The following is a 144,179-nucleotide window of genomic DNA, read 5'->3' as shown; positions in this document are numbered from 1 at the left end:
GAGTCTGGTGGTGCGCATTCTGGTTTGAACTTCAGAGAACACAAATTAGCACTCAGCTGTGATTCACGCATCTGTCCATCAAGCCTCCCCCAAAATAATCACTGAACCCTATCATCATTAAAATAGTACACCAGGAGTTGTGGCTGATTGAAAAAATAAAAAAGTAACCACAGTCCCTGTCCTTAAGGGACCTAATCTAGCAGAGGAGACAAAATCATGTATAAATTACAATGCATGGCAGACTACATGGAGAGGCTATAGGAAGAAGATGTCCAAGTTGGAGTCCAAAGGCCCAAACTGTTCTTTTTTTTTTATTTCTCTGAGTAGTTTCATAACTTCTGATGTTCAGTTTGCCCATCTATAGAATACAAGTCTAATACTCATTTCATAAAACTAATGCAAGGATTAAAGGAGACACAATTATACAGATTGCCTAAACATAAGGTTTTCTATAAATACAACTCCTTAGGAACACATACAATCTTATTCTTCTATGTATCTACTTCTGTTCTATTGCTTAATAAATCTCTGTTGGAACTAAAATAATGGAAATACATTGGATGTATTTTTAAAGTAAGAAGGGATGTAATTGCTTCCCAGAGAACATTTGCCTTACTTGAGCCTCACCTGACTGGGGGGGGGAGAGGGAGGATGATGAAGAGATAACAAAAATGTAAAGGATAAGTTGCTTCTCAGCAGGCTGAGATCTGCAGATCACATTTCCAAGCCAACACAGGCAGAAAAATGTTGATACCTTTATCTTCAATTGACCACCAAAAAGCCAGAAGTAGAGATATGACAGAAGCAGAAGAGTGCCAACTTTGAACAAACAAAGCCAAGTGAGAGTGTGATGTCCTGAGTTTAAGCCCTAGTACTGGCCCACAGATAGATGGATGGAGGGGCAGAGGGAGAGAGAGAGGGAGAAAAATATAAGACAAAGCAAAACAAAATGTATGAATATATAGGATACAAATTTTAAATGTCAGAAATGCAAATCAAACTAACTAGCTTAAGAACGGGAGGGGGGAGAGGAAATGGTTGGCTCAAGTCCTGAGAAGTCCAGGGGCAAATTTAGCTCTAGACTTGGCAGAACCCTGAGATCCAAGTAATATTCCTGGAACCATCTGTCTCCATTGCTTCGCTCTGCTTCTCTTCATGTTGATTTTACATCCTGGCCACTTCCTCACACACCATGGCAAAGGGTCACTTACAGCTCCAGGTATATGCGGGCCCAAATCTGAAACAGGGATTTGAGAAAAGATTTGGAATATGCCAAGAAACTCACCCATGGAGATTGTTGGAGGGGAAGATATGTAAATGAGGAGCCATCCAACCTCTCTCAAATCACAGGAACTGAGAATGGGAAAGCATTAGATCACACACACACACACACACACACACACACACAGAGCAGGAAGTACAGGGAGGCTCAGGCAGGCTGTGGAATCCTATAGAGCACCTTTTAGGCGGGGGCAGAAGTGCAAATGTTTGCTAAGCTCATACTGCCCTGATGTCTGGGAAGACACAAAGGTGGGAAGAATTGATGCTGGCCTCAAGTAGAGGAGGTCAAACATGTCTGACAAATAAACAGCCCTAATCCGAGGCAAGAAGTCAGTAAAGCCCCAGGATGGGTCGATAAATGCCATTTGTTCAGAGAGGGCAGCGGTGTCTCCACTGGAAGGATTGAAAACTTTTCAGAAAAGACATGGCACTGGAATTGGATTTTGAAGGAGTTTGGAGGGGAAGAATGATGTCCATAAATCATCAGAGAATTGAAATATCTCAAAACCAGCCCTAGCATTGTCCTCTGCAGCTGGGCAGTTATGGAAGTTGCTGGTATCTCACCATCTGCAGTCACTGCACATTTCATCATCATGGCCAAAGATGAACATGGAAGCAAAGGCAGGGAAGAGAAGGTTTCAGGAGGGTTTGTGTGGTGACAAGAGTGCCCATACTTGGGGCTTGGAGTTTGGCCTCGTGATAGAATGCTTGACTAGCATGCACAAAGACCCAGGTTCGATTCCTCAGTATCATACACTCAAAAAGCCAAAAGTGATATTGTGGCTCAAGTGGTAGAGTGCTAGTTTTGAGAAACCCCAAGGACAGTGCCCAGGCCCTGAGTTCAAGCCCCAGGACTGGCAAACAAAGAAAAGAGTTCCCTTACTTGCTAAGTCTTCAATGTATATTTTAAATTAACTCAATCTTCTGACATTAGCTAGATTTCTTTCTTTTACTAAGGTCATGTCTGCATCGATGTGGAGCAGTGTGGTTTGTACAGCTATTGGGGAGGCAGAGATCAGGAGAATTGTGGTTTGAGGATAGCCTAAATCAGCAAGACCACCCCACCTTAGTTACCATGTACAGCAGACTGGTTCATAGCCGAAGTACCTCTATGAAAGGCGTACTAGGCGAAGTACATTCTGAAATCTACCCTGCATAAACCCAAGAGACTCTACCTGAAAATCAAACCAAAAGAGTACTAGGAGTGTGGCTTAAGTGGTAAAGTGCTTGCCTATCAGGCACAAGATGTTGAGTACAAATACCAGTACTGCCATCTCAAAACCAAACTAAACAAAAATTGCATCACATAAAATGACTCATGTCAACATGCATAATTCAGTGACATTTAGTAAATTCACAATGTTGAGCCATCCCATTTATCTAGTCCAAAAATATTTTTATATGTCCAAGAGGCAAATAGAAAGAAAAAGAAAATGGAAGCTCAGATACTTTTAGATAGAAATGCCAGCCTGTAAACACCATGTCAGGATCTTTATTTCTTTGCAACATAAAGTTAACAATGCTTAAAATATGCACATAACATACTCCTGTAAAACACTGAATTTCTCTAATACCTGAATTTCTGGAAATGCTCTATAAAGAAAAAAAATTAGATCCAGTAGGCCAGAGGAGAAGAGGAAGGAGAGGGAGAGGAGGAGAGTGGGGAGAGAGGAAAGGAGAGGAGAGGCAAGGTCCTTACCCTTTACTACAGAATTTGAAATATGGAAGTATTCTTCAAGGATACTATTTTTTTTTGGTGGTTTGTTCATTTTGCAGTACTGGAAATTAAATTCAAGGCCTCATGCTTGCAAGACAGGCATGACCACTGGAACCACTAGTTTAGTTCAAGAGCACTGTTTTTGTTCCTGTTCTTTGTTTTTGTTTGGTTTTGTTTCAGATCATAAAAGGCCAAGAGCTAGGGCCAGAGGTTTATAATCTTGAACTAGTCAAGATGCTGAGATTTGAGGATTGCAGTTCGAAGCTCGCCCAGACAGGAAAGTCTCAGAGGCTCTTCTCTCCAATTAATCACCAAAAAGCTGAAAGTGGAGCTGTAACTCAAGTGAGAGAGTACGAGCTTGAGCAAAGAAGCTCCAAGATATTGTCCAGGCCCTGAGTTCAAGCTGTAGGTCCCCCCCCCCTCTCTCTCTCTCTCTCCTACACACACACACACACACACACACACACACACACGCACACACACACACACACACACTTTTAATTATATTCAACACTGATACAAGATAGCATCCAATATTTTTCTCTCTACAGAACCCAATATAAGAAAACATTAGGGGGGCCGGGAGTTTGGCCTAGGGGCTAAAGTGCTTGCCTAGCATGCATGAAGACCTGGGTTCGATTCCTCGGTACCACATACATAGAAAAAAGCCAGAAGTGGTGCTGAGGCTCAAGTGGTAGAGCTCTAGCCTTGAGAAAGTCCAAGGACAGTGCTCAGGCCCTGAGCTCAAGCCCAGGATTAGCAAAAAAAAAAAAAAAGAAAAGAAAACATTAGGGCTAAAGAAAGTCTATTGAGCCAGGCACCATGGCTCACTCCTGTAATCCTAGCTACACAGGAGACTGAGATCAAGGTTCAAAGCCAACCCAGGCAAAAAAGGTCCTGAGATTCTTATTTCCAATTAACCTCTAGAAAACTGGAAATGGAGCTTGGCTCAAGGGTAGGGTGGTAGCCTTGAGCTGAAGAGCTCAGGGACAGCTCCCAGGCAAAGTTCAAGCCTCATGACCCACAAAAAAAAAAAAAAAAAAAGAAAGAAAGAAAGTCTATTGACCCTGGAAAAGTTGACAGAATTCACATTCATCAATTTACTAATGTATGCCAAAAGTACAAGAAATGACTTCTCTGCATTTCACAAGAGAAGGGAAGGTAAACAGAGAACAGCATTCACCATTTAGAAGACAGAGACTAAATTTTCACCATTTGAACCATTGCTGGAATTCTTTTCCTGAGTATGTTTCTCCTTGTCAATGGCTTGTATCTTACTATTCTATAGCAATGAGCATTTTCATCTGCCATCTTATTTCAGATTTGTTCCCAGTTCACTGGGAGGGGAGGGGCTGAGTTCCCGGGGGCAATGTTTGGGATACAGGGGAGGCAGCAGCAAATATGTCCTGCCTATTCAGGAGAAGCTAAATGGCTCTTCACCCTTTCCAAAAACATCAATTGTACATGGAAACTAGGTAGTAATGCAAGCCTATAAAAACTATGACAGGATCAGAGTTTTTGGTTTTGTTTTGGATTAGTTATGGTAGCATAAAGTTAATAATGCTTAAAATATGAACAATATCTAACCCTGTGGAATACCAAATTACCTTAATATCTAAACTTCTGAGGATATTCTGGGGTGGGGGAATGAGATGTGAGGGAAAATGACTGGGATTGTAAAAGATAATTGTGGGGGCTAGGTAGGGACTGAGGCCCAAATGGGCCTTAGCAGAAGTGGGGGTAGAAGAAGGACAGAAATGTTTTAAAAGTTCATCTTTGTTTTTGTTTTGTTTTGTCCCAATCCTGGGTCTGAGAGCTGTCCCTGAGATTTTTTGGTTAGACTAGCAGTCACTCTACCACTTGAGCCACTGCTCTAGTTGAAACTTTTAAATAGTTAATTGTACAGAAGAGTTTCACAGACTTTCCTGCCCTGCCTAGCTTTGAATCATGATCTTCAGATTTCAGATTTCAGCCTCTTGAGTAGCTAGGATTGTAGTCATAAACAACCAGTACATGGTTCATCTCTGTTGTTGTTGTTGTTTTTTAATTTCATCTTTGAAAGACTGGCTCCTGAATTTTGGCCTTAGAGATTTGCCAACATTTCCCTGAGATAATTTACTTCTTCCCTCTTAACTCAGGGAAAAGGTGCTTTGCAAAAACCAAGCTAGCTGGACTATTTTCTTCTGGCAGAGGTCCAGCACTCAAACCAACCCTCTTCACCTAAAATCAGCAAATAAATCAAAGGCAAAACAAAACAACAGCCAAAACAACCTTCTAACTAATATTTAAGCTTTCAGAAGCAGGTTGGCTGGAAGTCTCACTAGGATAATCATTTTCTCCCTCCCCCGGCCACACATAACACAGTCTTTATTCAGCAAATAGCAAAGTCGTTTCCCAGAAAGTCAAAGGTCAGTCTTTGCTGTATTAATAGCTGCTCTGGGAGGGTCAGTGTTGTGCTATCCTACATTTTTTCCAGGGCCTGGAGATGCAATTTCCTACAATCTGCAGGCAATTTCCCACCAATTTTCTTGGGGAGCTAATAGGCTGTGACAGGAGATGGAGCTAGCAAAGCAGCAGGCGGCTTCAGAAAAGACAAATTGCATCTCTGCCACCTAACTGGGCAATCTAGATCGACAGAGTTTATAGCTTTGTAGTGTTATTGGGCCCCATGCTAACAGCAAATCATTCACGCTGCTTGCTGAATTCCATATTCCCTTCCTTCTGAATTTGTTATCGCTACATATCACTTTGTAGCACTTTCCCTGGAAATTGCAGTAAAAAGAGGGTCGCATGTATAATATACATATTATATATGTAATATGTTTATATTTCATATATATTATATATGTAGGTGTGTGTTAGGAACGTAAAGGTCTCCTAAACTACTTACCAGAATTTATTGCTATTCCATCATTTTCATTTTCAGAATTAGCCCAGAATTAGGGCTAAGCTGGTAATTGTGTACATGGTGTATGTCTGTGTCTGTGTCTGTGTCAGTACTGAGACTTGAATTCAGGGTCTGATTGCTATCCTTTTGCTTTTTTCCACAAAGCTAATGCTCTGCCACTTGAACCATACCTCCACTTCTGACTTTTTGGTGGTTAATTAAAAATAAGAGCCTCACAGACTTTCCTATCCCAGCCAGCTTTGAACCATGATCATCAGATCTCAGCCTCCTGAGTAGCTATTATTATAGGTAGGTACCACCATTGCTAAGCTGGCAATTTTAAAGCGATAAGGTAGAAAGTCTAGAAAGAAGATCTTCCTTGAAATCGAAAAAGGCATGGTGCAACTAGCTTCTGCCCTTTGGGTAACAAATACAGATTATTTCTTAACTCAGGAGGCTTTACTTGTTCATGGACAGTCAAATCTATCCCACAAAATAATACAAATGTTTGTAAGACATGCTTGCAATATTTCTGTGATTTACCTTTTAAACCGACAGTACAATCTAAAAGAAATGTATCCATTTAAATCTATAATTAATAGAAGCACCTTTACCTTTATCTAAATCTGTGTGTACACATGCATACATGCATACAGGTATACATTATGCAAGCACCGGAGATTGGATGCAGGGTTTCAAGTGTGCTCAAAAGCACACCTTACCACCGAACTCCACCCCAGCCCTAAACCTTTTTCTTTATCACATAGATAATACATATTCAATCTAAAAGAATTACAATGGATTGATAAATTAAAGGGAAGGAAGAAAGATTAAAGGGAAAACTAAAACCCCACCTAACTCAAGCATTTAAAACATTCATTTCAAAAAGACCTACTCTGTAGCAGGAATGGCAAATCCCCAGCCTCAAAGATGAATAAGACAGGATCCCTGCTGCTGGGATTTCACAGTCTGGTGGAGAAGACAGGCCTGAAAACAGATAAATTGCCAGATGTGCTGGGGGGCAGTTGCCTGAGTACTGTGTCAGAAGGCAGGAAGAATAGATTGCCGCCAGCAAAATTCAACTGTAGCAAGAGGCAAACCAGTGTGGGTAAAGTGTGGCCTTCCCCAGGACTCAGCTCCGCCTGCCTCGCCTGGCTGGATTGAACAGCAGCAATATGGAAATCGGACAGGGCACATCATGGTGATTTGCATCTACAGACTCTCAGGGGAAAAGCACATACACACAAATGTTCTGAATTAATGGGATCTATGCTCTAAAGATTACGCTAAAGATTAGGGTTATTGCATACTCTGGTCTTGGTACAAGGAGGCTGGAATGAGCCTAAGAGTTACAGTAATCCATGGATTTCCAGCTTTGTATAGGCCAGGGAAGCATGAAACATTCCTACCTAATCTGTGATCTTCATTTCTAAATGAAGCCTATCTCCAAAGAAGTCTAGAGGAGTAAAAGATGCAAAGAATGGCTAATCGTTTCCTAAAGATTTAAGAGGTATCTAATCTTTACAGATCAGAAAACACTTGGGTAGAAACGCCACCCATTCCCCTGGGCTAAATTAACCACTGGAAAGCCTAGGTGGTCTGTTGCATTTGTTGATAGTGCAAAGAGCTGTGTGAAAATGCATTCATTTTAGTCTTGATATCACAGCAGGAGTGTATAGCGGAAAAGATCCCCTTAAAAAGAAAAGGAAGACTAGCCATGCAGGTAGTTGGTAGTGGAATCACATCTGTAATCCTAGCTACACACAAGGCTGTGATCCAAGGATTGAGGTTCAAAGGCAGCTCAGCAGGAAAGTCCATGAGACTCCTATCTCCAATTAACCACTAAAAACCCAGAAGTGGAGCTGTGGCTCAAGTGGTAGAGCACCAACCTTGAGTGAAAAACTAAGGGGCAGGGCCTAGGCCCTGAATACAAGCTTCAGTGTGAACACACACACACACACACACACACACACACACACACACACACACACAGAGAGAGTTTGGGAAACTTTCAAACCCAGAGAATTGCTGGGTTGATTTAAGCCAATCTTCACACTAGTACAAGGACAGGAAGGGGAGATTTGCTTAAACAAAACATAAGCAGTCTTAGCAAGATGGTTGCCCTAAAATGATCTCTTCCACTTACTAGTCAGATCTGAAACTTCACCATCCCAGTTTATTCCCATCCTAAAGACTTATTATAGGATGAGCCTATGTACAGAGGGCTTTTCATAGCCGTGTACAGGAGATGGCATCTAATAATACTGTACACTTACTGATGGGCTGAATAAAATATAATATCCCTTAGGTAAAATACAAAGGCAGCCAGTCCTCAATATCTATAAGTGCCAGGATTGCATCTGGGATTCCAGATTTGTGGATGCTCAAATCTATTATTTGAAATGGTGTGGTACTGGCACATACTGTTTGTCATTTTCCTGGATCCTTTAGATCATCCTCAACTTACTTATAATACTTAATGCAATGAAAACATGCTATATTGCTTAGGAAAGCACAGTGAGAAAAAGCAATACATATTCAGCACTGATTTGTTTTCAAATATTTCTTTCTTCTCTTTCTCTATTTTAAACTGGTATTGGGACTTCATGCTCTTGTTTGGCTTTTGCTGCTTAAGGCTGGCATTCTACCACTTCAGCCATTCCTCCACTTCTGGCTTTTTTGCTGGTTAAGTGGAGGCAAAAGTCTAAAGGACTTTTCTGTTCAGGCTGGCTTCGAAGTACATGCCTCAGCTCTCAGCCTCTTGAGTAGCTAGCTTTATAGACATGAGCCACTAGCACTTGACTATTTTCCTCCCCGCCCCCACCCCCCTGCCCCTTACAGGTTCAGAGTCAATTGTACACTTCCAGCCTAAACCAATCACTCCACTTTGAGACCTCACCCAAGAAACTTCCAACTGAACTAAACCCAGGGAAATCCCTTCCCCCTCCCCCAGAGTCTCCAGCAGTTTAACCCCCTGGGACAGGTGTGTGTGTGTGTTGGGGGGGGGAAGTGGAATGGACACTAAATCTAGACCTGTAACAACCACACAGAAAAGATGTGTGGCAGTGGGCCTTTACCTCAAAGCCTCACGTTAAATCTTAGGGTCTATAGAACGTGAGCCAAGTAAGCTAGCAGAAAGTTTTGTTTGCTCACTCGTTACAGCACAGGTGGTTGTAAGGATGGCAGGAAGCAATGCTTATGTAACACCTCATACAGAAAATACAAGAAATGGCAGCTTCCCTTTCCCTCTCTTTCCATTTTTCTTCTCTTCCCATGTCCTTTCTTATCCTTCTCTGTCTACCTTCTCTCCCAGGTGAGCTAAGGATGCTGGGTTTCCTGTAACCAAGCAATGCCTTCTCTCAGAGCCTCTCCTCCAATCTCAAGCAATTAGCCTGAGTTCTAGGTAGTGTTCCACTATCCTTCCCTCCATTGGCCACTGCATTTCCCTTAAATGTGACATACAAATGGGCAAGCCGGCACAGAAAATTATTACTCTGAGTAGAGGCCTCTAGGTCATCTAACATTTCTAGGTAGAATAGTCTTTAATTAAATTTGATATCATTTCACATTGTATTGTCTTATTTTACTCTGCTTTGTTTGTAGCTCATGCTGCTCTGGAATTTGCCATTCTCCCACCTCAGGCTCCAACGTGCTAGACTTACAAGCATGCACTACCCCACTTCTAGACTTTCAGGCATGCACTACTACACCTGGCTGAATCCCACATCTGGAGTGCTGCATTCACTTTCTCTCTATATAAGGAATACAAAAGTAAGCCAGGAAGTTGATACCAAAGAATCCATTGTCTGTAAAATGACACTCTTTAGACTTTTAGGGACATAGTGTTTCAAAGAGTCTGATACTGGCTATTTTAAAAGTGGAAAATTAACTAAGGGAAGATATTCAGCTAATTAAATTTCTCTCATAGACAGAGTCATGTCAAGTGCTTAGCCCAATACACTCACCAGCATTTCATCTATTCTATTGTAGAAACCTTGTTATGACCTCTGTAAACATTGGGACAAAGGGTTCAGACCTTGTGTGCTCTCTTGGCCACTCAAGAATTAGGACCAGATGCCAGTGACTCATGTCTCTAATCCTAACAGCTCAGGAGGCTGAGCTCTGAGAATCATAGCTCAAAGCCAGCCAGGGAAGAAAATCTGTGAGACTCTTATCTACAACTAACCATCAAAACCCCAGAAATGGAGCTATGGCTTCATTGAATAAAATGGAGCTATGGCTCCTTGAATAAAAAGCTGAGACAGTGCCCTGGCCCTGAGTCCAAGCCCCGCACCCCACCTCATTCACACACACACACACACACACACACACACACACACACACACACACACACACACACAGAGTGATTAGTGAAACTCCCCTAAAAGATAAAATGCAATTATATTTAACCTTCAATATATAGATGAGTTACTGGGTCTCAGACTATTTAGAAGTAAATGATGTTGAGTGAAATTAGCAAGGCTCACAATTTTTCAGGATATGAATAAATGAGATAGAATTAAAATATTTCCTAGTTAAATTAACACTGTCCAGTGGGAAAGAAAATTAGTTTACGCTCAGTAGAAGGATACATAAAATTTTACTATAATTCAGCCCTAAGGAATTTTTTAATTACTACAGTAATGAAAAATGTAAAATTATGGGAAGCACATATGCTGGGATCTTTCAACACAGCTTAAACCATTGTCATCTTAGTACTTGATTTCATAAATACAATATTTCCAAAATGTTTGAATAATTAGAATAAGACAGGAATGAATAAATGATAACATCTAGCTATAACTTCTATTCAACAAGAAAAAGGAAAGCTAATACACATGGATTATACTAATCCAACTGTGTCAAATGCCAGCCAATCATTTTTTTTTTAAATCAGGAGCTGTGACAACATCACAGATTCCATTGTCATTCTGTCTTCAGAATTAGGTCCAACATATAAAAAAAATATCAACCTTCACTAGTTTGTGTGGTCTGGCAAAGGATTAAGCCAAAAAAAATAAAATATTTCCCAATCAGCAAATGTTCCTCTGAATGGATTGGCCAACAACCCTAAGTGCATTTCTTTGAATTATATCTTACATGCAATCCCATTTTTCCAATGATCCATTAGTTAACCAGAAATACTGTACATATTTTAATGGGTTACAGGACCTTTGGGGAATTGATGACTCTCAAATGAAAGCCTTAGAGGACTCTGGTTTATTACATAGATGATCATTCTTTCCTGAAAAGGAGCAAGCTTCATTTAAAATTAAGATTTGGAGATCATAAATGGGATCAATTGGGCCAAGGAGCCCTGTGTAATGTTTGGCCCAAGGGAGGAAACTAAGCATTGCAGATTACTAGACGAGTAAGAGAAAGGTCTGAAAAAGTGACAGAAAGATTTTGCCCTACTTCAGAGCCTGTTAAGAGTATTTTTTTTTTGTGAAAGGGTCTTAAAGGATTTTCCCAGTAGATGGATTACACTAACTGAAAGAGAAGGAAAGGGAGAGGACATTCAGGAATGAGAAGAAGAAAAGAAAAGGGGGGAAAGGAAGAAGAGGAGTAGGAAGGAAGGAAGGAAGGAAGGAAGGAAGGAAGGAAGGAAGGAAGGAAGGAAGGAAGGAAGGGAAATATATATATATATATATATAGAGAGAGAGAGAGAGAGAGAGAGAGAGAGAGAGAATATGAGAATGAATGAATGAATGAATGAATATTGGTCATGTTCCAGAATAACTTGACGTAGTTAACCACAAAATAAGTTATTAGCTTATTGTAACTGCAGCCAGTTTTTAAAGTAATGGAGTAATCTACTGTGGATTGCAGCAAAGAAGTGGAACAAAGGGTGTGAAATGAACAGATGGATTTGATTTTGAACAAATTAGACCCATGACAAGGGATACAACGAGTCATTTTTCAGTTTTCCACGCTATCGGATAATTTCCCATTGTGACCTTTCCAGTCTGCAAGCTCATTATTCCTACCAGGAACTCAGAATTTTTTGGAAGGGCAGATTGGAAGTGAGAGTTGTAAGCCATTGTCTCCTGCTTCTACTAAACTGATCGAACCAGGTACCATGAGGACTGCCACAACAGCCAGAATGATTAGTTAGTCTCCAAACTATTTGTTCTGTTAATCTTGTCCTCATTGCCAGACGTGTTGATGAACAACAAACAAATGTTACAGCGGCACCACACCTTTTCAGCCCTGGATTCTGAGAGTGTCAGCAATCCCATATTGGCATACCATATCAATGTGACTGATACTTACCCCAGGTAGACTCATGACAGGGGTCACCTTGCTCCCTCCTAGTCCCTCTTTAAACTCACCTCTGCCTCCTTGCTCCAAAGTCCATGTATCCTGCTGGAGCCAGAGGAGGCCCCGCTGTTCTGAGGCACACCCTTCTAAAAGCCTGGACCAACTGTTAGTAGCAAAAACGTCTGCTGTCTTCTCATGGTCGCTGAGGTATCCTGACTTACTGCTAAGGTCAGTTAGAGCTTCAGAGGGAAGAAATGATTGTATGTGAATTCATACTAAGAGGTGAATGATCAATCCTTTTGCATAAATTACCAGCTGCCAAACTCTGTTTCCTTTAGCCCACTTTGACAGAGTTACTAATGTAATCTGTCTAAAAAGAAAGCCTTGACCGGTGCCGGTGGCTCACACCTGTAATCCTAGCTCCTTAGAAGGCTGAGACCCAAGGATCATAGTTCCAAGTCAGCCTAGGCAAGAAGGTCCATAAGACTCTTATCTCCAATAAACTACCATAAAGGTGAAAAGGGAGCTGTGGCTCAAGTGGCAGGATGCTAGACTTGAGCAAAGGAAGCTCAAGGACAGCACCCAGGCCCTGAGTCCAAGCCCCAGAACCAAGGAAGAAAGCAAGAAAGAGAGAAAGGAGGAGAGAAAGGAGAAGGGGAGGGGAGGGGAAGGGAGGGGAGGGGAAGGAAAGGGAGGGGAGGGGAGGGGAAGGGAAGGGAAGGGAAGGAGAGGGGAGGGCAGGGGAGGGGAGGGGAGGGGAAGGGAAGGGAAGGAGAGGGGAAGGGAAGGGAAGGAGGGGAGGGGAAGGGAGGGGAAGGAGGGGAGGGGAAGGGAGGGGAGGGGAAGAGAAGGGAAGAGAAAGGCAGTCTCATCAGTTTCTGATGGTTTCTTCTACCTCCAGAAAATGTTGAAGTCTCCACCTTCCCTCCATTGTATCCTTCTCCTTCCATTTGCTGTCACAGAACCTCTACTGAAATATTTGCCTTTCTTCTTAACATTCTTAACTTATGACATACTCAGTTCCTCCACACATCCATTTAGCAAAAGTCTAAGTTAGAAAATCTCAGTTGGAGTGATTTTCTCTGGAAGATTCCTTGGTTTTCACCCACCCAAGGGTGGTCATGGTTCAAGAATGGCATCAAAAGTCCCCCCGAATTTGTAACAGTGACTCTCAGCAACATTTACTAAAGTTCTACGAACCCTACCCAAATCGTTCCACTAATTAACTTTGAAATATGACTGACATGACACTTCTAAATTAACAGAAAAACAAAAGTAATTTGGGGTGTGGATAGGCATCATGATGTGAGACTGTATGACTAAGAGACACCAACACAAAGAAGCCTGCATCTCGCTTTTGTTCCCAGAATAAGGGCAACTCAAACCTTGTCTTTCAGTTTCATCCCAAGGTTAAATGCCAGGTGACATTGAGAACTGGTGGCACATGTCTACACTCCTAGCTACTCAGGAGGCTGAAATCTGAGGATCAGGGTACAAAGACAGTTCCGGCATCCAAATTCAAGAGACTCTTCATCTCTAACCAGCAAAAAGCTGTATTTAGAAGTATGCCTCAAGTGGTAGATCTCCATCCTCAAATGAAATAGTCAAGTGTGAGTGTGAAGCCCTAAGTTCAAGCCTTACTACTGGCACAAAAACAAAAAAACAATTAGTAAAAAAAAAAAAAATTCCAGGTGAAAATCTGAATGGCTGAAGAAAGAGAGGTTCTAGCCACTACGTATAGCCTAATAAGAGCTGAACTTCGTCCACATTTCCAAATTAAGCCCTGCAGGGAAATCTGATTTTGTCAGTCTGGTTGCTTCATGGCCATGTCAAATAAATGCAGAAAACATGTGGTAGGAAGAGCATGAGAGAGGCCACAGGAATGCAGAGTGGTATCTGCTTGCGGGATCAGTGCTGAGTTCCTCATTTCTGTGGAGAGAGTCAGCAGGACAGAAAGAGCAAAACAGCTGAAGGGGACCACAGAGAATGAGGGGGAGGATGGATGGAAACGGAAAAGGTATGTGGGTTGGGTGGAAGAGATTCTTGAAGTTCAGAATTTAGAGTCTTGGAGACCGTGCAGTGGAAAAATATTGGGTAACAAAGGAGTTTGTGGGGAAAATGTCACTGTGGGTTTTATGAGAACATGAACACTGACTTCATTCAAAATGGTGGCTACCTTAGGGAATAAGTATTGACTGAGCGGAACACAAGAATCTTACAAAATGCTCTGGGTCTAGCTTTGATCATTGAACTGTGCTTGCCTAAGCTTAAGAGCAGGAGAAGACTGAGCCATAATTTTTTGAGTTGCATATTTTTAAACATTTAGATAAGATTCCAGGGATAACCCAGCAAACTCACCAGGATACCATGAGATATGCTAAAATTTCAAGGGAAACACAGAGGTATTCAGTAACTGCCAAACACTGTACCAATTGTCATTTCATAATTTTAACATTATGTCACAAAAAACAGGAAGTGATAGATTGTGGGGCTCAATTTATTTCCAAGATTTAAGAAGTTAAGTGTCTAACTAGCTGAAAATACCCTAGTATTAGTATGTGTGGCCTCTCTTTTGTTTTTTTCCCTTTGTTTTATGTGTAAGTATTTCAATAACTACAAAATATGGTGAAGTCATAAATACTTAACAAACAGAACATTTAAATTTTTTTTTAGATTTGGGGTATCATGAAAACATTAATGTATGCCACCGAAGAATAAGTTTGGAAACTTTTACCTATAAGAGCAGAATGGTTATATAAATTCCACAGTATTATACAAATCTATAACATACCATTTTGTAATTTTGGAAAATAAGCATGTCTCTTTTCCTTAGGGGAAGGGATAGCCTTATTCTTTGCTAGTCAAAGCTAAAAATTATTTGCTAGGGTTAAAGTGCTTGCCTAGCATGCATGAAGACCCGGGTTCGATTCCTCGGTACCACATACATAGAAAAAAAACAAAAGCCGGAAGTGGTGCTGAGGCTCAAGTGGTAGAGCTCTAGCCTTGAGAAAGTCCAAGGACAGTGCTCAGGCCCTGAGCTCAAGCCCAGGACTGGCAAAAATAAATAAATAAATAAATAAATAAAATAAAAATTATTTGCTAAATGAAGAGGGGGGGGAGGGCTTTTGAAGAGGAAAGTTAGCCAGATACTGTTGATTCAGCCTGTAACGTTAGCTTCTCAGGATGCTGAGATTGAAAGATCTTGATTCAAAGTTCTCCAAGGTGGAAAAATTCGGATACTCTTATTTCCAATTAACCAGAGGGAACAAAATCAAAAACCCAGAAGTGAAGCAAGCTATAATTCAGTTGGGATAGCAACAGCCTGGAGAACCTGGAGTGAAAAAGATAAATGAGAGAGTGAAGTTCTGGGGTTCAAACACAAGGAGAGAGAGAAAGAGAGAGAGAGAGAGAGAGAGAGAAACAGAGAGACAGAGAGACAGAGACACACACAGAGAGAGAGACAGAGAGACAGAGAGAGGGGGGGTTGTTATTCATCAAAAAATGAAGCAATTGTGTGATTTCAGTCTCACAAGTTCCAAATGTGAGAAAAAGGGAAAGATCAGGGATGAGAAGATTTAAGGAAGGGATGTTCCCTGCGTCTTGACATAACAGCTCAGATTCACAGCCTCCTCGGGACTGTTAGAGGGGATTCTGATCCTCCTGTCAGCACAAAAACTCAAGTAACTCTCCTTGGGCAGCACATTGGAGCAGCTGATGTCACTACATCTGTCTCATAAACACTGGCAGAACACATCCCATTTGCCTTCACATAGAATGCTTCATTTTTTAACTATTGCCACAAGCATGCTTGTTTGGTCACCTGCTTCTCACTCTGCCTACAGCCTGAACATTGTAGGGTTTCGAACCTGGCCCTGATTCAAATTCCCCTGGCTTTCCAGAGGCAACTAGCTCTCTACTTTTGCACTGGGCAGCAGCCTTTTGACCTTTTGCAATTTTTCAGGATTGTGTCACCTCTAGCCTCTTGCAGGCAAGGACTGCCAAGCGCTAGTGGAGCTATGCCAAACTGGAGAGGAAGCGAATCAGAATGAGAACTGACAAGAAGACTGGGGCTGCAGCACAAATCAATGAGCTCAGAAACAAAAGTGTTCCTCAAGAACTCAGTGAAACTCAAAGAAGTTGATGGTAGAGAATTCCCTCCAGGAGACGGTGCCTGAGCTCACAGCTGCTCAGCCAAGGCACATCTGACCCAGTTTGCTGTCTTCTCTTGGCTCTTTTGCTCAAGGCTGGCCCTCTACACCACCTCCATTTCCAGAGGGCACATTTCTCCAGAGGAGACTGGTGCTTCCTGCTGAGTACTTTTATTAACTTACATCTAGAGAAGAAGAGTTTGTCAAGCTGTAGTTTGGGAATCAACAGCATCAGCAGCCTCTAGGAACTTACTAGAATATATGTTCTAAGACTTCAGCTTCAGATTGATTAAATTGGAAACTCTAAGCTAAGATTCAGAAAGAGGAGTTGGGACCAGCCCTCTGGATGGTTCTCATGCATTCTCAAGTTTGAGAACCACGCGTGTTCTAGAGCTGGATTTTGCTTCCATGAAGATTCTTGTCCAGAAATATCATAAAAGCATCTTATGTGAGCCATACCCTTAGATATCTACCTTTCATCTTAATCATTAGGGATTTTTTTCTTGGGGGGGGTGTTGCTTTTATTTGTCTCCTGTATTATATACTATGGCTATGGGCTTGTCTTCCAAACTATGCCACACGCTTCTTGAGAGCAGGAATGATACTACATTGAGCTCTGCATCTCCAACTTAGCAGCATTTGCCATATAGCATGGGCTCAATAAATACTTCTTTGGGTGCTGTGTGTGTGTGTGTGTGTGTGTGTGTGTGTGTGTGTGTGTGTCCTAGGGTGTGAACTCAATCTGCAATATCCCTGAAACATTTTTTTCCCCTCAAGGTTAGCACTCTACCACTTGAACCACAGCTCCACTTCCAGCTTTTTGGTAGTTTATTGGAGATAAAAGTCTCACAAAATTTCTTGCCTAGGCTGACTTGGCACTGAGGTCCGCAACTGGCACCTGCAGATAAGTTGATAAATAGGATATTGAAGCCAAATATAGTTAAAGGCAATGCCTGAATTTTTAATATCCTTTTCAAGTGAATAAGTGTATGTGTATTTAAAGTTAACTATGAAACTTGTGAGTGTAGACAGGAGGGAAATGATAGGAGAGAATGAGGGAAGGGTGACATTGTCCAAAAAATATGATTTTTTACCTGACTTATATAACTATAAACCCCTATGTCCATCACTTTTATAATAACAATAGTTTTTTATTTTAAAGAATTTAGCCAGGCACTAGTGGCTCAAGCCTGTCATCCTAGCTAGTCAGGAAGGCTGAGATCTGAGGATTGTGGTTCAAAGACAGCCTAGGCACAAAAGTCCATGAAACTCTTCTCTAAAATGAACCACCAGAAAACTGGAAGTGGTGCTGTGGCTCAAGTGGTAGAGGGCTAGCCTTGAGCTGAAGAGATCAGGAACAATGTCCAGGCCCTGAGTTCAAGCACCATGAAAGACAGAAAAAGGTTATATTAATTAATCACTTAAAAGATACTTATTTCTCATATCTCATAGTTTCTATTGGCCAGAAATTCAGGACACCCAAAGATCCAAATGTTATAGAATATTTTGGGTTTGAGGTCTTTTCCTCACCATACTGAGGTTTAAAACTCTAGGCTTTAGATTTCATAAATAGGTGCTCTAACTGGTTGAGCAATTCCCTCTGCCTTTTTTGGTTTAGTGTTTTTTAGGAGGATTTTGCATTTTTGTCCAGTCTGCCCTGGCACATGCCATCATACCTCGTTCTTTGTTGATTGAGATAAAGGAGTCTCACAAAGTTTTGGCCGGGCTCTCTGTGAACTATTAGCAACCCACTCTTCTATCTCATGAGTAGCCAGGATTGCTGGAATGAGCCACCATACCAGGCTAACTGGTATGCAAAATGTTCTGAAAAGATCGCATGGCATAAGAAGATAAATGCAGCAGTCCAGGGAGGCATAGAATAACAAAATATTATTTTTGTCTTGTTTCTTGAATGCTGGGTCTTTGTGGTTTTGTTTGAGGTTTTAAGAAGTATAATGGGACAGCCTTCATAGGCTGAGTGAGGTAAGCTGAAGGGAATATGCAAGATGTAGAATTCTTGGGAACATAGCCATCACCCAATCAATGCAATTCCCACCCTTACCCTAGTAACTGAATTGTATGTAGATACAACTAATTTGAAGTAGCTAATTAGCAATTGGGGAGATTTTTTTTGTTTCTGATTTAATTGGAAATCACAATTCTTCTATTAAATATTTTCATTTAACCCATGAGCAGCTGCTCAATGCAATAGTGCTGATTTGTAGAATTTATGGAATTAAATACTATTTTTTTCTAAACTTTAAACCGCCATTGGTTTGGTGTCTTCTGTATTAGTCAGACTTTTGTTGCTGTGACAAAATTCCTGACATAAAGGACTCAAGGGAACTGGGATTTATTTTGGCTCAGGGTGTTAGAAGTTTCCATTCATGGTCCTCTGGTTCCATTGGTGTGGGCCCGAAGTGAGGCTGAGTATGGGTAATCTTTCACATCTCTCTTTGGAAAGTCTAAAAATTACCTTCTATGGTGCATCATTTGTCATATTATTTTACAATCAGTCACACTGTTACATTGGCCAAATTTAGGGTCAGTATTAGGACAAGGTAAGAGAGGCTCCAGCCATGGGACCAAATTTAATGAGGAACCAGAAGCTCCATAAGGAAAATGAATATTTTTCATAAAAAGACTTTATTAACACTGATTTTTTGCATCATACTTCAAACGTCATGTTTAACAAAGAAGTGTTCAAGAAGGGAATCTCTATATGTAATTACTGGCTCATAAATTTTAGAACACAATTAAAATTAAGCTGAGAGTTTGAGTATCATAGAAACATATAGATCTATATAACATTATGTCTGTAAAGTATATAACCCAACATAGATTTTTATGTCTATGTAGTTATATTTATACCTCCAATACCATGTCAATGACCTTGGGTACACGAATATTGAGTCATAGTTTTTGTACTGTTTGGATCTGATATCCACATATCAAGGAGACATGTGCCTTTTGTTCCTTTGGTCTTGACTTATCTCGCTCAGCATGATTTGTTCTAGTTTCATCCACTTCCCAGTGAATGCCATTATTTTATCTTGCCTGTTAGCTATGTAGAATTTCATTGTGTGTGTGTGTATATATATATATATATAGCACATTTTTTAATCCATTCATCTGTAGTGGAGCATCGGGGTTTTTTCATTTGGCTATTGTGAATAGTGCAGTGATGAACATGGCTGAGCAGGTGTCCTTATCATATCCTGGGTTATGATGCTCAGGGTAAATGCCCAGGAGTGGTATGGCAGGATCATAGGGAAGGTCTATTTTTAGGGTTTTTTTTTTTTGAGAAACCTCTAAACTGCCTTCTAGAGTGGCTGTACTAGTTTACATTCCCACCACCAATTCAGTAGGGCTCCTCTTTCTCCATATCCCCACCAGCTTTTGTCATTGTCTGAGTTCAGAAATATTAGCCATTCTGATTGGGGGTAAGGTGGTATCTTAGGGTTGTTTTTATTTATATTTCCTTTATGACCATGGGAGATGAGCATTTTCTTGTATGTTTCTTTGCCATTTTTACCTCTTCCTCTAATAAGTCTTTCTTTGGTTCCCTTGCCCATTTAGTGATTGGTTTGTTGGGTTTGGGGAGGATTAGTTTCTTGAGTTCCCTGTAGATATTGGATATTAAGCATTTGTCTGACATATTACTGTAAACATCTTTTCCCAGTTGGTTGGCTGTCTTTCTACGTTAGTAGCTATGTCTTTGTCTGTGCATAAGCTTTTTATTTTTAGGTAGTCCCATTTGTCGAATATCTCTCCAATCTGTTGTGAACCTGGGACAGGAGTTTAACTTAGTGATAGCGTGCTTGCCTAGCATGCACGAAGACCCAAGTTCAATTCCTTAGTACTACATACACAGAAAAAGCCAGAAATGGTGCTGTGGCTCAAGGGGTAGAGCTCTAGCCTTGAAGAAGTCAAAGGACAGTGCCTAGACCCTGAGTTCAAGCCCCAGGACTGGCAAAAAAAAAAAAGATGTTTTTGCCTGTGCCTGTGAGTTCCAGTGTCTCTCCTACTCTATCATGTAGCAGTTTCAGAGTTTCAGGTCTGATATTGAGGTCTTTGATCCATTTTGAGTTTATATTAGTGCATGATGACAGGCTAGGATCAAATTTTAGCTGTCTGCATGTGAGAAAATGAGTATATTTAATTCAAAAATTTTAAAAGTTAATGTCAAAAAAAGTCTTAGATATGACCAGGTATGGTGAGCTGTACCTGTAATCTCAGCACTCAAGGAGGCTGAAGTCAGAACATTGCAAGTTTGAGGCCAGCCTGGATGACATAAGACTCTATCTTAAAATAAAATTTATGATTAACACAGTATAAAAAGCTTTAGGTAAAGGCATGATCCAACAGGATGGAAATTATGGTGAGGAAAAGGAGGCAGAGTTTTGTAGTACAGGACTGGCCACTGTCTTTATCTAAATTGCTCATATTGTATTCATCATAGGTTTTTGAATGGCCTTTATTTTTAGAACAGTTTCAGGTTCACAGAAGTATTGACTGAGAAGCATGAGTTCCCATGGCCTCATCAATATCTCACATCAGAGTAACACACTGGTTAAAATCAATGCATCTACATTGACACATAATTATCCCCAAGTCAATTGTTTACATTAGGGGTCATTCCTGATCTAGTTTCATAATATGGGATTAGAATCAAGGACACGTGCCTGCTACTGTAGTAGCATGCATGCTTTGATATCATTAAAAACCCTGTGTGTCAGCTAGGAGTTGGTGCCTCAAGGCTAGGATCCTAGTTACTCAGGAAGCTGAAATCTGAGACTTGAAGTTCAAAGCCAGCCTGCACAAGAAAGTCTGTGAGACTCTTATCTCCAACTAACCACCAAAAGGTGTAATGGAGCTGAGATTCAACTAGCAGAGTGCTAGCCTTGAACAAAATAGCAAACAGTGCCCAGGCCCTGAGTTCAAGCCTGAGTACCACCCCCCCACCGACACACACACATTCTGTGTTCCACTTATTTATCCTTCTACTAACCACTGGCAATTGCTGACTTTTTAATTGACTTTTCTTCCCTCAGTCTACCAAACTGAAGGCTTAACTCATCCAGAAGTAACCTCATGGACACATTCAGAAAAATGTTTAACAAATATATGGACCCCATAGTGCTGTCCCTTGCAAAATGATTAAATCTTTGCACACCTTTTGTGGATGTTTCTAAATTGTGCAAATTGAATAAAGTCCACATGTAGGTTTCTGTGTAGATGTTTTCAGTTTATTTGCATAAATACAAAAGAGCATGGCTACTGCCTGGCATACGGAGAATACAGTCAATTCTTTGTTTTTGCATTTGGGGCTTGAACTCTGGGCCTGGGTGTTGTTCCTGAGCTTTTCAGCACAAAGCTAGTGCTCTACCACTTGAGTCACAGGGCCACTTCCAGTTTTCTGGTGGTTAGAGATGAGTCTCTTGGAACTTTCGTGCTCTGGCTGGCTTTGAACCACGATCCTCGGGTATCAGTAGCTAGGATTACAGGTGTGAACCATGGGCACTTGGCTACAGTTGGTTTTGTAAAAAGAAAAACAGAATCAACAAACTGTCAATCAAAGTGGTTGAACCCTTTTGCATTCCTATCAACAATGAGTATTGTTCCATTTTATGCCGTGTGTGTGTGTGTGTGTGTGTGTGTGTGTGTGTGTGTGTGTGTGTGTGCATCACTGGAGCTTGAAACTCAAGGTCTCAAGCTCTCATTTGATTTGTTTTTGCCTTTTATTTTCGGTTAGAGTTCTACCACTTGAATCTCCCCTCCACTTCCAGCTTTTGCTAGTTAATGAGAGACAAGAGTTTCATGGATTTTCTGGCCTGGGCTGACTTTAAACTGGGATCAGCAGATCTCAGCTTCCTCAGTAGCTAGTATTACAGAGGTGAGCCACTGGCACCTGCTTTAGTTGTTCATGCTTGAGATCACTGAGTGACTGAAAGCTGTTTTGCCCTGCAATGAAAGCATGCTATTCTGCACATCTCTAGCTCACAAACAATACACACTCAAAACTTGAAGAGCAATGTCTGCTGATCATATATTACTCTGGTGCCAACACAAAGTTGAAAGAATTGTGAATGTGGTTGATAAACAGGAGACCTTCTTTTTCCTATTTTAGAAGCACTTCATTGTCTATTTCCTTAGGCTTCTCCAGTCTGTTTTAATTAGGAGCTATCTGGTTCTTGTAGTCAATTCAAACACTTCATAGGTAGCAAGTCTTGAATGGAGCCTAGAAAAGGTTTTCCTTTTGGGCTGAGTAGAAGCCAGTTTCCTTATCCTTTCTTATAATGGAGCATGATAAGGAATGCTATTTGCATTGGGTCTATTGGTGATGAAAATAACATTGAAGTTCAATACAAAGTACACAAGGCAGCCTCTCACTTACATGTCATCATCCTTGTTTTCCCCTTCCTTCCTTCCCTCCTTCCCTCCTTCCTTCCTTCCCTCCTTCCTTCTGTTCTTCCTTCCCTCCTCCTTCCTTTTTTTCTTCCTCCCTCCCTCCCTCCCTCCGTCCCTTTTCTGTCTTTTCAGTACTAGGGTTTGATGTTAAAGCTTTAAGCTTGCTAGGCAGGCACTCTGCTAACTATTTTTAAGATAGGGTCTCACTTCTTGCCAGAGCATTTGCCTGGACTGTGACCCATTTTTACATTTCCTGATTGTAACTGGAATGACAGCATGCCTACCTTCTTTTAAGATAAAGTGTCTCAAACCTTTCTTCCCAAGTTGGCCTGCAACTATGATCTCTCAGTTTCAGCCTCCTACATAGCTAGGAAGATAGGTACATACCACCATGCCCAGTGATTGATTGCCTATGTTTACTCAGGCTGGTATCAAACTATGATTCTCCAAATCTCAGCTTCCCGAGTTAGACACTGGTGCTGGGCTATTATGGTTGTTTTCTGTTTAAGTCTTTAAAAAAAAATCTAACTCAGGACTGACTTTAGAGTTTGTTCCAAGAGTAACTCAAAGTCAGACAATGATGATGATTGAACTCTGTGGTACAGCCTATGTCAAAACTGGGAGAAAAGCTTCCTGTTCTAACATTGATACTTTTGTGACTGTGGAGCTAGAAAGTTTTCACAGTGACATCAGGCAAGCCATGTAATAACCTGCTTTTGGACACCTACCTGTCATTTGCCAATATTAGGAATCACATCAGCTAGATACAATGACATTTCTGTTCAAGGTTTGTTGAGAGTATGTCACTATTTCACAATCACTCACACACAAAGGCCTTGAGCCAGTTCCAGTGGGACATTATTACACAGCAAGGAAAACCTAAGAAGGGAGCAAGAAAAAGGAGTCTGTTTAGTATTCTTTAGCTTGTGATTAGCCAAGCAATGATCTACCTATCTGGTACTAGTTTTGGGGCTTGAACTTAAGGGCTTGGGCATTGTCCTTAAGCTTCTTTTTTTTTTTTTTTGCCAGTCCTGGGCTTGAGCTCAGGGCCTAAGCACTGTCCTTGGACTTTCTCAAGGCTAGAGCTCTACCACTTGAGCCTCAGCACCACTTGAGCCTCAGCACCACTTCTGCCTTTTTTCTATGTATGTGGTACCGAGGAATCGAACCGGGTCTTCGTGCATGCTAGGCAAGCACTTTAACCACTAGGCCAAACTCCCGGCCCTGTCCTTAAGCTTCTTATGCTAAAGGCTAGCACTGTACCACTTGAGCCACAGTTTCACATCTAACTTTTTTTAAAGTTTTATTGAAGGGGCTGGGAATGTGGCCTAGTAGTAGAGTGCTTGTCTAGCATGCACAAAGCCCTGGGTTCAATTCTTCACTACCACATATGCAAAAAAAAAAAAAAAGCTGAAAGTGGTGCTGTGTCTCAAGTGGTTGAGTCCCAGCCTTGAAAATGCCCAGGAGAGTGCCTAGGCTGTGTGTTCAAGCCCCAGGACTGGCAAAAACAAGTTTCTTTGGAGACAAGAATCTTATTTATAGACTTTCCTGCTCAAGCTGGCTTTGAACAGTGATCTTCATATCTCAGCCCCCTGAGTAACTAGGATTACAGGTGTGAGCCACTGGTGCCTGACTAGTGATGCTTGTGTATATGCAGAATAGCCAGCCCCCAAATCCCTGTCAGCACTGTCTCCTGAGTCACTCAACCTACCAGCTCTTCAGTACCTCTCTCCCTAAAACCTGAGTTGTGAGTATCATGAAAATTTCCCTCAGGTGTTGATATGAGTAGGAGTTGGATGGTCAAACACAGCTGGGCTCCTCATACTGCATTACACTTATTATGCAGGAAAGCTTTGTATTCAAAAGTGTTTATGTCCTCCCATTGGGAAGTTAGCTTGGGTATTCAGTGCAACTCACTCATCGAGACTTTGGCAGTAAACCTCTAGTAGATATACTTAAAATAACTTTGGTCAAATGCCATCAGATGAACTCCAAGTACATATCATGATGAGTTATAGAGTTAACAAAAGACAACGTGGAAAGGTTAAAATTCATGTGAGTGATCTTATACGGCAAAGGTGAGGGAGAGAGAGAGAGAGAGAGAGAGAGAGAGAGAGAGAGAGAGAGAGACATAACGAGGCAGAGACAGAAAGACTGTATACAGAGAGAATTCTAAGAATTACATATGGAAAGTCTACTTCTTCTAGAAGTCTAATATGTACAATGTAATAAATTGCTTGAGGTACTAAAACACAGAAATGATAAGAGACCATCACTAGTAGCATTTACGTCCTCTACACTGGAGGCACAAGAGTAAAAGTATCTGGTATTAGCTCCAGCAGAAAATAAAACATGGTTAGTAGTCACCAACTATTATGCAAAAATGAATTGGTAGGGGGAGGTTAGTATACAGATCAGGTAGACACAGAAAGCAACAAACAATATCTCAGCCATTTTTCTGGCATTAGACTTCTCTTGATAAAATGTGAACAGGACAGACATCTTGGCTAGGTGTATTCTATGTCATTTTTTTTTCCAATGGTATGTCATGGGATCGGACAAATGGGCATTTGCAGGTATCAGAAGGATGCCAGCAGCCTGGAGACACGTGGATTTGCTTTCAGTTGCTGGCTATCGAAAGTCCTTCTCATCCTGTTTCCATGGAAATTGATGTTAGATAGGTGAGTGGGGGTGGGGGGATTATGGGTTGTGCTTTTTATTTCATTATTTCAAATACAATGTTGGAACCCTTTTCCTTCTTTGAACCCATCTGAAACTGGTTTCCCTGGCAACAGAATCAGGGATGCCCCCTCTCATGTTACCTCCCCCCACCCCAGGTGCTGAAAGTAAGAACTTCTTTGCTGGCCCAGAAAACTATAAGCATAGGCTGCAATTCCTCGAATCTGCCAAAAGGCTGTAAGGAAGAAAAGGAATTGAAAGTGGCTTGAAACTTCATAAATTAAAAAAAATACAATAAAGGGTTCTTTATTGCCAAATCTAATCATTCAAATAAAACAGTAACACAGTAGTAAGGCCTCCCATAGATTGAAATATCTATCATGATGCTGATAGTTACCTTACTGCTTTCTGGCCACACACTTCCCCTCCCTGGGTTCCTGAGAACTTGCTTGTGCTTTTCCCCGGGCATCATGCTCACTTTTCTGAGAAGAGAAAAGAAAGAAGGAAATTCAAGACAAGGGCTCATTAGGTCATATTTTCCCATAGAACAATGGCATTTTCCCCCATATTGAGTGATTTACTCTCCGAGGGACTATAACTGTTTTTAAAAGGATTTTTCACTTACAGAGGGTTTATTAAATGCAGAATGTGGTGGCATGGAAATGGCTGTCTGCTTAAAAAAATAATGATATACAAGAAACCAAAGGGGATAGAAGAGTGCCTATTAAATAGAATTACTGTACGTTACATTCCAAATGTGAAGTTATATATTGGGACTATTACAATTGCAGGTGCCGGCAAAATGGAGTCACTACAATGGCCAGGCAAATTGAAAAGCAAACTAATGTCTCTTCAAGCTCTGAAAACCACAGAAGGATTTTTTTCCCAAGTAGAAAAGTCTAGGCAATCAACCAATATTTCACTCACTCAAAGAATAAGAGCTTTCTTTGTCTTTATCACATCAACTGTCTCATAGGCAAAATGGGAAACGGGTGACCAGTAGCATCAGAAAGTTAGATGGATATGTTGGCTTTGGCATGTGTTACAGAAAGGGAAAGAGATTGCTCTTTTTCATTAATTATGCCATATAAAATATTCTTTAGGAAAGGTATTTTATCTGAAATATTGGATAAAAATGAAACTCTTGTTTGCGATGCTTGGGTTGGACAGAGGCAAAAAAAAGAAAGCCAACTGAAGAAAGTCAGAAGCCAGGCCCTGGGCTCTTGCTTGTGATCCTAGCTACTTAGGAAGCTAATATCTGAAAAACAGAGGTTCAAAGCTAGCCCTGCCAGGAAAGTTCATGTGACACTTATCTGAAATTAACCACCAAAAAAATAAAAAGAAAAAGTCTGGAAGTGGAGCTGTAACTTCAGTGAAAAAGCCAAGCTTTGAGCTCAAGCCCCAGTGCTGGCACACAGAAACAGACAGGCAAACACACACACACACACACACACACACACACACACACACACACACACACACACACACACACTATAGCCAGGTGCATATCATAATGCCAGCACTCATGTAGCTGAGAGGAGGAAACTGAGCTACACAGTAAGGCCCTGTCGAAGGAGGGGACAGGAGGAAGGGAGAGGTGGGGTGGGGTAGGGAGGGGGAGGAGAGGGGGAAAGAAGGGAGAAATGAAAACTATACTAATGGTATATTTATAACCTATGATCTGGCAGTCTTATTCCTGTTCATATTAGAATGCTTAATTCAGTACAGTTAATACAGCTAAAGCGTGAAAATAGCTATGGATCGCTGCAGTAGTCTAACAAATGGTGCAGTACCATTCCATGGACTCAGTAAACAGAGCTCTAGTCTATGCTGAATATAAGGAGAATAAGAACTCAGGCGAGTGAACCAAGAGAGCAAGTACAAGGTGTATGTGTTGTGCTTAAAATATGTACGATTGAGGGGGAAACTAGGGAAATTAAGGAAGGGGTGATGTCAAAAAAAAGAAAAAGCACTCGTTATGACTTATGAAATGGTAGACTCTCTGTATAACACCTTAACACCTTGACAATAATGATAGCACCTTAATAATAACTATTATAATAAATGTGGAATCAAAAGAAGAAATATTAGACATGGAGTCGGGAGTTTGCCATAGTGGTAGAGTGCTTGCTTAGCATGCACTAAGGCCCAGGTTCGATTCCTCTGTACCACATACATAGAAAAAAGCTGGAAGTGGTGCTGTGGCCCAAGTGGCTCCAGCCTTGAGAAAAGTCCAAGGACAGTGCTCAGGCCCTGAGTTCAAGTGCTATGACTGACAAAAAAAAAAGAAAAAGAAACATTAGAGACGTTTAGTTTTTGTTTAATGCTTTGTAATGATACATAAGCGATAGTTCAATTTGGAGGCATGTCTGACTTCACTTTGTCGAGAGGCCTTGGGAGCTGACTGCTACAAAAAAATGATCACTGGAAGCTTACTTCTTTAATCTCGCTACTCAGGAGGCTGAGATCTGAGAACTGTGGTTCGAAGCCAACTCAGGCAGGAAAATCTTCAAGACTTTTATCTCCAATTAATTCCCATGAAAGAAGTGGAGCTATGGCTCAAGTGGTAAAGCTCTAGCACAAAAGATCAGGAACAGCCCCCAGACTTGAGTTCAAACCCTAGGAATGGCACAAAAAAATAAAATTAAAAAAAAATCATACCAATAAAATGCTTTGTTCTTGGGCCAGGAGTATGGCCTAGTGGTAGAGTGCTTGGGTAGAATGCACAAAGCCCTAGGTTCAGCTCCTTGATACCACACACACAGAAAAACGCCTCAAGTGGTAGAGTGCTAACTTTGAGAAAGCTCAAGGACAGTGCCCAGGACATAAGACTAACAAAACAACAACCTAAGACTGACAAAACAACAACAAAAAACTTTTGTTCTTAGAAAGCAAATACTAGAAATATTTAGCAATTAAAAAGTAAAACACCCCACCAATCTCCCTGGGACATTGTTTTAAAAACACAGTTTCACAGAAGAGCTATTGTATAAGATAAGAGACAAATGGGAGTGGCTAAAGAAAAAAAGGTTTAAATATGTAAAAAAAGATTAAACATAAGGGATGAAGATATTTACATAACTTACGCTGTTATTCAATGGATCCAACACTATCTCCCTGTAATACTGCATGGAAGTGCTAGAAGAATTGTGTGTACTATAAATGCTTACATGGAAGAAGAAGAAAAAAAAATCACAACCCATTCTGAAGGAACAGAGCTGCAGTACAGCAAGACTTGACGTGGTTTACACCTTTTATGAGCATAAGCTTGGTTTTCGTTAATAGGGATAATTGTTTGGAACTGTCGAGCACAGCTCTTGGCACATATAGTTTTAGTTGAATGTGAATTATGGAACCGTATTTTGTAATCAGTGATCAAGGAAAGGGGTACAACAACATTCAGCTTCTCCTAGAAGAAGGGTAGAGCGACATCTAATATCAGTTTAAGGTAAAATGTTCCCACTGATGTCCTCATTATGATGAAAGATGCTACAATCTGGTCCACATTTTCTGGACCCTTGCAAGACAGGCTCAAGGATTTTTCTAATTCCTGTTCTACAAATGCTAAGCAGATCAAATGCATGGAAAGTTTCCATGATTCTAAACTCTACCCCACCCCAAGCACTGGATCCTGCACTAGGACCCTTCTTACAGGACTCAGATCATTAGACTAGTCTCTGCTTCCAAGTCAGATGGGAGGCAGCTCTATCAGTCAGGATGATCTATGACAGCCGAGGTCTACTCTCTATTAGTAAGAAAAATGCAAACACCAGAAAATGCTAAAGCATGAAGGGAAATAAGTAAATTCTATCCACAGATTAAATTACTAACCCCTCTGTACATCACCTTTAAATCACCTTTAATTTACAATTATATATATATATATATATATATATATATTAAAAAATCCTTTGAATGTTTCTCCCCATCTCTGGATCATGGTTGTACAACATGGCAGTGTCATTTTCCAGTCTCCCTTTCAGCCAGACGTGTCATGCGACTATTTCTGCCAATGATGGGTAAATGGAAGGGATGTCATACATTTTATTTATCTGTTTAAAAACACATACCTTGAGGTGGGTGCCAGTGGCTCACTCCAGTAATCCTAGCTACTTAGGAATCTGGGATCTGAGGATCAAGGTTAGAAGCCAGCCAGGGCAGGACACTCTGTGAGACTCTTATCTCCAACTGATGATTAAAAGCCAAAAATGGAGCTGTGGCTCAAGAGCCTTGAGGGGGAAAAAAGATCCCTTCTTCATGTGGGGGGAACAAGAAGTGACTGTAAGCACAGAGCTACGCTGCTAGCCTGCGTCCCTACATGCGAGGTGGGAGATAAACAAAACACTGTTATTCTGTCTCTGTCACAGACAATTGAACCTTTATCCCCATATTAGCAAAGCAAGGAGGGCACGGAAAGAGAGCAGAAAAGTTAAAGACTACATTAATAAGCTATCAGAATCTGCAGTACAGAAACCTACTTCATTATACAAGGAACGGAATGATAGAAGAATCAGCTCTAATAATTAGGTTTGCCATTCGCTTAATGAGAAAGGAAAAAATATTTAAAACACTCTGTCCATAAACAAGTATCTTCTTGGCAAAAAAGCAAAGAAAATAATGTTTATTAAACACATAAAAATAAGAAGATTCTGATGACAAAAACTATTAAGACAAACTGCCAACTATTCACTGCATCCTAAGAAAAAAGAACATAAAAAAATTCCTTACATGTTATTTTTAAGAGCTAGGAAAATAGGCTTAAAATTATAAGCTATTCTTTTCTAAAATATAACCGTAAATAACTGGTATATTAAGAATGAGTCATGTAATCTTTTTCAGGAAGAAAACATGCCCCAGTAACTGATTAAAAGCCCCGGGGTTACAGATTTCATCTAATCAAATTAGTAAAAGCTTGCTCACAAAGATAAAGAGCAAAGACTAATGATGGATCGCAATAGCTGAAGCTGCAGGGACAGCCTAACGAGATGAGTGGGGCTAAGTGCTGGGTAAGGCTGGATTAAGTAAATTAATATAATAGATCAAATAGGTATTAATAAAGACAGAACTAGCTGATTTTCCACCTTGCCTTTATAGGGTAATGAACTCTATAGCTTTCTGGGCATTATAAATCATAATACAAAACTCAAATAGCGCGCACGCGCGCGTGTGTGTGTGTGTGTGTGTGTGTGTGTGTGTGCGCGCGCGCGCGCATGCATACTAGGGCTTGAATTCAGGCTTTTTTTGCTCAAGGCTGGTATGTTACTCGAGCCACACCTCCAATTCTAGCTTTTTGGTAGTTAAGTAGCAGTAAGAGTCTCATAGATTTGTCTTCCTGGGCTAGCTTTGAATGTCAATCCTCAGATCTCAGCCTCTTGCACAAATTGTAAGTCTGAGCCCAGGGTACCAGCTTAAAATACCATTCTTAAAATACCGTGCCAGGCAATGATGGCTCATGCCTGTAATCCTGGCTATTCAGAAATCTGAGATCTGAGAATCACAGTTTGACACCAGCCAGAGCAGTAAAGTCTGTAGACTTTTATCTCCAATTGGCTACAAAAAGCTGTAAGGGAAGCTGTGGTTCAAGTGGTTGGGTGCTAATCTTGAGCACAAAAGCTCACATTCAGTGCCCAGGCCCACCGTTCAAATCCCAGGATTGGCAAAATCAAACAAACACCAACGTAAGGAAGAGAAAGGCACTAGACTTGAAAAGCTTGGGCAATGTTAAAGAACCGACATAATCAACTTCCCAATAAGTCACCAGGAAAAGGTAAACTTTAATTTGTGGCCTTGAACCACAAGAATCTCATGACAAAGAATGAGTTTTTGATGAAGAAATTTTAGCTTACTAAATTAAATCATTTTTACTATATGTTCACCAACTCACAATGCTGAGTTTCTAGTGCTTTATGGATTCAATCCTAGTGTAACAGAAGTTCTCAGTCAAATGTATTTATAAGAAGTGCATTTATAAACCTCCTCCAGTATACACTTTGCTCATAAAATCCACTCATGACCCAAAGTTTTAATTAAAGAAAAAAAAACATAAAGGAGGAAAAGGAGAGCCACTTATTGGTACTAAAGCCTTTACTGTAATAAACCAAATATATTTACAATTTATACAAATGTTTAACCTTCAACAAAAATTAAAAAAAAAAAAAAACATTTCACAAGATGCAAAACCAGGAAACAAGTTCATCGGAGACATCAGTGCTCTACAAAGGACGCAACGTGGGGAACTGAACGGTAGATTCACACTTGGGCCAGGGTGAGCAACAGATCCCCCAGAGAGAAAAGAACAGGCTGTATCTTGGGCAGCAGATGCCATTTGGAATCCCACACCCTCGGCCTCTCGTCCATGTGGTCTCGGCGCTCCGTTTGGTCTAGGTGGGCAGACAGGCAACATCTGTTGATAGATTCATTGCCACCTCTTCATAGGCTCAAAGTAGTTTTGTGTCAAGGTTTGGAAATAGGTTGGTTGGTTTTTTTTCATTTTTTTTCTTTTTCTTTAAAGTTACAACTTCTCTATTTCTACAAATTCAAAATGTTTTGGCCCAATTCAACTATAAAGATTAAATCACATAATGTTTTCAGTAGATGACTTCATAGACTGTAGCCTTCTTGTCCCCTGAGCCAGTGACTATGTATTTATCATCCACAGAGATGTCACAGCTGAGCACTGACGAGGACTCTTTGGACTGGAAGAGAAAACAATGGACACATGTTCAATGTAAAACAGGGACACAAAGGGGTGCTGTGGCACCTCTACAACTGGTTTCAAAAAGCAACATGGTCATTTTGGAAAAGGAGCACTCCTGTTCTCTGCAAGGAGCAGGTACATACCTGGAATATACTAGCTCCATAGGGGGTCCTCCAAGCATTGAGGAGGTTGTCTTTTCCAGTACTCACAAACCACTTCCCTAGAATTAACAGAGGAGTAGGTAGTGTTAGCAAGTTGTAGTCCCTACTATACTAATCAAAGACAGCTGTGTGTGTGTGTGTGTGTGTGTGTGTGTGTGTGTATGTGTGTGTGTGTGTGTGTGTGTGTGGCTTAAACCCAGGGCCTGAGTGCTATTCCTAAACTCTTTTGCCTAAGGCTAGCATTCTACCATTTTGAGCTCTTAGTTTTCTGGTAGCTAACTGGAGATAAGATTTGAATGGACTTTCCTGCCCAGGCTGGCAACAAACCACAATTCTCAGATCTCAGCCTCCAGAGTAGCTAGGATTACAGGTATGAGCCACCAACCCTTGGCTTCAAATACAGCCTTTTGTAGGTGAGTCTGCCAGTGCTGGGGCTTGAACTCAGAACCTCATGCTCACTTGGCTTTTTCATTCAAGGTTGGTGTTCTACTAGAGCTCTGCTTCTGCTCTGTGGTGGTGGTTAACTGAAGATAAAACTCTTCTTCCTAGGCTGGCTTTAACTATAATTCTCAGAAGCTGGGACTTTCTGAGTACCTAGGATGATAGGCACAAGCCACCCATACTCTCAACTTCAAACAGCGTGTGTGTGTGTGTGTGTGTGTGTGTGTGTGTGTGTGTGTGTGTGTGTGTGTGTGTGTGTGTGTGTGTGTGTGTGTGTGTGTGTACTGGTCCTGGGCTTGAACTCAAGGCCTGGACACTGGCTTTCTCAAGGTTAGAGCTCTACCACTTGAGTGACAGCATCACTTCTGGCTTTTCCTGTGTACGTAGTACCGAGGAATTGAACCCAGATCTTCATGTTTGCTAGGCAAGCACTCTCCTATTAGGCTAAACTCCCCGTCAACATAAGTGTTTTTAATGCATGAACCGCCACATCCAGTCTATGACCTGAGTCAAGACTTTAAATCTAGAATCCTTTGGTGATGTGAGATATAATCAAAAGAGATGTGAGCCTCATGAGTCATGGAATCCATGACTTAAAATATCATTTCAACACATTAGGGCCTCAAATACATAAATCAATTAAATCACTCCACTTTCGTTAGTCTTCTCATAAGATTAGATTAGAAAGCATTAAGATTTGAACTTCTATAAAATGCCACTCATGTCAGATGGCACAGAGCATGTGCCCAGGGAGTGTTAACTACCCATCCAACCACCTACTCACACACCCAGTGAACAAATGTATGACGCCTACAGCACACACGGACATGTCCACGTGAGCAGCTCCCCTCTTCCCCTGCCCTGCAGAAGGAAAGAATCTGGCGTGTAGTTAAGTATCTTTCTTCTGACCCAGTTTCTTCAACCTGGCCAACACATTACAACTTCTCCCCCTCTGTCTTATTCTTCTGAAAATTCCCACCCACCCCTCTTCAGAGTGGGAACAATTGCCTCACACCCCCACAAAAACAAGGATGTGTCCAAACCTTGTATTAGGCAATTTCATCGCCTGCTGACTTTTCTCAAATTAGCAAAACAGACAGAAACAGACTTTACTGGGCTCTGGGGGACGTACTAAAAACAATAGAAATATTGCATCCAGCTGCTCAGAGCACATTTTTCCCCCCTAAGATATGATCTCTAACCATATTTTGTTTTAGAAGTATTTTCCACGTAGGCCTTCAGCGGCCTCCAGTTTCCCTTTGGTTGAACTCACCACAATAAGCAAATTTCAGGGAGAGCACACAGCTCTCATGGAGATGCAGCTGGTATTTGTCAGGCTTATTCACATGCAGAACTTCCACGTTGCTGCTCTCCATACCCACGGCCAGCCACTCTCCTGTTGGGCAGTACCCCAGAGAGAAGATCTGTAACAAGCAGAACCCCAACATTGATTATTTTGCCCAAGATATTAGGAAGTGAAAAGCCAACAAAGGTGGGAGAGGGACGGTAAAAAGAATGAGGGGAAAGGGGCTGGGAACGTAGCCTAGTGGTAGAGTGCTCGCCTAGCATGCCACAAATGTGTGGGTTCAATTCCTTGGTACCACATACTCAGAAAAAGCTGGAAGTGGTGCTTGTGGCTCAAGTGGGAGAGAGCTAGTCTTGAGCAAAAAAAGTGTCCAAGGACAGTGTTCAGGGCTTGAGTTCAAGCCATAGGACTGGTTAAAAAAAAAAAAAAAAGAAGAATGAGGGGAAAGAATGAAGGGAAGGAAACAGTCCATTCCAGACTAAGAGTCCATCCCAGAGGAAGCAAAAGTCAAAAAAAGAAAACTTTGTGAAACAATTGGAAACCTTTGAATGCTTCTATCCTGTATGATGAGATTAAGGAATTATTCTTAATAATAATGACATTGCAAGCTGGATACAAGGTTGACACCTGTAATCCAAGCTACTCAGGAGGCTGAGACCTAAACGATTTCAGTTCAAAGCTAGTCTGGGCAGGAAAATCTCCAAGACTTCCTTTCCAAAAATAACCAGCAAAGAAACTGGCTGGAGTGTGACTAAAGTGACAGAGGATGAACCCAGTAAGGATGAGGCTGAGTTCAAACCACAGTAATGCCCCTCTCCCCCCCAAAAAAGAAAGAAATGAATGAAATGATATCATATCTAGGCCTTCATTTAAACTAATCTAGTTTCTGGGTAGAAATAATGAAAAGACTGACCACTTTGCTCGGTACCATGGCTCATATCTCATCTTAACTACTTAGAAGGCAGAGATCCAGGGATCTAGGTTCAAGGACAGCGCAAGCATAAACTTCATGAGACTCTATCATAACAAATGGATAGGCATGGCGATATATACCTGTCATTCTCAGCCATGGGGAAACACAGTGGCTGAGTACAGCGGCACACACCTGTCATTCCCAGTAAGAAAATCATAGCCTAGGCCCACCTGGACATACAAGTGAGATCCTAGCTTGAAAACAGCCAATACAAAGAGGAACTAGGGGCATGGTTCAAGGGACAGAACGCTTGCTTGGCAAGCATGAGGCCCTCTATTAAATCCCTAGCACATACCCTTGGCACATGATAATAACCACTACAGTTAAATGATAGCTATGTGGCAATTTTCTACACTCCTGTATATGCTGTATCATTACTGCATTCATATATGCTTTAGAATTTCCATTAGAAGCTGGACACTGGTGGTCTACATTATTTTCTTAGAAAGCTGAGACCTATAGGATTATTTTAAAGCTAGCCAGAGCAAAAAAGTCCACGAGACTTCATCTCTTAAATTAGTTAGCAAAAGCTAGACTAGAAATGTGGCTCAAGAGATAGAGTATCAGCCATAAGCAAGAAAGCTGAGATCAGCCTTGGTGCTGGCAAGCAAAACAAAATAAAAAACAAACAACAACAAAGAGTTTCCATTCATGGGGGGGGGTTGTTTTTATTTTTTGTTATTTTCGTTTGTGTCCTATTTTTGAGTTGCTATATTTAAAATGGCAAGCACTGCCATTCCCAAAACAAGTCCTGAATCCGGACACATGACACTAAGCCCTTCACACAATCCACAAGTTTTGATGATTTCAAAACTTGGTCAGTTTAGTTGACCATGAGTCCAGTTGAGATATGTAATAAAATGGCCATCCACTGATATACAGCTGAATTTTTTTTAAGCCCTCTTAATGCAGAGGAAATGAGTTAACCTTCCAGAGTCATGGTGGTTTTTCTCTATTCTAATGGCAACCTGGCACATCAAATAATAATTTCTTACTCCAGGTTAGGATGGGTACAACAGACTAAATGCTGCTGAAGAAAAACTTACCTATTTTTCCCTAAATTAATTCCAAGGCCTACATGGTTTTAGGAATTACTCTAAAAGTTTTGGGGTAAGGCGGGATCTGGGGTGTGTGTATGTGTTTAAATTGTTTATCTCAAACTTAATCCTGTCACATCTGTCCAGCTAGCACAATCCTGGGCTGGGAAGGATGACATGCATGGACCCATGTGTAGGTTCCAGAATGGGCGAGAGCCAGGCAGTCACCTGGGAGGTGAAGTCATGCTGCTGCAGCTGCCGCCCCTCGCGCAGGTCCCAGGACCTGACCGTGTTGTCCAAACCACCCGTCCAGAGTTTGGTGCCATCGTTAGAAATGTCAATACAGCTGGCTCCGTCTGTGTGGCCCTGGAATTGCCTGATAAAACAAACCAGATTGAATAATGATTTCCTGCCAGAGCTCAAGGTAAACACCGTTGTGTTGTTAGTTTTGGACTCGCAGTGTGCCATCTCCTCAGTCTGCTGATGTTCAAGATCAAGCTAACCTTCTCCCCACAGAGGACAGGAAACATCACCTGCAGATACTGTTTCTCTTTTTGGTTATCCAAAATGCTACAAAAAAATGCCATTGGAAGTCACTATGCAGAAGTCAAATGCACTACTATAGTTTCTTGACAAGTATACCAAGCTCTTCCCACATTTCAAAAATGTTGAAAGAAAAGAAAAAGAAAAAAAAAAAGGAAGCTGGGCACAGTGGTTCAGGCCTGTAATCCTAGCTACTCAGGAGGCTGAGATCTGATGATTGTGGTTCAAAGCCAGCCCCAGCACTAAAGAACATGAGACTCTTATCTCCAATTAATCATTAGAAAACGGGAAGTGGGGCTGTGGCTCAGGGGTAGGGCGGAAGCCTTGAGCAAAACAATTCAGGGATAGTGCCCAGGCACTGAGTTCAAGCCCTACAATGGACAAAAAAAAAAAAAAACCCCAACAACAAAACCCCGAAATCTCAATTACATTCTTTATGGAAAAGATAAAGGTCCATCTTTGGCAAAAAGAACACACTGCAAGGATGCAGTATAGAAGCATTCTTATTCTAGCAGGGAATCGGAGTGTGAAGCCTTCTATGCCAACTGAAGATGAGCTTACCTATTTGCTTTCTGAGTAAGAAAGAGCCCTGTGTTGGGCAATGTGGACTCCCAGAGACCAAGGGCCATGTCAGTATTCTGAGCTCAGAGGTGCTGGCAGAGACGATCACAACTGCTGAGACTGACACACAGGCCTACCCTATCCCCACAAGAGGGCAAGGCTCTATTCTACAGAGAACCCTCCATGGCATGCGAAGAGCACCACTTCAAACAACCAGGTGGCACAAAATCATCAGATAGGGTTGACAACTGGGAAGGCTTGAGGCCTGCAGGGCAAGATAGTGACTTCCAGAGACCAGGTTTGGCATGCTGATGGGGAGCTGGTGGGAGAACTGCCAGGGCAGGACCCACCTTCAGAAGCAAGCATGCCTCAGCAAAGAACTGCTTGGGAACTGTAGCGCCAAGAGGGAAGGTTTGTAATCTTATTATTCTCCCAGAGCTCCAAACTTTTAAGCTGAGCTTAAAATTTGTAAGTGCAAGAGAAGAGAAAAATAATCCCCACTTCTGTCTCGAAATCTGAGCCAAAATGTAAACCACTCTTCAAAAAAAATTTTTTTTATACCCTAGAAACATTCATGCTTCAGATCCTGTCCTGGTTTACTTCTGTACTCTCTGCTGCGACAAGGGAGGGGAACCCCAAACATGTCAACAGGCCTTAAAACTTTCCTGTTATCACCCAGGTTGGAACAGTCCTTGAGTCACCTCTGTTTGCTTTTATCCTTTCAAACAACTCCAGAACCCCCTATGATCCCCCTTCCCCTCACTCCATCTTAATCTAGTGAGTGTTTAGTCCTTGTGTTTAAAAAATGTATCTTCCAAGTCAGGTGCCACGGACTCATGCTGGTAACCCTGGCTACTCAGGAGGCCGAGATGTGAAAACCATGATTCAAAAGCAGTTTGGGTAGGAAAAGCTATGAGACTATCTCTAATTAACCACCCAAACACCACAAGTGGAGCTGTGGCTCTAAGCAGCAGAGCACTAGCTTTGAACAAAAAAGCTAAGGGGCAGCATCTCAGCCCTGAGTTCAAACCCAGAACCAGCACAAGCAAACAAATGAAATAAAACCTTCCTCCATGCTCAGATCTATCGCAGTGTCACTGACAGGCTGCCAGGAAGTGGGGCCTGTGGCTGCTCAGAATGGCTGGGCCACAGGAGACAAAGCAACAACACAAACTGCATAGCTCTATCACATTGTGGCCACCAGCCACATGCAGCTAAACTCAACTGAGAGAGTTGTAAAGTGCTCTCCAGGTATATCCAATAGATATGCATTTGCAGGAACCCGATGCCGAGCAGGAGTTCGAGCAAGGCACAGACAAGAAAGAACACCAGGGGTGACTCGATTTATACATGCTTTTCATCTCAGCTATCCAGTGGAGGAGAGCAGTATGGATGGGTTTTTTTGGGGAGTGGGGGAAGGGAGACAAGTGTTCCACTCAGTCTCCCTTAGTCTGTTCTTCTCATTCTGCCCCTCATCACAGGAGCCACCCCCACACAAGAACACAAACCCTGCTGCACAACACTTACTGGATTTCTATAAGCAGGTATGAGAGAGCATAAACTCTCCGTAACTTGTCTAGGCTGTCTCTCTGCAAACACACCAACTTGAAAGCATTGCTTGCACCTGCCCCATAAACCATGGGCCTCCAAAAAACTGTACCATCACCAAAAATGATCTCTAAGCAAAGGGAAAAGTGCCAAACACAGCAAATTTTACCTCTGACTGGTATATTGCTGGAACACCTCTAGTATGAGTACTAACCAGAGCCTGGGCAACTGCTAAGGGAAGAGGAAGGTTCCAGGGAGGCCAGGCAATGCCTTGGGAATTCCTTCTATCTATGTGGAACATCCACTGCACACGTCTCCTGGTTAGCCACTGAGAAATAATGCTTTAAACCCACTGGCATTTCCCTTTGTGAAATCTCCTCTCCTAAAGCCCTTCCCTTTCTGTTATCTGGTATCAGTTGGCTTTTATGTGCACAAAGAAGGATCTAGCCAAAGCCCTAAACACCTACAATGCAAGGGCCCTTCATTTCACTATACACTCCATGGTATCACATCTCATTGCAAAGTCTCCTCTGTCATCTGTGAGTGGGTTGAGAGAGAGGAGCTTGCAGGAGATATGTTGTCACGGACTGTTCTACAGTGGCAGCACAGGTTCTGTTAGTTTGTCTTTGCCCCCAATTCCCAAGAACCTAAGCTTCATATATGGCGAACAATAGGCTCTATGAGCCATGTGCTCCAGCCAACAGAGGTATGCGCTCTGTGTGTGTGTGTGTCCTCTTAAGGCCACCATTAAAGGATAGACCCTCCCACCAGAAGCCACCTGGGCTCACCTCACCAGCGTCTGGTTGTGTAGGTCCCACACGGCGATGTTGCCGTCACTGCAGCACGAGAAGCAGACCTTAGAGTCTGGGCTGATGGCCAGGGCGTAGCAGGCGGGAGCTGAGGACGTCAGCTCTGCCTTGATGCGTGGGGTTGGAGCCGCCAAGTCCCAAATAGACAGAGTACTGGCTTCCCCTCCCACTATGAGCGTACAGCCATCAGGTAGCAATTTACAGGAACGGATGTAGTTATCTCTGTTCTGTGAAATAAACAGAATTCGATTGCTATAATGCATTATCAAAAAGTAAGAGCGGTGAGTCTCTAACTGCTGTCTTGGGATTTGACTTAGGAGAGGTATTTCACGGACAGTAGGAAATGTCAGGATCTATGTGCAACTGTGTCTGTCCTTCAAGACTGAATGAAGCTGGGTGCCAGTGGCTCATACTTGTAATCCTAGCTACTCGTGAGGCTGAGATCTGAGGATCGAAGTTCAAAGGGAGGAAAGTCAGTGAGTTTTATCTCTAATTAACCACCACCACCACCAAGCTAAAGTGAAGGTGTAGCTCAAGTAGACTGAACATCTGGCTTGGACTGAAGATGCTAAAGGACAGCACGGAGGCTGAGTTCAAGCCCTAAAACTGCACATGATGAACCAAATTCGTGGGACTATTTGCTATGTGGGAAGTTAAATATCTGCTCCTGAGATCTATAGAAGAGGCATCAGTGTAAGAAATGCAGGCATGCAGGACCTTTTCTAATAAGAAACCCCTTTTCAAAGCCTCTGCATTTTCCACTATTCACAATTTGGAAGCTGTGGGTCCCCTGGATACATTTTAGATTTCATTAATCCTTTTATTTTATAGTTGTGTTTATTGTTTTTAAGTACTTGTATAAATGGGTTTTAATTTAGGCTATCAACTTATGAATCAATGTCAACCCTATTGTCACTCTCCTTCACATACCACCTGTCCCCTGTCAAGTTACCTGGCTCTATTCACGTATATACATTCAATATTATGGCTGGGTTTGCCCACCTTTCCTCTCCCCATGTGTCCCCTCTCCTAGTTTCCATTTTTATGAACACTCTGCCCAGAACTAAATGTTCCATAGTTAGGAAGAGTAGCAGAGTTGCTTTCAAAAGAGTTAATAGCTGTGTCCTATGTTCTCTCAAACACCAAAAAACAATGAAAAACAGGCAGAAGAAAGTGCCTTCCATCAAAGCCACAACATATAGAAAAGAGGTACAGGGTAACTTCATATAATCCAGTTCCATAAAAAGCAAGTGCTATCTCCCAACTCAAACCCCAAATATGTGATATGCTTCAACAATGGTCTACCTTCCATAGCCTGGACTGAATTCAAGCACCTAAATCTTACTACCATAAAATATTAAGCTATACAGTAAAACATTGTTTAATTAATGGAGCCATTTTTTTTTTTCATTTTGAGGCAGGGTCTCACATTGCCAGGCCTAGATTTGAATTAGTAATCCTCTGCCTTCCAGACGGTGGGATTAAAAGCACACACCACCACAGGCAACTTTAAGCTATGTGACTAAAAATAATAATAGTCAGAGGCTAAAATCTGGAGGATCATGGTTTGAATCTGGTATGGCAGAAAAGCCTTTGAGACTCCATCTCCAAAATATCCTGCAAAAAGCTGGACTGGAGCTAGAGGTGTGGCTTAGGTTAGGACAAGGGCACCAGAGGTCACAGTACCAAAAACAAAGCCCAACAAAACAAAAAGCAAGCACCAGAAACTGCCCTCTAAAACATTTTCAGAGTCTCCAAAGAATAGCAATGCAGCTCTTAAAGAACACTGTCTCTGGAATTGGTTTGTTTTGTCTTGAACTCAGCACCCAGGCACTGTCCGTAGCTTTGTCATGTAAGGCCAGTGCTCTAGTACTTGAACTAGAGCTCTACTTCCTCCTTTTAGGTGGTTAATTATGGGTTAATTTGAATCAAGAGTCTCACAGCTTCTCCTGCCCAGGCTGGCTTTGAACCATTATCCTCAGGTCTCAGCTTCCTGAGTGCCTAGAAATATAGGTATAGGCCCCCAGTGGCCCAGCTTCTCTTTACAATATTTTTACCCTTCCAGGCAGATACTGTCTTGAAGCTGCTGAAGGCCCATGGTATACGTTCTGCAAATCCCTGGGAATGATGGGAGCACATCTCAGTGTTCTATGCCCATACCTCTGCTATGTTCTGCAATGTGATCCTTCACCCTTTACACGAAGGGAGTGAAACCCAGTGGTTTCCTTTGGTAATCACAGCCCCTGCTCAGAATTTGCAGGGTACAGCATCCAATGTTTACCATTCACTATTTATCTGCTGGCTGTAGGGAAATTAAACATTGACTAGATTGTAGGGATTGGAGTCCAGGCCTTGCAGTACTTTTCTTCATTTCACAGGGCAATCCCTTCTATAGTACAAGTCTACACAGTAAGATCTTTATAAACCACTGTAAAACACTGAGGGGAAAAAAAAAATCCATCAACCTTGGGAATCTAACCACTGGCAATAGCAACAAAAGAAGCCGACTTAGAGGAGGGGTGGGTGGGTTGGAGGGGACTGAGCAGTTAACACAGGAAACAAGGAGGGGCCTCCATTTCCTCCTAATGGGAATGCAACCCAGGCCTGGACAGCCATTTCCTCATTGAATCTCCAGGGAGAAATTATCCTCCTGCACTAGTCCCTGCTCGCTCACCAGACAGTCCAGCTGGGAGACGGGGCTCTTGTTGCCAGGATGGCTGATGTCCCAGACCTTGACGCAGCCCTTGCCGCCCGTGTACACGTGCCTCGTGGGGTTACTGATGGTCACGGCGCACACCACTTCCCCGTGGTTGAGGGTGTTGATCTGACGAGCATGTCGTGGGATTCCGGGTCCAATGAGGGCATCCGGTGGAAAGGGGACAGGTTGCATCTGCCCGTCGGCGGTGACATGGAAGGAATATGCACTTTGGGAGAGAGGAGAGAAATTGTGTTTACTATAAAAGGATCAGCTACAATGTTGGCTCTTTTAGAAAAGGTAAAGGATAAGGAGCAAACGCATCCCTGGCAACCGTCTTTGGAAGTCAGTACAGGTTGATGTATTCACTGATGGAACCAGTTTAAACAAATGAACAGCTGAACTCTACAAAGAACCAAGAAACAAACGATACTGGGCTTTTATTCAAATGTTTTGGTGTTGTTGTTTTGGTGCCAGAGCTAGGGCTTGAACTTAGGAACCTGAGTGTTGTCCCTGAGCTTTTCTTGCTTGGTACCACTTGAGCCACAGCTGTGCTTTTGAGTTTTTGTTGTTGACTGGAAATAACAGTCTTGAGCACTTTCCTGACCAGGCCAGCTTCAAAGTATGATTGTCAGAACTCAGTCTCCTAAGTAGCTAGGATTGCAAGCATGAGGCCTTAGCTTGGACATTTAACCATTTTTTTTCTTTTTTTTTTTGTCAGTCCTGGGCTTGAGCTCAGGGCCTGAGCACTGTCCTTGGACTTTCTCAAGGCTAGAGCTCTACCACTTGAGCCTCAGCACCACTTCTGGCTTTTTTCTATGTATGTGGTACCGAGGAATCGAACCCGGGTCTTCATGCATGCTAGGCAAGCACTTTAACCGCTAGGCCAAACTCCCGGCCCCCTCTTTTTTTTTTTTAAAGACTTAAAAATTAGAGCCAGGAACCAGTGGCTCGTGCCTGGAATCCTAGCTACTCAGGATGCTGAGCTCTAAAGATCACAATTCAAAGCCAGCCCAGGCAGGACAGTCCATTAAACTCTTACATCCAATAAACTACTCAGAAAAAGCCAGAAGTAGTGCTGTGGCTCAACTGGTAAAGAGCTAGCCTTGAGCAGAGAGGCTCAGAGACAGTGCCTAGGCCCTAAGTCCAAGCCCCAGGGCTGGCAAAAAAAAATGGGCAGGAAGCATGACCCAAGAGTACCTGCCTTGCAAGCCAGGAAGCCCTGAATTCAACTAGAGACTAAATTGCCACAAATTAAAAGATTTAAAGGCTGAATTATCTTCTCTATAAAGCATTATCTCAAATCCCATTATAAAATAAGGTGCATACCAATTAACAAAAAATACCTTCTATGTATTTTATATAGCTGTATGAATTCTTAGTATAATATACAATGATTTTTAGTGCTTAAGATAAAGCTCTTAATAACTCCTAAAAAGCACATGCCAGAAATAGTTTATCTCAATATTAACAAACAAAAACAGTTCTTAAAACAGATCAGCTTTTAAAACAGACCGCTTCAGGCTTATGTTCAGACTTTTCTTTTTGCATAACTAAGAAAAAGGAAATATTTTAATACCAAATGGTTTTGTGACAGAAAAAAATTTTTTTGAATTTTAAGAGATGAGGTGTGACAAACACTTTGTCTCCTACTCAACAGTTTCCCTTAACTACTCTGCTGACCAACCCCAGTTTAATCTGAAGCAGCAGCATGCCATCTAGAAGATGATTTCCCAGCTTCGCCCACGTTTTGACCAACAAGACTGGGGCAGAAGCTTCTGGGTAGCACTTCAAGTGTTTCACAGGAAAGAGAGGAAAAAGGAGAGGGGCATATGGGAATTCTATTTTCTGTTTAATTCTGCCATGAAATCGAACAGCAGCCTCAAAAGTTGACTAAATATTGCCAAGAAAAAAGGAGAAAGAAAGAAGGTAACATATGAACAAAGAGCGAGGTCACTGGAGTTCCCTCAGCCCCGTGGAGCCCACATGACTCTGAAGATGGACCTCAAGTACTGAGGGAAGGAAACAGACACAAAGAGGAGGCAGGGGCTCTGGAGATAGAGAATCTCTGATACTTCCCAGGTATCTTTTATCAGAAAGAAGCTCATGTTATTCAAGCAGGTGTTTTCTTCCCCATTAAATACAAACAAACCTAACCCCATTTCTACATTTTTAACTTCTCACTGAAACACAATACGTTTTTATCCCAATGAATCACATTGTTATTTAACTTTCAAGAACTACTATATTATAAAGCATTGGTGGCTCATGTCTACAAATCCTAGTTACTCAGGAGGCAGATGTCTACAAATCCCAGTTACTCAGGAGGCAGAGATCTGAGGATCAGGGTTCAAAGCCTGCCTAGGTAGGAAAGTCTGTGAGAGTCTTATCACCGATTAACTAGCACAAAGCCAGGTGTAGCTCAAAGGTAGAATAAACTAAAAAACTAAAGGAAAGTGCCCAGGCCCTGAGTTTAAGCCCCAGCACTGGCAAAAACAAATAAAAAGAACCACATGAATGCACAAAATAGCCTTTAACAAGTACTATATATATAGTGGACATTATAAAAACAGGTACAAAGCAAGACACTGTAATGGATGGAATTGGGAGAAAATAGAAGAAGTACTAATCTTTTTCACTGGACATCCAAATCTGCTTTCCTTGTCTTATTTGAAGCATTACTAGGAGATCTACAAGTTTAAACCAGAAACTATAAATAATATACACACAATTTCTCCTTTCTCCTGGCCTGCTTGGGTAAACCTAGTCCCCTTCTGGAACTTAATGGTTTACTTATACTTGTGTGAACGCCAGGAGTATTAACCCAGAGCTTCAAATTTCACTCTAATACCAAAGCAAAATTTGTAAAATAACTCAAGTGAGCACAAACTGAAAACAGACAAGGTATCAGGTGTCTACTAGCTTGCACTAAAACTCACAAGCATTAGCAGGAAAATAAACACAGGTTACTATTTTTCCTTAAATTAGAAATATTTAAAGACATTAAAAAATTCCCTTCCTCTTGATGAAATGACTTAAATATTTTAAATATCTGTTGTTTCCTTAAAAATTGGTTCCAATAACTAATGTTAAATGGCTTTTGACTCAAATCTTTAGTACTCATTACTATTACAAGATCAAATAATATTACTCTTAATCTGAGTAACAGCACAGAGAATACAAACTAGGCAGAATGTTCTAGGTAATAAAATGTACAAAGCCGAGCATATACAAAGCTCACGCATGTAATCCTAGCTAGTCAAGAAGCTGAGATATGAGGATCATGGTTTGAAGCCCAGGCAGTAAAGTCTTTGACTTTTATCTCCAATTAACTACCAGAAAACTGGAAGTGGTGCTATGGTTCAAAGTGGTAGAGGGCTAGCCTTGAGGGAAAGTGCCCAAACATAGTGCCCGTGCCCTGAGTTAAAGCCCCATGACTGATAGGGGAAAAAAGGTATATAAAACAATCTGCCTCAAAGTCCTACAGTATGTATTTCCAGACCCTCAGTAGATGTCTGAAACTGTAAGACATATGAGAATCCTACTGATGTTAAGCTTTATATATAGAAATATGCATGCGATAAGGTTTTCACACATATCTATGGCAAAGTTTACCTTACAAAAACCACTAAGTTGCATTTTATTTATCCAACATGATAATGGTGTTCTTTGGACTATAGAAAGGCTACATGCCCTTTCATATATGTGTACATGATACATGTACAGGGGCCTCTGCTACTTATTGGGACATCTTTGTTGCCTCTGAAGTTATAATCACTCAACTGCATGATATTCAAGTCTATTCCTGTTCTGTAAGAATTCTAGAGCTGAACACCAGTGTTCATGTATGTAACTCTAGCGACTCAAGAGGTTGAGATCTGAGGATCATTTATGGTTTAAAGCCAGTCCAGACAGAAAAATCTACACAACTCTTCAAACAGCCACCAAAAAGCTGGAAGTAGAGCTGTAGCTTGAGTGGTAGAACATCTCTGAATGAAACAGCTAAAGGACAGTGCCTAAGTTCTGAGTTCAAATCCCAGAATGTGTATAAGTGTGTGTGTATGTGTGTTTGCATGCACACACATACACACACACACACACACACACACAGAAAGAATGTTCAGTAGCTAATCATATGAACCAGAAAAGCACCATGACCTGGTCAGAAAGTTCCATAAAATGAAATGACCAAGTTACACATATATTGTGTTAAGGATCACACTGAAAGTGGGGAAAGAACCATTTCTCAACATCCTCTCCTGAGCTCAATGACACAGGTAAGTGGAGGGCAACTCCTTTTTATGCCACCAAGCAAGGGAATAACTCCAGGTGAAGCCAAGTTCTCATCTGCCACCCTTGAGGCCATCCAGGGTTTTCTGGGCAAAGATATTTTATCTTGCTTCAACTCCTCTATAGCAGGAACTCGGCTTATTATAGAGTTAAATGTTCCAGATTAAAATAGATACACAAAGTACAGATGGGAGAAATGTATGCTGGTCTTCAGAAGACGCCCTCCCTCTCCGACTTCCCCTCATGCCCCCAGGTGTCCTACTCTTTCAACTGCCCAGGAGGCCTTCTAAGTATCACACTGAGGTGATTTAAAATTGATTCACAGTGCAGGGGACTGTTGCCAGATCTGTGAACACGGGTCTATCCTGAGAGAAACCCAGATGGACATTAAAACAGCAGTCACGGGGGTGGGGGGGAGGAGGAAGCAGAGAGCAGCCCATGGCGCTGGCAAGCCTCATCAAATGCACAACCCACAACAACACAAAGGGCTGAGTGGAGAGGTCTCCACCAGGGATCCGCTGGAAAGAAAAGGTCAAGACAGCACGACCGTCTGGAATTACTCCTCTACGAAAATACCAGCAGGAACTTCTCAAGGAAGACCACACTGAAAGCACACTGTGACCAGGTTAAACTCCAGAAAGGGGACAACTCAACTGACCTCCTCTTGTCCATGGGAATAGATGTCCAGAACTCAAGTAGGTTTTTAAAACAGATGCTAAGGTTTTCTCTATGTGTGTATGTGTGTGTGTGGGGGGGTAAATTCCAACCTTTGCTGGACATTATTCACTTATACCTGTAATCCTAACAGCCGAAGAGGCTGAGAGCCAGCTGGGATATAAAAGTTGCCAGCAAAAAGCCTGAATTGGGGATGTGGCTCAAGTGATAGAATGCCAGCATCATTACTTACACGGGGACATTAAATAAAATGAGGGTTACTTAAACATGGGCACTGTGAAGTGATGACCGAGAGAGTGACTCATGCCAGGGCCACACATACCAAGTGGATTTAAGGTATAAGGGGGTGCTCTACTTCCCATGCAAGTATGGCAGGGCAGCCAGGCACCAGTGACTCACACCTGCAATCCTAGCTACTCAGGAGGCTGAGATATGAGGATCATGGTTCCAAGCCAGCCCAGGCAGGAAAGTCCATGAGACTGATCTCTGACTAACCACCAGAAAACCAGCAGCAGTGCTGAAGCACCAAGTAGTAAAGCTCCCAGGCTGAGTTCAAGCCCATTATCAAGCGGGGGAGGGGATAGGGCAGGGCACTGTAATATTTCATTCTAGAATGATACATGATTTAAAATGTATGCATTATTTCTAGACTTTTCCATTTAATATTTTGGGGTTACAGTTATCGTGGGTAACTGAAAGCACACGCGCACACACACACACATACACACGAAGCAGAATATTATAAATGTTCCTCAAACTCAGGAGGCAAAATATAAAACATACTGAGCTGTACACGTAGTATGTGCACTCTTCTGTATATTTACTTCAACAAAAGTTATAAAATTTGGGTTTACGTACTTATTTAGTGCCAGTCCTGGGGATTAAACTTAGGGCCTAGGCTCTGTCCCTCAGCATCTTTTGCTCAAGGTTAGTGCTCTACCACTGGCTTTCCCCTCCCCTCAGGGGGCTGTGGGGGCTAGTTTAGTGGAGATAAAGAGTCTCATGGACTTTTCTGGCCAGGCTAGCTTCAAACCATTATCTTCAGACCTCAGCCTCCTGAGTAGCTAGGATTACAGTTGTGTGACACTGGCTCCCCTTTCTTCCTTCCTTCCTTTTTCTCTCTCTCGCTCGCTTTCTTTCTTTCTTTCTTTCTTTCTTTCTTTCTTTCTTTCTTTCTTTCTTTCTTTCTTTCTTTCTTCTTTCCTTTCTTTCTTTCTTTCTTCTTTCCTTTCTTTCTTTCTTTCTTTCTTTCTTTCTTTCTTTCTTTCTTTCTTTCTTTCTGTCTCTCTCTCTTTCTTTCTCTCTTTTCTTTCTTTCTTTCTTCCTTTAGAAGTATCCCAACTGAACTCTGAACTTCTTACTCTTACTCACCTATTTCACTTGTGGCTGGTGTTCTAGTAACCTGGGCCACATCTCAGCCAGCTTTTTGCTGGTTAATTGGGGATAAAGACTCAACAGATTTGTCCGTCCTGGGTGGTTTTGATCCAAGATTCTTAGTTCTCAGCCTCCTGAGTACCTAGGACTATAACTATAGGTGTGCGCTACTGGTGTCCACGCCAGAAGATGGTAGTTTGAAACCAGACCAGGAAGAGTTCTCAATACTCCTCCTTCATAAAGTGCTGGCCTTGGGCAAGAAAGCTAAAGGATAATGCCCAGACTTTGAGTTCAAGCCCCAAATACCAGTGCGTGCACACACACACACACACACACACACACACACCAGCAAAACTGAAGGCACAGCTCAAATGGTAGAATGCCAACCCTGATCTGAAAAGACCAACATGATGAGATGAAGAAAGGGAGGAAAGATGCAATGTAGGAATCAGGAAAGTGAAGGGGGGGAAAAATCACAAAATTGGAGAATTTTGCAAGCACAAGAGCAATGTCACCTTGTTAAGACCTGAACAAGTGTCCACAGAGAGGACAATTTGTAGCAGAGTATGAGGCAGAGAAAACAAGTCTGAAACCATTCTAAGGGCCACACTGTTAGGGGTACAGCCACCCCCACCCTAGAAAGCTTCAACAATGTCCAGCTTCCAATAGGCCTTCTGATCAAGCAGCTAGAGCCCAGTGCCCAAGTAGAGAAGTGAAAAGAAGAAAGCCATCTGAACGCACAGACTTGATGTGGATTGGTAGCAAGGTTGCATTTACTAGGCACACAAAAAACGGGGAAGATTAAAAGGGAAGAGGCCCCCCTACCCGGGATCCTTTGGGGGTCGAGGGTTGGGGAAGCTGGAAAACAAGATGGCAAGACTGTGTTGCAAGGAAGCAGTTGTTTACCTGAACAAACTGGCTCCTACTAATAAAACTATGCTGTGCTACGTAGCCCAAGGAAAACAGGTGCTTATAGACTTGTCAGTCTGCTGGAAATAGATCGAACTGCAGAGGCAGAACCCAGTAAACAATAATGAAGAAGCATAGACCCGGGAGGGCTAAGGACAGGTTCCTGGTGCCCACAGACATGGGACTGGAATTTCCTGCTCTATTAACAAGTATCAAACATCCAATCACAAACCAGGTGCTGGTAGCTCAAGTCTGTAATCCTAGCTACTCAGGAAGCTGACATCTGAGGATCATGGTTCAAAGACAGCCCCAGAAGACAATCAGAGAGATTCTTATCACCCATAAACTACTACTCAGAAAAGGCCATAAGTGGTGCTGTGGTTTAAGTGCCAAAGGGCTAGTCTTGGGCCAAAGAAACTCAGAGACAGTCCCTAGGATGTGTGTTCAACCCAGGTCCACACCAACCCCAAGAAAAATCCAATCACAGGACAGGTGCTCATGCCCATAATAATGAGGATCATGGTTCAAAGCCAGCCCAGGCAGGAACGTCTGTAAGTTTCTTATCTCCAACTAACCCCCCCCCCCAAAAAAAAAGCACCACAAGTAGAGGTATGGTTCAAAGCAGTAGAGTGCTAGCTTTTTGAGCAACAAAGCTCAAGGACAGCGCCTAGACCCTGAGTCCGTGCCCTAGGACTGGCACCAAATAAGCCAATCACATCAAATACCTTCACTTGCTCTTTGAACTCTTGAGGCCTTTTATAATGAAGGCCAGTAAGTGTTAGTTTATGTGACCCAACGTTCTGTGCCATGTAAAACAGCAGGCCAGTGCCTCACCTTCCATCACATCACCAAGTTCACATGACTGACTGATCCCTTCTGCTTGGAACAGTGCCACTTACTTCCCAGGTACAGGTCACTTCCTCCCTCCTTCCACCGGAATGTTTCTCCAGGACCCTGGCTCTCCCTACACATCTCTACTGTAATGTTTATCACATTGAACATTTCTGTGCTTCTCATGGCAAAAATCTTCAAGGACAATGGAATGACTTCACCAGCCTAAAAAAGCTAGCAATCAATCCATCCATTAATGCATCAGAACCTTACGAGTTACCTGCTGTTCCCATTCGCTTAGAAACCAAGGTACGGCAAGGAAAGAGGCTAAAGCAGAGATGTAGATAGGCCACGCCATCCAACTTCTCCAAAAGATTGCCAGCAGCCATACCAAATGTAGCAAAAGGTAGCATCAACTTTCCAAGGGATAAAGCAGTCCCTAGAAAGCCAATTTAGACCATACAGAAGACAAGGAAAGCAGCAGTGGGAACTGGGTAAAACTAATAGCTTTTTCTCTATAATAAGTAAATCCAGTGGCTCCTGGGCCCTCCCTCCCAAAGCAAGATGGGGCAGAAGCAAGCACAGGGGGCTGGAAAGAAGCTCCATCTGATGTCCTGGCCTTGGAGACCACAACACATACAGCCAAGTAGGGAAAAGGGATGAGGAGTGATAAGGAGGGACTGGATATAATTTCAGTTTAGTCACCAATAAAGTTGTGAATGTGGGGGGGGGAGTTAAGGGGGTCTGTATAATCTACTTGGGCCTCATTTCTCTATTTCTGCAATGTTCCCTGAACAATCAGCCTATGGACAATAAAACTTGAGGTGGGGAGCGAATGACATCTTACGGCAATGAACTTCAAGAGAAGGTGAAGAGTATGTGTGCAATCTTTGGTTCTATAGTAGAGTGAGTTGGTTTTGATGGAGAGACTTCAAGTAACTGTGCCAAGGCACGAGTTGCAACATTAGATGGTAGAGGTAGGCTTCTAATCTTGTGGGAACAGAGGTCCTAACCTTTATCCAGGACCACCACCTCTGACACACCCCTTCAGAGGAACCACATGGCACCAGCTGGGATGGAGACCCTTGCCAGCACCAGTGTGCATCAACACGGAACTCAGCACTAAGAGACTGGACACAGGAGACTTTGTGGACTGGTAACAATTGGCTACCTCTAAGATAGGTAGGAAGTGTGTAGTTACTGATGTTGGAGAATACTTGATCTAGAAACTACGATGGTGGGGGCCTTCATCTTCAGACTTTAAGAGGCCTTTAGGTGTACAATCTATCACTTATAAGAAAAATCTTCTTGTCAGTATGACAGGATTTACCTTAAACACACACATACACACACACTTGCATAGTTTAAATCCAACTATCTGTAAGGGTCTCTTCTCTGACAGGGTTTTCCCAACTGAGCATTTCTGTATCCTCCAAAGTGGCAGAATGCTATATGGAATGGGAGGTCACATCTACTCTCTTTTTCTGTCTTTCTAAGATCTCTGAAACCCAACCTCTCTAGATAAAGATCTACTAGCAGAAAAAAACCAAAAAAACACTCTTACTGGATGCCAATGGCTTATACCTGTAATCCTAGTTTACTCCAGAAGCTGAGATCCCAAGGATTTCAATGAGATCCCAAGGATTTCAATTAGATATCAGCTCAGATCTGCCAGACACCATCCTCTATAACCAGTAAAACACTGGGCTAGAGGTATGGTTCAAATGGCAAAATGCCTTCCAAGAAAGCAAGCTTAGCAAAGGCAGGGCCCTGAGTTCAATTCAAACCTCAGTACAAGAGAAAAAGAAACAGGTACAGAGACAGAATGAGAGAGAGAGTGAGCCTAGTAGTTCTCCAGCCCAAGGCAGCATATAAGAGCCAAAGTCCCAAGGCCTACTTCCAGCATGTAAACTGTTCCAAGTTTCTAAATGTGCAGAGATAGGAACTTGGGTGCTATGCAAGAGCAAAAGACAAACTGGGACTGCTGAGAAGTAAAAGATAACCATTTTAAGGCTTCATTAAAAATCCTAGCAAAGGAACCACCTGCTCTAGATAAACATGAGAAATAAATATACAGACATTCCCCCATCACTCAGGAGTTACTGCTGAGTGAGGCATAACTGTGGCTACTTCACCTGAGTTTAACCTCTATGAATGAGGAACCAGCCACAAACTCCTAGACCATCATGGGGCAGAAAAGCAGAAGCTAAACTAAACTCCACTGGGCAGTAACAAAACACAAAACAGGCCTTCTTTTACAGTCTGCAAAATTATGTCGCATACTTTTTCTAAATAACAGATCATAAAAATGCAAAAGTTACTGTGATGGTGAATTTTAGGTGTGAACCTGATCTTGCTAAGAAATGCCAAGTTAGCTAGTGAAACATGACTAAGGGGTATAGCCTAAAAAAAAAAAAGCAGTAATTGTCTGCCTCACCAATCCAAGTGGATGTCACTGGTAATCAGCCAATCTACTGAGGACCACAACAGGACAGAAAGATGAAGGGGAGGGGGGGCGAATGTGTTCTCTGCTAAGCCTGGGACCATCCATCCTCTGGGGGTGCCTGAGCCTTTTCACCCAAAGTTAGTACTCTACCACATTGAGCCACAGAGCCACTTCTAGTTTTCTGGTAGTTAATTGGAGAAAAGACTCTCATGGGCTTTCCTGACCAGTCTGGCTTTGAGCTACGATCCTCAGATCTCAGGTTCCTGAGTAGTGATGATTACAGGAATGAGCCACCAGCACCCAGTTCATGTGTCTATCTATCATCTATTTACTTACTAGCTGTCTATCTCCCTACTTACCTATCCATCATCTCTCTGCTCTCTACCTACAATCTACCTACTTACCTACCTATCATTTATCTATCTATCCCTATTCCTTCCCTCCCTCCCTCCCAGTCTACCTATTTACCTAATCCTACCTATTAATATTGTTTCTCTGAAGAACCCTAATACAATCCTACCAAGCATAACGGGGACTAAATGTTTAAATCTCCCGAACAAAGACAATAAAGAATGGGAAGCAGAAGAAAGGCGATAAAGGAAGGAGTGAGGGAAGGGGCGGTCCCCTGGCTGCTGAGCCATGTTCTGGCTGGAGGCCTAGGATGTTCTCTGGCCCTTGCTACAAAACATGTTTTCCTAAGAGGTAATTTTATCCCAAAGGCAGTAAAAAAAAAAATTCCCTTTAGGCTCTACATCCAAAAAGGTACTTCAAAAGACTTATTTAAACACTAAACAAGTGGGTAGGAGATTTCAGAATTACATGTCTGGTCTTAAAACACAGGGTGAAGGAACCTGGAACTAACCTAGAATCTCAAACCAACCCATTATCAGCCTGAGTTATTACTGACCTCTGGAGCTTCCTCTATAAGACAGGGAGCACAGCTTCCAGGTATTCACAGAGGAAGTGGTGTGCTACAGGGCCAGAAAGAAAAGTTTAACCCAAGTTTCAGATTTGTCTGCCAATGATCTTCTCAGTGGAGGGGAATACATTTCCTAAGACTAAAAACAAATTCTCATGGAGTGGACTGAACAATACCAATTAAATCTAGCCGCCAGGGTTTGAAAGTAAAGTTAATATTACTGCTTACAAACCAACACTACTGAATTCTGAAGTGTAAAAATCAAAAACAAAAACAAACAAAAAGAGTAGGAATCTCCTTTTTAAAATGATGGCTCACAGGATCTTAAAGCAGACTTATTTCCTACCTCTTCCATGCAACCAATGTTTGTTTACTGGGTATCTCTGTTCAAGGGGATGAGGAAACTTTAAGAGCCACAATAATAGCAAGAGGATGCAGATTTCCACCTGTTTCATGACTTCTCTAATCCCAGATCAAAGTGTGGGTGGCCTGCATGCAAGGCCTCTGTAAAGACCTCAGGAAGAAGGAAGCAACCGAAGTGATCTTTGAAGGACTGAAAATATTTGCAGAGTGCATGGTTTGGCGAAGGGTCTTCATGAGCCCATCATTTCTTTCTATGAAGGGTACAGGAGCTCTCTACTTTGGTAACTTCTTTACTCTTTTTCTTGTGGGGAAACACATCTTGCTTTTTCCCCTTTCCAATGAATCTGCCAGATGTCATTTTAGTTTTTAAGTCCAGTGCAAACTCCAAGAGGGAAGAGAAGAGTGATTCCTCCCCTCCACACCAGTCCAGAGTGCCTCAGCCCACAAGGCCGGTCTCAATGCCATCTGTGAAAGGCAGGGAGGGAGATGAGAGCATTTAAAGCCTAGTGAGCAGGTGGCATGGGAATCTAATGTGCCTCCTGGAATCAAAGAGCTCTGAAGACAAGTCTTATGGTAATGTAGAGGTCTGTAATCTATTGATAGATGATGGATTAGCCATGACTTGTGTGGTCTTAAGGACAGAAGGGACTAGGATTGATAGGGTCAGGGTTCCAGGGTTCTCCCTTGAGGCTGGAAATGATTTTCTATCACCAGACACAGGCACAGTCACTGTGAGTGGCCACACAAGCAGACTGAAACCATAGAGGAACATGTCTACTCACAGGCTCTGAAAGTCTCTCTGGCACCAGCTGAGTTCTTCTGGCTGTAATGCCCTTTGAAATAGCTCACCCATCTTCATGACTCCTCTTACTCCCTCTGTCTGGGCAAGAGCTTCACTGTAACTGTTCCCAAACAAACCCACGCCTCCTTCCTGTATATGGTTCAGCACCCCACGGATGGCCCTAACCATTATGCTTCTCTACCACCCACTGCTCTGCATCTATCACCCTCACTGCAGTTTAACTATGGCACTTACTGTTCTTCAGATGGTGACATCATGGTGCCGCCAAAGGCCTCTTTCCTAGAGTGTGCCCAGGCCTGTACAGTTTGACATGCAAGTCATGGTCAAGTCTGCACAAAGCATCATGCCTTCCAGTCACGCTATCCGTGCGTTCTTCCTGCTGGCATCTCGCAGAGAATTTCCACTGTGTTATGCTCTTCTCTGAACATATTTGGCTTGCCTCCATCTTTCTTAAGACCCTCAGATTGGCACAAGTTAAATGCACAATTACGAACCCTGGCTACTGTCTGTACTGGGAGAGTCACAAGGGTAGCTAACCATTCAAGAGACTGCGGAAAGCAACCGACAGCTGCTGAAGTCTGACAATGATAACAAATGCTTGTGAACTGATTTTTGTCTTTTCTCCTAAGTTCTTTTTTTGTGGTTGTTGTTGCTGATCATGGAGACTAAACTTAGGGCCTGAGCACTGACCCTGAGCCTTTTCGCTCAAGGCTGGAGCTTTGCCACTTTGAACCACAGTGCCATTTCAGGTTTTCTGGTAGTTAATTGAAGTAAAAGTCCTCAGCTATCCTGTCCAGGCTGGCTTCGAACCATGATCCTCAGATCTCAGCTTCCTGAGTAGCTAGGATTACAGGCACCAGCCATTAGCACCCAGCTAAGTTCATTTTTTATTGCATGTTTCTAACATACCAGCCTCTGACATACTGGGAAAATTGTACTTGGTCATCATAAATGCTTTGAGAATGCACTATATGGCAATGGCAATGTTCCTTTATTAAAAGGCAAAAACAGCACATCTTCTTACACTGGTTGATGGATGAGCATTGACAATAAGACAGCAGATCCAGGATCTCAGCAAAGAGACTTATCATTCATACCTGTTATAAATAAATCCTCTCATCTTCATATAATATGACCTTCAAATATGGAAAGAAACGTTTAAAAATATATTTTAGCTGAGTACTGGTGGCTCACATCTATAATCCTAGCTACTTAGGAGGCTAAGTTCTGAGGATGGTGGTTCAAAACCAATCTAGGCTTTCCTAAGCCCATGAGACTCTTAGTCAGAAGTGTAGCTGTGGTACAATGATAGAGTAGCAGCCTGGAGCAAAAAGCTCAGGGACTGCAACTGGGCCTAGAGTTTAAGTACTAGAGCTGGTTTAAAAAAAAAAAGAAAAAAACATAAACTGTACACTTCTGTTTTAGAGATAACAATGACAACTCAGATCCAGAGATCAAGTGGCCATATTTTCAAGAGTAGAGAACTACCAGTGAACCTTATCATTTTGCTATTATTTCCTTGTCCCTGTTCCTACATTGTAATCCTAGCTTATTCAGCTTTTTTTTTTTTAATTGGAACTACCAGAGGTCTTGTACTTGCTAGGCACACCCTTTACCACTTAAGCCTCAACTCCAGTCCTTTACTTCCTTTAGCTCTTTCCATAGGATCTTGACCTTTCTGCCTGGCCAGTCTCAGACCACAGTCCTCCTCTACATGCTATCCATAGAGTGGGGATGACAGGCAATCGTGACTATGATGGGCTTGTTCATCGAGATAGGCTGGCCAGAAAAAAAAGTGTTAAAGACTATAAGCAGAACTTCCTGTACCAGGCTTTATACAGCTTTGAATAAAAAAAAGGGAAGTTGCTCAAAAGCTCTAAGTACTATGTTACTCGCTTCTGCTTCGAATCACACTAGCGCGCGCGCGAGCACACACACACACACACACACACACACACAAAGTATAAGGTCCAAACTAAGCACGGCCCACACAACAGCCTTCTGCCCCTTAGTACTGTAGCTCTCAGCTGTGCCTGCCGACCCCAACTGCTCTTCAGATGACCCTCAAGATAGAGTGTCTCAGCAGCTGGACAACACTGTAGAAGTCGTATGACTCTTGAAGCTGGCTTTCCCTAAGGCTCAGTCAACCTTGGCCTTAATTTGTCTATTAGTTCCTCCAACGATTCATCCGCTAATATAAATGATTGCTTCATAGGCGACACTAATCATTTGCCATTTATCTGCTCACTGATCCAACTGGATTACAACAGCTACACTGTTAGGAATCCTAGGAAAAGCAAACACGCCCCAAAGCGTCCAAGAACACCCCAGGTTGGCAGTGGGCATGCCTGAGCGCACACTGCACACCATACTGCAGCTCATGGGTATCCAACTGGAAGAGAGTAACCGGCTAAGTAAGCATTTCGTGACACTGCCCCTCCTCCCATCCGGTCTTCACTGGGCCAACATGTCCCCTGAAATTCTCAACATCTCTGCTAACTCCTAGTGGAGAACAAGTCTCATTTCAACATGAACCACAGAGCAGTAACACAGGAGAAGTGCAGCAAAAGAAATCTGCTGTGCAGGTGATAGGTTGAGAGCCTTTTCTACTTGAAATAAGACTCCAATTAAACCACACAAGCAACAATGGTGACCAGACCATCCAACATCATGTGGTAATATGATATGCAAGTGACACAGACATAAAAGCAACCACAGAAAGGCAAAGTGAAATGAAAAAAGGTAAGTCAAAGATGTCTGCCAGACCCAGTGATTCCCACCTGTCACTCCAGAACCTGAAAGGCAGCAGAAGAAGGATTCCAAGTTCAAGGTTAGCCTTGGCTACATAGTGAGTTTCAGGCTGCCCTGGGCTACAAAATAAGACCTTGTGGTCTCCAGAAAACAATCCAGGGGAAACAAAAGCAAAAAACAGAACACTTAAGTCCCATTAGGACTTCTTACTCAGAAAGTCAACATTTCAAAAGGCCTTCTACCAATTTTACCCTGGCAAAAAGACCAGTAAAGTATCTGTTGAATTTCAGATAGACATATTTTAGTATTTTTTTTATGAAAGTTGAGACTTTTCTAATTCTTTTCAGTCATGCTACTGATAAACTAAGGTGATGGAAAGTGAGTGGCTTTGTTTGCAATAAAACTGAATGCACCTGGGCTTTTAGCCCATCTCTCTAGTTTCCCCATAAGCCTCTTTGTTTTCTATGATTGTTACCTCATAGGCTAACCCATTCATCAAATCTGTAACAGGGGCTGTGGTCCAGAGGCTCATGCATATAATACTAGCTACTCTGGAGGCCGAGATCTGCAGTCTGAGTTTGAAGAGAGCCAGGGCAGGAAAGTCGATCCCCAAGTAACTACCAAAAAATCCAGAAATAAGCATACTAATATGAGAAGTGACTTGACTAGTAATGTGTTTAGGGTGTGTGTATGTGAGAGAGAGGGAGATATGCATGTATGGGTGTGTATGCTTCTGTGTATGTGAGAGAGGGGAAAAAAGAGAAGTCCTGACACTTCATTGGTTTGTAGATGGTTGATGAAAAGACTGCTGTAACACCAACAATACAAGTGCATGTTGTATACGAAAACTTTATATAACACTTTGGAAAAGAAAGTTCTCAGGACTTTTTTTTGGCCAGTCCTAGGGCTTGAACTCAGGGCCTGAGCACTGTCCTTTGTCTTTTCCTCAAGGGTAGCACTCTACCACTTGAGCCACAGGACCATTTCCAGCTTTTTTCTATGTATGTGGTACTGAGGAATTGGACCTGGTTTTTTGTGCCTGCTAGGCAAGCACTCTACCACTAGGTCAAACTCCTGGGCCCCTCAGGGCTTTAAAAACAATAAAATAGGGCTGGGAGTTTGGCCTAGTGGTAGAATTCTTGCCTCGCATGCACTAAGACCTGGGTTCGATTTCTTGGTACCACATACATAGAAAAAAAAAAGCTGGAAGTGGTGCCGAGACTCAAGTGGTAGAGCCTTGAGAAAGTCCAAGGACAGTGCTCAGGCCCTGAGATCAAGCCCAGGACTGGCAGAAATAAAATAAAATGTAAATGAATATCCAATGTTAAAAAAATAAAATAAATCCAAAAGTAGACCTGTGTCAAGTGGTAAAGCACCAGCTTGAACAAAAATGTAAGGGAGAGTCCCATGGGCCTGGTACTGTTACCCCTCCACCCCAAAATAAATTATAAGTATGTGTATAGATAGATAGATAGATAGATAGATAGATAGATAGATAGATAGATAGTATTGGAGAGTCAATAGAGGATGCTGGTATCCTATACATCTGATCACTTTTCACCAAATAAGGAAAAGTTAGCACTAAGCTGGGGAAAGCGATGACACCTTTCAAATCTCTGAGACTGCAGAGAGTTCATGACAGCTCACCGCCCACAGAACTGCACAGCCCGGGTAAAAAAGCTCTGCCAGTTACCCACCAAGCACACATCCAGGCAGAGCAGCTTTCTGAAGAAGGTCAAGTTAAGGAAGGCCAACCACCTCCAGCTCTTTCCTCCCACCTCGTCCTCATCTCCAACAGCTTCTCTCCAGAAATAACTAAACTCATGAGATCACCCACAGGGAGAAGCCAGAGGCATGACACCTCCAAGTTGCCTATTTATAGTAAGTGTTAACACTCCTCAGGAAAAGACACCAGAAGTCTCCTTGGAAACACCCAAGCCTGTCCTCCCTTAGGATACCACCCTGCTGACACCATGCCTCCTTTGAAACAAACCTCAACCGGGGCACCGAGGTACTTACGGCTTTCCCCCAGGGATTCCTGCCAGGTTGGGAGGGATGGTAGGCACTCTCATGTGGGGAGGAGGATCAAACCCAACCTGGAAATCAAAAACAATGCATGGAAGATTCAGTGCATGCAACATAGGCACTTGGTGAATATCGACTTTCCATTAGAAACACAGATGTCCCCAAAGCAATCTCAATAGGAATGGTAACACCAGGGACTCCAACTTTTTACAATATAGATAGAAGGAACACAGAACCACCTCTGAACTGCACAGGACACACTTCCCTGCTGAGAGATGGAAAAAGGCTTTGGCTGTCTGTGCACCGAGCACAAGCTTCCATCCCGAGCACAAGCCCTGGGATGTCCTGTCAGGTACAGTAAACCGAGAGGAGATGCAGTGATAAATCCAGCACTGTGGACACTTGGGGCCAGCTTCAGAGCTATGCTGGGCACTGGAGGGCATTAGTAGCATCCTAGGCCTCTGTGGTCAGGTGCCTATAGCATCTCCCCAACAATGACTATCAGAAGTATCATCAATGCTCACAGATTCATACATGGAGCCCCTCTTTTGTTTCTAGCATAACAGCAACTACTCCCTCAGTAGCTCCTCTGCAGAGTTCTTCTGCCAAGGGGAACATTGGGGGAAAACTGTTTTATTTGATTTCACCCTCAATGGGAGAAATGCTAGTTGAAGAGGGTGCGGGAAAGAATAGTACATGGCACATTTCAAGTTGTCAATGCAGTGTGTTGCCCTAAGTGATACTCTATGCCTTCTCTGATAATTAGTTTCACCCTTCAAATCCAGTTTTGTATCTCTTTGGTCAAAACTGGGCTATCTGCAAGGGCAGAAGGCAGGGTAGGAAGACAATAACCCCACACTTTCAGTCTGTCTGAGTGTAACGTACATTCAAAGTGCTTCTACCTCCACATTGCTATTGTCTTTAAAGAGTAAATGTAGGCCGCGTACATAGAACTCACTTGTATAATACTAGCTACTGCAGAATGGTGGTTCAATGGCAGAAATGTCCTCTGTGACTCCATCTCTAATAAACCAGCATAATGCCAGACTAGAGATAGGGTTCAAGTGGTACAGCACCAATAAAACAAAAACAAACAACAACAAAAAACAGTGGCATGAGAGGGACAAATCAGTAAATTCAAGTCCCAGTACCAGCACCAGAGAAAACAAACCAAAAAAAACCCCTCAAAGCTATGCCTTTTCCAACATATTTCCATTAGATTTCAGGAGGGAGAAAAGAGCTTAAGAAAAGGGTTCTGTGTGCTACTAGAACCATTTCATTGCCTTTGAATAAAATTTTTTTAAATGTGCTTTGAAATGTAATGATTGATTGTAATATATTCATGATTCCTTCCATGTTACTTTATTTTAATGGAATGTTCCCAGTACATAAGTCCTTATTACACTGTAGAAGAAATTTGGAAAAAAGAAAATTGTTAATGTGCTCTGGTGGGCAAAAAACAGATGCCCTCAATCCATGGAAGGGCTGCCCTACACTGCCATTTTCACCCACAAAAAGCAGCACTACAAAAGGCATTTGGCACTAACTTAATAAAGCAGAGAGCTGACAAATGTGCAGAAACACTGGGTGGCTTTGTGCTCGAGGTGGAGAGAGGCCTGCGTGCGCCCCGCCCAACAGAGCTCAGCAAAGCATGCCGTTTCCCTCGCCCACCCAGCAGCCTACCATTGGGGAGCGCCCATAGGCCACCACGGCAGCAGCAGCTGCAGCGGCACTCATCTGGGGTGACATGTTGTGTAAGCTGGCGTAGGCGGCGCTGGGACTGGTCAGCTCGCCGTTCATGCTGGCATGGGGGACCATCCCAAAAGGAGCAGGGTATGGGCCAGGCACTGCCAGGGGTGTTCTCAAACCAGCTGCTGCAAAAAAAAAAAAAAAAGAAAAGAAAAAAAAGTAAGACACACATGACTTATGGCATTTGCTGTGTCAACACAGTAATTTCGGTGTCATTGGTTAGTGTCATTCAGCATGGGGAGGGCAAATCACCTCCAATTTATACACTGGAGCTATCCGTCCCCCAGAGCTGGATTCCTCTCCAGGACAGAAAGGACCCCCAGCAGAAGCACAACCCACATATTTCCTCATTGGTATGCAGCACTGGGAAGCCAGGGGGTGAGGCGGGATGAATCAGCACCATTGTACCCAATTTATACAGGGCAAACGAAGGCACAGACACTAGGTGTTTACCTGACTTAATCTCAAAAGAAGATTTTCTCGATAAAATCCAAGATTTCTCCTTCAGTCCGAACTTTCCATTCCCTGGTACCAACTCCAAATGAAAACCAAATCCTAGATTTACGTAAACCAAAGCATGGGTTTAGGAGGAATACTGTGGGGCCTATTTTCTTTTGGACTTGAGTTGTCCTTGTTTTTCCTTGCCCAGTGAGGAAAATCACATTTACCCATCTGAGAGTCCTCACATGGACTGGGGTCTCAGGGATACATTTCTCCATTTCCACAAAAGGAGAGATCACTGATTCTTGAAGATGTACTAACCGAAAAATAAAAATCAGCCAACTGCAGCCAACGCTGTGGCTGCAACACTAGCCACTTCAGTCTTACCCTGACAGTTTGGTAAAGGGCTTAGGTGGGGAATAATTATCAGAAACTTCCCTGACGTCCCTAGGATTTTGGATAACGTGGAAAGGAAAGAAACACTGAATATAAACAGTTGGAGAACAAACAGCTGCTGAAACCCAAGGACAAACATCTGTTTCTTACTGTGCCATTTTTTTCCCCCAGAGATAGGGAACGAGGGTGACTGCAAATGTGTTTCATATTCGTGGGGGAAATTCATCACAAATGCAGCAGCACGTCGACCAAGAAACAAAACACAGCGCAACAAGGGGGGAGGTTGTACCTGCTTGGTTGACGAGGGGCTCCATGGCTGGAGGTTTGCCGAGGCCTGGACGGAGGCCTGGAGTGGCGCTGGTGCCCGGCGTTGGCATGTCGCTCCGAGGCGTCGGCGTACTGGATTTCAGAACAGGCGTGCTGGCTTTTTCATGCTGGTATCATTAAACAAATTAAATGAGTATTATTTTTAATCCAAGCCATATTACACAATTTATCACAACAGCAGCTGGGACACTGGGCACCTTCTAGCTACTCCCTCAGCCAATTTTCATAAATCCACACAATGTTGACAGCATTAACATGTGAGCGAGAAATGTTGACCTTTCCTCTTCCTGCCAGAATTAAAACTCCAGCTACAGACACAGAACATGATCATACTTCTTCCTCTGTAGATTTTATTTTAAAAAAATTTTTGTTTCCCATCAACCTTGTGAACTTTGGCTGGGTGCCAAATCAGAATTGTGACCACCCAGAGGACAGTTCATAGGTACTTGAAATACATGGGGCCACCATGAATGGCTGAGGGAGAATTTTGCCTGGTTTTTGCCTTTAGATAAGCTCTGGGATGGAGATGAAAGGGCCAGCAGTTACAAGAGACACTAACAGGAATTACCATCACCACTGTATGTTAGAAATACAGCTAAAAAGAAAGACCAGCTGGGCCCTGTAGATCTTGCCCATAATCCTAGCTACTCGGGAGATCTAAGGTTTGTAATTCAAAGCTAGCCCTGAAAGGAAAGCCCAGGAGAGTCTTATCTCCAATTCACCACCAGAACAAGGGGAAGTGGCACTGTAGCTCACAGCATAGAACAATAGCCTTGAGCGAAAATGCTCAAGGACAATATATAGGACCCAAGTTCAAGTCCCATGATGGACCAAAAAAACCCCATAATAATAAAGAAAAAGAATGACCACCTTTGTAGTTATATGTCCTCTCCCACATGCCTATCTGGTCAATGTAGAGCCTTCTGTGATTGAGAGACTTTAACACAACCCAGGGACTTCTGTATACTGAGACAGTCATGGGGTTGGCAAGGGCATCTTCTTCTGTCACATCCCCTGAAATGGTATCTAAAAGGTGCCATGGGATAGCAGAGACTGTGAGTCAGAGACCACAGCTCATTCTGGCCTTGGATTGGATGGGCTGAGCATGAGCCACAAACCAGATGTCTGTGGCACTGGAGCTCATGGGTCGAGTCGTCTTGGCAAACCATTAAGGCCTTCTTCCCCTTCTGGCTTCCAACAGCAATCTTCCAGATCTCAGCTGGGATTTTAACTGTAATCCTAGCATTTCACTGTACATCACAAGTTTCCTGACCTGGAACTTACAATGTAACTAGCCAACAACTTGAGATCTTTCTACATTAGCTTTCCAAAAGCTGGAATTATAGGCATATACTATAACACATTTTACAAAAGTGTATTAAGTAAATAGGTCCTGATGTATCTCCACCACCACAGTACCAGGCCCCTTGTGTGTGCTTAAGTTTTGATGAACTACCAGGCTCATGTTCCATGATATACCCTGACAAGATCGCTCAGTAATGAGACAGCTTAGCAAAATCAAGGTTACTATTTGCTGACTATAAAGTTTCACTGAGCTTTGGGTCATGAATATATGCAAAACACGGAAGCCTGTGCATACGCAGACGGCAGGAGAAAAAGTAAACACTTAATGGGGACAAACAACAGAAGGAGTTTCCCTTTCTAAGAATTGAAAAACATACCTCAAGCAACAAATCTTCATATTTTGCATACTTTGGGTCCCTCCAAACAAAAGAAAATAAAATGCATGACTATACAGGCAAGCACCAGCTCTCTTTACCTACCAGGCTCATTTCTTTGGACTTCAAAGAAGTAGAACTTCCAGAGGAAGCTGTGGACGCAGGGCTACTGGAAGCATCTTTCTTCAGTAGGCGGTTTTTGTCGATTCCATTTTCCCGAGGTGAATGGGCGGGGCTTGCTCGTGGAGATGAAGGATCCTAAACAAACACAGTCAATAGTTTTCATGGTGTAGCTCACAATGGACAGCCTTAAATCATACTAAAAGTGCTCTCATGAGTAAGGTGATAGTCACAACTGACTAGTGGACACACTACAAAGCAAACAACCATATCCTTCCTTACGTCCATATACTCGCCCTAGAGGATGTTGAGAAAAAGTAGAGTCAGACATCGAACCTAGGGAGCCAAATGACCAAGGCAACAGGCTTTATTTTATCTTTATTTTGGCATCCTGGGGACTGAATCCAGGGCCTCATGAATGCTAAACAGACATTAAAATTGAGCTACATTTCCCAGCCCACAATATTTTTTTAAGGAAAATAATAGTTGTGTCAGTTAGATTATTTTGTTTTATTTTGTGTCAGTACTGGGGCTTGAGCTCAGATCCAGGGAGCTCTACTTTCGTTCTTCCATTCAGGCTGGGGCTCTACCATTTGAATCACACCTCGACTTCCCGCTTTTTGATAGTTACTTGGAGATAAGAGTTTCAAGGGCTTTTCTACCTGGGCTGGATTTGAAGCTCAATCCTCAGATCTCAGCCTCGTGAGAGGCTAGGATTATAGGCATGAGTCACCAGTGTCTGTACTATTAAGTTCTTAATGTATACACATGAGACAGATCAGAGCAGTGTGGCTCTGATTTCTCAAGACACTATCCAACTCAGTTTGAAGATGATCTTTGATGACAAGAAATGTTACCTCATTAGACACATCCACCACTAAGTTGTCATCACTTTTGTCACCATCACTGTCCTGGAAAAAAAAAAGTTTTAACACTGTTTAGTAAGTATCAGGAATGAATTTTTAAGCATTATTTCAGTAGCAGAGAAACTGAAAAAAAAAAAACCTATTTGGGGTACATATGTCATTCCCTTCCAGAGTGAATATCACCTTTCCCCTCATCTCATCTGACATGGGGCTTTGGAAAGCTCCACACAGGAAATTCTGCTCTGTAGCAACTCAGCTACCCAATCGCAATCACCAGTGAAGACAGCAAGGTGTAAACACTTGCAAGGGGTTAGAAAATCTAGCTGAATCTTGTCAAGTAACATCACCCTAGCAGTCTGAATGCTGTATCCCTTCCCATCAGCATTCTTCTTCCATTTGCTTTCCAGTTAGATACATAATTTCTTATCATTGCTTGGACATGAATCACATGATTGAAGACAATCAATCCATCTTGCAATTCACAATTATAGAGATAAAATTTGCTCACAGAGTTGTAGGTTGCAACAAACAGAAAACCCAATAAACCCTTAAAGCTGGGCACTAGTGGTTCACACTTGTAATTCTAGCTACTCAGGAAGCTGAGATCCAGAAGATCAAGCTTCCAAGCCAGCCTACACAGAAAAGTTTGCATTTCTAACATAACTAGTGAAGAAAAAAGAAACAACTGCCAGCTAGAGGTATGGCTCAAGTGGTACAGCCCCAGCCTGGCAAATACAAGGCTCTGTATATATAAACTGCAATAAAGAGTTTCATCTAAGGAAGCTTGGCGTATTTTTGGAGAGATGAGAGGAAGACAGATGGCAATATTTGGAAGGCACTGCCATCCTACAATACAGCTTTTATTTTCTTGTCATAGAGCTAGAAAATTTGCTTATCAATGGAAACGCCAAGCTTGGACTGAGCTTGGGACAGATTCAGAGAAGCTGTTCTACTGAAGAGGTGGCTACTCCTACATGAAAGTTTGGGAAAGCTGAAAAAGTCTAGCTTCTTTTATTATTTATTTTATTCTTTTTCTTTTCTTTCTTTTTCTTTTTTTTTGGGGGGGAGCAGTCTTGGGGCTTGAACACAGGGCCTGAGCTGTCCTTGAGCTCTCTCGAGGCTAGCACTCTACCACTTGAGCCACAGCACCACTTCTGGCTTTTTCTGTGTATGTGGTACCAAGGCTTTGTGCATGCTACGCGCGGCACTTTACCATTAGGCCACATTACCAGCCCTTTTTTTTTCTGAATAAAAATTTGGTTGTGCTGGGGCTTAAACTCAGAGCCTAATGCTTGCTAGTAACATGCTTTACACCTTGAGCCACACCCCCAACAAAAACTACTTTCTTAGCCAAAAGGCCTCACAGCCTTACCTAGAGAAAAATAAATGCAATGAGCATGTAAAAAGAAATAGGAAATTTCTACAAATTCACATTCTTGAAAAGGGGTAGGTATGTAATTTCTTATCTACAAACCCTTTCAGTTAGGTTTATACAAATCATGTTTGAGAAATATTAGCACACACAATCGCCAACACACTAGCCCCACAGCTGCCTTCTGTGAGCCCATAGTCCAGACTACATTTATCCTCAATTCTATAATCTCCCATCTTAAATGTTTTTAGTCACACCCTTACATGCTTGTACTACATGATTATTTTCAACAATTTGGTACACATATTGTAGTCATTGTTACAAGGGCATGTAATTCTACAGTACCAACATACAATTACAAGCAACAAGGAAGCCAGCATAATTCAAACTGTCTATTGAGAAATATTTTTTACATGAGGAAAAGGAAAAAACCAAAACAGAAAACTACTAATAAAGAAAATTTGTTTTCTATTAGAAAAGCCTGTAGAACATGAACTGTAGGTAGTGGTAAATGGACATGAAGAGAAAAAAAAATGTACAAAAATGACCACACATTACGTAGGCTGAACAGGCTAAATGTAGCAAAGTCACTTTGTGATTTTAAAAATTGTTTTTCTTTTTAATGGATGTGATTATATATACATATATATATACATACATATATATGGAGTATATCTGTGTATGTGCATACAATATGTAATGATCAAAATGGGATAATTAATTTTCATCTCCATCTTCATCACTTCTTTTTCCCTTTCTTTTTTCATTTTCTTTTTCTTTTTGGTGCCAGTACTAGGGCTTGAACTTAGGGCCAGGATGCTATTAAGCACATCTCACTCTATCACTTGAGCCACACCTCCACTTCTAGTTTTGTGCTTCTTAACTGAAGAGGAAAGAATCTCACACTTTCCTACCCAGGCTGATTTTGGACGGTGATCCAAAGATCTCAGCCTCCTGAGTACTTAGGAAAATAGATGTAAGTATCTAGGTTTCCTTATCATTTCTTTATATTTGGGGAGATCAAATCCTTTTGCAATTCCTCATAAAATGTGTAACAGGTTGTTGCACACAGTTCAGTCACATTACTACAATACAGTTTAGTCATTCTATTTCATTACTGGTTATCCAGACTCACTCTATGCACCACCCCCCTCAGATTCCTGAAGAGTGTTACTAAGTCCTCTATAATTTAAATCCTAGCTGTGTATGAGGTCCTTCTACAAATAGAAGCCTTCAAGTATAGTAAATGTCTGACATCAAAGATCTTCTAACCCAGAATCTTCAAGTCATGACCTCAAGTCATCTCCACACCACCACGCACACAATCTACTGCACTTAAAGTGAAAAGGCAACAAACCCACCATGCTAAGATGCAGATTCAAGACCCATCACTACTAGCATATACTGTATACATGAGCCTGTGAGGAACAACTCTCTATCAGCAAATCTCTCCATTTTTGTATAGCCCAGACCACCTGTATGATTGTTAATTCATATCAATGTTCCAAAGTGGACACCAGCTGTGGGAAACAGATAAGAACAGAGCCACTGGTGGCACACACTTCTTATCCTAGCTACTCAGGAGGCTGAGATCTAAGGATCAAGTTTCCAAGCCTAACGGAGCATACAAATCTAACACTCTGATTTTCAGTTAACCACTAAAAAGCCAGAGGTGGAGGTACGGTTCGAGTGGTAGAGTACCTGCATTAAATGGACAAAGCAAAGCAAAATGATAAGGCCCTGAGTTCAGGCCCATTACTGGCAGATTAAAAACAAACAAACAAAAAGCATGGGCAGGACTGAGGGGCACCAGTGACTTTGGTTCTTAGGATACTATTAAACATAAGTGTAAACTGCAGATTAATTCAAGGACCTCAGAGAAGAGCACCCTTGGACTGAGTTTAGGAATCTGAGATGAAAACTAAGAAAGCAATGTCTGTCAAGTCATACTGCCCTCTGACCTTTGGTTTATCACTTCAGAGCTGCTAGGTATAGTTTCTTTACCAACAAAATGAAGATGATGACATGCAGCTCATTAAGATGTCAGAGTCATGAGAATTAAATGCGATAATCCCATTCTACTCATAAACTGATATTTGAATTGATGTGCTGAACTGAAACCCCTTCGTATAACTAAAGATAATAACATTTTTTAAAGAATGAATAAAAACAAATAACCCAAGAACATAGAGCACCTAGCCTTAACTTGAGTAGTAATTCAAGAAACCTACTGTTACCTATAGAGTTGAGCAAACCAGCAGGATACAGAGACCTAAGTATTTAAACATTGACATAACTACACAGTAAACAACTCTTACTCCAAGGGCCCTAGAGAAGTGGCCCAATTCAGCACTGTACACTCCTACTGCTCCTGTGAACACGTCTGATCTGAAATAGATACTCCAGAGATGCACAAAGCAACTCCAAGTTGGCTATAATGTTTATGACCCTCAGACCACAGCCAGTGGTCTGCCTGGCTCATTCTGCACTGAACGTGGTTTTAGCTGTTTGTGTCATGAGTCATCCAGTTGTACGATGCTCATTAACTATTTGAGCGATCTCACCCCTACAGCCAGATACCTTCTGACATTTTTCCCATTATTAAGAAATTTACTATATCTAACTTGCATTAGAAAATAACTTTACCTCAAAACCTAATACAAGCCTGAATTATCTTACCAGAATAGCATCCAAAAATAAGATATTTCATGACACCAAAATGCTTTGCTCTATTTGAGGAAGAATATCTACAAAATATATAGGGCCCAGACAGGATAAAATGAAATGCAGACAGGAGCCAGTGGTTCACGCCTGTAATCCTAGCTACTCAGGAGGCTGAGATCTGAGGATCATGGTTTGAAGCCGACACAGAAAGGAAAGTCTATGAGATTCTTATCTCCAATAAACTACTCAGGGGGAAAAAGAGAAAAAAAAAAAAGAAGTTGGAAGTGACATTGTGGCTCAAATAGTAGAGCACTAGTGTTGAGCTCAAAGAGAGCAAGCACACACACAAGTAAGGACGGAAGGAGCATCTCCATTCAAAAAGTAACATTTAAAGCTGGGAATGGAACTCAAGGGTAGATATATCTTACCTAGCATGCATGAGACCCTGGGTTTAATCTCTACTACCAAAAGAAGAAGAAATTAAACCAAAAAATTGTTTGTAGATGAGGTCATTCTAGAAGCATTATCCATACAGCACAACTTTTTTTTAATTTCTTCCACCTTCTTCCATATTTCTTCCTCTTTTTCTTCATAATCTTCTTTTTTTGTTGTTTAAATTTGTGTTAGAGAACAAACCCAGGGCCTTAGACATGCTAGGCATGCACTGTACCACTGAGCTGTGCTTGAAAGCCTTCATTTTTGTGGTTTGTCTTTTTAAATTTTTTTCTTTTTTTTCTTTTTTGGAGGGATAGGCATTATAGTGTAGCCCAACACAGTCTTGAACTCAGGATCCTCTTGCTTGAGCCTCCCAAGTGCTGGGATTACTGGTGTGTGCCACCAGCCTGATGTTTTCATAGCCCATCTAAATGAGTAGTAAGAAAACAGAGAGTCTAAACTCTAAAACAAAGCCTTGAAATAAGGATCGCTTATATCCCCAAGGGAAAGCATATCTTCCCATATAGAACTTACTCTTTTTTTATGTAGAATTATTTTGAAAGATGTAAAATTATCACAGAGATCTTGGAGAACAAGGAGATTCTCACTTGAAGGTGAGCAGTAAGCAAACAAACATTATTTGAAGTCCTTTATTTACTTACATAGTGGCTAGAATCCTTATCATCCACTTTTCTTTTCTTGATGTCATTGGAAAATTCAGGCCCATTTCTGCGTTTATCGGTGGCTCTTAAGCTGTCTGGAACCAAGAGGGAATTACTCTGCAAGACAAAAAAAAAAAAAAGAAAGAAAGAAAAAGAAAAAAAATTAATCAAAGGTTCCTTCCCGGGTCTCTCTGTACACATGAAATCTCAACCTGGATGTGAGATCTGTTTTAGAAAGGTGATGGTTATACAACCCTTCGTTCCCTGTAAGTCATCTGTCTAAAGACTTTGATGGCAAACATTTATAGAGCTTTCTGCACTTAAAAGGACCCTGACTTAGCAATCAAACCATTATCCCTGGTGGATCTTTCAGACGCTACTCACTCAAAATGTGCTTTAGTTCTAGTTAGTGTGGGAGAAACGGGAGCTTGCTGTTTGTGTGTGAATATGGTTTTATTCTCTCACACTGCAGTGTCCTCGGTCAGGAAAAGAAACAAGACTATGAGCAAATCCTGAGATTAATCTATTAGGCACAGTAAAGAGTTAGTCAAGAGTCACTGTGTACAACCCCAAAGAAACATAAAGAAGGCAGGTAGGATTAACTCTGTGGTTTCCTAAAAGGCAAATCACATTCTCCACAGCAACAATAAAGGGACTTTTGAATTCTTTTTAATTTATTGTTGAAAATAAGATTTGCTGGTGCTCACCAACAGCACTGAAATTTAAGCCCCAAGGGAGAAATCTCAGCCAGGGAATATCTTCAATAGCAAGACCAGCTCCCCTCCCTTCTTCCTCCCTCCCCACCTCAAAGCAGGAACAAGGACTAATCTTTTCCACAAATCACACAAGGATACTTTCATTGGCATATGTTGAGTAGGAACTGTTGACCCAAAGAAAACAGACATTTTAGATATTTGGCGGGGGTCACATGACATGATCTGACAGCCCTTCAATTCCCATCTCCCCACAGGCTAAAGCAGAGAGTAGAGAGTTACAATGAGTTCTTTTAAGCACAGGATTAGCATATGCAAGGGGGAAATTTGTTCAGTGATGTGTCACAACCTTGAACAATGCTGAATGAGCTGGGCAAAAACTGCTTTTCACAAAGCCTAGATAACCCCAATGTTAGCAAGATGTTTGAGACTCAAGAGAGGGTGTGTGTGTGTGTGTGTGTGTGTGTGTGTGTGTGTGCGTGTGTGTGTGTGTGTGTGCCAGAGCCAACAGACAATTATTTTATCTTTCGCTGCAGAAATTTAAAATACAAAATATTGGAGGAAACCTTTAAGAAGGACCACATCAAAACAACCCTATTTTATTTTATGATATATATTTTTTAAGGCTGTACATTTTCATTTCTTACTTCCAAGAGATAATCAGCCAGGTAGCTGGTTCTCTACCTTCCTTGGGGGAACAAAACAGGGACCCCACCAGCAGTGTTCCTAGTTCAATCAAAACTGGGGACCAAAAGGCAGTCTAATCCAGGGGTTGGGGGCAGACACTAAAGCAAGCTGAGCTCTTTTATTCATGACTGTTGAAGCTACACAAATGACAGGAGGCTTAGAAAAAAAAAAAACAGAAGGCGGAGGGACCCAGCAATTCAATAAGGAAAAGCCCAAAGTAATGTCTTTAGCACAGTGGCTAGGGCTGAAAGGTGAGCTGCCTGGTCCCTGAACTAATTACCTTGATAAATGTCTGCTAGAAATGAACCCTTCCTAACCTTTCCAATCCAACAGCACAGCTAGAGAAAGATTAAAAGAGAGAGAGAGAAAGAGAAAGAGAGAGAGAGAGAGAGAGAGAGAGAGAGAGAGAGAGAGAGAGAGAGAGAGAGAGAGAGAGGGAGAGAGAGAGAGCGCGCTTAAGTGAATCTGTCTCTTGCCAGAGCCTTAGGAGGCCAAGAATTACGGATCAAAACCAGCCAGGGCAGGATAGTCTGTGACACTTATATCTCCAATTAAGCAGTAAAAGGCTAGAAGTGGTGGTATGGCTCAAGTGGTAGAGCACCAGCATTGAGTAGAAAAATTAAAAGAGATAGTATTCAGGTCAGGAGTTCAAGTCCCAGTATCAACATTAAATAAATCAATTAATTAATTAAATACACATTATATATACATCTGTCTTTATTCAGATCATAATAGCCTGGAGTGCTCCAGACGCTAGACAGATGTACTTGGAGCAGAATTGTCTTCTCAACCTTACATGTATACCAGTAAAATCAGCAATGTTCAAGCCTCTCTCCACAGGGTGTCTTCACAGCCCTTCTCTGTTACTGGCACTGGATTTCCCAATCACTCAGCCACTTGGGGATCACTTTTGAATGTCATATTTTTAAAAATAATGTCAAATGGAATTGTGAATGCAAAATAAACTACACTTCTGCTTAAGGAACAATGCAATTTCTGTTCCAAACAGTAACATTTCTACAGCTGGATCTTGAAGGCGGCCTTGCCCCGAGGCCCCCACTTTCCATGAGTTAGAAGTTACTACTGTAATTTCCGCTTGAGCAGCTTAAATGAGGCCTATAATCTGAATGAGTTTTGAAAAGCCCTGAAAAGTTCCTCTAAATTTGGACTTGGCCTCGTAATTAGCACCCCCTGCTTATCTCAAAATTGGGCCCATTCAGACAGCAGAATTCAATGGGTTAGGAAACAAGATGGCTCTTCATACCTTTGATATTACAAAATCAATTCAAAACAAGGCAGCAAGCAGGGTGGGCCTGAAGACTGTGTGAGTCCCAGGCAGGGCCAGGAGGCCCCTGGCTCCAGCTGCAGAGGGACACCTGGCAGGCTCTCTTTGTAAAGGCCACTCCACTGAAAACGAAGCATAGCCCAGTACCTTTGTTCCCATGAAAAGTTTTCCGGGAAAGACTTTCTAGCCCTGACACTGATTTGGTGATTGCTCTTGCTTTAAGCAAATAGCTCTAGCCTAATGAGCTACAATGGCAACAACAGTTAAGTGTTTTGTTTTGTTTTGTTAACATTGGCCAGGAAACTGTGATTTCTTACTCTGGGATTCTTTCTCCATGTCCCCCCTGACCCCTCAGGCTTTATCTACTTGTTGCTCTGGCTAAAGGGTGTAAGATGGTCATTGTGATGGGCATCTGGAGCCACTAACACACATCTCAGGAATAATTAAGAGATGATGATGCCTGAGTATTGACTGAGTATCCTTTTGCTCCTTTGAAATTTGCGTTGATTCCATGCTATAGAGGACCTATATAGACAGGTGCTGTTATCTAGCATGTATATACGAAGAGACTTTTCCAAAACAATGTGTGTGAGGGAGTGTTTGTATAGGTGTGATAAAAACACAAGCATTCTAAACACAGAAGACACAATTACACTCAAATTTGGGAGGAGACCAAAGCAACCTTTAGAGGGAAAAAACAAACAAAAACCCACATAATTTTCACCAGATCCAGTGGCTCGCACCTATAATTCTAGCTACTCAGGGGACTGAGAGTTGAGGATCACAGTTTGAACCAGCCTGGGCAGGAAAGTCCTTGAGACTCTTATCTGTACTAAACTACTTAAAAACAAGTAAGTAAGTAAATAAATAAATACATTTTTCACCGAGCCAGTTACCAGGTGGCTCACACCTAAACCTAGCTACTCAGGAGGCTGAGATCTGAGGATCTTGTGTTTCAAGCCAGCTCAGGCATAAAAAAATCCATCAGAATTTCATCTTCAATTAATCATCAAAAAGCCAAAAGGTAGAGGTGGTACTCAAGTGATGAAGCATTAAGCTTAAGTGACAAAGCTAAAGGACAGCACCCAAGCCCTGAGTTCAAGCCCCCACAACCAGTACGTACACACACACACACACACACACACACACACACAGTATGAATTCTTTACAGCCTATAATAAAATGAACTTGCCAGGTAAGGTGACTGACACCTGTAATCCTAGTTACTCAGGAGACTGAGATCTGAGGATCATGGTTCAAAGCTAGCCTGGGCACTAAAGACCTTGACTGACACTCTTATCTCCAATTAACCACTAGAAAACCAGAAGAGGCGCTATGGTTCAAAGGGTAGGATGGTAGCCTTGAGCTGAAGAGCTCAGGGACAGCACTCAGGTCCAGAGCCTAAGCCCCAGGACTGTCTAAATAAATAAATAAATAAATAACTGACCTCCATGGCAACACAAGACCTCACCTCTAAAAAAAATTGTAATAATATTAAAAAGAAAATGAAATGAAAGCAGTATGAGCTTCCTGCCTTTCTACCCATGAATCCTGCCATTCTTGCATGAGATGAGTGCTGACAGGACCTTCTGCCGAGCCACAAGCAGTCCTGCTACACTCAGCACCTAATCTTCCAGACAGCATTCACCACCTAGCATTCATTTTTCAAATATTTATCTGCCAAATAAATATTTAATCTCGAATCCATTTTTCTGATCAACACAAGAAGCAGTGTTTCCACACTGACTGATAGACTCTCATCCCAGCCAAGAAACGCAGTGTTGATTTCACCTTGCAGCTGGTAAAATGTAAGTATCTGCCAGGATTTTCTCAAACACTGTAAACACTGGGCAGACTTCTATTACAAATGTCCTGAGGACTGGGATTCCCAGACTATATGTAAGTTTTCCATTGTCTTAAAATTCAGTGAGGAAATATACACAATCAACTTATTTACCTTGTGTTTTCTACAAGGACTGGAGTAAGGAGTTATATCACAGGAGACTAGACAAACCTGAGCAAATCAAGATCAGAAAACACAAGAGTTTTCCAAACAAACTGAATTCTGAAACCATAATGACTCAAAAAAGAAGCGTATCTAACAAGTTTCCAAAATGAGAACTGAGTACAAGAGATAGAAAAAGGGTCCCAAAATGGAAACAGCTGGCCTCTCTCCATGAAGAACAAAGTTCTCTTATTTCATAAGAAACCACTCGCTCTCAGAAAACCTGGGATTCTGTCAGAAAATCTCCTGGCATCTCCACTGGCTGCGCATGAACTGATATTTATGAATACATGCTTGCCCAAGTTTACAGGGCAGGCAGAAACAAACAGAAGGGCAGTGACAGGAGCAAGGGAAAGAAAGCTAGGGGGAAGAAAAACTGGTAGATCTTACAGTAATACAATTTCTGCAGAGCCCATTGAGGAGTCAAACGAGCAGTTTCTTAACTGTGGGAGACACACTTCATACAGAATAGAGAGGATCTTTCCCTGCTATACTGCAGTAGGTTCAAAGCAAAGTATGGGAACCTCATGGATAGGTGGGATAGGTGACGTTAATTCAAGTCTCCAAAAATCAAGCAAAACCCAAATATCGCAATGCAATTATAAAACCACACATTCACAGACGAATTTACAAGGTGTTACAGGGTCTACAGAAGTGCACTGAGTATCCCAGAAAATGTTAGAATCTGAACTTTGGAACTTTTTTTTTTTTTTTTGCCAGTCCTAGGGCTTGAACTCAGGGCCTGAGCACTGTCCTTGGGTTTTCTCAAGGCTAGTGCTCTACCACTTGAGCCACAGCACCACTTCTGGCTTTTTCTATGTATGTGGTACCTAGGAATCGATCCGGGGTCTTTGTGCATGCTAGGCAAACATTCTACCACTAGGCCAACTTCTCAGCCCCTGGAACATTTTTTATCTTCATTATTCTGGACACCATGGACCCATTCTGGATGATAAAGCAGCCAGTCCACACTTTTGTAGGTCTACTGAAGACTAAAATAGCAATGACTCAGGAGCACCACTAAGGATTAAAAACCAGTCTTGCCAGGCACCAGTGGCACACACCAGTAATCCCAGTTTACTCAGGAGGCTGAGACTGAGGACCATGGTTCAAAGTCAGGCTAAAAAGTCCCTAAGACTCTTATTTCCAGTTAACTAACAAAAAGCCAGAATCGGGCCTGCTGATCGATGGTTCACGCTTATAATCCTAGCTACCTTGGAAGCTGAGATCAATTTGAAGACAGCCCAGGTCAGAATGTCTGTGAAACTCCTATCTCCAAGAAACCAAAAAAACAAACACAAAAAGGAAGTGAAATGGAGGTGTGGCTCAAGTTGTAGAGTACTAGCCCTGAGCAAAAAACAGCCAAATGATTGTGCTCAAGCCAATAGCTTAAGCCCCAGTTATAAGACACACAGAGGCAGACAGGCATACACACACACACACACACACACACACACACACACACACACACACACACAGTCTTGTTCAAAAATTTTATTTTAGGACAAGCCACTCATGGGTATCAGCAAAAGCAAGACAGGCTTTTCCCTAATGTGAAAATAATGCACATTATTCAAATAGATTTCTTTAGCTGCCACGTTGATCCCCCCCCCTACTTCCCACCCCAGGGGAACATGTTCTTCCCTGCAGGGAGGGTCTGTGTCAGAGGTACAGATTGGAAACTCGTGACACCTCATTTATCCTCCGTTACACCAAGGCGGTGGGAACCTAATTTGCTAGCACACTCTACACTGACAATTAACTTCTCGGTGAACATTAAAACAATTAGGTAACGACGCACGCTATCACATCTGTGTGTCTTCTCCACCTGGTACCAATTAAGCCATCACCCTGCGCTGTACTTTTTTGTTGTTGTTGTAGTCCAATTGGCCATTCACACTGACAGATGTACTGGTAACTTAGGAAACTAACAAGATCCCTCTTCTCCTTTTCAACAGCAAGGAGAAAAGTGGGCGAGGTGTCCACGTGACAAGCACACCACATCTCAGAACGCTGGTGATATGGTGGATCTGAAGAACATACTTACTCTATGATGGCAGTCTATGTTAATTTCAACCAGGAACCTCAGCCCTCAGCCACCTGAGTAGCTAGGATTACGGGGCCCAGGGCTATGGATTTTTAAGATCACATTCTCTTACAAGTGAGAACCTGTCTTTTTAAGCAGAGTTTTAAACTGTGCCAATCATATAACTGTTGACAGGTTAACTCAGTAGTATACTTAAGTGTTGTCCATGGGCCTAGAATTTCACATTTTAAGTGAGTCATTTCAGTTTTAGCCTTTATTTCCAGACCCTCTTTTGAGGTCATTTTGGATCCACACTAGTTCATTTTTCATTATTTATTAGGTCATTAGTTCATTATTTAGGTAAAGCCAGGAACAGGCGGCTCATGCCTGCAACACTAGCTATTCAGGGGCTGCAATCTGAGGACCAGTTTGGCAGGAAAAAAAAAAAAAGTCCTGAGACTCTTACCTCCAATTAACCTCCAAAAACCTGAAGTATAGATCAAGTAGTAGAGCGTGGGGACTTGAAAAATAAAAGGTCAGTCAATATCCCTGGCCCCGAGTTCAAGCCCCAAGATTGCACATGTACACGCACACACGCGCACGCGCACGCACACACACACTAGGTGTGTCCCTGCTAACTTTAAACCAACTTGAGCATTATTAAAGTGCTCAAGTTATCCATTTCTTTTTTTTTTTCTTCATTTTTTTCAGTTTTATTGTCGGGGTGATATACAGAGGGGTTACAGTTATATTCGTTTTACTTCTTGAACATTGTTACCCCTTCCCATGTTTTTCTCCCATTTTTCCTCCCCCCACCCCCTCCCACTGATCTTGTTTTTCCCTTACCTTCCCCTTTTCAAATAAACAAATATTAAGGCCGGGAGTTTAGCCTAGTGGTAGAGTGCTTGCCTAGCATGCAGGAAGACCTAGGTTCGATTCCTCGGTACCACATAAACTAAGCCGAAAGTGGTGCTGTGGCTCAAGCAGTAGAGCTCTAGCCTTGAGAAAGTGCAAGGAGAGTGCTAAGGCCCTGAGTTCAGGCCAGGACTGGCAATAAATAAATAAATAAACAAACAATATACTAGGTACCATATTCAGATATAGTAACAACATGAGATAAACCATGAGGGGAAAAGAAATAGCTTCACATAGTACATTAAGAACAACAATCACAAAGCTGAACCTCTTGTTTCCATATCCTGGAGTTTAGTTTATTTATTAGCCTCATCCTATATGGACATATGAGTTATCCATTTCTTGTACTGTAACACTGAGCCTTTCCCAACCAGGCAGCATTTGCCATGACAATAGCAATAATAATCTCTAAACAATCCAAGTCTTCCTCTCCACTCTACTCAATAGCATTTACTATTATTTAGAGAGAAAAAATAAGTGATAGGTAGTCTTGAAGTAGGACATGGACTGACTTCTGAAGTTACTAGTTGAGAAGAGGAGAGGAGAGAAGGGAGGAGAGCAAAGAGGAGAAAGAGAAGAGTGAGAGAGGAGAAAGGAGAGAAGCTGAGAGAAGAGAACCAAAGACAGTACCTTCAAATAAAATGATGGTTACCATAACTACCTCTAAGTGAGTTCTAAATATAAACCCTTGGTAAACTTTCTAGTTGGTTATGAAATAAACAGTCACCCTGATGTGATCTAAATCTCATTCTTTATTATTGATGTAACTATGGGTTCATAGGTACCCACTCCCCTAAGACTTTCCTGTCCCTTTGATAAAATGATGGTTCCATGCTGGAAGACTTTAACTGGATTTTTGAGAACTTGCTGAGTTACAATGTTGCTAGTACCTCTCCCCAAAAAAGAAGAATAAGGATTCCTCCTCACATTTTAATCCAAAGATTCCTAAGGTGCCAGAGATGGCCCTGCATCTCTAGGAGGGCAGATTTTCTTTCAAAGTATCAACCAAAACAACTGTAGCACAACAGAGTGTGTATGAAGTTATTCAGAACTCTGCTATCCTCATCTAAGCTAGCCTTAAAGACATTTGCAAACACGGAAAAGACTGTCTGTTCATCCCATTAAAAGTTGGTTTCTGAAAACAATGTTTTGGTATTTTAAGTAATAACGTTAGGAATGTTACCACAATTAAGTAGCTCTCTGTCTTTAAAACCTTCTATTTAAAAGTCAGTAAATATCCAAGTAAATACCCAAGACATACTAGTTCTCAGGAATCCTAAATAGTTTTACTGCAAAGAGAAAACTATAAGCAGAGTACCTGCCTAGCAAGCGGGAAGTCCTAAGTTCAAACAAACCCTACTATCACTCTTACACCCAAAAAGAAGGTAAAGAGAATAATCTGATATCCAAAGGTATGAAAACCATTAACTATACACACTGCACTTAACTCCTCCCCAGGTGAAAAAGAGCAGGAAAGAAGCTGCCAAGTTAAATTAAGATTCACAATTCAAAGCCACTTTTCCTAAACACTTGAGTCCTACAGTAGTTTAGACATGTCATGTGAACACCCATCACGTCTCATACTCAATGTTACATCAAGTTTGAAGAGGGACTTAATTTGATGTCACTGTTGCAATATCCCATTTACATGGAGTCAACGATTTAACTCCTCATTACAGACCAAATTAATGTTTAGGTTATAATTATGGTTTTCCCAATTTGTATCATCACCACCCAAGAGTTTTCTGCAGTAATTAGACAGAAAATATAATATGCATACTACTTCTGCAAAAATGAACTGATCACTAAAGCTTGGCAAAACACTGACATGGAGAGAAATACACACCAATAATACATACACCATAATTTCTTTTATTTCCTGAGCTGAGTTATACAATGCCAACCCCATTTTATAGTCAACTTCACTAGCTCCTAATTCTAATGGACTTAGAAACAATCCAAAATGGTATTTTTCAAGGTTACAACTAATCACCCTCCTTCCCTCTGCCCTCTCTTACTTTCCCAATGATTTAAGTACTTACACACATTTTTTTGAGCCACCAATACAAATAAGGTTATTGGAAACCTTTAGAAATAAGACCCCTACAAAGTTATGAATAACACCTCTAACAATCTGGACATGCAAACTTCTATCCATTCCTTTGGCATTTCAGAACCACACACAGTGTGCCACACTGTGCCATCACTGCCACAACTGGGATGTGAATGTCTTCATACAACTTGTGCAGAAACTCTCCAGTCTCATGCCTTTAACCACCTTCACTGTTTCTCTGAGACAAAGGTTTTTGCCTGCATGTCTTCAAACCTCTAATTGTAGAGCTGTTCGATATTGCTTTACAAATAACCAGAATGTAGTCACTTAGAGTGATTTTTTTTAAGTGGATAGGAAATTAGAAATTAAGTCCCACTGGCTGTGGTTCCAGCACTTGGAAGGCTAAGAAAGGAAGACTACAAGTCTGAAGCCAACCTGGAGCTCAAGGACAATGCCCAGGCCAGAAGTTCAAACCCCAAGACTGACACACACACACACACACACACACACACAGAAAAGAAAAGAAAAGAAAAGAAAAGAAAAGAAAAAATTCACAGGGTAATTTTCAATTAACAAGCAAACAAATGATCAAAGCCAGGCTCAAGGTGTGGCCCAAGTGGTCAAGTGCCAACCCTGGGCAAGCAAGCTGAATGAACGCTAGGACTGGACTTTCAGCCGTGAAACTAGTAAAAATAAAATAACAACAATAATAAATGTAAAAAATAAATACCATGCAGGACAGGTTTTGAACTTATTGTCTCTTTTACTGCTTTCTGGTGTAGAGGCAGATGGTTCTGTACTTTACTGAATGAACATGGCAGAACATACGATAAGCTATAGCAGCCACAGTGGCATTGAAACAGCAAAACATAAAACAGTCACATCTATAAATCAAAGCCAGTTGTCTTCCTTATATTTGTACTGGCAGACAGGGCTTAATTGTAACTTTGCTCCTTTTCTCACACAACATGCGTCAGGGAAAACTCAGGTGAACTTAAAAATGAGCTACTTCCTCCCTTTAACATTATCCACTTCAAACATCACCAGAACACTGTACACACCAGCATCTGCTGCAAAGACCTTTTTTTTTTTTAAGCAGCTACTATTCTACATAGAAGGCAGAGTAGGGGAAGTGCCACCCTCCACATTCCCCCTCTCCATGTTCCAAGCTGCTAAGATTTGTCTCTTTCCTTCGAAACTCCTAACACAGAAGTATTCAGGCTAAGGCAAGTAGTTCCATGCTGGAGTGCTATCTAGCCTGCATAGAGCCCAAGGGTCAATCCCTATGACTACAAAAAAAATAATAATAATTGTAATGATGGCTGGGAATATGGCTTAATGTTAGAGTGCTTGCCTAGCACGCAGGAAACCCTGTGTTCTATTTCTTAGTACCACATAAAAAGAAAATGCCAGAAGCAGAGCTGTGGCTCAAGTAGTAGAGTGCTAAGCTTCAGTAAAAAAGCTCAGAGAGAGTGCCCAGGCCCTGAGTTCAAGCCCCAGGACTGGGGAAGGAAGGGAGGGAGAGAGGGAAGGAAGGAAAAGAGGGAAGGGAAGGGAAGGAGGGAAGGCAGGCAGGCAGGTTAGCAGGTTCAGAGTCCCATTTCCTGTCATGTTTTAAAGTTGACCGAGGTGTGCCTCAGCAGTTGAGTGCCAGCTTATTATTAGCAAGTTCAAATTCCAGTAACGCCAGAGGCTCACACCTGTACTCCTAGCTAATCAAGAGGCTGAGATCTAAGAATCAGAGTTCAAAGTCAGCCTAGGCAGGAACATCTATGAGATTCTCACCTCCAGTTAACCACCCAAAAGGCAGAAGTGGAACTGCAGCTCAAGTGGAAGAATGCTAACCTTGCACAAAAAGGCTCAGAGGTAGTGCCCAAAGGCCCCAAGTTCAAGCCCAAGGATTGGCATACAAAAAAAAAAAGACGGATGTTACCCTTGCTGAACCAAAGTCACTCTCTCTCTCTCTTCTCCCCTCTTCTCTCTTTCTCTCCTGGTTCCACATTTGAGATGCACTATGGCTGTAACCAACCCTCAGACACCTGGTGGAATCATGGAGAGTCCACAGGCTGCCCTGATACATAACAGCATCAGGAGAAAATGATGGAGCCAAGTGAGGTGGCTCATGTCTTTAATCCTAGCTTCTCAGGAGGATCACAGTTCTGAGGATCACAGTTCAAAGCCAGCCCGGGCACTAAAGGACATGACACTATTATCTCCAGCTAATCATTAGAAAACTGAAAGGGGTGAAGAGCTGAAGAGCTCAGGATGCCCAGGCCCAGAGTCCAAGCCCCACAACCGACCACAGATAGATAGATAGATAGATAGATAGATAGATAGATAGATAGATAGACAGACAGACAGACAGAGCTCTTGTGAATCTCCTTGTTTTTGTTTCTCAGATGCTCAGTCTTAGGGTCTAAAATAAATTTCAGCTCAAGTTCACATTCCAAAAACAATCATACTAAGTAGAACAGTAGTGATATATTCACAGAGGATAATGAGTGGTTCAGGTAGATGTTACTAACCAACTTCTCATACTGATAGTGACTCTAGTCAGGAAAGCTGACTTAAGATCAGAATGACTAAGTTTATTAAACTCCATGCACCCAGCACTGTGTGTAATGACAAACGCATTCTTGAAGTGGGCCACCAGAGATCCACATGGATCAAAGAATTATTTCCAGGTAAATCATTACAGCAAATAGCTTCACCTTCAAATCATGCACTTGCAATCATGCACCTCTGCTTTGTAAACATGGAGAGAAAACAGTCTAAAAGAAAAAAGTTCTATCCTAACACAAGTGACTCACACTTGTAATCCTAGCTACCCAAGAGACTGAAGTCTGAGGATCATGATTCAAATCCAACTTGGGTAGGAAAATCTGTGACACTTATTTTCAATAAACTACTCAAAAAAAAAAAAAAGCTAGAAGTAAGGCTCTACAAGTGGTAGAGAGCTAGCCTTGAACAAAAAAGTTCAGGACAATGCCCAGGCCTAGGTCAAGTTCAAGCCCCAGGAGAGGCAAAAAAAAGAAAGAAAAAAGAAAAGAAAAAGTTTTACCACAAGCTGATGGTTTACATTGCTACCACCAATGAGGGAAGTGGCTCAAGAGGTAAAGTACTAACCTTGAGTGCTCCCCACCCCACCCCCCAAAAAAGGCATAGGGACCAGCCCCAGGACCAGTACAAAACAAACAAACAAACAAACTTTTAGAAGAAAACAAAAGGAAAACCCAGGTCACTGAGAGAAGGGCAGCTTGGGGCGGTGCTGTGTGTGTTGGGGTAGGGTATTGTCTGTGTTTGTGTTCAGCAGGTGCTTGAGTACTTACTGTGCCCGGCTCTCTGTCTGCTTCCGAGGTTACCAAGAAACGCACAGACATGCCCGTTCAGACACAGAGGCAAGAACAGAAATAAAAAAAAGGGGGGAATAATTAGAACACAAGCCCCAAACAGGTTTAAAAATGGCTTTTATTTATATAAGTCATTGCACATTCCTAATACAGTGATTTCCTGAAAATTACAGTATTTTGTAAACATAAGATTTACAGTTTAACCATACACAAAGCCTATTTTTTTTATTTCTTGACAGAATAAATTACTTTTCTCCAAAAAAATTAGTCAAGTGCAATTTTGCCCAATATTTAATGCATACTAGAATTAAAGCCTATGAAACTAAGTAGTAACAGATGCAATTATCAAACCTTTCATTTGAACACATTCGCTTTCAAATTTAACTTCTTATTTCGCCCCATTTAACAACATTACTTTCTTTGAAAATTACCCAATTAAGCAGTTAACAGTTTTCCATAATACGATACAGGGCCACTGGCATTAACTAGGCAGTTGCCAAGATGTCAAGGATGCCTGCAATCTAACGAGATGGAGAAATCTACAGATGCCCACAGCCAACCCTGCGAACTTACAGGGTGAAGTGTGTGTCAGTGGAAAGCTTTTCGACAGTTCCTCTCATCTCATTGTTTGCTGTCTGTATGGGTTGGGGCTTTTGATAGCGACGCACACAATTGCAGTACTGTCTGGGTATCAGGGCAAAGTCCTAATCTGGCTTGCCCGGCCTCTCACCTCTGTGGTGTTCTGCATCGTGGTGCTTCTTGTCATCTTTTATTGCCAAGTGAGATTGCCCACTCAGAGCACTAGACAGCGCAAGAAGGCTGGCACTGCCCCCGAGGGGCGGGATGCCAGGAGGCTGAAGTCCTGATGGGTGAGGCGTGAGGGGCACCGGGGGTCCATGGCCATGAGACAGGTGCTGAGCTTGCAACTGCTGCTGCTGTTGGTGGTGGTGACATGGAGGGGGTGGGGGGGGAGGAAGAGGTGGTGATGGCCAAGACAGTATCCAGGGGGAAAATGTGATGAGGAGGTGAAACATGTAGAAGAGGGGAGAAAACAGACATAGGAAGAGGTGGAAAAAAGGGGCAAAAAATGAAATTAGTTCCTTTGGTTCATCAAATGCTATTACCCACTCAAATTCCTTATCCCATCATCCCAAACTCTTATCTCTTATCTACATTGCCATCTCAGCCATAACTTGCCCCCAGTAGGCCATTTCATAGGAAGCAGGTCTTAGGAAGTTAGTCAGACCTGCAGGTGAGTTTCAACTCTTTAAAATGCCTCTGAAACTTTAAGATATCACCGATGTGAAGACTCATTCTGATATGGAAATGGTGAAGTGTTTTGTTTTCTTCTGAGGGGAGGGTAAGTACTTATGCACACACAACAATTTGGAAAGCACTCTTCCACTTGGTATGATTATGAGGTGACCATCTTGCCCTACCTTCTTTATTGTACTTGTACCATGATAATATGATGTCTCTGGGCACCTGTGAATTAGGCCTATACTCTTAGCTGTTCTGGAGACTAAGATCTGAGGATTACGTTTTAAAGCTGAGCCTGCACAGGAAAGTCTGTGAGGTTCTTATCTCCAATTAGCCACCAAAAAGCCAGAGGGAGTGCTTTGGCTTTAGTGATAAAGTACTGGTTTTGAGCCAAAAAGCTAAAGGACAGCAACCCAGTCATTGAGTTCAAGGGTTCAAGCCATAATACCAGCACCTTAAAAAAAAAAAAAAAAAAAAAAAAAGCCTGACAAGGAAAGTACTTTCCACTAAAGGTACAACACCAATCAGGGCAGGAAGTTCAGGCCCAAGTTTCCACTGAACTGCTGTGACACCACAGAACCCACTGAGCAGTTATAAATCTACTCACTGTTTTCATATCTTATAGTTAAAAGCATGTTGTACAAAATGAGAAAGTATCCTGGAAACATCCCCTCATGACAAATGCACTTCAGCCATCAACATAAAGCTCCTTTTTGATGAGACAGTAAAAACAATGAAAGCTCTATCCTTAAATTTAATGTGAGAAAATTCTTAAGCTCTGTATTTACTTTCTTGGACTTACTCTTTTTTATTTATTACCTCCTTGTGTGTCCTGAATAGTATTAAATCTTCACACCAGATCTTTAGTCATTTCTACCCAGGCCATGTTTTTAATTGAATCCCAAATATGCTCAAAGCACACTCAATAGCATGAAAAAATACCTTGGTAAATATCAGAGCTGAAATGGTCACCAGTGGTTCACACTTGTAATCCTACTCAGGAGGTTGAGATCTGAAGGTCATGGTTAAAGCCAATATATAGACCAAAATCCTTAACATTCTTATCTCCAATTAATCAGAAGAAGGAGAAGGGAGAAGAGAGAAGGGAGAAGGGAGAGGAGGGGAAGAAGGGGATGGAGAAGGAAGAAGGAAGTAGGTGGGAGAAAGAAGGAAGAGCAAAGCCAAAGTGGAGCTGGGGCTCACGTGGTAGAGTGATAAGGCCTTTAGCAGAAAAAGCTAAGGGAAAGAACCCAAGCCCAGAGTTCAAGTCCCAGAACAGTCATTTAAAAAAATCAAATCAAATCAAAGCTAAGTGCTAGAGGCTTGTGTCTGTAACCCTAGATACTGAGAAGCCTCATATCCGAGGATGGCAGTTAGCAGCCAGCCCAAGAGGGATCCACTGTGAGACTCTTATCTCCCATTAACCATCAGAAAGCCAGAAGTGGAGCTGTGGGTAGCTCAAATGGTAGAGCACTAGCCTAAGGACAGAACTCAGACACCGAGGTCAAGCCCCAGTAAAGTGCACACATGTCCACACACACACACACACACACACACGCACGCACGCACACACGCACGCACGCACGCATGCATGCACGCACGCACACCTGCATGAGCACACACACATACACACAAATCAGAAATGAGGATCTGCTCTAATTTTGCAATAAAATTTCCACCAATCCTAGCTCTGCTAAAACTTGGGGAGTCCACCATTTTTTTTTTCAGAGTTCCATCCCCTCCCAAGACAGGCTGGTTGTAATTAGAGCAGATAATGGAAAAGGAGGTGATGGGAAGGTCAAAGCAGAGAGCATTAATGGTATTCCTCCGAATGTATTTATAAACTACTCATTCACCATTGGAGATCATACTAACGATTTCTTCAGCTGTAAAAATCACCTTCCTGTCATCCCAAAGACACTAATTCTTGCTCTGTCACCTTTTAAGAGCTCGGCAATAGTGAGACATAAAACCGAAGAAGCTGGCAGCTACCTCACGGTCCACTAGGCATGCTCATTAGCACTTAATTAGGAACTAGACACCTGCCATAAGAAATGTGCTTGGAGAAGGATGAGGAACAGGTCTGCCCTACCAGCAATTACTATCATTACTTGGGGAGCAGGAGCTATGTCCGGCTTCTGGGGGGGGGGAAGGAAATGCACTGATGCATACACAAGCAAGTGCAGTGGGTAATTAAGCACAGCACTGATTAAAGGAAGATGAGAGAGGCTAAGCAGAGGGGAAGGGACTTAACGACAGGGTGGATGACACTCCTCTTCCACCTCTCCTGGCATCCTCCACTCCCCACCAATACCCAGAATGGAACCATCAGAGGCGCTACTGCAGAGGTGGTAACTCAAGTGGGAGCAAATGCATACTCAAGTTGCATCTGGATACACAAGCGGAACTAGAGATTTCCCCCCAAAAATAATTCCAGGTTAGCTTTTGGTGGTAAGATGAATTGAAAGGAGGGCTGTGTTATATAACCATGGGGTTTCATCACAGCTGTAAAGTGTGGTTAAAACCAACAGTTAGGCTAATAACCATCAATGGGGACATTCAGCAGCTTAACTGGTCCCAAGGAACTCCCCCTTCTGCTGGCTCTCCAGGCCCTCTGAAAAAGAGCTCACTGTCTCATTACTAGCCTTAACTGGGATTTGGGTTCTACCACTCTTAGCTCGGCAATCTTGAAGGCTTTTCTTCTTCTTCTTTTTTTAATTTTAATTTCTTTTTTTTTTTTTTTTTTTGCCAAGCATGGGGCTTGTACTCAAGGCCTAGACACTGTCCCTAAGCTTCTTTGGCTCAAGGATAGCATTCTACCACTTGAGCCACAGTGCCTCTTCTGGCTTTTTCTATTTATGTGTTACTTTAGAATTAAACCCAGGGCTTCATGAATGCTAGGCAAACCCTCTACCATTATGCCACATTTCTAGCCCTCCTCCCCGCCCCTGCCCCCACTTCTTTTTTAAAGCAAATCTTTCCAGGCACTGGTGGCTCACATCTGTAATCCTGGCTACTCAGGAGGCTAAAATCTGAAGATCATGGTTCAGAACCAGCCCAGACGGAAAAGGCCATGAGACTCTTATGTACAATTAACTACAAAAGGCTGAAAGTAGAGCTGTGGGTCAAGTACTAACCTTGAGCAAAAAACTAGGCAAAAACTTAAGGTCTTGAGTTCAACCCAATAATGAACAAAAAAGTATTTATTTAGAATTTATTTTAGGACAAAGAAGATACGGGCATCACTTAAGATGTTTTCCACAGACTAAAATCTCATAATGACACAAAGAAGATGGGGAAAATTCAGCCTTTATAGTCATCAATTCAAAATTAATTAGAAAAAATTTTTTAGCAGTTCATGCTAATAGATCTGTACAACATAAACAAAGTCGTGCATAAAGATATTGGAAAAGAAATTTTTTTTTTTGTTTTTTTTGCCAGTCCTGGGCTTGAGCTCAGGGCCTGAGCACTATCCTTGGACTTTCTCAACGATAGAGCTCTACCACTTGAGCCTCAGCACCACTTCCGGCTTTTTTTTCCTATATGTGGTACCGAGGAATTGAACCCAGGTCTTCATGCATGCTAGGCAAGCACGTTAACCACTAGGCCAAACTCCCAGCCCCTGGAAAAGAAGTTTTTTACCAAGTCACAGGGCCCTAGGTTCAGAAATGCAAAAAAAAAAAGTGGCAAAGGAAAGATTTTTGATGAGTAGTTATGTGTTTTAGCAATATTGCTGATTCCTCAGGCTATCAATATAGACTTGTGGCTCTCAAATAGAGCAATTTGCCAAGGACACTTGGCACTGTCTAGAGACATGTGTAGCCATCACAAACGGGGGTGGGAGGGAACTCTACTGGCATCTAATGGGTTGAGGCCAAGGACGATGCTAAACATCCTGCCATGTTCAGAAAATCTCTCCACTAGAGTCACTGAGCCTAAAAATGTCAACATTGCTAAGCTGAGAAACTGTAGTCACGATCAGAGCTGGAATCCTGTCCCAGTGCATTAGAATGCATGTTCATGTATGCCAAGTGACTCGCCAAATTGCTATTTAAAAAATAAAAATACTTTTCAACATTCAAGCATTGACTGTCCCTTCATCGCCATCCAAGTCCCTTGTCACAACTCAAAAAATGAACATCTGCTTTCTAAAGCTGATCCCAATAACAAGCTGAAAATTAAACAATCTAGGAAAGCACTACATTGGGAACTTTCACATCCCGTACTGATCCTAGGCTTGAAGACAGATAAAGGCACTTGCTGTAAGGGAAACAATTGGAATTGGCCCAGAGTGAGAAAGAAAAGCAAACACCAAGTCCTGAGTTAATGATACTGAAAACCCACAAGGAATACAGTAACCTCATCCATGTCAAACAACAGCCACACACTTAGAATTTTAATTCACATTTTACTTGGTGCAGCGTGGGTCAATTATGTTACCATAATGGAATTGACTCTGCTATTTATATGCGCGGCTGTCATGCAATGGTGGGGCAAGTTACTTTTGTTTCTAAAACACAGGTAGGTATATAGCAAAAGGCGTTCTATACAAGGGAGGTAAAAAGAAGCAGGGTAGAAGTTGGGGTTCTGCTCACCTTTCCCACACCTGGTGCTAAGCTCCATGTCACCACCCCCAGAATCAACATTTTTCCCGAAACTTGAATGGGCTTTGTAAAGCCCAGGAAAAAAATGAGGTTACCAAAATTGCAAAGTGAACCCAACCAGACCTAAAACCAAGAGGCATCTCCAAGGCTGAGTGACAGTAAGTGGCATTTATAGCACTCAGTATGTAAACACTTTTTAAAAGGGGACAAAAATGTGAAAAGTAGCCTTGTTGACAGTTCTCTCCAAATCACTCTTCCTTGGCTTGTGCTATTTGCCTGCTCTGTAAAGCACTCTGTTCTTATCTTGGGAGCCGGCAGGAGAAAGAAAATGGTATGCTGCATAAACAAGTGAGAAAGGCCCTCTGGCAACAGCGACATCAAGGACTCTACTCCAGGAGTTATCTGAAAACCTCCCATTATGTGAATGGCCTCTCTCCTGAAGAGGGCCAAGGGTGATAAACAGGGAGAAACTGCTTGCTGGGGCCAAGAATTCTCCAGCCACTTGAAAACAATAATAAAAAATAAAGTAACAATGTGCTGAAAGACCTCAGCTAAATACGCGCATGCCCAGGCTGTGACAGATGGGAGAAAATACTTGTAAACCATCCATCTGAACACAACAAGGAAAGGAAAAAAGAAAAGGGAATAGATATTTTTTTAAGCTACAATAACTCAACTAAATAAACAGATGAAAGGCCTAAAGAGACATTTCTCAAAAGACATACAAATGACCCACTAGTACATGGAGAATGCTCACCACCCCAGTCATCAAGGAAATACAAATCAAAACCACAATCGGGTAAGGCCTCACACCTATTCTTACAGCTATTACCAAAAGGCCAGGGTGTACAAACCGTACGTGAGGATGCTCTGGGCACAGGAGCTGGTAAACACTATGCAAGTTCCTCAACAAATTAAAAACACAACTACCCTATCTTCCAGCAATCTCATTTCTGGCTGGGTATTTAAAGGAAATGAAATGTAGGTATCTCAAACAGACATGTGCTTTCCCAGGTTTGCTACACCATTATTGCTAATAATCAAGAAACAGAAACATCCAAGAATACACCAATAAGTAAGTGGATAAAGAAAATGGGTAGGTATGCGCAAAGAATACTACTCGGTCCTTAAAAAGCAGGAAATGTACCAGACAAACAGCACACACCTGTGATTCTAGTATTTGACAGGCTGAGGCAGGAGAATAGAAAGTTTCAGACCAGCTGGGACTACATAAGTGAAACCCTACTAATATGTACATATGTGTGTGCACACTCACACATGTACACAAAAAAGGCAGAAAATCCCACCATGGTATTACATGGATGAATTTGGAGGATATTTAGAGAAGCCAGATTCAAGACAGATATATCCAAGTTTATGTCAATCTTAATAGAAACACAGTAGAGTGAAGCATAATGATCACTGGTGCAGAAAAATGGAAAGATGGTGTTCAAAATGCAAAACTATAGTTTATACAAGACGAGTAAGTTCTAGAAAGCTCTATGTGTAATATGATGATTCTCGAGATAATAATATATGTTGTACTTGAAATTTACTCAGAAGGTAGATCTTGAGTGTTCTCACACACAGGCACACACACAACACACTGTAAATTACAGTACGGTGAGGGACACGTTAACATGTGTCACAATGACAATAAAAACATCAAGCTGTATATTTCTATTTGTTAGTTCTATTCCAATGAAATTAAAAAGTAAGAGAAAATGATACATGGAGGCAAGGAAGGTATCAAGACAAAGAGGCTACACCTCCAAAACTACCCAGGCCTGCTCTTCTTGCATGCTCAAAGACATCAGGACGGTGAAGGTCAAGGCTCCGGGACTTAAAGACCTGAATTTAAATGTGGTGGAAAGCCATTTTCGTGCAGAAACCATGCTAGGAGGGAAATGCCAAGGTGATACCACCTGAGGATAAAAAGACAGACAAAAATGAGCAGTGCTAGGCAAGTTGCAAGGAGGAAAGGGGCATGTATAGCTCAAGTAGGGTGCATGCCCAGCAAGCTCAAGTCCTTTGTTGTTTCATTTGCACCTGTACTAGGGCTTAAACTCTGGGCCTTCCTAGGCTTTCTTGTTTGTTTGTTTTTTTGTTTGCTAGTCCTGGGCTTGAGCTCAGGGCCCGAGCACTGTCCTTGGACTTTCTCAAGGCTAGAGCTCTACCACTTGAGCCTCAGTACCACTTCCGGCTTTTTTCTATATGTGATACCGCGGATTTGAACCCGGGTCTTCATGCATGCTAGGTAAGCACTTTAACCACTAGGCCAAACTCCCGGCCCCTTCCTAGGCTTTCTTGCTCATGACTGATGCTCTACCACGTAAACCATGCCCCCAGTCTGAGCAATTAAGAATTTGTATATACTAGTGTGGAGATGTAAAAGGATAAGGGTCTACTTTGGAAAACACCATGCCTGTTGATGGAAAAGTGAAGCATAAAGCCAGGTGCCAGTGACTCACACCTGTACTAGCTATTCAGGAGGTTGAGATCTGAAGATGACAGTTCAAAACCATGATCTGGGTATGAAACTTTGTGAGGCCCTTATCTACAATTAGCTAGCAAGAATTCAGAAATGGAGCTGTGGCTCAAGTGACAAGAGTACCAACCATAAGCAGGGGAAAAAGCCAAGTGATAGCAAGTTCAAGTCCCAGTACTGGCACCAAAAGCAACAACAACAGTAATAATTATTATTATATATAAGTTAATAGTGCATCAGTAATTTTACAAATGACTAAAAAAGCATAAGCATTTAACAGGACACTGAGGCTAAACTTTGCATTTGTTAGATACCCTGTACTCTCAGTGGAAAATAAAAACAACTTAACCAAAGGAAAAAGAGCAGGCATAAAGATCAACTAACTTCCTTTCACTATTCTTTCTTCCCTAAGGAAATTTAATAAAGGATGGGCTGTAAGAATTACAGTAGAAGGAAGGTCACCAGTGGACTTAGAAGACTCATGTTTGTCGTAGATATTTAGTTTTCTTGGCTTGGTAACAGGATATGCATTATTCTCCTAGGGTGAATTTGTTTTGTAAAGAAACTTACAGCTGGGTTATTGATGGGCTTTTCCAGGGATTAGCTGCATGCTCATAAAAATAAGAGGCTAACCTCATCCTCTTAAACTTCACACACTACAATCCATCCCCCTCGATAGCTGACAGCTACAGGCAAAGGACAAAAATAACCCAACAGTTTGCTAATCCTTAAACCAATCATGGCATGCAATAGTAGACAGTCCTTTAGGTCTACAACTCAATCTCGGGGACACAAAGTCTCCTTTGCGGGCACCAGGATTTTGTTTCACAGCCTTTCCAACACACAAGTAGTCTGACGTAGCACAATACAAATTCTGTAGACCTTGAAACAAAGTTATATTTATGGAAAAACAAGGCTCCCTATAGTTCAGTAAATTAAGAAGGAAAACAAGGCTGCCTAGATTAAGCCTTACTTTCTTGAGTTCACAAAGTTCAAAAGCTTCATGGTAAGAATCTACTTAAATTTTCTTACAGTTGATAGCATTGTGGTCACTACCAAACATTTGGCATTTTGTGGATGAAGGGCAATCTCCAGCCCTCTGATCGTGTCTTCTGTCTCCTTCCAATGCTACTACAACAGTCCCTGTGGCTGGGTAAATGTGTTGTCTTTCCTTTCTTACGAAGAAGGAGAAAGCTAATAATGTTTTGTCCTCACATTTTTCACCCTAGATCTACATGTTCTCAAAACTTAACATTTTCCTCTCATTCTGTACTTGTTTTGTTCCTGGAAAGCCAAAGGGCAGTGCTGGGTACTAATTAAAAGGCAATTATGCTAGGAGCTGTTGGCTTACGCCTGTAATCCTAACTATTTCTGGAGCCTGAGATCTAAGGATCACAGTTCAAAGCCAGTCCAGGCAGGAAAACCTATGAGACTCTTACCTTCAATTAACCACTAAGAATATCAGAAGCAAAGCTGTGGCTCAAAATGACAGAATACTAGCATGGAGCCAAAGAGCTCAGGGACAGCACCCAGGCCCTGAACTCAAGCTCCACAATGGACAAAACATTTAAAAATAAAATTTAAAAACTGGTAATTATGCTGGATGACATGGACATTTTTCACTTCAAGGAGTTGGAACCACATGGTAAGTAAAGGCTACTAGTAAAGTCTTGTGCCCATAAAAACAGAGATGGTAGATACTATGACCTACCTACAGATGAAGGGCACTGAGAAAGCTCACACAGCCAGTAAGGGGTAACCAAATGCCCTAGCCACTTTTTAACCAGAGCACCACAAACTCAAACGAAGTTATATATATTACAAACACCAGGTTGGACAACAAGTGGTTAGAAATAAAATAAACAACTGTACAACTACTTTTCTTTTAAAAAGAAAACCACACTCAACCAGCCATTAGCATTAGTGGGCATTTTTTGTGTGTGATTTTTTTTTCCCTCAAATTATTTTTTCTTTTCATTCAAAGGATCTTTCAAAAGGTGAGAAAAACGGAGTAAAAAGCACAGGGACCGTGCTGGGGTGATAGAATGTATTCTCACCTTGTATCAGTACAGAGTGGATGTCAGAAGTGACCAAACTATACACTCAAGATCTGTGCACTTGCCAAGCCCAGCAGGGCTTGCTGGTCAAGGAAGGAAGGAAGGGATGGAGGGGGGAGGGGGAAGGAGGGAGAGGGACAGGAGGGGGGAGGGAAGAGAAAAGAGGAAGGAAGGAAGGAAGGAAGGAAGGAAGGAAGGAAGGAAGGAAGGAAGGAAGGAAGGAAGGAAGGAAGGAAGGAAGGAAGGAAGGACGGACGGAAGGCAGGCAGGCAGGCAGGCAGGCAGGCAGGAAGACAGGCAGGCAGGCAGGCATGCATGCATTTGTGCAACTTCCGTAGTGGGACAAAGCACAAGTAGGATTGCAGCTCAGGACAGTTCAGGCATAAAGAAAGACCCTAACTCTAAAATATCCAATGCAGACAAGGCTGAAGGCAGAGCTCAAATGATAAAGTACTTGCCCAGCAAGGACAAAGCCTTGAGTTCAGTTCTCAGTACTATCCAAACAGGAGGTGCAGGATAGCATGCTGGTGGCTCAAGCCTGTAATCTTAGGAGCCTGAGTCTCAGAATCAAAGTTCTAAGGTAGCCTGGCCTGAAAACTTTTATCTCCAATGAACCAGTAAAAACAGAGAAGTGTAGATGTGGCTCAAGTAGTTGAGCACCACCCTTACGCAAAAAAACAAAAAAAAATTAAATTAAAAAATCTCAAATGAGATTCTCAGTTCAAGTTCTGTAACTGGCACAAAAATAAAAGAGTCCAGCAAAAACAGTTCAGTAATTCCAAACAATGGATACTTATGAGTATCAGTATTCTGTATAAAAGGCAAGAAGGGAAAAGGGGGAAATGCAGTATTTCTGTGCAATGCAATAGCATTTCTATGCTGGTGAGAAAACAGGCATCAACCACTCACTAAGAAGGAGACAAAAACAAAGAAATCCCAGCTTCCTCTCTTCCTCCTCTTAAGCACCCACAGGCCCAGGACACAGGCTGAGCTCACCTAAGACTTCTGTGTCCTTGAGAAGACTGAACCTCATTCAGGTTTGCTAAAGAGAAACATCATCAGTTCTGTCAAGCAAGAAGCTCCTTGATAGTTCCTTCAAGGGAATGAGAATGTCTCGACTCATTTGCATCTTAAAGGGTACTCCTTCATGATCTCTCACACTTGTAATAGACGTCTAAACCGCTAAATTACTATTTCTTTTCTTAGCCTCAAAGTCAAAGCAGACTAAGAGCTTGGCCTTTCCCATTGTTCTTTACCCTGTGTTGGTCCCTGAACAGTACTGACAGCTGCTATCAAACCAGGCTGCATTTACTCTGCCACAGCTGCTGCTTGTAGAAACAGTGCCCAGTGCCCCCTCCCTTTGGGAGAAACAGGTTGACACAGTGCCTGTTCAATGAAGGGGTGCAAAGGTCCACTGAATTGTCAACCTAATTTTCTACTTCGATTTTCCAGGATGCACACAATTCCTTTCTAGCAAAAAGCAAGCATATGCCAGAGCATGAAACTTAGGGGGCAAGATAATTATTGATAACTGCAAATTTGAAACGTGCCTTTCTGACATAAATTAATAGACTGACCCCAAAACTTCAAAGATTAAAACTGCACATGCCAGGATGCTTGAAGACAGATAAAGGGCAAAAGTCTTGTCCTGGGCCCATTTCACCAATGTGGGTCATTATTGCTATGCTATCAGAGCTAATCTGCCTTATTATAATCTCAACATTTTTTCCTGGACTAAAGTCATTCAGAAAATTAGCAATTCATCTGCCCTTCTAAAAAACAGCTTGCTATTTTTATTTTCTGTGTTCAGTAAAATGGATATTATCCACAAACATCTGGTTAATACAATTTCTTCCTCTATGTGTATGTCCAAAAGAGATTCACAGGAGCTAGGCAGGCCTTTGAGGATTTAAATGAAGTCTTTTACTACTGAAAAGTTACACGTAGCCAGCAGTGAAGTTCAGTGATTGAGTGTTTGCCTAGCATGTGTGAGGCCCTGGGTTCAATCCCCAACATTATGGGGAAACAAAAGAAAAATTACACATGAAGATTTAGAGCCCATCAGAAAACAAACATGTACCACAAAGTTGAGCTGGGTACTTGAGAACTGCTTTGCATATGTTTTCTTTTAATCAAAACAGGCTTTTCCACCCTCATTCATTTGGGCTAAAAAAAATTGTTCTGTGCTCCAGCTCCAAGTACAATTCCCTATTAGTCTCTGCTAATCAAACACGGTACATGCAAAAGTACCGGTGAATATTTGATTTGATCTCTGAAATAAAGCAATTCATTACAGAAGGCAGCAGACAAATGCAGATGTAATTGTGTTTTTTTGTTGAATGTGATTAGAGAGCCCACTAAGTAACAGTCAAAAAAAAAAAATGTGAAGGGGAAGAAAGGCTGAGCCTAGATCTGGGGAAAGAGGAGGGAGAATTGTTTATGCAGAGCTAAGCTGTCAAGTGTAATAAAGCAGCTTGAATAAAATTTAAGCTGAAAATCCACTGAAGCTCCCCATTTCAGGGAGGAAAAAGCTATTAAAAGGAAATGAAGGTCACCCTCCCAGTTTATTTCACCTAATTGACTGCCAATAGCTTACCACAGGCAACCCAACTGCAGATCTGCAATTGAGAAACCGATGAAAGGAGAGTTTTCAAGCTGAGGCTCATTCTTTAATCCTCCTTGGCTCTTATGGTTTTTTTTCCTCCATCTCCAGTTGGGATGTAATTTTAAGCCCTGATGGATTAACTGGTTCCATTGTTTGTGGCCAGCTTTGGACTATGGCACTCTTAATCCGTACAGCAGCATGTCTAATTATCATTACAAAGTGTCTGAGGGAACTATAAAGACCAGCAGGGCATCTTCTCACAAGCAATTAACATAAATTGATAAATGAGTGATTTTGAATCCGCTCAAGGCACTCACACATGAATAAAATCAGAAAGGACCCCTCCCTTGTCTCAGCTACTGCTTTCACTTCGTCTGGAAGGGAGCAGAGCACATGAGAACCATCCCGGGCCCCGCTGCAGGCGAGGTGGGGGACAAACTGGGGCAGAAGGAGGGCACGCATGCATAGATAGCATGGTTCACTAAGTTCCTTCATGCAGCCAAGTGACCTGTGATTGACAACCGGTGGCCAGCATAGAGTGCTAACTGAACTCCACAGATGAGAAACAGGACTCCTCCAAAAGGCTAGAGAGCACAAGGGCAGACAATTAACACTTCTTGCGTGACTAGGGAGCACTCTTTTCATTGGTGTGCACTTAAAAATTCATCAAAGGGCACCAAATAAAAAAAGAGAAGGACCAAACCGTTACATAGGTTTGGATGCCCTAGAAAGCAAAAGGCAACAGCAGAAAAAACTCAGTGAAATGGTAATTCAAGAGACCAATCCTGACCTTACTGGGGTTGAATGTTTTAAGAGAGAAAGAAAAAAAGTATTCAAGCGCTCATCTAACGCTTCTACTTGACTAATGACCCAAAAGTGGTTTCCAACGTCACAGGATAAACTATAGAGTTCTGCTTTCCCACTTAAGAAAAAAAAAAAGATCTATTTTTCTCCGAGCCTGCCGCCCCAAAAATCTCCCCCTGATCTTTGTCCTGATGTTCTGGCCTCCTCCCTCATACATCTCAGCATACACACAAACCCACTCTACCATCTTCCCTTCTCAAACCAGTCAACATTTAAGCTACACAAAATGATGTTTACAGACATACTAAGCCATCAGACTAATAAGAAATGAAAGCTGGTGATACACACTGTAGGAGGTAGACCTTGGAGGCCACGTACCCCGATGATGGCATTCAGCTCTGCCATGGTCACCTGTTTGGCACGTTCAACAGCCTGGGCCACCTGTTGTTGATGCTTTGAAAACAAGAAGAAAACGTGTGTTAGCGACAGCCGAGGACGTCCTTGTAAAAAAAAAAAAGACAAACGTGATGTGTTACTGCAGGCTACAGCATCTGGAAAAGCTGCCTCAAGCTGGGAATCCCTGCTACTTGGGAAACTGAGATCAGGAGAATGGTGGGTTTTGAGTCCAGGCTCAAGCCAAAAAGCTCAGGAGACTCAAACCTCAACCAATAAAAAGTTGGGGGTGACAAGCACACCCCTATTATCTGATAGTGGGAGACACAAATAGGAGAGACACAAATAGGAGAATCACAATCCAGGCTGGTCCAGGCAAAAATAGGCAAGCCTATTTGACTTATTGAAGGGTAGAATGATGTTAGCCTCAAGTGCTATACACCCCTTAAAAAAAAAAAAAGAAAGAAAACCTGAATAAGAAGACTTGTTAAGATTAACTCCTGAATAAAAATGTATAGTAATTTCATTATGCTTTGGTTTTTGTGCTAGTTACTGGGGTTTGATGTTAGGGCCTCATGCTCTTGTTTAGCTCTTTTTCTCAAGGCTGATATTCTACACTTCCACTTCCTTTTTTATTTTTATGTTTTTTTTTTCTTGCTGGAGGAATTGGGCAACTCTAGGAATTTCTCTTTTTCTTTTAGCCCTTTGGCTTGTGGTAGAAAGAAGATTCCTCGATCTGAGCACATCCCAACTCCACCCACAAGTAAAAACTCCAGCCACAAGTCAGCTTTGGAAGGACTGAGATTAACAGCATCAAAGTCTAATGAAAATAAGAGAAAAGCTGTTGGCAGTGAATCATCATCCAGCAGCAGATGCCAACTAAAAGCAACCCCTAGTACTCTAACTCCCTGTTCACTGAGCTTTCCTCCCTGTCAAGGTACACTCTTCTTTACACACTGAAAACACATACAGACACATTTATCAGCTTATATTCAGAAAGTAAACCTTCCAAAGCAAAACTAAAATACAGTGTTGAGTCAACTTCAGTGATTACTCATACAAAGCTCTTTTCCCTCTCAACATGTTAAGATAAACCTCAATGTGCTGAAATAAAGTGGCTCATCTATGTGTGGTGACTCAAGCTTGACACAGCATGAATATACATTGTATCTTTGACTATCACTCACGCTTCCTCCATGAGGAGCTCCAAATTCAGTCCCTGACAGACTAATAAGAAATCTGACTGCATGGTGGTCATTCTTCATGGGGCTACTTTGAATTCAGCATGAGAAAGAGGCAAGAAAAAAAAAAGCCAAACCCCAGTCACTCATGTCTGTAACCTTAGCTACTCAGGAGGCTCGAGATTTGAAGATGGTGGTTCTAAGCCAACCCACGTAGAAAAATCTGTGAAACTCCAGTTAGCCACCAAAAACAAAAGCCAGAACTCAAGTGGTAGAGCAAGAGGCTTGAGAGGAAAAAAAAAAAGCTACAGAACAGTTCCTAGACCCTGAGTTCAAGCCCCAGTCTGGTACATAAAACAAAATACCCCCCCCACACACACACACACATCCAAAACAAAACAAAAAAAAAAACCCAACAACAAAGAAAGCCAACCAAATCCTCAGCTATCAAACTTACATTACTCAAAAAAAAAAAAGGGTAAAAGAAGAAGCAAGCTTTCTGTTGGGTAGTCATTTTGCAGTTTTCCATAGGAAAAAAATTAATTTGGGGTTGAGCTTCTGTTGCTGCTTGTGCAGCAAGCTTTCAATGTGTTAGACAGAATAGCAGGGGGTTTACACACTTCAGCTGTAACAGATGTTCTTCACACTTGTTCCTCGTGATAAAATTAACATCATCTTAAAACTAGCTAATTTGCAAACAGAGAAGCAACATAATTGCACTTTAACAGCTGAACAGTTTTACTTACTTCCTGAGACAGAAAGGGGATGACTTGTGCACAAATCGTGTTCAATCTCTTGGCGATTTCAGTCTACAAAAACAAAGCCATACAAATGTTTAGAACGCCTTACAATCAGTTTGAAAAGGTGAAATTTCATACCATCAACACTTGGTATTCTCCCCTACTCTCTCCCTGGAAGACAGAAAAGTGTTTCTCTGGGTTGTGACTGATACTTATCTTGAAAGAAAAGGAAGGCAGCAGCCCTCACTTGCAAAGTACAACCCATATACATAGTTTATTGGTCACTTAGTAAGGAGATAATGAGTAGCTTAATTGAGTCGGAAAATCTACGTGGTTTAAGGCCATCTAGCAATTTAAATCTAGAGATTAGAAACCCCATAATATGCTCTTATAATGATGGCGTACTGTGGCATATTGATGCAATTATAGTAAGTTCAATTAAATTGGTATCAGTAGTTATAAAACCTGGCTTTCAAAGTTGTGAGTTAAGGTGAAAAGAAGAATAAAGGGCCCAGTGACTTATTTCTAACTCACTCCAACCTTGCACAACAAAGTGATTTTAATTTTAGCATCCTACACTGTTTAATCTCAACATTGCAAAAATCAGAAGGCAAGTCTCAAGTGATGATTGATTCCTGATATCCTGAGTACCTGGTTAAGTGTCACCAAACACAAAGACATCACTGGAAGAAGGGACCAGGATGCAGGGGAACTCAACAGCAGATTTCCTGAGCAGCCAGTCACACTGGCCATTGCAAAGAAAGCAAGAAAAGTTCCCACTCACTTCCAGATCCCTAGAGGTCCAAAGGATGGGAGTGGAGAGTCCTTTACTGCCAGAGGGGAGCCACCACAACCTTTCCAACACCCCACCACTGTGCAAAGAGGCTCTGCTTTCCTCTAATAAAGAAAAACCAGATCTGAGAGAGAATGGGATGGAATGGACTAGAATGGAATGGGATAGAATAAAATAGAATGGAATAGGCCTATAGTGAGGCCTTACCAATTCCATCATTTTCTATCTATGCTTACCAAATATTGCCTTTATTTTGGAATTAGACAATAAAAAGGATCAAGAGTAGAAATTTATCAGGCAATCGGCCACACCCTTGAGAAACAGAAAAGGGAATAAGATAGAAACCCCAGGCACTTTACAATACAAGTTAAAGACAACCACTTTTTTGTTCTCTAACAAGAGTGTTTGTTTTATCCCAGACTGAGTTTAGCCCAATTCTCCCTGACCACAGATGAGACAGGGTTACAGACCATAGCATGGAAGAAACATCTTAGAAGAGGGAGGTAACTGGTTTAGAGAGCAAATCAATGACCTTGCTTTAGAACAACCAGGGCAAATAGGTGAAAAAATAAAAGCGCATCTGTGCCAGGTGCAAAAACAAAACTTGCTCAGCCCCACCCAGTTCGTTTGATCACTATGAGCCACTCAAGGTCATGGCTCTCCTTGAAAGCAAGGACATGCTTCCCCTTCCTGTGGAGCAGCAGCACGCACATGTGCGTGCACACATATATCCATGTATATAAACTATATGTCAACATGTGTGTTCATGTAAAGGAGTAGAGACACCCTTTGTGAATTCCTTGTGCTATATATATTCTGTACTTTCTCTGTCTTAAGGTCTTCAAATGTACAAAGCACATGTGCTCAGGGTAGAACACTTGTTAGTCTAGTGTGTACAAGAACCTAGGTTTGATCCTCATCATCACAAAACAAAGAAAAATTGATATACTCTGATTTTAAACACACACACACACACACACAAACACATAGAAGAAAAGAGGTGATAGTGAGGTGGGGAGGACTGTGAGGAAAATCCACATCCAGGAATTATCAGAGAAAATAAGGTGGCCTTGGTAGGCACCTATTTAAGACAATGTATTATTAAAAAGTTCTGCTATATGTGCTCTATGTTTTCCAGTCAAATCGGTATCCCTTTCAGTCAAAAGACACAAATATGAGTGAGAAAATGTCCACCAACTCTATTGTACAAACACACTAATGATATTTAAGCACTCCTGGCACCAGAGGATATTTATGTCCCATCTAATTTTCCACAATTATAAACTGTATGTCAAATAACCTTCCATGCCTATCTCTAAAAGGACTCCCTTGTAAGTGAAACTTCTGTGTCAAAGTGTTTGCATATTTTAAATTGTAGTGAGTGGGGCCAAAGTGCCCAGTAGAAAAGCTATACAAACTCACATTATTGCCTGCCATGTGGTTCTTGCTCTCCTACCCAGAGTCAATATTGGGTTTTGTTGACCTTTTTTTAATCTTTATCCACCTAGTAAATTAAAAAAAAAAATGACCTCATTCTTATTTGCATTACTTGGATTCTTCCTGAAGTTAAACATCTTTTCATGTATTTATTGGCCCACTGTATTTTTCCTTTCTCCTTTTTCTGGTGTTTAATCACTGACTTTTTGTAGTGGTTCTTTACATAAGACAATTACTGACCCTTTAACACAGCTTGCCATTTGTCTTTCGGCCATTAATATGGATTTTTAGCCGGACAGGGCATTCAGTTGTTAGGTGGCCAAACTGAAGAATTTCCTTCCCACGCTTCTGCCTTTTGGGTAAGGATCAGAACACACCAAGATTATATAAATCATTCTTCATTTGCTTCTGGCACCACTATGGCTACATTGCATACTTGATTTTACCTCACCTAACTGGAACGTATTTTGGTTTAGGAAGAAAAAAAGTCCTTTTACTAGCAATAGTACATATGTGTTGGTACACAGAATGTCTCTGAGGTAGACCTGAACATAGTTAGAGGATAGCTAAAACCCCTTCTGGATCAGATATGGTGACAAATGTCTGTAATCCCATCAATCAAGAGGCTGAGACAATTAGATCACAAGTTCCAGGTCATCCTGGACTATCTCATGTTTATATATTGACTCAAACAATGCAAGCAAGACAAAAGAAAGAAATCAATGCGGACGTATCCTTTTTGGACTTGATCTCAAGGCCTGGGCCTTGTCCCTTAATAATTCTGTTCAAGTCTGGTGCTCTACTCCTTGAACCACAGTTCCACTTCTAGCCTTTTGGTTATTATTTGAGTCTCATCTACTTTCCTGCCTGGGCTGGCTTTGAATGTCAATCCTCAGATAACAGCTTCCTAAGTATCTAGAATTACAGGTATGGGCCACCAGTGCTGGGATCTAGTAACAAAGCAATCAAAAGAAAACAAAGGCAGCACAGACCAAAGATAATAATAAAACAGACTAGACAAGATATGACCAAAGCAAGGAGAATAAGGTTATAGGTCCAATACAGATCAAAGCTTAACCACATGAAGAATCATCCAAATCCAAGTCAGTTGTGAAAATGCTAAACAAGTACTCTGGAAAAGTCTGGAGTCAAAGAGGGATCTAGTCTATTTCCTCCAGATCCATAAAATCTTCATCTACACTTGACCAGTGCACTTGATCTGAGCCAGAAGACCCAAGTTCAAGTCTTGCCTCTTGGTACAAGCTGGTTACCCTGGAGAGAACACTGGAATACTGAGCTGTTCTTGGCCCTCCCTCTGTAAGAGATGGTGGATTATGACCTCTTCCCTCCTGGCACTGTGAGATGGGGAAGGCATCTACTATACAGTGCTCTGTGCATTATAAAATCAGCATCCATCTCACGGGAAGGGTTTTCACAGTCGTGAGGGCAGCAACAGGAAAACTAGGAACGGTGCTCAGTAGTGTTACCTTTGCCTTTGTCACCAAGTCATGTTGCTAGGATTCTAAATTTAATATAAATTAACAAGTGGGAAGGTTCTTCACCCACCCTTTCATTCAAGGTCAAAGAGCCTTAAGCAGGGTAACCTGCAGAGTGGACCTTCCTTCAATACTAAGAGTTCTGCAACCTTTTTACACCACATCTGGCCTCTCCTGAAGGCTAGACAACTCCCAGGAAAAAGCTGTGTGCACTTAACTGTATTTCCTGCCTCAAAATCATTTTTCTGCTCAAAGCTGAAGGCACATTTTGTACCTGCTAGGTCACACTGTTTATAAATAAATTTTCCCTGAACCTGTATTTCTGACATTGGGTGAGGCAACAACAATAAATCAATAAATCCAAGAGTTATCCCCAATCCAAATGTTTAGGGAGTCCACCCACCCAGAAACTGAAGGAGCTGAGTGTAGAACCCAGCCAGCATCGAGCCAATCCCCAGAGGCAGCAGGAAGCAGGGGTCCAGATTACCTGCCTAGAGCATTCATTTATGCTCCTTGTCCGTGTACTAATGTACATTAATGTACACATGATGACATAATTTAGGTCTGTCTCTGAGAAAATCAGTATTAGGTGTCCCAAATTAATCTACTTCAGAGTATCATCAAGATCAAAGCCAAACGGGGCACTGGTGGTTCATACCTGTCCTGGTTACTCTAGAGGCTGAGATCTGAGGAATAGGGTTCAAAGCCAGTCTAGGCAGGAAAGGCTAGGAGACTCTTATATCCAATTAACCACCAATAAACCCGAAGTGGAGCTATGGCTCCAAGTGGTAGAATGCTAGCTTTAAGCAGAAAAGCTCAGGGATAATACCCAGGCCCTGAGTTCAACCTCCATGCCAGACAAAAAACAAACAAAAAAATCAAATGGATAGCATATTATCCATATGCTTCTCCAAAATGCTATTCAAACCCAAGAGAGTCCCCCAGCCCCATCCTCCAATTCCACTCAGAAGTTTGTGGCCATAACACCAGTAAACGCCAATTCTCTGGGCTTTTTAAGATTGTCCACAGCACTTCTTGTTATTTCATAAATTCCATCTACATGGTGAAAAGCAAACGTTGCACAGAGCTGCTACAGTTCCCTAAGGTCTTCTTGCAACAAGTCTTCTCAATACAACAGGATGGGATGCATCTTCACCAGACCCCCCCCCCCCTAAAACTGACCATGGGTCCATAGGCAATGTAACTTACACAAGTCAAGGTTCCTTGAACTTGAAAGGCCAATCTCCCTGCACTCTCTGGGGCTTGACCTTAGGGCCTGGGTGTTGTTTCTTAGAGGTTTTTCATTCAAGGCTGGGGGCTCTATCACTTGAGCTATATCTCCACTTCTGGCTTTTTGGTGGTTAATTTGAGATAAAGTCTTACAGACTGTCCTGCCCAGATTGTCTTCTAATCATGATCCTCAGATCTCAGCTCCCTAAGTAGCTAGGCAGAAAGGCATGAGCCACTGGCACCTGGCAAATAAATACTTAAGAGGTTGGCTGTTTGTTGTTTTGGCAGTGTTTTTAAACTACATAGTTGATGTTCTGAGCATCTGAACTGAAGCGAGTTTTTTGTTTTGTTTTGTTTTGGGGGGGAAGACATGGGGCTTGAACTCTGGCCTGGGTACTGTCCCTGAGCTCTTCAGCTCAAGGCTACTGTCCTACCCTTGAGCCACAGCCCCAGTCTCACAGCTGGCTTGGTATTGCCTGGGATGGCTTTGAACTGGGATCCTCCGATCTCTGCCTCCTGTGTAGCTAGGATTACAGGTGTGAGCCACCTTCAGCCTCTGCTGAAGGGAATTTTAATCCCTTGTCTGTTTATGAGACTAAGGAGCCCACTCTTCTACCACAGAGAGACACATATAGTGAGTGTTGTCTGATGCTCGTCAGGGCCAGGACTACATTAAGAGCACTGACCACAAGTCTCAATGCGAGCCAGTGGCACACTGCCCAGTCACTCCAGAGCGAGGGGAAAGTCCTCCAGGATCAGAATTGCAAATTGATGGATCATACAAATGGTGCTTATGCTGAGGGCTGGCAAAGTGATCTTGTGGTTTGCCTGAACCAATCAGGAAGCCAAGAGGAAAACACACTAGACTGTTTGTAAGAAGTGTCTGGCGACAGATAAAATAGTCAAGGACATGAAAACAAAGTACAGCAAAGGAAATAAATGGATAACTTCGAAATCTCTTCTGACGTGACCAGAAATTTCTGGAGCTGTAAAATAACAACCCTAACCACAGGGGGAAAAAATGTTCAACTCCTTCAAGTAATCAAACAAATGTAAATTGCTTGTAAGTAAAGGTGGTCATTTGAAACCAGTTAAGATCACTTAAAAATAAAGAATAAAAATCCAGTGGGTAAGGATTCTCAGGAGATGAGAATGAGTACATATTAGTAATGATTAATGGTACTAAATTGCTACTATCATCTTGGAAAGCAAATGGGCAGTGTGTTTCAAGAGCATGAAATTACTCAAATCCCTCCACTAAGAATTTACCCTAACGAAATAGTTCAAATAAAAAGCATTCCACACATGAAACTGTTCAACACAGCACTCATTTCAAGACAAGGGAAAAAAAAAAGCCAGGAATGTATACAGCACTGGCTCACACCTCTAATCCTAGCTACATGGATGCTAAGATCTGAGAATCGCAATTTGAAGCCAGCCCTGGGAAGAAAAGTCTTTGAGACTCATCTCCAGTTAACAACCAAAAAGCCTGATGTGGGTGGAGCTGTGGCCTAAGAGGTAGATTGCTAGCCTTGAACAAAGAAGCTAAGGGACAAGGCCCAGGTTCTGAACTGAAACTCTAGTACCAGTACCAAAGAGATGGGAAGGAAGGAAGGGAGGGAGGATGGAAGGGAGGAGGAAGGGAAGGAGGAAAGAAGGGAGGAAAGAAGGGAGGAAGGAAGGGAGGAAGGGGAGAGAATGGTAGCTATTGAACACATGGTGACTATGGAGTTTCTGGAAAAGGGAACGTTTGCCCTCCTGTGAAGTCACTTGTGTAATATTAAGGGAACCACTAAATACACTTGGCCAACCCACAGGCATGGGCAAGTACTGAAGGTATATTTACAATAATGATACTAAAATGTCTAACACAGTTACTAGATGAGAGGGGGAGTAACACAATCAACACCTGGTGGGAGGGGGTCATGAGAGTGTGGAGGTGGGGTATTCAATGGGCCAGGCACCATTAGCTGATACCCCAAATCAAAACTGTTGTGATACCCTGGGGTAGCAGGCCTACTGGTAACCCTTCCAGCTCACCCCTGCTCCTCCTTCACTACCCTTGTGAAAACTTCCCTCCATTTATTGTCAAATTGGGAAGAGATAACAGTTGTTAAGCCCACAAACCAAATGCAACAACAGCTGAAGAACCCTGAAACCATTTGGCACCCTGACCCTCTTACAATCTTCAAATCACACATGAAGAAACCAACACAGAGGAAATGATTTGTTCAAGATCATAAACGAAGATTAGAAACCACATATCCTGCCCAGTCTTTTCTCCAGGAAGCAAAAGTGGGAAACCAGAAACAAGAGCTGATAAATAAACTCAGCTTTGTTTGCAAAACAGCCAAGCTAACTGGCCATACAGCCCAAACGGGACTGCAGCTGACAAGGGCAGGGCCATGGCAAGGGGTCAGCCAACAAAAGTACCCTAAAAGGCTTTCTGACTGTCAAGATCGGCCACTGTACTCCTGCTATCCCTGCAGGAAGGTTCTACAAGACAGAATACGCATTTTATACAGGACTTAGCTTATGACAGAAACGATAAATAAGCAAACTACAGCCAAACTCCACCTTAGTACAGCTCCCTCCCAGGAATACATAATTATGTATCAACTCTTAACATCAGATCTCCTTACCCAGCAACCGAGTAGAAGCCACTCCAAACACAATGAGCTCCTGAAGATGGCATCCGCTATCTCTGAAGTAAATGCAGACTGTATTATTGTGTACCTCATAGTGATACATATAAAGCACTGCAAATATTCGTCCAAAATTGGCTTCCCTTTCCTAACAAAGGTTCCTCTGGCAAAAAGGCAGCTTTCCAAAGTATCTGCCCTCCAGTGGCTTCATATTTGAGCGCCATGCTTTGCCAATATGTTTATGAAAAGCTAAGTGTATCTTACATTCTAGGGCATTCAGGGTAGATTTCAGTTGAGAAATGCAATTATAATATCAGGTAGGGTAGTGCAGACCTATAATTGCAACACTTAGGAGACTGAGGCAAGATCAGCAACCCCAAACCAGGATGCGGTATCTAGTGAGTATGAGGGCTACACAGGAAGACCCAGCTCCAAAGAATAACATCAATAAAATGTCTCATATATTTCGGGAAAACGTAAAAATGTGAGATGTGCCGAGCACTGTAGCTCACGCCTGTAATCCTAGCTACTCAGGAGGCTATGATCTAAAGATTGCAGTTTGAGAGCAAGAATAAGAAAGTCTGAGAGACTTTTATCTCCAATTAACTACTAGAAAACCAGAAATAGAGCTGTGGCTCAGTGGCTCAAAGTGGTAGAGTGCTAGCCTTGAGCAAAAAAGCTCAGAGACAGTGCCCAGGCCCTGAGTTCAAACCCCATTGCGAACAAAAGAGGGGGGTTGTTTTACTGTTCGTGTGTGTGGGTAGCTTTATTTATTTTTTTTCAGTGATGACTGAACTCAGACCTTAGTCCTCAGCTAAGCACACACTCTTACTAATGGACAGTACTCCTAACTTGTGATACCTTCCCATGGAGGTGATGATGATGTGAAGGAGGGTGTTGGTGGTTTCACCTGAAGGGCTGAGGTAAAGCCCAGGTGGCTGGGTCCCAGCCCTGAAGTTTCTGATTGAGATCTGGACCTGAGAACCTGTATTTCTTTCTAACAAGTTCCAAGTGATCCTGAAGCCACTGGATGAAGGGCCACATAGACAAGCACTGTCACCGCCAGATTGCCACACCCAAACAGCACCTGCTACCTCGTCCTTGCCAAAGCCTTTGGCATCTCTCCAGTCTTCGCAATACCGGGTTCCCCAGGGAATGGACTAAGAGGTTAAAATAACTTTCCTAAGATCTAAACAAGTTAGTGGAGAGGTCAGGCCTGCCTACCTCTGAAGGTCTGCCCCAATACTTGACCTCCTTGTTTTGCAATCCCACGCAGGGCATGGGTGAACGGGGACCCACAGGAGTAGTAATTCCAGCTACTCAGGAGGCTGAGATATGAGGATCAAGATTCAAAGTCAGCCTGAGAAGGAAAGTCCCTGAAACTCATCTATCTCCAATTCACCAGTAAAAAGTTATAAGTGGCAGTGTGTCTCAAGTGGTAGCCATGAATGAAAAAGCTCAGGGGCAGTGCTCAAGCCAAATTCAAGCCCCAGTAACAGTAGGCATGCATACATACAATCACAAATGCAAGCCCAGGATATATAGGAATGCATTTCCCTGCTGTGGAAAACCTCAAAATGCTGCTCATCTAAAATGATTCCACCCATGGCAATGTAATCTTGTCCCCTTCTCCAGACCTATGATGAAGCCAAAACAAAGAGTACCAGATGACAGAAACCTTTTAGTGACTCAACTAATCACAACCTAAGTCCCCAGTTACTGGCAGATAATATCTTTTATGTCCCATCTTGCCTTCAGTTTGGCAGTCCTTACACTATTCTAAATCTGAACCCTGTCCAATTGGGCCCAGGCTGCTGTAGCCTTACCAGTGAGTAGTTCACACTCTTGAAACCAGGAAGGGTTAAAGAAATCGCAAAGCCCCTCCTCCCCAGCCCCCAATTGGTGCTGAAGGCTGCCTGTGTAAAGATAGCCACCTTAATTGCTCCCATTCTCTGGCACTGAAGGCAGATTGCAGGGCCTACATCTCAGGAGAAAGCTCTCCTATCTTCTCAGGCACTCTCAGTAGAGCAACTCAAGTGCCCTTAATTGTTTATGTTCTTAATGCAGAGCCTCTTGAACGCATTCATTTTTAATAGCAGGCTTAAGTGTGGGGCCCATCAAAGAATGACAAAGCAACTCTATTCACTGGTTCTGCTTCTTGCAAGGATGGTCTTTTGATTTATTTGCAAATGACAAGCTTGCCAGGCCCCACTTGAGGGCTTTCATTTTTTTTTTAATTTCTCAAAGAATTCAGTTGCATTTTCCAAGATGAAGTTGAGTCTGCCATGCAGTGTGTTGGTGTAAATCCTCCCCCCTCCCCTCAGTTCCTTCTAATTAATGACTTAAATGTTTTGACCCAACTGTTGCCAAGCAGAGCATTTGGGCTTTAATTTGTCATTTTGGTAAAGATGCATCTTTAACAAAAGCTTCACAGCTGTTTCAGTTCTTAACTAGCACATTTCCATTATTCAGAAACCCTTGTTATGGTTCAGAAAGGGCTTGTTCACAGGAAATCATATTGGCTTGTCCCAGGATTGGGGGGAGGGGGGAAGCCAGCTTTTGGTGGCCTTAAAGGAAAACAACACTGTTGCATGACACAGAAGACTTAAAGACAAAACTCCACAGAATGAATCACTGAACATCAGGGTGAAGTCACTGCCTATTGCTCTCCCTGGAAACAGCCAGCCTCTGTCTGAACACACCCCAACGCAGGCCCACACCTTCCACTCTGCAAAGATCCTAGGCATTAGGGAGATTGGGAGAAATTAGCTAGCATCATCTAATAGCAGTCATGGTGGGAGGAAAAGCCTTTCACATCGCCAACACCTAGGAAGGGTAGAGCTGCAGTCGTGAAACTGAACTACATCTATGTAAGGACAAAGACGGAGTATGCAAAAAAGTCTGCTTGCAGGTCGGAGAAACTTCTGACTTTTGCACAAAATTTGTAACACTGCAATATCTAAACCACTCCTTTCTAACTACAGCTACTACTGAGAAGGCCTGTATAGAGCATGTTTTTCTGGTAGATAATTTCTGTATCCTCCATCCCCACAATGCAAAAAAACAAAAACAAAAAAAAACACAGTACCCTCCACTTTACACTGCTAATTTACCATCTAGCTCCCCATCACCGGCCAACCCCATATTATCTGCAGTTCATCAGAAAAGCAGTCTGATGTGAATGTATCTGTAACCCATCAAAATCTTTAGCCAATCCAGAAGATAAAGGGGACCAGTGTAAGGCAACCAACCATGTACCAGAGAGGGCCCCAGTTTTCTAAGATACAGCTGAAAGGCCATACAGGAATGGCAGCTGTCACTCTTCTTCCCAAGGAACTTTCTTGGGGAAAGCAACTACAGGATGATCCAGGCCGCCACCACCAGTGGCTAATGCCTATAATCCTAGGTGCTCAGTCAGCTGAAATCTGAGAATGGAGGTTCAAAGCCTGTCTGAGCAGCCAAACCCCTAAGGCTCTTATCTCCAAATAGCTACCAAAAAGCTGTAAGTGAAAGTATGGCTCAAGTGTAAGAGTGCTAAAGTCTTGAGAAAAAGCGAAGGGATAGCACATGCAGGCCCTGGGCTCAGGGAAGGGAAAGAAAAATAAGAGAGGGAAGGAGGAAGGGTAGGAGGTAGAAAAGGGAGAGACAAGGCCAATAAGAACACTGTTGATAAGGTTACAGGGCCAAGCCAGCCTCAGAACTGCAAATGCAAGGTTACAGTTTTAGCTGAGAAGCTAGCAGACTCGACCAGGCTACCTGCTGGTGGCATGGGAAGGATCGATGGCAAGGCTCATGGCTTCCCAGCTGGGGACAAAATTCTCTTTTCAATCCACATCATATGGCAGGAAGCCTGCTAAAAAGCTCCACAGAAGCCAGGAGGAAGACTGGGTGGCAATCAAAACTAGTACCAGAATCCGCCTTAGGAATAATGCAGGGCTATATCCACCAGGGTTTTTTGTTTGTTTGTTTGTTTGTTTGAATAAATGAGGGGTTGGGGGAGAGAAGAGGGAGGTTGGAGATCAGAGGTTGAGAGACACTGAGGCACAAAAGGAAGCTGTAAAGAGTTAAGTCAACAGTCAAGCAAGCACTTATTTTCTCAAAAGCATTTTAGAACATGAGTATGAACTCAGGGATGCTAGTACAACTTTCAAAGCACAACCCCTGGGGAAGCTTAAGTATCTAGAAGATGGTACACACAAGGATGAGGGATAACAGATTCCCAGTGCACAGATTTGCTAGATATTGGCTCAGCTATGTGTGTGGAGACAGTCAGGAGTGGCATGTTAAATACAAATTCTATTACTTCGCTCTCCTTTTTTTTTTTTAAAGATTACTTCTTCACAATTAAAAAAAAATAATCTCCATCAATACAACATAATATAATCTACAGGGAAGCCCAAAGCAAAAGAAAAATAATCATTTCTCCAGGCAAAGAACTTTCATGAGAAAAAAAAAATGTGTGTTGTATGAAAGACTATTCCTGGTGATGGGATGAATGAAAAATATAATTGAAAGTGCTAGAAAGAAAAAGCCCAAGCCTCCGTATGCTTAGTCGCATCACCTTACTTTACAACGTGTAACCTTGCTATCTTAAGACATACTGCAGAAACAATCAAGAAAGAGAGGAAGCAACCAGGCACAATTTATCAGCCAGGGGCCACCACAAGTTCCCACACAAGTTTATTTTACAAGTGGACAAATCAATTTGTGTGCTCCTGTGTGTGTGTGTTTAGAAAACATCGCAGATATTCTTCCATTAATTATGTGGGTTCCAGGACATGTCAATTCTGGTTTCCCAGAGCACCAGAAACCAAATTTAACCCACGTATTCTGTTACACTGGCCTGCATTTGTGTTCCCACAGGGCTGAGCTGGTTCAATAATGCAGCGCTCCTTCTGGAAGAACAAAATAGACTTCCTGCCATTTGGACTGTGAAACCCAGTAATCCACCAGGGAATAAAGGTCAATGTTGCACTTTTGGTTATTACGGAATCATTTGAGATGATCTGTGGTGAGGATGAGAGGAAAATCGAAGGCTGTGAGAACACAGCAAATGGCTTGACCTCAGACCAATTTTCATCTCCATCTGTCTAATAGACACGTGGATAAAAAGCCCTCCCCTCTGCCCTCCTTCTGGGCTCCACTGGCTGTTTTCAAATCTGAAGCACAAGCCAGGAACCAGTTAAACAATGTTATTGATAAGGGGAAATGACCTTCTCAGCCTCAGGCTGCTCTGCTTACTCAGGTTTTAAGTCATCAGCTGAAATTTGGAAGACCATTTTCCAGGTTGTAAGCAGAACTACAAAGTAGACATTTTAATGAATACAATGAAACCATCTTATATATGCAAATATATGCATGCCCAAATCCCCAGCCCTACCCAAAGACATCCACACGATTTCTGATAAGTGTGATAATACACAGGCAAAGGGAACAGCAGTTCCAAAAACTGCCATGTTGCTACTCAATAAATCCTCTTCTTTGTTTTTGAACAGGAGCCTGTGTGAAATAAGAACCTGTAACCTGTGCACTATTCCTTAGCTTTATCACTCAAGGCTAGCACCTACGGCTTGAGCCACATCTCTACTTCCAGCTTTTTTTTCTTTCTTTTTTTTTTTTTTTTTGCTGGCATGGCAGCCCCCCCCCCCCCAAATAGCTAGGATTACAGGTGTGAGCACCAGTATTTGTCTTCCTTCTTTTAATTTTTAACATACAATTAAAGCTTCTCAGTCATTATTATGGCAATTCAACCCTTAAATACAAAAATATTCTGGGGAACTCATGGCCCAATTATCACTGACACCAGAGAAAAACAAGAGTATCCCTTAACTTTATACTGGTTTTTCCCAGCACTGCTGTGGCTGAGCTACTTTTTAAGGATAATGCTGTGCCATATAGAAGTTTAGGCCCCCACAGTATATCAATGTCAAACAACATCGTGTCAAGCTAAGATTCAATTCAGGTAAGTGCCACTGCCAAATTTTCTTGTTCCCAGACGGGCTTTAAGATTATTTTATTGCTTAAAATTTAATTTGTTCCAACTCATGTTTCCATGACAACGTTGGCTAACCCGCAAATCATTTGGGTAATTGGATATCTTATCTTTCTATTGCTCTCAAATCGAATGATTCTGCTGGAATTGTAACAGCCAATCAAATTTACAGTCCTCCTGAGTAATAGACTTGGAAAAGTAGCCACATTCATCTCCTCTTTACAGCCATATTAGCTAGGATGCGACAAACAGGAGACCCTGGTCTTCAAACTCCACTCCAAATTACAAATGGTGTCAATACCAATATTCTCACGGTACAAAGTCTACTTAAAAAGCATGTTCCTTTTATGTGGCTTTCATTCTGCTTATTCTGTGCTAAATGTGAGCATTCTCAATCAGCACTTTGACGGAAACTGAGTAATCCTTCAGAAGCTAATCAGAAAAAAAAATAATAAAAGTAAAGTTTAAAAACAATAGTGGGGGTTGAGAGCTGGTGACTCATGCCTACAATCCTAGCTACTGGGCAAATGTGAAAAGTCCCTGAGACTCTCATTTCCAATTAACCAACAAAGAAAATCGACAAGTGAACTACAGGCATTCAAGTAGTAGAGCCGAAAAAGCCATGTAGAAAGTGCAAGGCCCTGAGTTCAAGCCCTAGTACCAGCACAAGGAGGAAAAAAAAAAAAACAAAACAGAATTTGGGAGTGAAGAATATATTTGACCTTGTGATAAATAATGAGCAGAACAATCTAGGCTGCACAACATTATGTAACATGCCGACACTGAACGGTGTGGGGCTCTGAAGGTAACTAAGTCATACTTAATAAATTAGTCAAGAAATTATGAATACAAATTTCACAATTCTCCATGCCCTCATGGTCTACATCTAACCCTTCCTTATGCTTCATTTACTCCACTAATATCAGTGTCTAGGGTTGTCAATGACGAAACACTGATTTCTTTCTAGATTCAGAAGTTGGCAGTTCCCCTGTGGCATTTGCTGGTATGGTTTTGGCCTTTGTTCAGCTAGAAAGGACAGAACTTGGAAGCATTTCTGTGGTCCCATTCCAGTTTTTACAAGAGCTTTGCAAAGACATTGGCTCAGAGGGAGCTCAGGGCCCAGACTCTGCAAAGAGCCAGGCTGCTTACAAATGGAAAAGGCCCTGGAACCGAGGCCAAATGGCAGGCCAAAGAGCTAGTCAACAACTTGGGACTTCCCCTAGGAGGACAAGACTGCGCCTCAAGTGTCAGGGCCCTGGAGCTTTTCAGACACCCTAGAAGCAGGCAGCTGGGCTTGTAAGCAGATTCTAACACAACTTGAGCAGTACTTGCTTTCACTGCAAATACTACAGACTGTATACAGAAGTTTCCTCTAAAGCCTGACGGCCTAAATTTCCACAAAGGTAGCCATGATCCTGACTGCTCAGGAGAATAACATGAAGCCAGGCACTGCTGGCTCACGCATGTCATCCTAGCTACTCAGAAGGCTGAGATCTGAGGATCGTAGTTGAAGGACAGATAGGGCAGAAAAGACTCCTAGACTTTAGTCTCTAACCACCGAAAATCTCAAAGTAGAGCTATGGCTTAAGTGGTAGAGTGCCAGATTCAACCAGAAACTGGAAGGAAAAGAAAACAACAACAACAAAAAAAAACAATCAACAACAACAAGAAAAAAGTGACAGCAGAAAGTTCTCTCCTATCACCTCATTTTACATACTAGTTTAAGAGAAACGGGAGGCATACATAGTGCTAACCTGCATGGGCCTTCTCCCTTGAGATGGCAAAACACCACAGGACTTCTAGAACAGGGTATAGAGACAGAAAAATAAAAAATCAGCCTGTCAAAAGGAAGCCCTAATGCTTACTTGTTGCTCTTGTGTTTTGGAAGGCCTACATCACATCTCCATGCTTTTGATTAGTAAACAGCACCTACTGCTCCACTCAGCACCACAGGCTAAGGCTCAGAAGTTGCTAGAGGACATGACCACAGGATAAGTATAAAGACTGGCAGTGAGGGACTGCCACTCCAATCCCCACTTCCATTTCCTGCAGAGGGAGCAGGAAATGTCTCCTTTGCCTATTTCTCTCTATTTTATCCTGTTATGCTAAACCCTTTGCTAAAACTTCCTTCTTGTGAGACTCTCTTGAAATTCTTTTCAGATGGAGATCTCAAGTTCCTAATTTTGCAAGGAAAGTGGGGAGCTTTAGAAACCCCATTCCTTTCCCTCAGCCTGTGAGTGAGAAAGTAACTTAAGCTCCACCAAGAGTTCAAGACCAAACTGGACAACACAATCATCTCCCCAAAAAATCAGTGAAGAAAATAAACTTCCAATATGTCCCATCTCAAAGGCTGCTTTTCTTCCTCCTCATGAGAGAAGTATCCAAAATATCAAATATCAAATATCAGCATATAAACATTGTAACAGACAGCCAAAGTCTCAAGTCCATACAGTAGATGAAAACTAGAACCACAACTTCAAAAGGCTCTGCATAAAACCTTGCAGACTTAAAAGACACTTTTTCTCTATCAAGTGAAACAGCTGAGCCTAATTCAGACACAACCACACTTATCTTCTTCATGGCAACACACTATTCTTCACACCGAAGTTACACATACAAAAGGAAAATGTCTGAAACACACCTCTTTCCCAAACTCACTGCAAAAAAAAAAAAAAAAAAATGTTGTCCATCCACCCCTCTTGAATGAAAAAAACAAAAAAATCATCATGACTTCATTTTCCCTGGTAGTTATATTTATTACTTAAAGTTGTTGCCTATCCAAAAACACATTCTGCTGGATGGCCTGAGGAAGGCACTTTAAATTCCTTTAGACTCTAGATAATAGAGAGCCAGAAGTAGTGGCTGTTAATTTATTTTTTTTTTAATTTTTCTTTTTGAGCTTAAAGATAAATGTTTCCAATCTTAGAAGGAAACAAATAGAAGACTTTACAAAGCCAGGAACTACTGGCTCATATCTCTAATCCTAGCTACTGAGAAGGCTAAGATCTGAGGACTGCACTTCAAAGCCAGCCATGGAAGGAAAAGTCTGTGGGATTCTTCTCTCCAAATGACCAGTTTGGGAGGGAAAAAAGCACCACAAGTGGAGCTGTGGCTCAAGTGCTAAAGTGCCACCCTCGGCAAAAAAGCTAAGGGCCTGTGTTCAAGCCCCAGTACCGACATGCCTGTGTACACACACACTCTCACACACAGACACACAGACACACACACACACACACACACACACACACACACACGATTTACAATTGGGAGGAAATACACTAAAGGAGCACAGAAAAGAAAGAGGACTTGAAAAGAGGTCAATGCATAAATGGATTCAGGCCTGCAGGCCAACTGCAGGGGTAGGGTGGAGATTAAAAGGGATTGCTAATAGATTTAGGTAACAGATAGGGACCCCATGCCAGGAATAGCATAACTACTCCTACAGGTGTAACCAACTTAATCCAGATCCCACACACTAGAAGGAACAGACCATTCTCATTCCCTAACCCCATTTCCTAAGGGGGAATGAGAAAATCTCCACCAAGGGGGGCGGGGGCTGGGGGTTGACAAGGGAGTTCCTGTATACAATCAGGGCTATGAAGACTCACTGTAATATCCCACAGTAAAAAGCTCACTCGACAATAATGAACAAACTAAATGCCAGAAAGCTGAAAAAGACAACTATCAGGGCTGGGTGTGGTGGTGGGGCACGCCTGTTAATCACAGCATTTGGGGAGTTGAGGCAAGAGAACCATGAGTTTAAAGCCAACTTGGACTACACTGGAAGAGCCCTTTCTCAACTAAAACAAAACTCAAGAACTGTGCGTATGGAGCAGGTACCTGTGGCTACAGGCTGCACGGAAACAAGATGGCCCTCCAGCCACCTCCGGGGTCCATCCTTAATTCTTTCTCCATCCCATACTAAGCCATAGAGCAATGCTCAGACCCCCCTTTCCTGGAGCAAAGAACCCTTTTTATTTCCACTCACTAATCCATAGAAGCCTTTCAAATGGCACAAATAAAGGCAGCTCCATTTTGTTCTCTAAATCAATTTTCTCCCCAGACATCAACTAGATGTTCCCGCACAGAGAAAGAACAGCCCTTCCCTTCTAATTCAAAAATCCATACTGCCATTGCCCTTGCAAACTGCTAAACAAGCAGTATCGGCAAGTCACTTGTGTTCTGTAATATATTTACTGCAAATCCCAATGGCTGCCTCCTGATGCAGTCTTCCATTGTGTCTGAACATGTCAATACCCTGGCTGGCTGTCCTAACTGCAAGGGGCTCTGACCACCTATTTGCTCAAGAGAGCCAGGACAGTGGGAAGGAACAAAGGGTGCAGTTCTCCGGGGTTTGCCTCTACTCCATAGGCTGAGAGGCCTCTAAGAGGTTCTATTTCCTGACACTTTATACCACCTGGAACCACCCACTATAGAAATCCTCTCTCCTCCTCCCACCAACTCCCAACCTGGACAGTTCCTGTACTAAAACAAGTTCAAAATTAAGACTCCTTTGGCAACTGTCTGTCCTGGTTTCCTGCCTACTGACTCTACAGCTGTTTCCCTAGGAAACACAATGGTTAGCTCTTAAAATTGCAATACACTATAAAGTTTCATTAAAGGGCCAGAGGTAGTGGAGAGGGGACTGAGCTGGATGGGGACAGGATGGGACGGAAGGGGTTGATCCAAGACATGCCTGGCTTCTCTGTGCAAGTACAAATCTATGCTTTCAGGTGAAGGCTGAAAAGAATGCACAGTAACTGGGGACAAAACGAGAGAAGCTGTGATATTGATCAAGATGCATTGTATTTACAAAGTCATTTGCTGAATTGAAACCCTTTTGTACAATTCGATAAAGATAGCAAAAATAAAAGAGAATGCACAGTAACCCCATGGAACGGTGAACAACCTATAATACAACCATAAAGACCTGTTATGATGAAATTCCAAAAACAGACATGGAAATCCCTCTTCCCCATCAGGTCTTAATTAAGGCTAATAGCTAAAGAAAAGTCTTGATTCTCTAGTAAGCCTTTCCAAACTTGCCCAGATGCATTGTGGGGGTGGGAAAGGCACTCACTGTAAGATCCAGGCGGTACATCTAATAATGTAAGATGGCAATGTCTGGACTACAGGTAGAGATGCGGGCGGCTTTAAGATGGATGTGTGCTGTGGATTTCTCTCTCCATGTCTGTGTCTTTGAAATTTTTCATAATGAAATGTTGGGGGTGGCGGGAGAAAGACGTAAAGACTGAAAGTAATTAATGCTTATGATTATTTATTGTTAGGAAAAAGAGTGAGTACGCTCAGGCTAATTCCTTAAGAGAGACTTGCAAAGTAATTTATCCAGTCTATTGGCAGCTATGGTCGTCCTTAAGCAACAAGCCAATACTCCATTTCCACGACAGCAATGCGTGTGCATGCGCAATTCACAGCAAAACGCAGACCTCAGGAGCATGCTACTTCTGTTCTCTAAGTACAAATCCGAATATATTACTATAATTATGCTCCTCATTAAGAAGCCGCAGTGGATGGCCTAGTTGTAAATCATTTGTTCTAAAGAAAACAACAGAATAAGTAGTTAGATGAAACTATTGGAACTGAGCTAAAGAGGTTTCATTTGTTAGCCTAAGGACCTGCTGTGTATGGGAACTCTTGTTTCAAGTTCTTAATCTAGGTTCCATGGGCTTGTTGAAGAATCTTAAATTATACACAAACAATCTAAATTACTGAGCAGAGCACTACTTTATATGTTTGTATGAAAAAAAAAAAAGTATACAACTGGGTTGGTGTGGTGGCTCCTGCCTGTAATTCCTGCCACTGAGAAGGCAGAGATCAAAAGGTCTGCAGTTTGAGGCCAGACAGGTCACAAAGTAACAAAACTTCCACTCAACAAAAAAGCTGGAATAGTGGCTTACACTTGTAACCCCAAGTATACAGGAAGCATAAATAAGAAAGTAAGAGGTGATCCAAGCTGCCCCACGCCAAAAGGAGACTCTATCTTAAAATTAAAAGGCAAAAAAAAAAAAAAGACTGGGTGACCTGATTCAAAAGGTAGGCAGAAGCCCTAAGAGTTCAAACCATCAAACACAGGCACAGACACACTGACAGACAAGATACACATACATACACACACACACACACGCATTCACTTTTACTACAAAATAATTTTCAGATATTATGGGCCCAGAATAATTGCAATAGTAGCTATACTCACACAATATACATGAATATGCTCATTATACACACACACATACACACACACACACACACACGTATGCATGCTGTACACATATGTTATGCACCTAGGCTGTACACACAGCTTACTGGGAAGGTAGACCAGCTCACACTCAAGCTTCCAAAATAAGCAATGTAGCTATAGTAAAAAAGGAAATACATGAAGAAACCTTACTACAATTACAGCAAACAAGCAGTACCAGCCACTGTCAGTTAGTCACAAAAGGCCTTGAAGCAAGCAGGCAGCATGTCTGAACTGGACCTTGAAGAAGTTTGAGGAAAGCCACATAAAGTGTGACAATACGGCCTGGACATAAAAATGGAACTGGAAAACACCATACATACTTCTAGCCTAAAGAGGCCCATCTGGCAGGATTACAGGGCACAGGGCAAAGCAGAGGGCAGTGCCAAGTAAGAGTAGAGGAGAAAAAAAACTCTGGGGCAGACACAGAAGGAGGACAGTGAGAGGCAGAGTGAGAAGAAGAAAACTTAGATGCCACAGCCCTGTCCAGCATGCACAGTCTTACGATTCTAAGCAGAAGGGTTTGCGATGCAAGCCAGTGTCCTCCCATTGAGTAATACAGCTTGGAGACACATGGAAGCCAAGGACTCTTCTGAGCACTTTTAGCTTCTCCATTTAAAATATCCTTTCCTCACAGATATATCATGCCCCCCTCCACACACACACACACACACACACACACACACACACACACACACTCATCTACCATACAAATGGTAACTGGGTAAGTAAACAACTTAGGCGATTTGTGCTAAGACTTCTTGCTGGATGAACTAATGGGAGTGCCAGGATCTAGCTGAGTCTTGTATCACATGGATTTCAACAACTTAAGATGTGCAATTTCACACACACACCTACATTCTCATACAATAATCCACCTACCTAATGGATAATGAGTACCTGATAAGTATCTCCAGTACATTGAGAGAAGACTTCAGGGATGCTCAGTGGGTTAGACACACAATTCTCACCTTTCCTGTACTCTCCTCCTTCTTCTACGTCCCTGCAGATGAAAAGTCCACTGAAACCAGTTTCAGTGGAACAAAAAGAACCTGTACCCACCTGTGTTCTGCTACTACTGTGTTTAGTGGTCAAAATGTGACACCGTAGCATACATATACTCATACATATTCATACATATCTATGCGATGCTACAAGAAAAAAATTTAAGTTTTTTATATCAGCTGTCAGATCTTTAAGGGGAAGCAGTTGCTCACACTTATAATTGTAAAATCCTTCCAAAGCTTCCAAAGAATGTAATGACTCTCAATTTTTTTCAGTTAATCAATGCAATACATAACTGTGCCAAATCATAAGCGATTCGATAAAATGAGATCAACATTGCAAAACACACATGGTGACTGGACAGTCTACAAACTGCACAACTCTGAAAACATAACTTTCGTAATCGTTGTTTTCTTACGTCAAATGAACATAATATATCTGCTAATTTATGTCAAAGACCTGCTTCTTGTTTCCCTAGGTCAAATCAAACCATAAAATTTCTACAACTCATATATATATGTATACACATACACACATACACACACAAACACACACTCTGGCTCGGGATACAGTGGAAGAGTATCTGGTAGAGTGCTTATCAAGTGGTAGAGTACCTCCCTGGTTTGGGTGAGATCTTGAGTTCAAACTCAGTACTGGAGAGGAAAAAAGGCATCAAGATGGACTTAAGGTATAGTTCAGTGACAGACGGTAGAATTGCTAGTGAGGCAAGCCTCATGCCCTTGGCACTACAAAACATGCACTATATACAGATATTCACAGAACTAGAGAACTATCCTGTGCTTCTTGCTACTGCAGAATTCTCCAAAACTCTAAGTGAGGGATATTTTGAAGATATAAAGGCCCTTCCCTTGTGAAAAACAATTAACTAAATAAAATGTAAGAAGCACTACAGCTGGGTGCTGGTGGCTCAAGACTGTAATCCTAGCTACTAAAGAGGCTGAGATCTCGGAATCGTGGTTCAAAGTCAGCCCATGCAAGAAAATCCATGAGACTCTTAGCTCCAATAAACAACTCAAAAAAAAAAAAAAAAGCTAGATGTAGTGCTGTGACTCAAGTGGTAGAATACTAAACATGGAGCAAAAGGAATCTCAGGAAAGTGCCTAGGCCCTGTGGCCCTGAGTTCAAGTACATACATACACAAAGCACTACAGCCAGTTGTGCTGGTAAAAACTTATAAACCTAGAATCTGGGAGGCTGAGGCAAAAGACCTTACCTAAAAGGAAAAAGGCTGGGGGGGAGGGAGGGGGTCAGGCAGGAGGGTAATATGAAAATTATCCTACCGTAAAAATTTTAGCTGTGAGGCCGGGAGTTTGGCCTAGTGGTTAAAGTGCTTGCCTAGCATGCATGAAGACCCGGGTTCAATTCCTTGGTACCACATATGTAGAAAAAAGCCGGAAGTGGTGCTGAGGCTCAAGTGGTAGAGCTCTAGCCTTGAGAAAGTCCAAGGACAGTGCTCAAGCCCTGAGCTCAAGCCCAGGACTGGTAAAAAAAAAAAAAATTTTAGCTGTGAGAATTTCAATTTGTTTTTAATGTGGGACAAATGGGAAGCACTGGGGTTGGTGAAAGTAGAGAATAATCTGACGAAGTCTAGTAGAACCAAGAAACTCAGTTTCTTCCTATGTAATCCACTTCTAAAGACGTCAATATATTAAATAACCAAAGAACAAAGACTCAGGTCGGTAAAAATATAAAATGGTCCATGAGCAAGTAACTAAATTTGTCTTTAGTTTTCAACTAGTACTCAAAATGATTTATTTAAATATTAACTCAAAGAGACAAATTTTCTTCATTTCTTAATAAAGCACTAAGTAGGATAACATCTTTAGCCTTGAACAAAAAAGCCCAGGAACAGCACCCAGGAGCTGAGTTCAAGACCCAGTACCAGCACAAAAACATAATTAATAATTGTAGTTGGGCACAGGGGCCCACACCTATAATCCCAGCTACTTGGGAGGTAGAAATGTGGAAGATTTTTGTAGTCACCGAATAATTGCGGTGGCAAGCACCTGCCATCCAGCTACTTAAGGCTATAATAGGAGGACTAAGGTCCAAGTCAACCAGTAAATAAATAAAAGACCCTATTCCAAAAATAACTAAAGCAAAGTGGGCTGGAGATATGGCTCAAATGGCAGAGCACCTTCCTATCAAACTTGAGGCCATGAGTTTAATTATCAATACCACCAAAAACACAAAAGGAAAACATCATTAATCACAATGTCAGTTTTCTGAGGCCTCATTCTCCTTATCCCAATACTGGCCCTAAACAGAAATCAGCCAACTGCTGAAGCACTGACCAGGATGTTAGTTACAGTTAAGTGCTGAGAAATCAGCTCTGCTTGTTGATTTAAAAAACAAAAAACAGCCCTTCAGGCTAATCTTGTAGCTCAGAGTCCGGGCTTTAAATACACTAGGAAGTTAATCTCTTTGAATTTAGGATTGTAAAGGACAAGCCTGTCTAGTGAAAATGAAGCTGGGCCACTCAAATCCTATAGACAGCTACCCTCCAATTTATGTTTAACTCTAAGTACCTAATACTCCAGCTCCTCACATTAGGGTCCAAGATTTGCAACGTGGGGGAAAAAGGAAAAAGTATGAGCCTAAAACCATAAATTAGTGATAGATCAAACTTCTGGTAAGTGTGTGGTGGTGGGGAGCCCCTGTTCACCCCCAGACTCACCCCAAAAAGCTCCAAAAGAGAAAACTGGAAACAAAACAGATTTTTTTTTTTTTTTTGCCAGTCCTGGGCTTGAGCTCAGGGCCTGAGCACTGTCCTTGGACTTTCTCAAGGCTAGAGCTCTACCACTTGAGCCTCAGCACCACTTCCAGCTTTTTTCTATGCATGTGGTACCAAGGAATCGAACCTGGGTCTTTGTGCATGCTAGGCAAGCACTCTACCACTAGACCAAACTCCCAGACCCGACACAGCAGATTTTTAAAAACAGAAAGAGTTAAACTTACAGGTAAGAAGTAAATGTCACATCTAAGGAATTAACTCAGAGTAACCTCTAACTGTCACACTTAAATACTTCAAAACCATACTGACACTATATATTACAGGATAACTTAATTTTCTAAGACAAAATTTTAAACAAATACCAGAATTATGAAAGCAAATTCAGCTCAAAATGTCTATAGCCCAAAGCTCTGTGCTTACTGAAATAGAACTCAGAGCTCACAACTGTTAAGCTGTTTGTCCTTATTCAACAACAACCAAGGATTTACAGAACACATCATCTTTCCTACGTGTGTGTGTGTGTGTGTGTGTGTGTGTGTGTGTGTGTGTGTGTTACTGGGGAAGGATTGACCTCAGGGTTTGGGTACTATCCCTGAGCTTCTAGGGTCTCACAGGCTTTCTTGCCCTGGCTTTTTCCAAATCCCCATCCTCAGATATCAGTCTCCTGAGTAGCAAGGATTATTGAGCCCCAATCCTCACATCTCAGCCTTCTAACTGGAAATCAGGCAAGTACTTCTGCATCTGATTAACTTAGAAACCTCTATGCTGGGGCTGGCCTTGAATAACAATCCTCCATCTCCTAATTAGGATTACAGGCAGGAATCACAGATACCCAAGTTAGATTTTTTTTTTTCCTTTTTTGCTTTTTCTTTTTCTTTTCTTTTTTTTTTTTATTTTTGGAGAGTGGTGGTTCTATTGTCTAGGCTGATTTTGTTATTTGACATTCTCCTATGTAGTTGGAATTAGAGGCATGCACCCTCCACCCCCAGCTTAGAGCCTGGTTTGCTCAACATGCAGAAAATACACACGAGTGAGATACATAAGAATAGCAAAGGTAATAATACAAAAGTCACAGAAAAGCAACTGTCCTCCAGCTGAGGTTCAGCTCTTGAAACAAGCAGATTGCTAGCTTTCAATGGGCCCCAAAGCCCCAGTGCTCTGAGAATTTCCACTTCTCCCTTGCCTAGTAGCATGAGCTTATTATCTATGTGGATAGAGATGGATAACCAAGGATCTACCCCCCCAAAAAAAAAAAACTTAAAAAAGGAGGGGGGATTGTCTTAATGTTAACAAGAAGCTGCTTTTTTAGTAACCAGCCACAGCCCAGCAGAGAAAGCAAAGGGGAAGGCTTATCAGGAAGTGTTGACACAACATAACATGGACCACAGGCACCACACTAACTCAGGAAACCACAATTATACCATTCTTCATTTGGACAGCGCTTCCACTTTAAAACTTCCAGATGGAAAAGCTCGTGGTGAGATCTGACATTGAACTCTTAACATTCTCTCCTCCTGACAAACCCACTGAAAGGTGGGAAGGGAGAGTGGGTTGGTTGTCACTAGAGACAAATCTTAACAGCATGAAAGCTCTCTCAGTAGATGGTTTCCCCATCGCTGCAATTTTTTTTTCAATAACAAAGATGTTGTCAGAAATGACAATTTTTTGTGTCCCCTGATGATGGCTGGCTAGCATTTGGTTATAAGCCATAAAGCAGGAATAATTTCAGCCTGTCAGGAGTCTCACTAATGCCCAGTTTCCCCCTAGAGAAAATTCCTGTCAAATCTAATGAGAGCTCCAAAGGCCCTCTCTACAATATAATGAGCACTTAGGCCCTGCTGGTGATCAGGCGGCAAAAGGCATCAATTTGAGCCTGGCTACACCCTGGGGGCCAGACGTCACCAGTTTTAATAAGAATTATGATTACTCGCAGCACCAAATGCCTCCTCAGAACTTATTATTAATGGGTGACATTCAGAAGGATGTTTTTCAAATGTAAGACCACTTTAAACTGAATTACAGCACTCCTTTGCACACCACTCTAGTGAAGGGTCTGTCAGCATTGACAATATAAACTAAATTTCAGGAGGCTTAGTACCCTACTATGAAGAACATGGTGTCTCTCAGCTTTTCACATTTTTCAAATTACTGGGCCAATTATACACAGCATATTATTAGTGCAGTGGCTCACAGACAGACGGGTTATAACCAACAAATGCTCGGCACAGTACAGAAACTCATTAGAAAACTATTTTCACTCCACAGGGCTCCTGACCCTCCTCACCCTCTCTCCCTTCTTCCTACATGATAAAGAAAAGGTCACCCCACCATGTACCCTACAGGAACCCAGAGGAATTACACACCTCTTTTACCTCCCCCAATAAAGCCAACACCAGTAAACAACATCATAAAGGGGTGGTGTTCTCTTGTAAAAGACTCAATGAGGTTATTAAATCCTTGCAGTTTATGGGTTGAAGAGGAAAAAAAAACAACAACTCAGTCTCCTCTTATGCTTTCAGAATACTTATTATTTAAAAGGGGGGTTGAAAAAAGGCCCTTCAGGGCATGATTAAAACACACACACACTCACCCCACCATGTAGAGTGGGGGAGGGGATAAGTCTCCTATGCCAAGCTTATTTGCATAATTAATTTAAATGACCAAAGTTAGCAGTAGATCTTCTGACCTATTTACTCAACAAATTACAACTGCCCCCCCCATAAGGTAGAAGTCACTGAAACAAAAATAACCTTAATATAAAGAAGGCTACCAACCTGGCAAAAAAATCAGCACTTTTTAAAAGGCCTAATGATATTACCAGTGAAAAGCCCTGAACTTAGCTATCTCTTTCCAAACACCTATCTGAGAATGGATCTCATGTATGCGATAACATTATGAAACCTATGATGAATTAAAAATCAAAGAGTGCAGAGTTACAAAAGCAGAATTGAACTCTGAAACACACTTGCTTAATGAAAGTCTTTGAATATAAGGAAGATCTGAAGGCTGAACTAATCAATTTCTCCACTGTGCCCCAGCCGGTCAGCTATGCTCTTTAATTTAATGAAACAAGGGTTTGAGATGAAATAGCACATATACATCAAGTAAGAATTGTATTGTTGTACTTTGAAATGTGTCCAACTGTGCAACTTCATCTGATGATAATTTTTTAAGAGGCAATCGATTTCTAAAAGACTTATTGTACCAGCGTCTTGATGAAAAAGTGAATGTCAGCATATCTCCAGAATACTTACACCCTGCCATTAATGCTTTCTTTGGCAGACAATGACTACTCAATTGAGGGTCCTTTGGGCTGAGCAATCATTTAGCTTTTCTTCTCTTATGAGGTCCTTAGTGCCTTGTTCCAGCTCAATACTCTTTTTATACACCATTATAGTAGCCATAAGTGTGAATTTTATGGGAACTTGCAAACTCATAGTCATAGCTAGAGCTTTCCAGTCACTAATCTTTTCATGCTTTTAAAACCACTAGGACTGAAGCAACTCCCAACATATGCTGAGGCTATAAAGAATGCTTTTTTTTTTCCATCGCCAAACCTGCATCAAACAAGAAATCTTTCAAAAGGATGTTTGCTAATAAGCCAGTAATCCTGAGTGTCTCCTCATGCGGCCCCAAAGCACAGTCTACAAAGAATATTCCACAGTTAGTCTTATACCCTGTTTAATCTGATTAGAGAAACTCCTAACTGCTGTTCTTTTTCCCTACGGGACCACACTTCCTTCCACAACAGCAAAAAAAAATCACCAAACTCTACAAGATATTCCAGATCTTGGAACAAGGTAAATAAATACATCCAGATGGAAAAAGTAACCTTTGAGGCTTATATACTATCTACCTATAAACAAGCCAGTTTATACTTTCAAAGCACCTCTTACCTACTTAAGCCACCAATGTTAACTGTCAAGAAGTCATCTTTGCTACATAATAACCTACCACCAACTCTCAGGAAGACAGGAAAAATAGCAGATAAGCATTTACCCCTCATAGCCCTTGACTAAGGACAAAGCCAGAACTGTAACATCACATGAACTGGTTTCTCATTGGAGCTTGAGATTTAACTAATAGCTTACCTGTTTGTGCATTTCAATGTTTAATCCGTATGACATTTCATAATACTGTAAAGAGAAAAAAAAAGAACCAAGCATTTCATCAACTCTCATCTTGCTAATACTCAGAACATACATTTGCTATTATCTCGAGGAAAGGGGGAGGAAAAAAAAGTTCAATTTGTGATACCTACCATCACATAGTGCCTCTGCATTTCTGTCTTTTCACTGGCCAGTTTCTCACATTCCAATTTAAGGCTAAAAAAACAAAGCAGGCAACTTAGCGTAAACATTAGGTCACTTGTTTTAACATCTGCCTCACATATTTGCACTTCAAGTAAAAACAAAGACCAATTTGGAAAAGCCATGAACTACCTAGGTAAACGCCCAAAAGCTTTGTTCTTGTGTTTAATGGGGGAGGGAAAAGGGGGGGACAGGACTAAAGCAAACAGTACCTTCCACTCAGCTACTGCTTAAGTCCAGCTTGGTGCATACCTAGTACGATTGGAAGAATTAAAAAAAAAAATCCTTCAAAACAGATTGCTCATGTTCATCTGTTCCCTACTTCCTCGCATCAAAATTTAGCTTCTGTGGACTGCACTAAAATCTACTCTTAAACATAGTCTTTCATTTCCAGGATAGGCTGCACCATTTGTGCCAACTTAAACAGTCTTTAGGCTTGAAAATGTGACCTGTAAAGTTACGACAATGGTTGGTGGTTTCCAAAAACCTTTGGTTTCTAAATCCTTGCCAAAATATGTCAAGGAGCTACTGCAATGAAGTGGGTTGAAGTTCTCCCTGCTTGGGGAAACATGGTGTGTGCAAGTATGTCTCAAGCTCTGGAGATATTATCTACAAGTAGACAAAAGGTCAATAATCAGAAAGCTCCTGACAAAATAAGAAAATACACACCCAACCCATGACAAAGTAAAAACTGTCCTCACAGTTATTTCTAAGCTCCAATGAGCCACAGGCTCATAGGAAGAACAAGTTAAATAATCTTGACAATTCACTATGGGCAGTTTCCACTTCAGAAATCCTTACATGATTGGGAGGGGGGAAGGGAAAGTGGGAGAAAAACATGGAAAGAGGTAACGGTGTTCAAGAAGTAATGTTCCCACTATCTGAGGAATGTAACCATAACCTCTCTGTACATCACCCCATAATAAAATAGAATTTTAAAAAAAATCCTTACAGGTTGAGACTTCATACAAATGTGGCTCCATTTTCTTGTTCTACACAAAACCACCAAGAATGAAGCCCAAGTGTGTATGATTTCTCCCAAGCCACCCCTTCATCCATGGCCACTAGAGATGGACTTAGCTAACAGCATCTGATTGCCTGAGATGGACTTTGTCTCAGACAACCCAATTTTCTCCTATGGCAAACAGCAGATTTCAACATGGCTTTGGTTCCCTGAACATACTCCCCCCCCCCCCCCCCCCCCCCCCCCGCGCGCCGTGAGCACTGAAGCATCGATTGAGCCAATGTTTCAGCTCAGCCTGTTACAAGATAAATAAATGAAGTGCAAATATTGACGGTTCTCATGCAACTCCTAAATACACGAAAAAGGACTCCCTGGAACCGTGGCAAACGGGCAAAAGAGAAACAATGGGAGGAGGAGGAGACAAGAGAGGAGGCAGCCCGGAAAGAGCCGGGAAAGGGGGTAACATGAATGACAGGTCTTAACTGCGACTCCACACGCCACCGCCTGGACACAGATACTAAGTACAGCCGCCACCGCCGCGGGCCTGGAGTGAAGAAGGGCACACGGGGCCTCCTGGGTGACCACTGGCCTGGCGTGGCCTGACACACACCTGTGATACTGCGCCTGCAGGAACTGGAATTCCTCTTTAATCCGGTCCAGGGACTCCGGGATGGTGAACTTGAAAGGCTGGCCTGCAGCCTGGTGCGGCGTCTGAAGGCGACCGGCGAGGGGGACCGAGGAGGATGCGGGTGGATGGGCAGGGCAGGCAGGAGAGGGAGGAGGGGTTAGGGCAGAAACAACAACAACAAAAATCATCCAGTTAAAATTGGCGGCAAACAGGATCCCCCTTCGCCCCCCCCCAAAAAAATAATAAATGCAATCTCCAACTCGCGGTGAAGATTCACTTTAGCAGGAGGACGGAGTGGACCTTCCGACTACAGCCCCCAGCCACAGGCTCGGAAGCTCCCCACCAGGCCTCCAGGGCGAATTGCGCTAAGTGCCACTGGGTCACCCTAACCCAGGCCAGGGGACAGCCCGAGGCCCGACCAGACGTCGCCTCCGTGACCGCCCCTAAGGGAGGGGGGGTGGTGACGATGACCCAGGGGGGACCAGACAAGAAAAACAACTCCCTCCAGCTCCAGGTTCCCAGAGTGAGCGGGCCAACCCCCCGGGCGCACCGGAGAAGGGTCCGCATTGACATGTAAATAGGCGAGACGAGAAACAAAAGGGGGGGCGCGCTAGGAGAAAGGGGAGGGGACCCCAACCTCCCCAGGCGCCCGCGTCCGCCCCGTCTAGACATCAAGCTATAGGGGCCTCAAAGCCAAGGGGGTGAAACTGAGTTTCAACATACTGCCCACCGTAGGCTGGATGGAAGGGCCCAGGACTCCCACCCCACGGCGTCCCCAAGGCTGGCATCACTGCGGGCGACGGGACACCGCCGGGATGCGCGTGCCCTTTTTCTCTGGGCTGGGGAGCCCCTCACCACCACCACCACCCCACTCCCACCTATCCTGCAGCGACTTACCGGGTGCCGGCTCTGCGGGAACATCGCTCTGGCGGCTGCCGCGGCTCTGTTCCCGGACAACTCAATTCTCCGCTCAATTTCCAACTTTAATCCCACCGAAGGAAAAAAAAATTAAAGCCAGGAAGCCGGGCGGACGCGGACGGTGCGGGGAGCGCGCGCGCGGCGAGGCGCACACACCGGGCCACTGGGCACTGGGCGCCGGCTCCTTGCTCCTCCAGCCGGTGCGGGCTCCCCGCCTTCAGGGCCACATCGTGGGGCGTCCGGGGCCCCGCTGTCTCAAGAAATCTACGTGGCGCCACAAGCCCCCCTCGGGACGGCGCGTGCGGGGGTTACGGTGCGACCCGCGGGGGTCCGGGCCTCCCGGGGCGGAGGTGCGGGCGGGAGGGGGGCGGCGACTCCGGCTGGAACCCCCGCCCTCGGCGATCCGCGCGCCCACACAAATCCACACGGGCTATTTTCTTTTCTTCTCTTTTGCTCTGTTCCTGATCTCTGCCTCTTCTCCGGGTTCTTCTTCTCCTACCCCCCCCCCCCCACACACACACACGCGACAGCGGTGGCAGCGGGCGAGGTGCAGGTGGCACGCCGCCCCCGCTGAATCCCCCACACTCAAAACAAACCCCAGCGGATCCGCAACCGCGGTTTCGGCCCCGGAGCTCCAAGGGGAGACGATGAGATCGGGATCGGATCAGAAGATCCGCCCGCGCGCGCGCGCGCAGCAGTCCCGAGCCTCAGCCCCGGCCGGGGAAGAGAAGGGGATGACGAGGCAGAGAAAAGTGCGGAGGGCGCGCCGCCGGGAGGGCGGCTCGGCACGCCCCGTGCGACCGGCACTCGGTGTTCTCCGCGGTTGCACAAACCCTCCGGGACGCCACGGGGCTACTCCCCGCAGTGAAGCCCCGAAAGAGCCCGCTGCTGCTCCTCGATCCGGGGACGCATCGGGGCGCCTCGCCCCGCGCGGCTGGCCCGGACCCTTCTTCTAAGCCCCTTCTTCCTCGGCTTCCTTTCTCTCCTTCCCCCGCGTCCTCCTCCCGGCAAAGGGAGCTCCAGTCCAGCTGCAAAGTTCTCTGGCGACCCGGGCGAAGATATCCACGAGATAGTGCAGGGAGCCGGAGTGCGCTCCGCCGCTCGGCCTCCCTCCTCGGCCGGCAAACTCGGCGGACGAGTCCGGAGTGGTCACGGCGGCGGGGGCCGGCGAGGGTTGGGTCACCACCGGACAGTCAGAGGTCCCGGCAAGTGGTACAGGTCCCGCCCGTACACGGAGGGGGGTGGCGCAACCGGGGTTGCGGGGTATCCGCCGCCGCTGCTTCAGCAGCCGCCTCTCCCGCCGCCGCCGCCGCCGCCCGCGCCTCTCGCGCCGGTTACATTAACACGCGGTTTCACACTCCCGAGCTAACCAGCGCCGGCCCCGCCCAACCCGGCGCGGGCGGGGGCCCGGAGCGCAGAACTGACGGGAGGGACGTGGGCCTGGGAGGCGAGGGGGTGGGGGGGACAGTTGACGGGGGCAGCGTTGACCAATCGCCAGCGCCAAACCCAACGTGGGGCAGTGACGTAGTACCTCCCCGGAGCCTATGACAGCCTCGTCTGAGATGAGCCGCTCGCTCTCACTCCCCACTCCCTCCACTCCACTCCCACCCCGCTCGCTACCATCTCCGCCATCTCCCTTGTCTCCCCTCCCACTCACCCACCCCCGCCCCTCCTCCGCCAACCGCGTCCTCCCGGGCTGGGTGAAGAACTGTTTCTGGAGAAGCCTCGAGGACGCCCAAGCCAGCCAATGGGAAGCGGCGACACGCGGAGATTGGCAGGCGGGATTGGAAGGTCGGTGGGAAGGAGAGCGGCGGGGCTGGACTGTCAATCAAAGTAACGTGGGGCCGGTTGGGGAGCGCGCGGGTGTGCGCGCTCGCGCGCGCGCGCGCGAGAGAGAGACCTGGGAACTGGGAGCGAGCCGCGGCGGAAGCCAGGGGCTCGGGTTTGCAGAAAACCTGCCACTTGTTCGCTTTTCCCTTTCGTGAAAAACAGAACAAAACAAAACAAAAACCCCTCCGATCTCAGTGAAACTAACCGGGAGACTCCACCGCGTCGGCTTCTTTGTGTGGTGGGAGGGGGGATTGAGTGGGGGGAGGAATTGACCCCTCGTGGCTGCTACTCGTTCAAAATGATGTTGCATTCTGAAATTTCTTAGAGGTTTGATTTGTTGTTCTTGATTCTCTTTCTCCTTTTCCCTGGAGCTGCGTTTTCACGAAAGCATGAGAAGTGGGCCGTGCAGTGGATGGAAAATGCATCAGAGTGAGGCACGGAATTAGCTGGCCTCCGGACACCAGCGACCACCCGACAGCTAATTGCCCGCCCCCTCTACCCAGCTACCCCCCTTCCACCACCCCCCACACACACACACACACACCATCCAAGGTGGCCGGATTCGGGTGGTACTAGCGGATTGCAAACAACTTTCCGAAATGATCGGCTTCGCTCGGTTTGGTGGGAAGGTGAACCCCAAAGTGCCGCCAGTGTTTGGACACTTGGGTCCCCAGCGCGAAGATGCTTGTAGAGGACAAATGTCAAGCGCTTGTCCCAAGTCAGACCCTCTCTCCCCCCCCCTCCCTCGTCCCTGTAGGGAGAGGAGGAACGTGGGTAAGGATTTAAGGAGAACCCCGGCAACCTGACCACGAATCTTGTTTGCTTCAGATCCTTAAGAACAAAGAGGAACAGTGAGATAATAATGGGACAAATCAGCCTGGAGACTTGACAGACCTCTCCCTCCTTCTCACTCCCCCCGCCCCCATCATTTGGGTGATACCCCTGGGATGAGTGCGGGGGTGAGACAAGAGTTGGCTACAGGACCGAGATTCTTGTTAGACAGGACTTGGGTAAATAAGGATCTTGAGACTTTAAGAAGAAATGGCTATAGAGCTCATCTTGAGACTACCTGGTTTCCATCTGTGTGTGTGTGTGTGTGTGTGTGTGTGTGTGTGTGTGTGTGTGTGTGTGTGTGTGTGTGTGTGTGTGTGTGTGTGTGACTGCGGGAAAACCTGTATTGCCATTAGTATACTTTAAAATAAAAATAGTTCCGTGGAGCTACTTTACCTACAGCAATGGATCAATGATAGTGTTTGTAACAAAATGTTGATGACTTTGTTCAAAAGAAAGACACACTTTCAGCACTCTATGTGTGCGTGTATGTGTGTGTTTCCTGGGACTTGAACTCAGGGCTTGGGCTCAGTCCCCTCTCGAGGCTGGTACTCTGGCCACTTGTGCCATAATCCCCTTCCAGCTTTTTGGGTGGTTAATTGAAGACAAGGGTCACATGGACTTTCCTGCCCTGGCTGGCTTGGAACTGCAATTCTCAGATCTCAGCAACCTGAGTAGCATGAGCCACCAACCTTCAGGAAGCTCACTCATTTTTATGCTGGAATCTAATTAACAAGCTCTTGGCATGTAATGCCATTCTCTCATTCTCATTGTTTTACCTTTAAAAGACTTATGGGAAAGAGCTTGTTTAAACAGACATGTGTTTTATTGAAAATTTGCTTTTACAGAGATCTTTTTCTTTGAAATATTTAAAAAATCATTTTAGATAATACATTTCACTGTTGGAGTTTGGCTTTAAATATGTATGATATTGACTTCTCTATAATTGCATCAATCCCAAATATCAATTATAAATGAAAAGTAAAAGCAATTTTAGCTGGTTTGAAGGCCATAGTAAATTCTTAAATCCAGCATGGTAGGTTTGGGGTGTTCTCATTAAGTAGAACTGGGAAGAGGGTAATGCTATTCATTTTATTTTTACTAATACAGAGAAGAAATCTTTCTTTGGTTAACCTTAGGGGTGCTAGGTACTTGCTTGCTTCACATCTTGGGTGGGAACATGAACCCAGGGTCTGGGCACTCAAGGCTAGTGCTCTACCGTTTGAGCTACATCTCTGCTTCCACCTTCTCCATGAATAATTGGAGATAAAACTTGCAGAGTTGCCAGATGGCTCATGCCTGCAATCCTTGCTACTCAGATGAGATCTGAAGATCATGGATTGAAGCCAGCCCAGTCAGGAAAACCTGTGAAATTCTTATCTCCAAAATACTACCAATCCCCCCCGCCACAAAAAAAACACAGAAGTAGAGTTATGGCTCAAAGTGGGAGGACATCAGCCTTAAGCATAAAAGCTCAGGAACAGAGCCCAGGACTGAGTTCAAGCCCCTGGACCAATGCAAAAAAAAAAAAATAGTTTTGCATAATTTTCTGCTGAGGCTGGCCTTGAACTTCAGTCTTCAAATCTCAGTCTCCTGAGTAGTTTACAGATGTGAGTCACCAATTATATTACGTGCTTTTTGAAATCATAAGATCCATGGGCATCTCCTTTATTGTTTTGAAGTTCCATCCGCTGTTTGTGCTACCTAGGCCAAGCTGTGGCCAATCCATCCCCAAATCACTTCTTGGACAAGGTAGGCAATTCTTAGGAACTACAAGTACGTTTTGCACATACTGAGGCTTCTCCCTGCTTTCCTTAAGTGATATGAGATGGGTGCATCTGGACCAACTGACCCCACTGATAATGAAACAAAAAATTAACTTCTGTGTGTTTGGGGAAGGAGTAAGTATTCTGGTTGCACACCCTCTTTCCCTCAACCCATTTCCTTCAAAATCAATTCTACCACACTGTCCTTAAATATTCTCTAATAACAGTCAATAGATATTGTGGCTGCTCACCATATTTTCCAGTTTGGTAGGAGTAAAAACTGGAAATGAGATTTTAAATACTTTTGCTTTATCAGTAGAATTTGCAACCAAACCAGACCTTCTGATTTCCTTAAAATGTGGTATAGAGACTGAAAGAGAAATGACATAATAATGACCTTTAAATTGGAAGACGTTGAATATGAAGATGGTTTTTTTGGGGGGGGTGGGGAGTTCTTCGAGGATGGGGATTTTTTAGGGCTTGAACTGAGGGTGTCCCATCTCCCTTAATTTATTTGCTCAAGACTAGCATTCTAACAGTTGAGCCACACCTCCACTTGCAGCTTTTTGCTGGTTATTGAGAATGAGTATCTCAGATTTGATCTTCTTGAGTCTCAATTCCACTTCCCAATTTGAGTTTCATGGGCTTTTCTTCGTGGGCTGGCTTTGAACCTTGCTCCTCGGATTTCAACCTCATCAGTAACTAGGATTTCAGGACTTAATAAAGGGAGAAGAGCTGGATGCTGTGGCTCACACTTGGTGGTTCAAAGTTAGCCCAGGGCAGGAAAGTCTGTGAGACTCTTTATCTCCACTTAACCATCAGAAAGCTGGAAGTGGAGCTGTCGCTCAAAGTGATAGAGCACCATCCTTGAGCAAAAGAGCTCTCAACGATAGTGCCCAGATCCTAAGTTCAAGCCCCATGACCACCAAAAAAAAAAAAAAGTGAGAAAATATTTTTCCTCAAGGTCACTTTTCTCTATGATTTTCATGTAGTCATAATTACAGTAAAAACATTCATCAAATTCCATTATAATTACAATTGATAGTGCTTCAATAATCAGCTAGCTTTAATCTTATATTTTAAATAAATAATATATATGTAGCTTACCCACAGCCTATTTAAAAGAAAATAGTCCTACTCATAAAATCTTTAAGTTTAGTCCTGTGTTTAACGTTTGTTACCACAGTCTTTTTTACCTTCAATGTATCCCTATGTCAGTGATATCTTTACATGAAATAATATTAAGTATGCCGCTTCCATAGGAAATTGTTTGTTTGTTTGTTTGTTTTTCCCGGTCTATTATGGGGCTTGAACTCAGGGCCTGGGCACTATCCTTGAGCTCTTCTGCTCAAGGCTACTACTTTACCAATGGAACCACAGTGACACTTCTGGTTTTTGAGTGGTTAATTGGAAATAAGAGTCTCAAGGGGACTTTTCAGCCCAGGCTGGCTTTGAAGTGTGATCCTCAGATTTCAGCTTCCTGAGTAATTTGGATTACAGAAGTGAGTCAATAATGTCTGGCCAGTTTTTACTCTGCAAAAGAACCAAAATGAATGTCAGAGTGCTTGTTTTATGTTGATGCATATATGTGTGTACAGCTGTTTATTTGTTGCTGATTTCCAATTCTCATCTCAATTACCATAGTGTAATTATGAAAAGTAAATGTTGAGCCAGGTGCCTATGGCTCTGGGCTGATCTGAGAGTCTAGGTTCAAAGCCAGCTGGGGCAGACAAACCCAGGAGATTCCTGGCAAAAAGCAGGAAGTGGAGATGTGGCTGGAGTATCAGCCTTGAGCAGAAAAAGCCAAAAGGACAGCTTGAAGCTCTGAGTTCAAGTCTCAGTACAGCACGCATACACAATAAAAACCTAAATGTTGTACAGTGTAGATGCTATGCATCATCAGCGAAGTCTGAAAGCTAGGCATAAAAATAACAGCATCTTTTAAATCCATTGCTATGTGTTTGAAATAGAAAATTGTGGCAATTTTTTAAAACTACTTCTGTTCTTTTTCTTTTCTTTTAACTGGAAGTTATTATCATATATTTCCCCATTTGTCTTTCAAAAGAAAAACAGAGTTGTCATAAACTTAAGAATTTAGGATTCAGAAGACATTTTTTTCTCAGCATTACTTTGTAGCCTTTACCTCCCCCACCTTTGCCCCATTATAAAAACAAAAAAGGTGGGTTAGATTTGGAGATAGAGGGGAGAAGGCAGAGGGAAAAAGAAAAAAAGTCAGTAGCAGAACTGAACTGCAGTAAAAACCTCAAATAAAATCACATCCAAAGAATCTCTTGTGGTTTCACACAATATGGTAAAATTAGAGATTGCAGGAAACCAACTAAATTAAACTGGGAGCATTTGAAGAGAAACTAGCAGACTTTACGAAAATGACACATTGACTGACCAATACACTTTTTTTTTATCAACAATTTCTTTGTTAAGACACATCAAAGGAACCTGCATACGTTTTCATTTTGTTCTAAGGAGAAAATTACATCCAGATGTTTAATAGGCCTTTGGTTGGTTTTCCAGCATTGATTAGATATGTTGGTTCTGTTTGCTTACAAGTGTAGCCGGATCATTAGCTAATGCAAAGAAATGTTTGCTGTGAGTTGCTAATTAGGGCTTTTGGAAACTCTCCATGCTCAAGAACAATTTGTACAGTGGCCAGAAGAACTTGTGGGACTTGGGGAAGTTGTTTTCTTTTGGCTGGCAGGGTGGTGAGAAGCCCCCACAAGTCTCCATTCCCTAATCTCCCTTTGCCAGGGGGATTGAGATAGATCCCCAAGGACTGGAGTACAAATAAATTAGGAGGAGACCACACAGGCACTCCTAAACATAGAGATAAATGTGCTCTTTCTGGAAGGACCACTAAGCTGTCTTTGGGGGGTACAGAGCAAACATCTAAAACACTAAACATTAGCATGTGGAAGGTGCTTGGTGCTAATGTTACCAAATACACAGCATTTTTAAGTATACTTTAGAGACAGATGGGAAAGCCCTTTATGATAAACGAGTGTACTTGAATTCATTACTGCGGCACTTATAATTAAAAATGTCTCTTTTGCAATTTCAGTACTTTTCCAGGGTACCAGACACCAAGCCTGGAAAGGAGAAGACTGGGGGCGGGAAAAGGCAGGAAGGAAAGGAATTTTGGAAAATAGGAAATAATGATGTTTATTTTCACAGCCCATCCCTTCATTTGCCTTGTTAAAGCCCCCAAGACTTGTTGGAATTTAGTCTTTCACTTGGTATTCAAATAAACTGTTTGAAGCAATAGGCAAATGAACTTGTTAACTAGCCAATCATGAAGGAGGGAGTTTTGTTTGTTTAAAAAACAACTTGACTGTGTGTATGGCTTACTCAACACCATCTCTACCAGGGTTAAACTTCCGTTTACATAAATCTATATTTCTAGAGAGGAATCAGCCCCCGAAGTAGCATGTGTTTATCAGTAATCAGGCAAATGCAGGTATAAATGCCATTGGGCCATGTTTGTCATGCATACTAATACTCCTTCTAAGCCATTTTACATTTGATATGTGTGAATGTGATCTGGTTAATGGGCACTCTTCCCACCAATAAAATAGATACCAGATTAGATTCTTTGAAATGGTTGAAGCAGTGGCCATTACAGTGTCAACTCCGCAAAATATGGCCCCCCAAGCAATCTCAGTATTTTAAGATATAATCAAATACTCCCTGGAGTTCACATTGTAATTATGGATAACAGAGAAGTTAGCATTCTAACCCCAACTCTCACTTTCACACTTCCATCCTAGAATATTTACTTCTTTGTAAATACTGATAAAAGTTGGTCACTTACCTTTTTTGTTTTTAGTAATTCCTTCAATAGAGCTAAAAAGTGAAGTGAGAGAGCATTTGCTAAACAAGATAGAAGTAGTTGAAGGCAGCTTTCAGATACAGACCCCCCCCCCCTCCGCTAATTCACATAACAAGAGTACATTTTGGTCCCTGTAGATTCTCTAAACAGAAAACCCTTCCCAGGTGAGAGGGACACAGTTATTAGAAAATTAACATTACATTGAGGTACTCATCCTAGGGCTCTAAAAGCTTGGCCATTATCATTTAAATATTGCTGCTTCTGGTAGATAGCAAGGCCTTTGGAAGGATTAAGTCTGGGTTTCATTCCTTTCCAGTGTTGAAGACTTGTGCGTTCTAGGAATGGGAAAAGCTCCAGCAGGCAAACATTTTCCATAGATTTTCACGTTTCCAAATGCAAAAGGCCTGATGAACAGATTATATGGGCAGAAATACAGAACATAACACAGGACCGTTTTTCCTGGGATCTTTAAAAAGTGTCAGCCAGGCACTAGTGGCTTAGGCCTGTAATCCTAGTTACTTAGGAGGCTGAGATTTGAGTACTGAGGTTCAAAGCCAAACTTCGGCAGGAAAGTCCCTGAAGACTCTTATCTCCAATAAGTGGACTCAGAGACAGCAGCCCAGGCCCTTCAAGCCCCAAGACCGGCACACACACCTAAAAGAGTGTCAGCTGGGATTGTCCACTGAGTTTGATCCCAAATACCACGAGAAAGAGTCATCATCCTAAAACAGAAAACATGCACACGCACGCGCGCGCACACACACACAATAAAAATGTAATTGTCAATCTTATTGGCTTCTGGAAAAGGAAGGAAGGAAGGAGCTGTGGTATATATTACAGGCAGTTTTCATGTGGACTGGATATTATGTAATAGGGAATCACAGTTCTTTTGTTATGTGAAAATATTGTGGTTGTGTAGGAGGTTGTTATTCTAACATGAATAGTAAGGCATGTGACTTTGTATGCACGTCTGTAACTACAATAAGAGCAATGTTTAGAGAAAGAGAAAGTAAAGTTGTCAGTGAGAAGGTAAAGTTGTCAGTGCTTTATTTGTCAAATTTAGGGATAGAGTCTGCAGCTATTCATTTTATTATTCTTTTTTTAATTATTCCCCCATACACGTACATACATGCATTTCTTTCTTTCTTTCTTTATTATTTATTTGCTGGTCCTGGGGGGTTGAACTTTGAGCCTGGCACTGTCCCCTAGCTCCTTTTGCTCAAGGTTAGCACTCTAGAGCCAGAGCACCACTTCGGGCTTTTTCGGGCTTTTTCTGTGGTTTAATTGGAGATAAGAGTCACACACTTTCCTGCTGGCTTCAAACCCCAGTCCTCAGGTCTCAGCCTCCTGCATACCTAGGATTGAAAATTTTTCACATTGAGATATTGAGAGAAACAATCCAAAGTTCATTGTCTACCCATTTTTATGTGCTAAATAATGTCTGTTTAAATAGTTTTAAAGTTGGCATGTTCCTAAAGCTTGAACTTGAGGTCTGAGAGCTGTCCCTGAGCTATTTTTGCTCAAGGTCAGCATCCTACCACTTAGAGCCACGGCTCCATTTCTCTAGTTATTTTGGTTGTTTGTTTTAAGGTATGAACAAATGATGAAGAATGGGTTTTTCCTAATCGTGGAAAAATATTTTTTAAATCATATTTGGGGCTTTGGCTTTGGATCTGAGCATGTTTATTTTGCCATTTATTTGTTTGCTTTTTCCTAAATGTCCATTAGTTATCAATTAGTTTAAAATGGAAATCTTTAAATAGATTAAGGCATTACATTAACAATCCTCTAATGCATCTTTTTGTGGACCATAAAGCTCAGAATCACTAGAAAATCCTCTATAAAATAAACAGCCAAACTGTTTGTGCGTTAAGAACAAGGCAGTGGCAAATAAATTTGTGTTTATGCTTCATTTATGAAGACATGTTCTGCAAGTCTGTTTAGCACTTAAATAAATTATTAGAGTTTTAAATTTTTGTACCATTTTGAAACATGATGTTGAAAGGGATTATTGCATCATGTAGTAAGTTGTAAGTATTAATTTTAGAGAGAAAAATAGAGCTGGGGCACCAGTGGCTTGTGCCTGTAATCCTAGCTAACCAGGAAGCTGTCTGAGAATCACTGTTCAAAGCCAGCCCAGGCAAGAAAGTCCATGAGCACCAGAGTCCAAATCAAGCACATCGTAAATGCCAGAAATAGAGACGTGGCGCAAATGGTAGAGGGCAAACCTTGAGCAAAAATGCTCAGGGATAGCACCCAAGCAAGTTCAAGCCCCAAGACTGGCACACAAGAACACTGAATAGCTAATTCAGAATCAGAAGCCTGCTGTTTCCCAACACAGCTATCAAAATCTCTGGATGTTCAAGTCTGTTACACAGAATGGCACAGTGTTTTCCCATTTCCTGTGTATCCTCCTGTAGATGTGGCTCTGTACTCCGTACACTACTCAGAAAGCTAATACCATGTGAATGCTATGTGAGGAACTGTGTAATTTAAGGGACAATGGAAAATCTTAAGTCTTCAGTGGCAATGCACTTTTTCTTTTGTTTTAAGGAAAGTGTGAATTCAGGGCTTGGGTTTGCTGGGCTGTACCCTACCACTTGAGCCACACCTCCAGCCCAACTTTTGCTTCTGGAATTTCCCATTCCAATTGGCTTCAAAACTACAGCTTTACACATCTCAGCTAGTTTTGTTTGTTTTGTTTTGTTTTTCCAGAAGATTAGAGGCATGAGTAACTGATACCTCTGCCGGTTTTTGTTTTTTTCTTTTCTGAATTTCCTTTTGGGGGGGTGGGTCATGGGGCTTGAACTCAGGGCCTGAGTTCTACCCCTGAGCTTTTTCATACTAGGCTAGGGCTATAACACTTTGAACCACTTTCTGTTTTCTGGTAGTTAGAGATAAGAGCTTCACAGATTTTCCTGCTTTGGCTGGCTTCTACCATGATTCTCAGATCGGAGCCACCTGAATAGCCAGAGTTACAGCTAGGATTTTGATCTGCAGTTGAATCTGTGACCTCAGAACCTGCACACATGCAGAAAGCCCTGTGTCCACAGAACTAATAAGTAGAGGTTACAGGTGATAACAGTGGTGATAATAAATAAAGGTGATACATGAATAAACAATAAAGGTGACAAATAAACAATCAAGGTGATAATAAAAGTGATACTGTGTAGCCTAAGATGATATTATTAAGATCATCTAGCTATCTTTTTTTAAATTTTTTTTCTTATATCTTTTTTTTAAATCATAGTTATTTAGTTTACTTTTTGTTTTGATAGGAAAACTCAGTGAAAAAAATTTCTGATCAAGGTAAATAGCTTTTAGCTATTTATAGATGAAATCTAAAATTTGTAATGAAAAGCTTGATGGCCTTAAAGGGAATCATGAAGCAAGAATGAAAATACAAGCAAACAACGTGGGCACTGGTGACTCATGCCTGTAATCCTGGCTACTCAGAATGCTGAGATCTATGGATTGAGGTTTGAAGCCAGCCCAGGCAGAAAAGCCTGAGACTCCCTTATCTTCAGTTAAACCAGCCAAAAGCTGAAAGTGGAGCTATGTCTCAAGTGGTCAAGTGTCAGGCAAGTGCCAAAAAGCTCAGGGACAGGGGCCAGCCCTGAGTTCAAATCCTAGTATGGGCACTCACGAACCCCCTAAAATGCACAGGCAAATCTGGACTTACCACGTGCCGACTAATCAGTTCATATTTCTAGCTACCATCCACATAACTAATGATTATGTAAAATGAAAATGATAAAGAGAATTTATGCTCTACCATGACAGAAATAGCCCCAAGGGAAGAGAGTTACCATTCTGGTTTCCTTTATTTGCAGCCTCCACACTTCAGAAGAACTGGCATGTTACAATTGGCACTTGAAAAAGTGTTACAAAACACTGACAAGTATTAGAGAAATGTTGATTAATGTAAAAAGCCTGCCTCAAGCAATAATACCTTTCTTAAGAAATGTGTTTTTTTCCCCCCAATTAGCATATCTATGGAGATACTGTCTTCTGGGAACTCCTGGGAAGTTTCTAAAGGCTGATATTTGCCTTGGCTGGAGATAGAGGGTGTCATCATATTTACAGCTTATATTTCTGAAAATTCAAAAAAAATGATGAGTTAAAAAGTAAATAGGAGGGGCCTGGAGTTTGGCCTAGTGGTAGAGTGCTTGCCTAGCATGCATGAAGACCCAGGTTCGATTCCTCGGTACCACATACATAGAAAAAAGCCAGAAGTGGTGCTGAGGCTCAAGTGGTAGAGCTCTAGCCTTGAGAAAGTCCAAGGACAGTGCTCCAGCCCTAAGCCCAAGCCCAGGACTGGCAAAAAAAAAAAAAAAAGTAAATAGGAATTAGAAAAAAATTTTAAGATATGCCACATAACTTGGCCTAGTTCATGGTAGCATGAACTAGCTACTCAGAAAGCTGAAATATAAGGATCATGGCTCAAAGCTAGCCTGATCTGGAAAGTCCATGATACTCTAACCACCAGTTAACCAGCTGAAAGGCTAGACATAAAGCTGTGTTCCAGTGATTGAGCACCAGCCTGGAGCAGAAAAAGGTAATGGAGACTATGAGAATGTGAATTCAAGCCCCAGTACTGCCACATATACACACACATTCTCGCTCTTTTCACACACACACACACACACACACACACACACACACACACACACACACACAAAGGGAGAGGGGGGGGAGAGAGAGGGAGAGAGAAGGAGAGAGAGAAAGTGAAACAGAAATACAAATATAGTTGTGCTATCAGTAACGTTTAGGGATAAGACTGGTAAAGTAACCAGGTAGTCTGGGTATTGGTAACACCACTGGAAATATTTCCTCAATGGAACATGGAAGGAAGTGTCTCTATGCTCCACAGAAATCAATAAATCAATGGTGTTCAAAGATAAACTTCAACCCAGTCCTTCCTCACTCCCTTTTCACAGACACAGGCTGTAACACATGATTTTAAGACTTTGCTTGAGCTGGCTGTGTGTGGCTCACACCTGTAATCCTAGCTACTCTAGAGGCAGAGATGTAAGGCTCCTGATTTGAAGCTAGATTGGGCAGGAAAGTCTAGGAAAGACTCTGATTGCCAAATAATCACCAAAAGCAGGAAGCAGAGCTGTGGCTCACACTGACAGAGGACTAGCCTTGAGCTTCAAAAGCTCCCAGGCCTCAAGTTCTAAATTCAATTGTCAAGACCAGCACAACAAAAGCAAACAATAACAAACAACACATGTACACACAGCCCTTCCTTTAAGATTATGCTGTAGAATTTTTCTATTTTATTTTACTGTCCTGGTACCAGAGCTTGAACTCAAGGTCTCACTCACTTGAATTACTTGCTCATCATGTCTTGTATTCTACTACTTGAGCTATGCTCCAGCCTGCATTTTGCTGGCTAATTGGAGAACACTTCTGGATTTTTCTGCTGGCTTCAAACCTCGATCTTCCAGATCAGAACTGAGTAGCTGTATTATAGACAACTACCACTGGTTCCTATCATATTTATTTATTTATTTATTTGTGGGGCTTGAACTCTGGGCCCGGTTACTGTCCCCAAACTGTTCAGCTCAAGGTTAGTGCCCTACCACTTTGAACCACAATGCTATTTCCCATTTCCTGGTGGTTAATTGGAGATAAGAGTCTCAGGAACTTCCAGCACAGACAGTGGGGACTGGCTTTCTCAAATCTTAGCCTCCTGAATAGCTACTATTGCAGGCATGAGTCACTGGCACCTGGTTTAATTCATTTTTAAAAAATATTATTTTATGGGCCCGGGAGTTTGGCCTAGTGGTATAGTGCATGCACGAAGGCCTGGTTTCAATTCCTCGGTACCACATACATAGAAAAAAGCTGGAAATGATTCTGTGGCTCAAGTGGTAGAGCTCTGGCCTTGAGAAAAAGTCCAAGGACAGTGCTCAGGCCCAGAGTTCAAGCCCCATGACTGGCAAAAATATATATATATATGTTAATATATTACATATATATTAATATATATATAATATTTTGTATTTTTTGAGATGTTGAGGAATAAACCCAGCTAATTCTACATTCTACCA

General features: G+C 42.4%; 1 protein-coding gene across 14 annotated transcripts; it reads right to left on the bottom strand.

Moving 5' to 3' along the window:
• Nucleotides 1–31,450: 31,450 nt before the first annotated feature.
• Tle1 (TLE family member 1, transcriptional corepressor) lies at nucleotides 31,451–130,358 on the bottom strand. 14 transcript variants are annotated; one of them, XM_090329580.1, is made up of 21 exons: nucleotides 129,829–130,358; nucleotides 128,914–129,014; nucleotides 127,291–127,354; nucleotides 127,121–127,165; nucleotides 99,424–99,486; nucleotides 97,452–97,556; nucleotides 84,016–84,220; nucleotides 83,265–83,284; nucleotides 70,252–70,368; nucleotides 65,110–65,163; nucleotides 64,238–64,390; nucleotides 62,416–62,560; nucleotides 61,743–61,844; nucleotides 61,224–61,414; nucleotides 59,535–59,611; nucleotides 42,135–42,384; nucleotides 39,440–39,687; nucleotides 36,228–36,375; nucleotides 33,957–34,107; nucleotides 32,225–32,301; nucleotides 31,451–32,079 (listed from the first exon to the last, which is right to left on the bottom strand). In XM_090329580.1, exons 1-21 carry the CDS (start codon nucleotides 129,850–129,852, stop codon nucleotides 31,972–31,974), a joined length of 2,448 nt encoding a protein of 815 aa, XP_090185706.1. In that variant the 5' UTR covers nucleotides 129,853–130,358; the 3' UTR covers nucleotides 31,451–31,971. The 14 variants fall into 14 exon arrangements, with proteins under 14 accessions (XP_090185706.1, XP_090185707.1, XP_090185708.1 ...); XM_090329581.1 differs by having other exon boundaries at nucleotides 83,265–83,281; XM_090329582.1 differs by having other exon boundaries at nucleotides 84,016–84,217.
• Between the last annotated feature and the right edge of the window lie 13,821 nt (nucleotides 130,359–144,179).

The sequence above is a fragment of the Megascapheus bottae genome, chromosome 3, assembly GCF_031878675.1.
Source record: "Megascapheus bottae isolate mThoBot1 chromosome 3, mThoBot2.hap1, whole genome shotgun sequence".
Classification (NCBI taxonomy): Eukaryota; Metazoa; Chordata; class Mammalia; order Rodentia; family Geomyidae; genus Megascapheus; species Megascapheus bottae.
The sequence above is the reverse complement of the archived record's forward strand: the minus strand, read 5'-3'. Positions and strand labels throughout refer to the sequence as shown.

What these genes read in the sequence shown, in the direction of transcription:
- Tle1 (XM_090329580.1), bottom strand. Translation starts at nt 129,852, where the DNA reads ATGTTCCCGCAGAGCCGGCACCCG. An exon ending in CAGACAGAGAGCCGGGCACA is followed by an intron (nt 70,369 to 83,264) that starts GTAAGTACTCAA and finishes TTTGTCTTGCAG; the next exon opens with AGTAATTCCCTCTTGGTTCC. An exon ending in CACAACCAGACGCTGGTGAG is followed by an intron (nt 36,376 to 39,439) that starts GTGAGCCCAGGT and finishes TTGTTTTATCAG; the next exon opens with GCAATTCCAGGGCCACACAG.